The sequence below is a fragment of the Acomys russatus genome, chromosome 6, assembly GCF_903995435.1.
Source record: "Acomys russatus chromosome 6, mAcoRus1.1, whole genome shotgun sequence".
NCBI classification, from domain to species: domain Eukaryota; kingdom Metazoa; phylum Chordata; class Mammalia; order Rodentia; family Muridae; genus Acomys; species Acomys russatus.
Window position 1 is genome coordinate 35,583,719 of NC_067142.1, and position 144,179 is coordinate 35,727,897.

The 144,179-nt window shown below is 41.9% G+C and overlaps 2 protein-coding genes across 3 annotated transcripts; both read right to left on the minus strand.

Moving 5' to 3' along the window:
• Positions 1-688: 688 nt before the first annotated feature.
• Gpr25 (G protein-coupled receptor 25) lies at positions 689-1,879 on the minus strand. Its single transcript, XM_051148240.1, has one exon. It carries the CDS (start codon positions 1,877-1,879, stop codon positions 809-811), a length of 1,071 nt encoding a protein of 356 aa, XP_051004197.1. The 3' UTR covers positions 689-808.
• Positions 1,880-9,970: 8,091 nt separating this feature from the next.
• Positions 9,971-90,042, minus strand: Camsap2 (calmodulin regulated spectrin associated protein family member 2). Of its 2 annotated transcripts, XM_051147498.1 has the most exons (18): positions 89,254-90,042; positions 71,073-71,332; positions 50,707-50,868; positions 42,776-42,859; positions 42,124-42,156; positions 37,873-38,014; positions 37,471-37,610; positions 30,157-30,250; positions 28,077-28,170; positions 25,653-25,687; positions 24,764-24,833; positions 22,246-24,439; positions 18,751-18,887; positions 18,089-18,309; positions 16,345-16,417; positions 15,297-15,412; positions 12,845-12,963; positions 9,971-12,443 (listed from the first exon to the last, which is right to left on the minus strand). In XM_051147498.1, exons 1-18 carry the CDS (start codon positions 89,390-89,392, stop codon positions 12,138-12,140), a joined length of 4,419 nt encoding a protein of 1,472 aa, XP_051003455.1. In that variant the 5' UTR covers positions 89,393-90,042; the 3' UTR covers positions 9,971-12,137. The 2 variants fall into 2 exon arrangements, with proteins under 2 accessions (XP_051003455.1, XP_051003456.1); XM_051147499.1 differs by lacking the exon at positions 42,124-42,156.
• Positions 90,043-144,179: the final 54,137 nt, after the last annotated feature.

A 144,179-nucleotide genomic window follows, 5' to 3' on the forward strand; every position in this document is an offset into this window, starting at 1 on the left:
CTCTGGCTGTTCAAGTACAAGACACGGTTGCCAACTAGAGCCAACAAAAGGTTTTGTTTTTGTTTGCTTTTTTTTTTTTTTTTTTTTAGCTTAGTATTTTTTAACGTTTTTTTTTTTACATATATATTTATATTATTACAAGTTTTTTATTGATGTGAACTCACAGAAGACCCCGGGGTCCTTGGTTGAGTGAGGGGGGAATCTGAACACCCACTGACAAGTTTCCGATCCCAGCATTCAAAGGAAGGCCTGAACAACTTCCAAGGTGAGTCCCACAGAGTCTCCATAAGGGAAAAAAATGTCGCCACTCCTCCAGGGGAGGTACTGTGAGGGAACAGGTGGGAAGGACCAAATTAGGCAGCTCACCCTGGGCTTTGTTACCATGTCTTCGGCGAGCCTTTGAAAAACTAAAAGCCGAAATGGGCACAGGTAACCAGAGCCATGACCAGAGCGAGAGAGCGGTCACTCCTGGCATTGCTGAAGAGCTGGCACAGAGAAGAAACTTCTCAGAGGACAGCTTTTGCAGGGTTAGGGTTAGAGACAAGAAGGGCCATTGAGAGTCTGGGTTGAACAAGGGAACCCCCTTCCCTCCCACCTCCAGGTTGGTGTCTACAACCTTTCTTGCTCTGGGGAAAATTAAGGAACAACCCCCGCCCTTCCCCATGCCTATCAGTCTGTGAGACAGCCAGTCTTCGTTCTGAGAAAGCCAATGGACAGTCCCCAGGCGCATCTGGGAGCACCGTCACCCTCGATGTGGTTCCTCTCTTTGGAGCTCCGCGGCTGCTCTACCTGCTCTGTCCCGGGGAGGCTACGAGGCAGCGGAGGCAGCGTTCGCCTTCGGAGACCGGCCCCACAACACCGAGCTGTCGGAGAGAGAGGAGGCCGAGTTGATCCTGCGCACCTGACGCCCGGTTCGCGAGCACAACCCGAACCCGGCTCGGGCGCGGAATGAGCGGTCCAACAGGAGGTAGATGACCGGGTTCGCACAGCTGTTGACAAAAGCCAGGCAAGTGGCGACGGTCAGACCCCAGCGCAGCGTCAGCAGCAGCGAACAGGACAAGGGCAGCGCCCGGAGCCGCGCCAGGTGGAAGACGGCACGCAGGATGCCGAAGGGCAGCCAGGAACCCACAAAGACGCTCTCCACGGCGAAGATGATGCGCAGCGAGTTGCTCCGGGCCCTACCCACGCGCGGCAGGCGACGCGACACGCGGCAGTAACAGGTCAGGGTCACAACCAGCGGCAACGCGAAGGTCAGTAGTAGCAACAGCAGACCGAGGCCCTGGAGCGCATCCGAGGGCTCCTCGGCGCACTGGCTGCCCATGCCGTCCAGGCTCGGCTTCAGGCCGCGGTACAGCAAGGCGGGCAGACCCGCCAGGAACGCCGCAGCCCAGGCGCCGCAGCACGCGGCTCGCACACAGCGCGGGGTACGCAGCGGCCGCGCGTTCAGTGGCCGGCCCACGGCCAGGTAGCGGTCCACGCTCATGCCCGCTAGGAGCAGCGCGCCCGCGCAGCGTGTGGCGGCCAGCGCGAAGCTGCTGAGTTTGCACAGGCCGTCGCCGAAGGGCCACTGGCCATCGCGCGCCTCCGCCGCAGCCCACAGTGGCAGCGTGAACACGAAGCCCAGGTCGGCGGCTGCCAGGTGCAGCAGGAAGGTGTCCACCAGCCGGCGCGGTCCGCGCTGCCTGGCCAGCAGCCAGACCACGAAGGCGTTGCCTGGCAGGCCCACGGCAAAGGCCGCTAGGTAGAGCGCAGGGATGATGGCGTGACCATAAGGCAGGTCCCAGGCCGGGCACAGCTCCATTTGGTCCAGGGAGCCCGAGCCCCAATAGTCCCAGGACGTCGTACCCCAGCTGGGGCTCCAGGGCTCCGTGGACTGCATGGCTGGGGTCGCTGGCTGGGCCGGTATGCGCCCTGGTGCAGTGCAGCTCTCTGAGCAGGAGGAGGGTTGCTTTTCACAGCCGGTGCCCAGCACCTCCCTTCCTGCCACCCCAGGCCGACCTGAAGGGGTGAACAGGAAGGTGGAGGGTGAGCCAAGTGTGGGGTGGGAGGGGGCAGGCCTCTGTGGTGGAAATGGTGACCTCCAATTTGGGGCTGCCCCAAAGGGAAGGGCAGAGGGGGTGCTTCACAACTGGGTACTCTGAGGAGATGTCCTTAGGGATGGGACACCTGTGGCCATTCAAGAGTTGGTGGATCATTTCCTGGGAGAGAGGATCTGATATTGTCTACAAGGGGCAGTAGGTGCCCTAGAGCCCTAACCTGTTCTCAGCTCTCACCAAGCATTGCTTTGCTTTTCTAGGCTTTAGGGGAAGGAGACAAATCAGGCACGAGGGCTTCTAAGAGGGGAGGACAACGCCTCAGCTTCCATCTCCAACTTGCTCTGCCATGTAGCTAGCAAGCAGGTCTGGGGATTGAGCAGGCCTCACTTGGTCCCTGATCAAGGAGTTGCCACCAGAAGTCTCGCATTAATTAGCTTCCTGAGATGGATGATTAGATGTGTCACCCCGGAGTGGCATTTCTGTCCTGGGCTAGTCCTCATGGAGCCCCGTGCAAGGGGTTAGAGCCAGAGAGGGAAGATGAGTCAGATTGCCCTGCTGGAAAGGACCAGGGCCCTGGGTTAACCCTCCTCCGCCTTTCCCATCCTTCAAAACCTTCCTGGTAAGTCAAATAGGGTCATAACCTCTATACAAAAGACGGCACAAAATGGGCCCTAACAATACAACAGATTTGCTATTCTAATCCATGAGACAGGAGTTCAGAGGCCCCTTGTGAACTGAAGGGAAGGAGACGGTTGGTGGATAAGGTGTTCAGGATGTCTGAGCTTGCATGGGATGGCAGGTTAGAGGACCGGTGAAGGTGGGTGAGGGAAAACATGTGGTCTCAAGGAGCTACACACATTCTTAGCACACATTCCTTGACAGGCTGTGTTGGAACTAATGTTAACAGTGATGTGGTGTCCCAGAGTCACTTCACCAAGGACGAGTGACTGATGATGATGCACTGGGCAACCTAGTGTTGGAAATTCCAGGGGGATTGTCAGGTTTTTGTTTTTGTTTTTTTGTTTTATTTTGTTTTGTTTTGTTTTTGTTCCCATTCCATTAACAGTGACCTCTTCATGTAGCAGGCACTCTTTTTTGTTTGGTTGGTTTTGTATTGAAAGAAACACATTCCTGATTACTGAGGTGGGGAAAGACACAGGCCGTGTGTGTAATGGCCAACATGCCATCAGTCAAACTGTGGTACATGTTTAAAATAGGGTTCATAGCCGGGCATGGTGGCGCACACCTTTAATCCCAGCACTTGGGAGGCAGAGGCAGGTGGATCATTGTGAGTTCGAGGTCAGCCTGGTCTACAAAGTGAGTCCAGGACAGCCACGGCCACACAGAGATCCTGTCTCAAAAAAACAACAAACAACAAACAAACAAACAAACAAACAAAAAACCCCCCAAAAAACACAACAACAACCAAACCAAACAAACAAAAAATTCAACAGAGTCCACTTAGAACTTAAATGCAGGAGCCATGCATCTGCTGAGGAAAGGCTGCAGAGGGGGCCACCCCTTCCAGTAAGATTTAGGAAGGGGATAAAAGATAAAAAGATTGGCAGAACAGAGCCGAGGAGAGGATTAAAAAAGAAAAGAAAAGCAAGGAGACTGAGACAAATAGGAAGGCACTGGCAGGAGCCTAGGGGAGGAGTGCAGGTGGGTGGCTAGGGGACAACAGATGAAGTTGGCAAGGCCACTGTGGCCTGATCCTGAAGGGCTTTGGACATCAGTCTGATTTGAAAAGGCCCTGGCAGCACTGAGGACCATCGAGGGGGAAGGCTCAAGCCAGGGGGACTTCACAGGAGGCTGTTGAACTTGTGGCCGAATAAAGGATGTTTCCATTTTGCAAGGAGTATAAGGTCTCACCATCACTAAGTAAGTGCTCTGCTGCTGATCAAGTCCAGCCCCTTACAGCTATTGGCAGTAGGGACAGAAAGGAGACAACAGCACAGGTCTCCACACAGAAGAGGATTGGAGGGAGACTTGGGATTTCTCTTCTTAGGAGCAGTGTGGAAGCCATTTCTGTAAAGGACCAAAGCACAGAAGGGCAGCTGTGTGTGTGTACCCATCTTGACGTGGTAGGAGGAAGATGAAATAATCTATGATCCAAACCAAGACAGAGCTGTGAGTGAAAGAGGCATCATCAGTAAACATTGTTCTGGGCAAACTGGGCCATAGGATGGCCTTGGGTTGAGTTCCCTTTAATATATGGAGCCACCCAGCAGGCAGTTGCAAGGTAGGATGGAGGGCTAGATGTTTTTGTGTTTCTGTCCAAATCCAGATCTCATAGAGTAAGGGTTTTAGACTATAGCAGGAGAGTGTGGCCAGATTGTGAAGGAAAAATAAACATGTTTTTTGTATTGATCCTAAGAGTGGGATGAGGAATGGACTTGTGAGAGAACAGGTGATGTTAATCCACTAGAAGATGAACCACCTCTTGCGGGAGCTTGATTGTGGCCAGCTGAAAAACATGTGGGCCGACTCTGGGAGAAGCTATATATACGAGCCCAAAACAGGAGAGGGGGCTTTTTGGAGAGACTTGGGATAGTTTTGGTTGTTCATCGCTCTACTTCAGGACACTCCCAGGGAGAACTGCTGGAGGGAAGGCTTTGGGGTCTCCGGCTCTGGCTGAGGCTCTGGGTCCCGGTTGCTCCAGGTTTCAGCAGAAGTTGTTCTGCTGACTATACGGGGGAATCGTTCCTCTGAACTGATATCCCTAAGGTTTCATTATTGTGTTCTTTAATCTCCTTTTCCTCTTGTTTAGGTTAGTTAGGTTATAAGCGGGGTTCTCTCGGTTTATAAGTTCATAATAAGATAGAATTGTTAAGAAAATTGAGCCTATAAGATTGCCTTTCTGTAAGTGGAAAGAGCCTGGGATTTTCACTTGTCTCCATCCTGCAAAACCTAGGCATTAAATCAAACACACAGGGCTTGGGGTACACGTCTAGACTGTTACCTGCCAAGAACTTTTCTCTGGGTGAGATGAGTAGGTGAAGGCGCTTGCCAGCAAGCCTGAGGCCCTGAGTTCAATACCCTCACCCACGTAGAAGGAAAACACCTACCTATAAATTGTCTTCTGATCATATGTGTACCATAACAACCCCCCCCCCCACATACACCCTTGCATTAACGAAGCATAACAAAAATTTCTCATGCCAGTTACAGCCTGGGAAAAGGTAGGTAAGAGGTCAAGGAGTAAACCTGGGCACCCCAGTTTCTAGATTTAGGCTTTCTCCAAAAGGCCCTCTGCCCATGTGGTGCTGGTGAGCTGTGCCTACCTCCTGCTTGGCCTCCTGCCCTAGACCACCAGTAGGACAGAGCCTAGACAGTGGAGGCCAGGCCCAGTGCTGCTGGGTTTTTACCATTTCCACGTGGCACGTGTCAGGCTAGAGCTCAGAGAGCACGAATGATCATGAAAGCTAGAGATGAACAGTGAAGAGGTGGAGACACACCCACGGGGAGAGAAGGCCCACTGGGGGCAGCTGCCAAGAAGGGGAGGGGAGCAGGGGGCAGGGGGAAAGGAGAAGTAGGTTGTTTACTAAAAAAACAGATTTGTGCTTCCTGGCTGTGGTCTCATACCCAAGGGAAGTCTGGCTGAGCACACATGGTGGATTTTCTCTGCCGGAATCCACACACAGTGGCTTTCTCTAGCTTGCCTAGGGAGGAGAAAGCAGCAAAGGCCAGAGCCATGGACTGTGCCCTGGGTGTGGTGTCCTGTGGTGCCCAGGCTTCTCACCATAGGATTACAAACAAGTTAGCCAGTCGACACACCCAGCCTTCCCAGCTGTGTGTGCGTGCGCGCGCACCCTACATTGGCTGTATTTAAGGTATTACAAAATTTCCCACTACTATTCATTTTTTTCTGTACAAATAATCCTAATTTTCAGGGAATTTTATGAAAATTGTGCTTGCTCTTTTCATTACATAGCCTCATGAGTCACCCCAGATTTGACTTCAACACAATCACACTTAACAGGTTGGCGACTTTTCCTGTAGGGAAGGATGTCTCCAAAGACAAAGTGTCCACATACGCCCATCATTCTTAGATCCTTTTTTTTTAAATGTCATATTGTATGTGGATTTTAAGCAGTTTCAGCCATATTTGTCATTAGAACATACCTGGTTTACTGTCTGCTGTTCTCAGAAGTCCACTGTTTGTGTTTTGAGACAGGTTTTCTTTTTGTAGTCCTGACTGCCCTGGAACTCACTATGTAGACCAGTCTGTCCTCAAACTCACAGAGATCCACCTGACTCTATCTCCTGAGTGCTGGGATTAAAGGTGGATGCCACCATGCCTGGGTAAATCTACACTTAAAACAAAATCTTGTTTAATTGTTTAAGTACTTAATTCAGACATTTGAGGGGTTTTGGTGCTTTTAATTGCTATAGTTTGTGATATGCAGATAATCATGTCTCTATGTATTATTATGATCATATGCATTTACTATTAATTTCCACAAACTATTTATTTAGGGTAAATCACGAATGATCACATTTGACTCAGACATTTTTCCAAACTTTTTCTCAGTTATTTTAAAGTTTTTAAATCTTATAGTTTCAGTCAGATGTGTTGCTGTCGTCATTACTTGCTCTGATCGTGGGCTATGGCTTGAATGTGGAATGTCCTTCACAGGCGCATTAGCACTTGGGTCTCCAGCTGTAGAACCTTCTGGCCATAGGATTTAGCTGGTGGGTGTAGGGCTGGAGAGGGGGATTCTGAGGTGCACAGGCCAACATCACACCCTACCTCTGTGAATTCCATTACACTCTCGTGGGCTGTGGTGGGCTGTACCCTCTCAAACATTGAGCCCAAGATAAATCCTTCCTCCTTAAAGCTGTCAGAAATTCTGTCACAGCTACAGTAAAAGTTAGGCCATGCTGGGTGAACACTGAGTTCTGTGGCCATTAGTTTTAAGGACTTCTTATGGGCATGTGTACTATGTGTATCTGGCGCCCATGGAGGCCAGAGGGCTGGATCCCCTGGAACTGGAGCCACAGGTGGTTGTGAGGCATGAGGGCTGCTATGTCGCTTGGTGGTGTCATCACCAGATGCACTCGTCTCCAGCTGCCCTGCTGCAAGCCCCATTTCTCCCTTCCAGGAGACTGTTTCTTTGCACACAGCAGCTGGTTAAATGTTGGGACTCTACAGAGATACCTCATCCAGGAAACTTCAAGACTTGACCACCACAGTACCTGGTGTCACTCTGACGATGAATCCCTCGGGGCCAGACGTTGGATGATACAGAGAAACTGTTAGAAGGATTGAGACAGCTTGCACTCTGCCACGTCAGGCAGTTGGTGGGGGAAATGAGCAGCATTTGAATCTCAAGGGTGAGCTAAAACAAGCAAGGCCCTATCTTGTGGTTCTGTACACTGCTGCATCTTGAACTGGCAATGGCGAATCTTCTACTTTACTCACCATTAGAGTAGGTTCTTTGTAGGTGTGAGGGGTGTTGAGGGGGCACAGGGGATAGACAGTAGCGACTCTGGACCTGCCCTGATCCCTTGCCACCTGAGAGATGGCTGGCACACACACCACACTCATATTCTACATTTCAGATGTTCAACTATTTCAGAAACTTTCAGGTACCAAGTGTGGGGTAGCTAGGAACAGACACTGAGTCAGACATGAATGAACACTGGCCTCTAGCCTAGGCAATGAGTCAACATGAAAGCCTTGTGGCCTACAGCTGTGTGACTGTCCCAGGGCTTGATCTACCCCAAATATCTTTGGTGGCCCTTGGAGGACTTGGGGGAGGAAAACAGGGACAGAACTGGAGAGTTGGGGAGGAATATAGCTTTCAAGGAAAATAGTTTTCTTCTGCAATGTAAAGGCTTTTGTAACGGTTTAAAGAAACTCACCAGAAATGTTAGACGGGCAGCAGGGAAGTTCCTCAATGTAAATAGGCCCCCAGAATTTGGAAAGGAAATAACATTTTCTTTTGATGTTATGTATTCTGCCCTCAGAAGCTTCGGAGCTACTGACTCCCTACCTGCCTTCATTACTTTTCAGGGATTTCACATTTTAGCGCAGATTTGTAGCTATTCTCAGCAAGCAACATTAGCATTGGTGGGGGGGGGGGGTCACCCTCCCCAGTGCTGAGATTCTGCCTTTCAATGAAACCCATTCTCAAGTCACTTTCAGTTCAAACTGAGTTTGTAAACAGCCCCTTCCTCCTTCTGGGAAAGGGCTGTATCAGGGACTTGGGGCTTCCTCTCTCAAACAGAGCACATGTGTAGAGATAAGCCGTTCTGCACTACTACCTTGATAAGAGGCAGATTGTGACATCCTGCCTTGTGTCAAAGCCAAAGCAAATGTGTTTCTGAATGTGTGTGGACAAGTGAATGTGTGGTTCCAGGCAGAGATGGATGATCACCTCACTCCCCCAGTTCCCCATGTAGTTAAGACAGGGTTTCTCTGAGTAGTCTTGGCTGGCCTGGAACTTGCTTGTAGACCAGGCTGTCATTAAACTCAAGAGATCTGCCTGCTTTTGCATCTAGAATGCTGGAATTAAAGGCATGGGCTTTAGAATGGGATGAAGACTGAACATCTTACAAAAAGGTAGCACTCATGCCAATGTCTGAGCATAAAATTATGCATGAGGGTTTGTTTTTTTAGTTTTTTTTTTTCAATGCCCTCATCTGAATAGATAAAATGAGCGAAATCAAAGTGAAACCTAGAGAATGGTCAAGAACTGGTTACTGAGTATCAGAAGGCTAAGTACCCTAGACTCACGCAGAACTGGCCACTGGGTATCAGAAGGCTAAGTACCCTAGACTCATGCAGAACTGGCTACTGAGTATCAGAAGGCTAAGTACCCTAGACTCATGCAGAACTGGCTACTGAGTATCAGAAAGCTAAGTACCCTAGACTCACACAGAACTGGCCACTGGGTATCAGAAGGCTAAGTACCCTAGACTCATGCAGAACTGGCTACTGAGTATCAGAAGGCTAAGTACCCTAGACTCATGCAGAACTGGCTACTGAGTATCAGAAGGCTAAGTACCCTAGACTCATGCAGAACTGGCCACTGGGTATCAGAAGGCTTACTAACCATCCTAGATTCGTGCAGAACTGGCTACTTTGTATCAGAAGTCTCATTAACCACCCTAGACTCATATAGAACTGGCGACTGAGTATCAGAAGGCTCACTAAGTATCCTAGAGACTCATGCAGAACTGGCCACTTTGTATCAGAAGGCTCAGTAAGTACCCTAGACTAAGGAGTGTTCAAGCTGCACATTTACCAACTCATTAGAGATGGTGTGTTGAACTAATGCCTGAGGAACATAAACACATACAAATAATACAGCTATATAAACTTAAAAACTTTCTAACACCACCTGGAGGTATTCAAGCACTATTTAATATGTAATATTCTTATATGTAAATATCCAATTATTAAATTTAAAAACAGGCCAAGAGACAAGAAAGCTCTATGATGCATTCCTCTGAGTTCAAATAATTCTACCAAACACAAGACAGGACGCACATTTTATTGAAGAATCAGCATCATTTGGTGCCATGCTTTTATTCAAATGAGAGGGGAACTACACTGTACCAGGAACTAGCAAGTCTGACAGCACTGACAGCGCGCACCGTCTGCAGAGCTCAGGAGTGGACAGTAAGCACACCACATACTGCACATTGCCCAACAGTGTCCATAAGTCACACTGAAAAAGGTGACTTTGGCTTTAAGCAGCCAAATAAAAACTGCAATAGTCCTCCTAAAACAAAACTGAGAAACTGAAAGAAAACTTTAGAAGCTGTGTTATGTAGCAGAAGTTGACAGGCCACACTGGTTACCATGACAAGGATTTGGCAAATTTAAACTGAATATTTACCATGGTAATTTGACCTCCAACGATGACAAATGCCTGTGTTTCAGTGAAGTTGGCAGAACTCTCCAAACTTTATGGAATGGTGTATTTTCATTTGTATAATTTTAAAACATAATTTAAAAAGCTGCACCATAATAAAAAAATCTGTAGACTAAGGAAATATATCCGTTTTCCTCTTGCATTAATAATAGTAAAATCTTATACTGAGAGCAATGAACTTTGTGGCAATATTCACATCCTACCTTTAGACACTAGATACTCAGTTCAGTAGCTGGATATACAAATATAAGAACAAAGACAGCTTTGTTCAGTGTTCATTAGTTCTTTCAATATCTTGATCTAACTCTTCTTTATTCAATACTCAGGTGACAGCTTTGATAGGGAAAAGACCATGTTTAATAATATAAAATGATTATTAAATTCCTTTGTCTATTATTCACCTTGTTTTGATTAGGTTTGTTTATAATTTTTAAACTAGTCTTATCCTAAGGATGTATTTTTGGGGGCCGTTTGCTTCTAATTGTGATTAAAAATTGGTGTCTGGAAGGTAAAATGTGAAATTCCCCATTTTAATATTCATATATACACAGTATGTATACATTTAAAATATAAGAGTTACATATCCTGGTCTCTCACATGCAAGCAGTAGATCACAAATAGTTTTGAGCTACACATACATTTTGCACAGGTATTGGAAAAAAATCCGTGAAAAATTTTTTTACAATTTTAACAAATATACATAAATATAAGAACATAAATTACAGTAAGATATTGACAGCATTTGAGAAAATGTTGAAAACCCAGATGCACTGATAGCTAAAGGCGTTATAGTAATAGAAAAGTACAGCTTGGGGACATCCCAATCCATCCTTCTTTTTAAATAAGTAAATACATCACATGAGACATGAGGTCTCTCTCTCTCTCTAAACAACGCATTCAGAGAAATGTACATATTTTCATCTCTACATCCCATGAAAGAAAACAAACTACTTTTTCACTTATAAACAATATGTTTTCCCCTCCCCTAGTGTACACAGTTGCCACAACACTGAAACATAAAAGGGTCACATAATCAATCATTCAAGTCTTTTCCTGAGAATGAAGTTTTTTCCCAACTAACCCTCTGGTATACTTGCTAAAGAACAAAGTTCATGTAGAGATTTCAAGTGTGTCCTTAATCTAAGCTATTCCACTGGAAAAGGATTAAAAAGAAGGAAAACCCAGTATAAGTAAATAAATGTGAAGCTACTTTCAAATCAAAATGTAGCCCTTTGTGCATGTTTACAAATTCTAAATATAAGTTCTGTATCAGTTATAAATAGAAAGGCCTCTTGAGAACTGCCCAGGAAGCCTTACATTTTTTCATACTGAAAGGCAACACTCAAGTGTTACTCACTTCTGCCAGCTTATAAAGAAATGTACTTTAAAAGAAATAGAAAGTGATTTTTTGTTGTTAAAAGTACAATGTGAATTATTCTGAGTTGGCCAGAAGTGGTGTAAAAACGGCACTGATTCAATCAGCAGCTTCTTACAGGGTACTCTGGGTTAGCTCGTGTGGTCTCAGGGAACCCAGTAGCAGCTTTTACAACACCTCAACACCTCCTTACTCAATAGAGAAATGTTAATACTTGTGTGAATAATAAATACAGAATGTAAATACTTGCAAATGCTGTAACACCATTAGAACACGAGGGCTACTGTAAAACGGAACACTAGTGTTTCTCTTAGCATCATAAGAAAGGTGCAAGTTACTTCTCAATGTGAACTTTCTACTTTCATGATCTCCACATAAAACAAAAAACAAAGGCAGGTTAGAATAAACCCCCAGGAGAGAGAAAAGTAACAACCACAACAACAACAACAAAACCATTTGAAGATGGGCACGCGTAGTACAGGGTTAAAGAAAGAAAACCCACACAATTGTCATCTAGCCACATTTCACGCCTATGTCCCACTGTGTCCACGAGAATTCAGTGCTTCAAGGTCTCTTAACACCAGGAGGTGAATGAACCCGGTAACATACAAACCTCCGCTTGTGATTCACAACATTGCCTTCATCACTTGGACTTATCACCTAGTCGGGATCTTCTGCACTCCAAAACACTGTGTTTACATTCCAGTTGTTCACAACAACAGAGTTAAGGTCCAGTTTTAATTGATAAAAATCTTGTTGGCAATTAGAAAGATTTTCTATAGGCAGGAAAGATGAAGTACAAATTTACCACACAGGTCTGAAGCAAGCATTTCCCACCTCCTATGCTTTAGTAGGTAAGAGTTTTTTGGGTGTTACTGGTCTTTTGGTTTGCCATAAGTGGCTATGAATGGTAATTGCATCCACACTAGCAGATAAAGTTTTAGCAGGTATGTGGCTAAATTGTTTCCTGTCAGAATTGTACTTGTAAAGTCCCTCAATCATCTTTTTAGTGATAGATTTAGGGCCTATCCCAGTCAGTTTATTGATTTCTTCAGTTTCTGGGCAGTAAGTATACAAAGACCTGAACTGGCAGCCTGAATCCCGGAACAAGATTAAGAAGTTGTTGGCATCTGACTTCTCCATTTCCTTTAGAACAGAAAACAAAAACAAGATAATTACGAAGCCATAACATTTTACTGAATATTTACATACTTGTTAATATTTCTTGCTTAAATTTTATGATATATTCTAAAACCAAACTTTGCTACTATTTTAGCAGGATCACCTACACGGGCTAAGCACATCCTCTGCCACACAGTATGCTACTGACACATTTTAAAGTTCCTACTTAGCTTTTAGTTAAACCTTTAAGTCTTCCAACGTCTGAGAGTGGAGTAACTCCATCTATTACTGACACCATCACTACAGACCCTTCTCGCTCTACTGAGACACCAGGACCCACCACAGTATTTTCACTTGCACGGATACACAAGACTCCTGAAGTTTGGAAATGTTACTAAACTTAATTTTCATGACAACATGCTTACCTCTAATATTTTTTTCTTCTGACCTTCATTTACTTTTCCAGCCAAACAGCAATGAGCTAATGCGTTCTGTATTATGTGCTTATTGGATTTTGCACTAGGTTCCTTGTAGAGCTTTGGTCCTGTAGTAAACATTTGTAACAGTTATAGAAATAATATTTCCAAGAGAAACACTACCAGTTTTCCATCACGTAACCGCTATACAGATGACTCTACAAGCGAACACCAAGTTCTGGAGTCCATGAGCAGCTTCAGTTTTTTGTTTTACAAGACAGGGTTTCTCTGGGTAGTATTGGCAGTTCTAGACTCACTTTGTAGACCAGGCTAGCCTCAAACTCAGAGTGATCATGTGCTGGGATTAAAGGTGTGCGCCACCACGCCTGGCTGACCTTTTTTTTTTTTTTTAAAGTCAATTTCTTACTGTGTAGCCCTGACTATCCTAGAATTCTCCAGGTAGACCAGGATGGCTTCAAACTCACAGAGATTCCCCTGCCTCAGCCTCCCAAAGACATGCACCACCATGTCCAGCTCTTATGGTCTTTTTAGGGCTACCCTTCAGCTACAACATGGTTTTATTCATACTAGGACACATTTGGAGGATGTTCTTGTGGTTTTGTTGTCCCATGAAGTGTTAGTTATACTGTCTCCTTAAACTTTTCCAGTCTGTCTAGAGTACTTACTGGTGAGCTTAAAGTACAAAGGGCTCAAGAATAATTTTTAGTTTAGTTTAGTTCCCTTCAGACAGTCAGGCTTGCCTGAAAATAATGATGCAGTCTGGGCAGGGTCACCTTCTGCCCTCAGCCTCCCAAGTGCTAGGGTTACAGGTGTAAACCACTATACTTGGCTTTAGCTTGTAAGAAGGCAAGAAAAGGTGGTCTTGGCAGAGCACTCAGTCCATCAGTGCTTTTCTTGCAAGCTCAAGGATGTGAGTTCAACGCCCAGAACCCTCATTATATATTCTGGGAAAAATGTGCTGGTGAGGTAGAAACAGGCAAATGAAACCCTGTTTCAAAAACACACAGCTGGGTGTGGTGGCACACACCTTTAATACCAGTATTTGGGAGGCAGAGGCAGGCAAGCCTAGTCTACAAAGCAAGTACAAGACAACCAGGGCTACAAAGAGAAACCCTGTCTTGAAAAAGCAAACAAAAAAACAAAAAACAAAACAAAACAAAAAAAAAACACATGAAAGCAAAACAAAAAAAGACTGCTCAACTTTACAGACAGAGGCAGAGGGAGTAACGGGGGAAAGCTGTCCAATCTCACACTGAAGGCTGTCAGACTGGGGCTGGGGAAAAGACTCAGTGGTCAAGAATACTGGCTGCTTGCTCTTCCAGAATACCTGGGTCTGATTCCCAGCACCCACACAGTGGCTCATAACCATTTCTAACTCTAGCCCCACAGGGCCTGATGTTCCTGATGCAGACACCAGGTATCAAGTGAGGGAACATACATACATGCAGGCAAACACTCATACACATGAAATAAAGATAAAAAGGAAGAAAAACCCTGTCAGACTGACTACAGAATAAAGAGAGGGATGGGGGAAGCCACAAAGTAAATACACAAACTGGTTCTTGGCCTCTTAGCGTATGGTAAAGCTTGTGCTTATGCAAAGTCGGGCCTTCTCCTTCTCAGGCCATTTTCTTCTTTGTTGTCTCATTTTACCTCTCAACACGCTGCCACCTTTCCCTCATTCTCTCTATTGCTTCACGTCTTTAGATGAATTCTCACTTTCTAGTCTTTGATTTGATTCGGGCATGCCCACCCACACGGAGGCTGGCAGAGGACCCTGCAGGGCACAGGGCAGGTGAGGACAGGGCTCCTAGATCTGATGCACCCTTCTTACCTTCAGGGCCCCTCGATCCTGTTGTTGTGATTATTTTCGTGGTGCTAGGGACTAAACTCAGGCCCTCATAGAAGTTGGGCAAACACTTCACCAGGAGGCCATATCCCAGCCTTTATTTTTTATTTTGGGAGAATCTCATTAAATTACCCAGGCTGGGAATAACTGAAGCCTTGATGTTAGGGAGCGTGGGGGAAGTCTTATGGCATAGACTCTCTTTCCCATAGCGATGAGGAATAATATTTTGTTGATAAAACTTCTTTAAAGTTTCTCTGAGCCCAAATTACCACACAGAAATGGCCAGTACTATGGGCAGATGGCATCTAAGTTCGATCTTTAGTTTGTCAAGAAACCTACCTTGCTCAGCAGGGTGGATCACTGCCCCCTCAGTGGGGTGGATCACTGTCCCCTCAGCAGGGTAGATCACTGTCCCCTCAGTGGGGTGGATCAGTGAAAGGCTCACACCTCACAGTGGCCTCTTCCCTTACTGTAGCAGACACTTGTGTTTACACCACAAGCTGCAACGGTAACACCTTTTTCACTGCACCCTACACTGGATCTCATTAGCGTGTTAAATTAAAACACTCCCCAGAAAATGTTCACACTAACCTGTGTATTCTGTTCCCGAAGCCACCGAAGACGTTGTGGATGCATTTTCCCAGTCTTTCTCGCCATTTCGACTGCCGCAACGACTTGGAGATAAAAAGCCTTCTACAGACTCTGACCTACACAGTGAATAACTTACATTTTACGTCTCAGAAAAAAGAATGTTTGGGTTCCTGAGGACGTATGTGACAGTATCAACCAAAACAACCTAGAGCTTTAAAAAGGAGGAACGGCTAATACTGTGTCTTTATGGCCATAGGCACATTATAAGTATCTGTTGGAATGAATCTTTTCCATATGAAAACTGGCAACCAGCACAATAGCCTGAGAAGCACTCTTTTTTGACGTGAGTTTTCTAATTCAAGGCAATACTGATCTATCTAGTCTACATGCTATAGAGACCTCATATCCATGTGTTAGATAAAGATGCCCCAAAATGTTACATTAAAATAAGCAAGGTACTTTGGGATTACTCTAATGTCACACTGTCTTCAATGGGAAGACAGATTTTATTTTTCTCTATTATTTAGTTGTAGTCATATTAGCAACTATTTTATATAACTGTTATTAGTATTAATGTCAATAATTCAAATTCTAAAAAAGCACTGCAAAGTAAATAGATCACTTATTATAACCATTTTATTTATATATATACATATACACACACACACGCACATAGAAAAAAACCTGATCACAGTATCAGGTCTCTTGTTGTCACTTTACTTTTGAAACAGCAAGTTAGGTATATTGTTGCCTAATTGTGTGTGTGTGTGTGTGTGTATGCATGCATATGCATACATGCCATGTCATAAGAAGGTTGGAAGCCAACTTCCTGGAGTCAGTTCTCTCCTTCCACCATGTGCGTCTCAGGGACTGAGCTCAGGTCATCAGGCATAGCAACAAGTGCTTTACCCACTGAGCCTCTTAGTGGCTCCATTTCTAATCATTTTAATAGAAAGTCTTAAATCAGCAAAACTAAAAATTTATGATGTTTCATTTATTATAACCTGTGTTATAATCTGTGAAAGCCACTCAAAAGCTCTGGGCCTACCTTGGTGTCCTCTTGCCGGAGTGGACACTCTCATTATCACCTGTGTTCAGCGATGCCAAAGAGAGGCTAGAGACTGAAAAAACACGGAAAATTCGTGATCCTGAACAAAAACAAAATTGGAAATGTAAAAGAAGAAACTAGAAGAGTCTGTTCATTAGCTAACACCAGCAATGATAATTGGACTTTTGTAATTTCTTTTCTTTTTTTCTTTACTCTGAATCTAAGCACATAATATGCTGCATGCATATATTTACAATTTAAACTAAGAATCAAGTTTTAGGCAACAATATAGCTAACTTGCTGTTTCAAAAGTAAAGTGGCAACAAGAGACCTGATACTGTGATCAGATTTTTTTCTAGAAACATATATTTTGAAAAATTAACTTATAAATTTCTACCAATGTTTTTTAGTTTTGATTTTTATTTACATGACTTTTGGCCTTCATGTATATATGTGTACTGCCTGTATTCCTGGTGCTCACGGATGCTGGAGGGTGCTGGCTCTCCTGGAACTGGAGTTACAGATGGTTGTAAACCATTATGTATATAGGTGCTGGGAACTGAACCCTAATCCTCTGCAAGAGCAGCAAGTGCTCTTAACCACTGAGCTGTCTCGCTGGTCCCAGCCACCTCTTCAGCACATTAGCCAATATTATATATCAAAGAGTTTCAGCAAACCAGGCTCATTCCTATGGCCTCAGAATTTTGAATACTGAAAAACTGCTAGTTGGAGACCTGTGCTTAAAAGCAAGCATGCAGGCAACGCTTCGCTACCCAGCAACTGTTAATTTTAGGTTACTTCCCCCACTTGAGAATAACGATAGGAGTTCTTGTTTAGTTTTGAGGCGACAGGGATAAAATCTAGAGCCTCAGGGCTACTAGGCAAGGCCTCTACTTTTATCTTCAGCTCTAACTGGAGGAATTCTCTGAAATTTTCTGTGGCACTACTTTAAATAAAATGCCTTAAAATTATGCATATTAAATTTAAAAGATACATTTTCTCAACTCCAAGATATTATAATTTTGTATTTTTGACTATTTCTATCTAAAAGGGGGACTTTTGAAATTTGGACCTGATGTTCTTTATCTAGACAACACTGGCTAAGGATACAGTCAATGCATCTCACATGCAAGGGCCTGGGCTCAATCGTACACTACTGCCTCCAGAGCAATGAAAACAAAGAGCACAGATATGTTTTTTATACTTTTCATGCACACATTTAGCCTACATTTATACACTTTAAAACAGTAGTTAACACATTGGGGGACACAGTGTGGTTGGTACAGTATAGATTCAACCCCCAGCACTGCATTAGGAAGAGGGATGGTACTATATGCCTGGAATTCCAGGCAGAGGTAGGAGGATCAGAAGTTGAAGGTTATCCTTGGCTATATAGAGTCTGCAGTTAGCCTAAACTATAGGGGACCTTGTCCAAAGGCAGGCTAGGGTATGGGGCGGGTTAACGGTAACTGCGAGGATGTTACATCTGCGGAAAGAGTTTTCTAATAAATTAGTATTTAAACTACATTTTAGCATTCACATTTAAGCTACTGGATATATGCATGCACACATAATGTACCTAGATTAAAAACAAATTTCCTTTGCTTATTTTGGTTTTCCAAATAAGACCATGCATCACCTCAAACTGTGTATCCAATTTAGTATTACCAAAGCACTGTCAAGTTAGTACAACAAACCAAGCTGGTGTTTATGAACAGACCTCCTCGTAAGTGACTGGTGTTACCTGGAGGGCCTTTGACTGGTGTTTTGGGGGATTCAATATGATCTCTGTGAATTGACTTTGGCCGCTGTTTTTTCTGCTTTGCCACCTGAGGACGAGGCTTGATTACCGTGTCCATGTCTTCCATGAGCTTCAGCTGTTTCCGCCTCATATACTCCTGCCTGATAAACTCTCTCCGTGCTCGCTCGTCTTCTTTCTTCTGACGCTCTTCCTCAGTCTTACGCCTAAGAAACCAAGTGGTTGAACTGATTACTTTGTACACCAAATACAAGTGACATTGGAGAGAGTTCCATGTTTGATGGGAGGGAAAGAAAATTGTGTGGGGGGAGCATAGTTGGCTTTAAATGTACTTGAGAAATTTAAAACTCTGGTCATCTTTCTCCTCCTCCCCCTCTCTGTGTTCTCAGTGAAGTTATCTAAAATTAATGTTTTTTAAAACATTAATACTACTTTCCAAAGTTAATACTCCTGGGGAACTTTAGTCTTTGAACTTGTAAAACCACCCAAAGTCAGCAATGGTGCAGCTGCTTTACGTTCCCCACAGCACACCTGAAGAACCCCGTGGGGACCGTGTTGATGGGCGCCTGCCCCTGAAGCACCCAGGCAGACTCTCTGGAGGCCCCATGTGTGAGCACCAGGCCTCAGCACCGCGCGGCGGCACCTACCTTGTCTCCTCTTTCTTGTGCTCCATTTCCGCCTCCAGCTGCTGCTTCCGCAGCTGAGTCTCTTTCTCTCTCCTTAGCCGCTTCTCCAGCAGAGCTGCTCGTTTCATTGCCATGTCATTTTCTGCCTTTTGATCATCCTAAGAACAAAAAAAGTTCTGCTTCATTTTTTTATCATAGCCACATCTTGTAGTTACTTTTATTTCTGAAAAAATGAACTAATTACAACCCTACCAAATGTGGACATAATTGAGAAAGTGAAAAATCCTTAAACTTAATGAACATCAAAAGGAAAAAGAAGAAAACAAGTGTTTTCTTATTATGTTTCAGATTGTGTGTGGATGCGTGCACATGCATGCCATGGTGCATGTGTGGGGGTTGGTGGGTAACTTGCAGAAGTCAGCTCTCTCCTCCACCATGTGGGTCCCAGGGACTGAACTCAGGTCGTCAGGCTTGGTCTTAGAGCTCTTTAGCTGACAAGCTAGCTCATGGTCTGAAAACAACTGTTCACAAAAATTACATTTATGTCCATGTACTCATGCCATGGCACACGTATGGAAGTCAGAGGACAACCTGCAGATGTTGCTTTTGTTCCTCCACAATGTCCTGGGGATCAAGCTCAGACTGTCAGACTTGACAGCAGGTGTCCTTCCCACTGAAGCATCTCACTGGCCCCCAAGGAACTTGTTTTCATCCCAATAAATAACCTAGAGTAGTAGAACTTGGGCCCACTGTAAATATCACATTTAGATTATAGCGAAAAATCAGATAAAAGGCACTCCGAAACTTGCCCCAAATGGCATGTCACATAAATGGCACTACTGTCGCATGGCTTGTCACCAGGTCAGTTTTTGGTTTTCCAGCTGAGGCACTGACAGTGTGGCCAGTAGGTTCACTTGGAAGAAGAGATGGGCATGATTCCTTTTCTCAAGTTCTGTCATGATCTGTGACCCTCCTGGACTGACTGACCCATGAGGGCAGCCTCAGTTCCCAGAGGCCTTGCAGTGCAATGCTTTAAAACTCAGGCAGGAAGCAAGTTGCAGTACTGGTTCACTGTGGCAGTATTCCTTGAGGATATTTATTCTTTGTGGCTAATACACTGACACCACAGGCTGGACACTGCAGGTGGTGAATCACACAGGGGAGAGGGACTTTTGCCTCTTGCTCTGCCTTGGGAGCCCAGACACAGCTTTCATGGTGAATGGGCAAAGACAAAAAATACACCCACCCACCCACCCAACCAACTCACATTTTACATTTAACAAGCCAACACACTACAGTATGCTCTGGGTGTTCACTGTCTACATGAAGAAGAAAAGAGAAGCAAGATAGCTGAAAACTCTGCATTACAAGTGCAATGTCAGTATGCTTAGGACAGCACAGGGACACAAGTGGAGACAGTCAAAAGGCATGAAAAGTCTTAGAGGAAACAGTTACAGAACAGTCTAGAAGGCACAAGGAAGAGTCTAGACAAGTAGGTGTGGGTTACTCTGCCCAAGTCCCGGAGCTGTGCCACGGTCTGAACTTTATAAGCACTTCCCCAGAATGCTGGAGGACATGGGTTCACTCTTCAGTGCCACACTTAAATATAAATAAAGAGCCAGGCTCTTGGAGCAGCAGTGTGAAGAATAGGATGGCTTGAGTAGAGGCTACGGGCCCATGGGGTAGTGAAGACAGTAACAGGGTGGGAAAGAAACGATGGGCGCCCAGTGTGTGTTAAAGATGTGCCTGCCTCCATTTTTCTTACTAGGCAAGGAAAAAAATAGCAAAGGTCTGTAAACCTGCATGTAAAATTTTTGCTACATGTTAATATCTACAGTAGCAGCCTATTTAAAAAATGGTAGTTCTACATGAGGCAAAACGTGACTTATATCCAAGAGAGGCCTGGGGACAAGCATCCTGAGGTAACTTTTTTTTTTTTTTTTTTGAGGTAACATTTAAAATAGATCATGGCATTGAACGGCCAACAGTAAAGCTAGCAAACACCTCCACCCTAACAGACTGCTAGCTTGTTTCTCCCCACTGCTGCTGCCAACTTCACCTAATCTTGAGTTCTCAAGCCATGCCTGCTGGGTATACGTTTCCAAGGACATCCACCCTGTGCTGCTTTACAAGGCCAGAGGCAAAAGTCGCTGAATTAAAGGAAATAAGTATGAACAGTGTACATTTCTGACTTCGAAAAACGTATTCTTCCATGTAGTGATTTAGAAAAATATAAAGATGAAAAAAAAAGTTTTAATATTATTAAGATTTTATTTATAGCCGGGCGTGGTAGTGCACACCTTTAATCCTCGCACTTGGGACGCAGAGGCAGGGGGAATCGCTGTGAGTCTGAGGTCAGCCTGGTCTACAAAGAGAGTTCTAGGATAGACAAGAACTATGACACAGAAAAATCCTGTCGTAAAGCCCCTCCCCCTAAAAGATTTTATTTATAAATTTTAAGATTTTCACTATCAAGAAGTAATACTGTCCAGGCTCTGTCATTTATTTGAATTACTGTTTAACAATTGTAATCTAACAGCAAAAGTAAGATTAAGATTTATATTCCTAATCTGCACACATACAGGATTAGAGATAACCTGTTTTAATGCCTTAACAACAAACCTGAAACATACATTCCTAGTTATAGAAAAACTATGATGCAAAGTATAAGTAGGTAGTACCACAGACCACAAATTGTATATACATCTTCCCTTAAACTCTCTTTAAAGGAGCTTTTTTCAGGGGCAGACAGTATAGCCAGTGGAAAAGCTCTGCTCAGTATGCAAAGCATTGACCTTGGTTCCCAGAACTGCAGAAAAAATATAAACTGTATCTCAATGATAATGCCAAACTACTACATGCTTTAAAAAAAAGTTTCACTTTGTAAGATCCTATCTGATAAATCTGATAAGTTTGTAAAACTCCAAAAAAAAAAAAAAAAAAAGAGATGATAAAGAAATGTTAAAACTTTAACATATATTTAAATATGATGCAATATGAGTGTTTTTATCAATTGGAAATAGCTTAATTTTTCTTAAGGATTTATTTATTATTCATACAGTGTTCTGCCTGCATGTACACCTGCAGGCCAGAAGAGGGCACCAGAACTCACTATAGATGACTCTGAGCCACCATGTGGTTGCTAGGAATTGAACTCAGGACATTTGGAAGAGCAGGCAGTGCTCTTAACCTCTGAGCCATCTCTCCAGCCCGAAATAGCTGACTTCTTAAAAGGGCTTCAGTAAAAGTGAGAACGGGAAAGCAGGGAACCATACACTAAAATTTAAATAATGTAGTTGAGGACTGAAGCTCTGAGTCCAACTGGAATATGGTTGCAGGAACCACCGTGTGCCTTAGTACTTCTATACTCCAAGGCAGGGCTTGCCTAGACACATTTCAGGGGTCATGGATGACTTGTACCCAGAGGCTGTTATAGAAGAAGCAAATGTATCAATTTAGAAAAAACACAGGCATCCATCCTGAGAGGACGCTCAAAACCACACGGATTAGTATTACCTTAAAGAAGAATCCACAGCACACTTTCTGGTCATCATCAATTTGCTCCTTATCACTCTCTCCATCATATTTTTCAACAGCTACGTCAGCCTTTTCAGGGGGCTTCAGATCTGACAGAGAAACTTCAATCAGATTGACATTTTTAGGAGCAGCAGGTGGGAAAACAGGCTTAGGAGGGGGGTCTGTAGGTTGACTCAGTTGCTCCTCATTTGGTGTCACACACACAGTCTCTGTGATGGGCTGTGATAAGACTTCAGAAACTGTTGACTCAAGAGGTTTAATCTCCTTTTCCCCAGGATTAGGGTCACAAGATTCTACAGTCCCCTTGTACTCCGAGGACACCTTCTTAATCTCCTCTTTCGGTTTGGGCTCCTTCTGAGGCTCTCCATCATCTCCAAAACACACGAACGAGCGAGTCTGAATGGGAACCTGACTGGGGGAAAACCTCCTTAATCGAGGAAGGCTATCCACTGACCGAGGAGGCGTCAAGGTGCGATTCAAAGGAGTTATTTTTAATTCATTTGGCCTTGGAGTCCTTTGATTTTTAGCAGAAAAAGATGCGCTCTTCCTAGACAAAGACTGTGGGGACGGATGCGTAGGGCGTGGGGAGTCCGATGCGTACGGTGCAGCGGCTGACGACAGGCCTGCCTGTCTAGGTTTAAAATCGCGGCTCTGCTTCTGCGGGGAGGGCTGCGGAGGCGAGATCACCCAAGACTGCTGCTCTCTCATCTGCATTAACATCTCCTGCTGAAGGGACAAGCGCTGCATTTCTTGCTGTAGAAAATGCAGGGATGAGTTTAGCTTTTCGATGGACTTTGTGTATTCTAAGATTTCTCCTTCGTTCAGCGTCTCTTCTGAAGGGCTTGCCAGGTTCCACTGCTTCTCCGGATCCACAGGCGTAGTCGGAGACTTCAGCCACTTGCCCTGATGGGCCTCCATGCTTTCTTTTATGTCTGCTAGAGATTTGCTTCTTTGCCCGTCAATTTTTTGTGATTCCTTTTCTCTTGCTCGGTCAGTGTACACTTTCTCATCTTCTGCACCTGCTGCTTCCTCTCGGAGAGGGGAAATCCCATCCCCTTTCTTTTTCACTACAGTCAGGAATGCTGTCCGTCCCATTTTCTGCCTCTGTTTAGTAAAAGCGGCCTCCATCTTCTTTTTCTGCGCTTCTATAGCACGCCTCTTTTCCTCTAGTTTCATCCTCAGGTGCACCATTTCAGAAGCCAGCAGCTGCGTAGTGTCCCGTCCTTGGGCAATGCCTGTTTCTTCTGGAATCTGAGCCCAAGAAACCACATGAGGAATATTAAGTTCCGAGCCCTCAGGTGTAGTTTTTTGAGAACTGCTCCCACTACTTTTCCCATCAGTATGATTCAGCTTCCTGAACTTCTGCTCAGCAAAGCTGGTCATTTTCACCCCAGAGCTGGAGGAGGCGCTGCTCCCTGGCTGAGACTTGGTGCTGATGGTACTTGGGCAAGGACTCAGGGCCTCTCTGGGGTTGTTGGTTCTTATATCATAGTCCTGCAAAAATTTAGATGCATCATCCATGTCAGAATCTAGGCTAACAGTATAATCTCTCAAGGACGAGTCTTCGTCCATGGTTTCTGGAATGTCTTCTGAAGGAACGTGAATTCCAGTGTCAACTTCTGTCGTGTCTGTTACGGGACTCAAGGCACCTTTTGTGTCAGTTATGTTCTCAGGACTGGACTGATTTAGCTTGATATTTGAATTCAGGATACTCAGATCCTGATTATGAAGAAAGAAGCCATTAGCGATCTGATCTGGCCGGGGTGTATGAGGAGATTTCTCAGTATCGTGGATTATTTGTAGTGCTTCTTCAATGCTTGGTGTTTCAAGCTGATTGCCAAACTCATCGAGGGGCACTCTGTTTTGTAAAGCCCCGTTTGGAAGCTTGTAGTGAGTATTCTCATTAGAGTTCAGCTGGTTTGTGTTAAGAGGCATGTAAGATCTGAGGTCACTGTGAGGGTCTGCGTGGAGTTCTTCTTCAATGCTTTCCTCGTCTTCTCCATTCACTGGCTTGAAGGACAGATTTTTCCTAATGTGTCTAGATGCGCGACTGTTGTTGAGAGTAAGCCCTTCATTACTAACAGAGCGGATGATTCCTCGGTTTGGAGTGGAACTCTGTGCATTGTCTTCTTTATCAAAAGAAATATCAAATGAAACGCCATGCACTGATGTTCTAAAAAAGATGTAAAGACAAAACAAAAATTAAGAAATTTCAGAAAATAAATGATCTTAAAAATACCACTGAACAATCGTTTGAAAGTATGTATCTTCCTTGTTTTTCACCATCTTACTGGCCTCGAGCTAAGACTGGGGTACTTTATCACCTTTGCATCTGGCCTCTTACCCTCTACACACCCAATGCTGCCCTTTTTGTAGTTAGGTCCTAATTCATAAATTTGATTTGACAGCTTGGCTAACTACCACAACAAAAAAAGCAAAGAGAGATAAAGCCGGCAGTTTCCGGTAATGTGACTGTAGTAAGAATGACTTTATTTACCTTTTCTCTTTAGGCCATGTTCCTATGAAGCCATCAACATAAGACATAGATGAAGACCTTCTGATTCCTCCTTCAAATGAAAAACAGGGGAAACTCATGAAAACCACACATTTGACACATTTGAGAGTTCATTCACAGTTCTAAAAAGTGAAACCTCAGCAACAACAACACAAAGTAAAAAATTTTTTTCAATTGACAGTTAGGGGTGGAGCATGTGAGGAGTGTGTAGTTTATGGCTAACACCTGACTAGCATGAGAGGCTCAGAGCGTAATCCCCAGTAAACTACCTTCCTGACAAAGCAATTATATACATATAAAGAATCTTATTTTATTAATAAACACACACACACACACACACACTTACACTAGGTGTAGTAGCACACGGCAATACTACTAGCACTTGGGAGGCTTGAACTAGTAGTTCAAGACTAGTTTGGGTAACACAAAGAGACCTCAAGAAAAACAGAAACAGGGCATGGTGGCACACCCCTATTAACTGGACATGGTGGCACACGCCTGTATTCCCAGCACTCACAGAGCAAGGCAGGAGCATCTAAGTTCATGCTCATCTCTGGAGACGTAAGAAGTTTGAGGCCAGTCTGGGCTATGAGACCTTGTAGCCAAACAAAACAAAAACAAGCCCAGGGACTAGAAATGTAACTCATGGATCTGCACTTGCCCAGCATATGATACACTAAGTCCCTGGTTTAATCCATAATACCACAAAAAAGGGGTAGGCGTGGAGCTTCAGAATACCCATCATGTATATAACAGGCACTTTTCAGAAAAAGACTAGATATTTATATTTATTCTCACTTACTTCTGTTAGCCTACCTAACATAGCATTTTGGTTTTTTTCAATAGGTTTTTTTTTTTCCAAATACATTACCTGAGGCTGAAGAATGAGCTTGGGGACGTGCATATCTAAAAGGCAAATGATGAGACTGTAAATATAGCTCCTTCCCAATGCACCATGCAATATTTATAATAATTTATCTTTCCTTCTCTTATACCTCCACATAGCTTTTTATAAAAAAAAATGAGAAAATTTAAAAAGTAAATAAAACCCATTAATTTGAAGTATTTGGGGAAAATTTAAGTCTCTAAAAACTTCTGTACAACAAAACCCTAAGGAAGTCCCGATGAGCCTCTGAAGCCAGGCTTGTGTCTGTGCACCCTCAACACTGATGGCAGTGAACAGCTGGAGGCCCTCACAGAGACACGAGACCCTCCTGCTTTGACCTATGTGAGCCCTCCTTTACTTCAAATAAGGGAAATGACAAGTTTTCTTCTCAAGTGATGATAATAACTGGCCAGATCAAGATATGCTCTTAGTCCTCCTTTTAAGTTCTAAGCTGCCATGTTCTGCCAGTCTCAAGGGAAGTTATATCCTTATTCCCAGTCGATGGAAATGGGGATAAGAGCTCACTCAAACCACACTATCTTTCAGCTCATGTGAACTGAGATGCAGGACACGGCAGCCATAGACTGAGGTCACCATCGATGCTGCGCTTTTACTCCTTAATGAAAGTGTACTCAACGTGCCTTTTCTAGACAGCAACAATACCGAAGAACTGCCCCGGCCCAACCCGGATGCTGGCCGGGGTCTCTGAATCGTTCTCCCTAGTAGGTGTAGCTTGTTCTCTTGGTTACTCATACTCACTGTCAAAACCACACACGTTTCCCAAGCAGCCTGTGATAGCCCTCCTGAAATATATTCCATAGCTTACTCTCTCTTAGCTCTGTGACCAGAGAGAGTAATCCTGAACACTAGCAAACTAGTTATTAGAATGTGTTCATTCTGTCTTCCTCCCCAAAAGGCTACCATGGTGTACAGCTGGCTAACTGACTGCAACAAGCAGGCAGGAGAGCTGCTGGACCTGACTTCTTTTTATTCACAGGACCTTTAGTTTGGGTACAGTGACATCTGTAGATAGGACCACACTGTTCCTGGGGAGAGGAAAAATTAACTGAATCTTTCCTCCAAGGTTCTGTGAAGGATCTTGTGGAGACTTAAGAGAAATTAGAGGGCCTAGGAGCCTAGGGTGACAACAGACAGTAACTCCTCCAGGGGAAGGGTTTAGGATCTACCTGGCTGGTGGGGTTCTCTGAGAAAAGAGAAAGTAGCCACTGGGTGTCTGGGAGGGACGCATCTCCATAGGACCCAAGCCGTACTCTTCAAGGGTCAGAGACGCGGGGCCTGTTGATTCAGTCATGCCTGAACCATCTACTCTTGAAGCTTCACTGCTCCCCCACCCCCGCCCTTTTCTTTCTTTTCTTAGGTGCTGGAGGCACCTAAGAAACCCAGGCCCAGCCAGGCCGTAGTGGAGCACACCTTTAATCCCAGCATCTGGGAGGCAGAGGCAGGCAGATCGCTGTGATTTCAGGTCAGCCTGGTCTACAAAGTGAGTCCAGGACAGCCCAAAATAAACGTTTTCTCCCTTAAATTGCTTTTGGTGGTTTATCACAGCAACAAAAGTAACTAACATAAGTGGGGAGAACCTGTTTCACAGGTTTTTTAATAATAGGAAATTTAAAAATCCAGGCCTACCAAGGCAGGTGAAGGTACCTGTGGCCTAGCCTGGTGCCCTGAGCATGCTCCCAGGAACACATGCCATAGAAGGGGAATACTGACACCTACAAGCTGTCATGTGACCTCCAATGTGCTCACACACATAAGTAATTGTGGCTAAAAATGTAAAAATCCAGATATACTTTTAAAAGATCCCTGAGGCCTAAGAGTCATCTATTAGGTATTTTTCAATATTAGTAATTCAATATTAAGAAATTCTCAATTATAGGAGTAGTACAGCAAAAGTTTAATTTTAGGTTTCTTGTTTGGAACTTAGAATATTATCTCCCACTTCTCAGTGTTGGTTCATTAAAAACTTATTTATGAAACACTCATTTCAGTATAAATTTCAATTACATTTAAATTAAAATAAGCCTGAACATAAGCTAATTGTAACTTAATCTACAAATCCAACTACAAAATTTAAAAATACTTTTTAATGTCAAAATATTATTTGATTTCATTAGTAAATAACATAGAAATGGTGAAGTCAGCCTGGGTGTGGTGGCGCATGCCTTTAATCCTAGCACTTGGGAGGCAGAGGCAGGTGGATCTCTGTGAGTTCAAGGCCAGCCTGGTCTACAAAGTGAGTCCAGGACAGCCAGGACTACTATATACTGAAACCCTGTCTTGAAAAACCAAGAAAAAGAAAGAAAGGAAGAAAGGAAGGAAGGAAGGAAAAGAAAGAAAGAAAGAAAGAAAGAAAGAAAGAAAAGAAAGAGAAGTCATCGTGGGATTTACCTTGAGGTGAAGTCAGAACTAGATGAACTATCCATGATGTTTCTTTTGGCAGCATTTAAGACAGGAACTGACGGCACATCTTTCGCAGGCTCAGCTAGAATAAAAGATAAAACTTCAAATGTATATGTTGAATTTATTTCTAACATTATTTCAGACATTCTGAGTCATAAGTAATCACTTAAATTTTACTTTCTTTTCCCTTTTTAGTTATAGCAGTCATGCTTCTTCCTTTTTTCCCCTCTTTCTTTCTTTCTTTTCTTTGTGTCTTTCCTTCCTTCCTTCTTTCCTTCCTTTCTCCTACCCTCCCTCCCTCCCTCCCTCCTTCTCTCCCCCTCTCCCTTCCTTTGCTGGGTCAAGCCTAGGAACCTAGAACTGCACTGGTTCTCTTTAAATAATTCTTTCTAATATAAATATATCCTTAAATAATTTCCAAAAGACCAAAAGAACTTCTTGATATAATCTGACTTTTAAGAATTCATTTGTTGGGCATGGTGGTGCATGCCTGTAATCTCAGCACTTGAGGAGGAGGCAGAGGCAGGCAGATCTCTGTGAGTTCCAGGCCAGCCTGGTCTACAAAGTGAGTACAGGACAGCCAAGGCTACACAGAGAAACCCTGTCTTGAAAAACAAAACAAAACAAAAACAAGAAAGAAAAAAAGAAACAAAAAACCCCAAAGCCTTAAGGTTAATGGGAAGGTACCATAAAATAACTACAAGGATAAGCCTGAGTGCTTAATATTGTGAAAGTTTTCACAGAATTTTAGAGACGCAAGGTCAGTTTCAGTTTTGCTTTTTGTGAAATGGTTTGAAATTTGGTAATTAGCTACAAATGGTCAGAGTTTCCCTGGAATACCTTTACAGTATCTAGCTTACATATGTGTAAGCAATTCTAGGGGGAAAACTTAGTTTTGACTGATGTTTAATGCAAGAGCTGTTGTTACTGTTGAGAGCTGGGCTTCACAGATAAAAATCATAAAAAAATGCAGGTGAAAAGTCACACTAATTGCAAAGTATTATATAAGTATTTGTTATGATAATTATTAAAGGTAAGTGACCTTCAAGAATGGCCTTAAGGATTTCAACTTTTTTCAAGACACTATTTATTACTATCTAACTATTTAGAATCTACAAATAGATGGAATAAATATTATTTCATATTGCACAGAATGTTGCCCAAAGGCAGCGCACTTTATAAGGCAAGGCTATACCCACCAGCATGGTACGCCTTTCTTTTGCTACTATACCAGCCCCTTCTCTTTCTCCCTCATCTTTTTTCTTCCTTTATCTCTGGGAAGGCAAGGGTTAACTACAGTGATTAGAAAAAGAAAACTGGAGGCAAACAAAGCTGCTAGGAATTCTTTTATTTTATTTTTATTTGTTATTTTTGCTTTCTGGCAGTGATGAAGCTGTGTTCCAAGCCTTTGGTAACAATTCATACTCTTTATTCCTAGGGACTTTCACAGCAGCCCTCTTATTTATTACTTTTATCATAATTATATTGTAATAACAAAAGATACTAGTTTTAAAAATATCCACAAAGTGTTTCATGATTTAACAGAAGATCAAGTTGCAGGTTAAGGTCATGTCTTAATATGAGTGGAGTTTGGATAACATAATGTTAAAAATGAAAAAAACCTAATAAAAAATAAAAACCACAGATAGGAATAAAAAATGTAAAGAAGTAGATGGCACCCAGTTAACACTAAAAGCTCCATACCCTGAGTTATGAAATACAGGTTCTACTTTCTCTGTTTCTTGCAGATAATTTGGTGTCTTAACTATTAAAACATTGAGACTTTTATCAAGGTTAGTGGCTGAAATCTAAAATAATAACAAGCTTCTACCTAAAAGAATAACCAGATGAGCGGGGCATGGTGGTATATGCCTTTAATCCCAGCACTTGGGAGGCAGAGGCAGGTGGATCTCTGTGAGTTTGAGGAGCCAGCCTGGTCTACAGACTGAGTTCTAGGACAGTCACGGTACACAAAAAACCTTATCTTGAAAACAAACAACAATCAAAAACCAGATGAAATATATAAAGTTTCCATTTTTCTATATTAAGAATTATAAAGATTGATTACCTCCTTGTGGACGAACAACACGAGGCTGTACGAATGATGGCTTTACAACTTCGAACCACCAGAACAGTTCTGCCATGAACACCAAATAATTACTCTATATAAGAGAGTTGAGAAAATTAAAAGAAGTCCTAAATTAGGTAAAACCAACCATACATTCGTGATAAAGTTATGCTCTATCCTCTCAAATATAGATTTAAATTCTCCTTACTTGCTATTAAAAATGTTCACTGTTTTATTAAACTTGGAGTAAGACGTTTAGTACTTCTAAATACACATGTTTAGACCTCTGATACTTTTTTTATAGGTCAGAGCAAATCTTCCAACCATCATGATCTCTAGCTATGTAGAACTGAGATAAAGAAATGTCCTTTTCCTCCATTATAAATACAAACAAGTTGCAAGAAGAGTATTTACCATTAAAAAAGAGTAAAATATTTTGAAAAGTAATTAAATATACAGTTTAAATATTGTATCCACATGTTTGAAATGCTAAATTCAATAGTAATTGACATGCTATTAATACTAAACTCTATAGATAATTATGATTAAAAGTACACTTTTATAGGATTATATATATATATATATAATATATAACTACTTATATACATGCATATATATGATTTGGTTTTTATTCTTTGTTTTTTGAGATGGTCTTGAACCCTGAGCAGTGGATTACAGACGTGTCCTACTGTACTAAAACTGGGCTTATATGTTAAAATATATATGAAGGATAATTTCAATTTTAGGCATTTAATTTATTTCTAAAAATAGCACTATTCAAAACCCATCTTCCTCATTATGGCTATTATCTGGCAGTATGGGTGTGCTCTGATATCCTCCCTTCTGCATATCGGCTAATTCTGAACAACCCTCAAGGCACTAACATAAGTGTACTTCCTTAGACCTCACTGCCTGGGTTTTTTCCTATTTAGGCTGGTAACATTCACATATTCATCTGCCATCTTATAGCTCCAGAAAGCAAAAGAATCAAGGATGTCTCTAAGTTCTCTGTTTTGAGCAACTGTTACTGCCGCTTAACAAAACAAAGAAGACTGGGAGAAACAGGTGACAAAGAAAGGTCTCTGACACTTTCCTGAACATCTCAGTGGACTCCAAGTGTGAGACACGAGGCACTGTGGAGGGTAACATGCAGCAGAAGACAGACTTTGCTAGGTTGTCTACTTTACTTTCAGTGTTTGTTTTCATTGTAAATTCCCAAATATTCAAATGCTTATACATAAACAGTTATTATCGGAAGCTATTGAAATTGAACTTTTAAAAATGAGAACGTTTCCATCTCTAACACTGTGGCTTGGGTGGCACCCCTGCTTGCCTTCTCATAAGCTTTGCATTTTTAATTATATTTATTACTTATCCTTCCTCTCAACTTTCTTCCATTGAAAACTAAGACCTCTCTCACTAAACCATCATGTCCATGCCTCCTATGTTCTTCCCTTCTGATGAAGTTCTTTAAGAACAAACTCACACTAACCCTGCATTTTTTCCCTTTCGGTTGTGCCACTCCCCCAGAACACCACTGGTTTGGGTCACTACGGACTTCACTTTCCTTGACTTCTCAGAAGAAGTATGATGTTCCTGAGTTTTCTTCTCTCTGAAATAGTGCTAATACCCATGACCACCACTATCATATGAATCCGAAGGGCACCAACTATACTTACATATATAATGACGTACAGAGCATTTGCCTTTGTAAAGCTGAAACAGATCCTCTCTGTAAGTGATACTACCACAGTCTTATCTTACTGGTGGCATGTTGTGGCATGGTCTGGTTTAATTAATTGCTCCCCCTGCCTTGCCCCAGATTCTTACTGTTCTACGAGCAGATGCTCACATATACCAAGTGACGCTGTGTAACCTTGCCTCCGACTTATCCCTGATTGGCTAAATAAATGCCTATACCTGGGCAGGACAGAAGAGAGGTAGGCAGAGCTAAGGCTTGGAGAACAGGAGGATCATGGCAGGGGGACCAAAGGGAGAGGGAGGGACAGGAGAGGAGGAAGAAAGCAGTCGCCCTGGGTTAGCGTAAAGAAGGACCATGTGGCCAGGAGCTTGCTCTGAGGATAGGAGGTAGAAGCAGATGGAAATATGTGCAGGTACTTATGGGAATGATGGATGGGAAGTAGCCCAGAGAGGAGTAATTAAAGCAAGTGGCATGGGATGTAGAGCTGGGAGGTAAGAAATAGCTTACTGTTTAGTTTCCGCCCAGATCCAGTGTATAGATCCAGTAAACATCTAACTGATGTCTGTGTCTTTTACTGATATGATAGCAGGTTAAATAATAACTGTCATAATAATTATATATATTAATAACCTTTTCTACAACAGTGGCACTTCTATTCCAGAGACCCACAGCCAGATGTTATGCAGCGAGTGAGAGACCTTAGAATACTCGCCTAAAGGGGATGTCTCCATCAAATCCCTCCCCCAGGGAACATCACAGAAGAGGTGGAAAGAATGTAAGAGCCAGAGGGACACCAAAACAAGGCCCCGTAAATCAGCATCATCAACACATATATGAACTCACAGACTGAGGCAGCATGCATAGGGCCTGTACCAGTCTGTGCCAGTTGGGGGTCCTAGAGCTCAAAGGAGAAGTGGTATTCCCTACCCTAAGCCAGAAGCCCTATCTTGAATTGATAACTACTTGCAGATGAAAATTTAGTTTCCTCCAAGGGATCTTCATTGGGAAAACAAACTACTCTTAAGGGTAGGCTGTGCACGCGCGTGTGCAAGTGTAGCTTCCAGTTTAGTATTTTGTGGGATTCCTGAATGTGTGAACAGGTGGGCTTCTGTTTCTTGTGCCTTCTTTTGGGCTCTTTTCCTTCTGCTGTTTTTGTTGTTCAATTCCAATGTTAGTTTTTGTTATATCTTATTCTATTTTCTTTTATTATCATCCCATAAAAAGCCTGTTTGTTTTCTAATAAAAGACAGAATGGGTAGATCTGGATGCAAGGGACATGTAGGGGAGGCGGGGAAGAGCAAAGAGGAGTAGAGGAAGAAGAAACTGTAATTAGGATATATTATGTGAAAATTCTATTTTTGATAAAACAGAAAAAAGATTGACCAATAAAAAAAATCTAATCAGCTTCATCAAACACCACATTCTCCAAGGTTTGTCATTCCTATGCCAGACTGCAAGGCCTAGAAAGACAAAGCTTATGATCTCCATCATATATTCCTAGTATAAAACAGTTCCAAGTACAGAATATTTATTAAGAAATGTATAAATTGATCCATAACAACAAAAATCCAACTCATCAAAACACCCAAAGATTGACAAAGGCATCTCTGAGATGGTCAGTATTCACTGCATCAAGACTGGATTGACAGACAGTGAGGAGTGAGTCTATGAGAGTGTGTCTGAGGAGGCTGACTGGTGGAGAAGGCTGACTTAGAATGTTCACTCAAGAGGCTGGCAGCCCAGAGGGAAGGAGGGGAGGAAGAGGAACCAGCGAGCTCAGGCACTCTCTCTGCTTCTTGTTCACCATAAGGAACAGCCTTGCTCCACTAGGCCTTCTCCACCACAGTTCCCAGCTCACCAAGGCCAAACCCATGCAGAGCCAGCTGCCCATGGACTGAAACCAAGTAGAATTAATCTTTCTCAGTACTTTACTAAGGTGTCTGTTACAGCAACAAAAGGCCAGCTGGCACATCAAGATCATTATGACCTATACTTTGCTTTATAATCTTTACAGTATACCTTTTAAGGCCAAAGGGTAAACTTTCTAAGTACTGGTGCATCTTTAAAAAAAAAAAAAACAAACTCTTAAACATACAGTAATTATGTGTTGATAGAAAAGGAGGGCCTTGATAACAATTCTCTAATAACATAATGGCAATAATTGGCCACAAGATGGCAGAACTAAAGACATAACTTTTCTGTTAACTAACCTGGAGATTATTTCATTATAAAATTATGACTAAATGACAATGAACTGGCCATATTCCAGAAATGATACAACAATAATTTAAAATCATCTTTTCCTAACTTTTTTTCCCAAACATTTCACTATGTTTCCCTGGCTGGATTGTAACTCACTATGTAGACTAGATTGGCCTATAACTCACAGATCATCTTGTCTTTACTTCCTCAGTGCCGGGGTTAGAGGTGTGCACCACTAAACCTGAGCTACTTTTTAAATGTGTGTAGCATGTCCCTGCATGTGGTTTATGCACATGAGAGCGGATGCCTGCAGAAGCCAGAAGAGGGTGTCAGAGACGTTACAGGCAGTTCTGAGCCATTTCACATGGGTGCTGGGAACTGAACTCAGGTCCTCTGGAAGAGCAGGACATGCTTTTAACCTCTGAGCCATCTCTCCAAACCCTACTTTCTTTAGTTAAAAAAACACACCTACATAATTAAACAGTGTAAACAATGCAGAACATATAGAACAGATAAATCTAGCAAGTTTTAACACCTCTCATATCCAACAACACACTCAGAAAAAATTACTTTTGTTTTATATTTATCCTAAAGATCCTTTTTCTGAATCTCTATATATGTGTCCCTCAGCATCTATGTGCAGTTGGTTCCAGAACTCCATATAGACATCAAAGATTTATGTATGTTTAAGTCCCTTATGTAAGGTTGTATAGTATATTTATACCCTTTCAAGGGGGGAGTTGGATTTTTCCCTCAACAATGAGTGTCCTGGGGATAGAATGCAGGGTGTTGGGCTTAGTAGTATGAGCCTTTCTCTCCAGTCCCCATAGGACAGTTAAAATCACCTTACTTACTACATAGTTAAAATCTACATTACTTACTAATAGTCAATACAATATGTGAATAGTTATTATACTGAGTAGTTTACAGAATAATGACTAGGAATATAGGTTAGTGATCCTGAGTTTGATCCCTACCACTGAAAAGGGGGTGGGGGAAGGAGAGAAAAGTTTAAAATATGTACATGCACGCGTACACATGCACGAACACACCGAGTTATATACCTTTTGCTAAATCTACCTTCACTTAACAGTGTCTTAGGGAGCTTTCTGTTTTAACAGAAACAACGAAACCCTCAACTACTGTCCTTTAAAAGGATCACTTACATTACAAAACATTTAAATTTATGCCCCTACTAATATGGATCATTTCTAACTTTTCACCATCATAAGCAATCCTTAATGTGCCTTTTGATGGCCACCTATGTCCTCTAAATAACAGTTTATCAAGTACATAGCAAGGAGCTAGGCTCCAATTAGGACACAGCCTGAGCAATCCATGCTTTTCTTGGGTGGTGCTTAGGATCCAGTACAGGAACCAGCTTAGACAATGTCCAACAGTCCTCTCAAGCAGCTATATCCCCGCTTGTATTTCTACAAGAGGAAAAGGCAGTGCTCATTTCTCATACATTCCTAAACACCTACTATTAAAAGTTAAGGTGAAAATGAGGTGCCCACCCATGCTGACCAAGCAAGCCCTCTATAGTTTAGAGCCTTAAGATAGTAAACTAAATTCAAACTTGTGGTTATTATAATTAAGCAAAGAATGCAGAATGTGAGACAAAACTTTTTATTTACAATTATTTATTTTAAATAAGCCTGACTCAAGGAAATGCTTTTATATTTGGATTATGCTCAAAATGATCTATATATCCGGATTATATGGTTTATTGAAAGTCTACACTCTGTTCTATTCTCCAAAATGGACAGGAAGGAATACTACCACCTAAAAAAAATACATCTTAGGCGTATGACAAATTTTCATTTCATATTATTAAAGTAGGACTTATCTTTGATAGAAAATGCTAGAAAAGTCATTAGTAAGATATAAAGAAAATAATGGTGTGGGTAAACCTCCAGAATTGATTAATCAAGGTTTCTCTTTTATGTGTCAGAGTAGGGAGTGGGTACCATTGAGTCACTGGGGTTAGTGCCTCATTTGGATATGCCTTTATCATTAGCTTTATCTTCTGCCCTTTGGAGATCCTGAAATGGACACAAGAAAAAGAAGAGACACTAGAAAATAAGAATTCCAAGTATAGCCTGGTGTGGTGGTGCACACCTTTAATCCCAGCACTCAGGGAAGCAGAGACAGGAGGATCTTTGTGAGTTCGAAGCCAGCCTGATCTATAAAGCAAGTCTAGGACAGCCAGGGCTTCACAGAGAAACCTTGTCTCAAAAAAGAATGTCAAGTGTAAGGCACTAGCATTGCCACGAGAGGAAGTGATTACTCTCTTCCTAGGAGGACTAGCACTGGAACTCTGATTCGGCAGTAGAAACCTATTACCACTTAGCCAAGCTTCTAAGTCAAACTAAACACATTGTAGAGTCACTTATTCCTAAAGCTTTGAAACAGAAACAGCACATGGATTGATTAATGTTGTTACAATGGCCAAATTATTAAAGTGATCTACAGATTCAAGTAAGTCCCATCAAAGTTCCAATGACACTCTGAACTAGAAAAAACAATCCTGAAATTCATGCAGAAGCTCCATACCCTGAAGAGTCAAAGCAATCCTGAGCAAAAGGAACATTCAACATCTGATTTCAAAAATATGTCAAAGAGCCTCATTGGAGTAAAGTGGCCAGAAGTCTGGCTCCCCAGCATCTCCACAGAAGGGAAGGAGGCAGCCCTATCTGTAACTCCATATAGACACAGGACCCAACATAAATACATACATGTGTGTACTCATACCAACACTTTTCATTTGACTCTCTGTCTAATTTACAATTCTTCATGAAAAAGAAAGCCTCATTGTGTTTTTGTTTACTGCTTGCTTGATAAGTATCTCATTTTTGTGACCCCAGGCATGAATCCACCTCAAGCTTCACCACTGGCTTTCAGAACTCTGGGATTGCTGGCGTACACCCACATTTGGCTGGCTTTAAAAGAAGAATCTCACCTTCTGTTACATTTATCTATGATCAAATACCACCTAACGGTTCATATTCTACTCTGCCCACACTAAAACAACGGATCAACTTTATAAATGACTGTGTTTACCTTTACAATATAAAAGACTTGTAGCTAACCCTGGATGTTTAAAGAGGAAGAGAAAAATCGCCCCCTTCCAAGTTCTTCACTGATGAAGTTAATTTGTCAGGTTTTGTTTATATTCACTTATATAAGACAGAATTGTGTCCCCGGCTCCTCAGACTCATCATAAAGCTCTGGCTGGCCTCGAACTCCTGCTCTTTCTGCCCCCTTCCCGCCTTCTACTGCTGGGACTTCAGGAGACTGAATGTGGGTCCTGTGAATGGCAAGTAACATTGTACCACTGAGATACACTCCCAGCTGGTTGCCACGGCCTTTAAACTAACAAAAGGCAGCAAGAGAATGATTTAATTTACCTTTATGGATGAAGCAGCATAAAGCATATCTTCCAAGCTGAAATGGCAGCAATGGTTTAAATATTCTTGGCAAAATTCCTGAATCAGCTGTAGGTTATACAGGCTATCGGCCAAAGACATAGTTTCTTTCAAACAAATATCTTCAAATAGAAAGGGAGATAGCTTTGAGTTAACTATGAACACTTCATAACTACTGATAGTGCAAATAGAGCATTATGTAAAATCTGTTTAGCAAACATGTATTTAAAAATAACAGCCATTAGACAAAAAGTTCTCAACTTTCTTTCTCAGAATTATACTTAAATGTTCTATTAAAAACGTCATTAGTTATTAAATATTGGTTTAATTTTTTTTTTTTTTGGCCATCTACCCAGTTTAGAAATATGTCCCTGAGGCACTTACCCTCTAAGCGGACAACAGCAGGGCAGTAGAAGTGAATAAGGGCAGCTAGTGCACAGCCATCTGTACCGTCCTTCAACAAGTTTTCCACCAATGGAATGCAAGGCAGTTGCTTAAGCAATGTTTGTTCCTTCCTGTAACGAGCCTACAATATAAAGAGTTCTAAATGAATACTAAATAAAGCAAGGAAAACAAACAAACAAACAAACAAACAAGATAGATTTGTACATTCTAGTTCTTAGACACATTAGAAAATATAAATCAGGAGAAACAAGAATTACCAACTCCTCAGCTTTTATTTTTTATTTTTTGGCAAGAATACAATATATTACCCAGGTTAAATTTTCAGCAACAATACTAAGTTCTTTCATTTTTTTCAAAAGGGTTTCTCTGTGTAGCACTGGCTGTCCTGGACTCACTCTCTAGACCAGGCTGTCCTGGAACTCAACAGAGATCCACCTGCCTCTGCTTCCTGAGTGCTGGGATTAAAGATGTGCATCACTATGACCTGCACCGGCTTGTCTTAACATTTTTATACACATAAAGTTATTTTAGCCACATAAAGTTATTTTCAGAAAGCAGAGATTTCTCTTTCTGAGGCAGCAGGACCCTTACACTTGGCTGTTACTGGCTCTGAAGTCTGGTGCCATGTACCTTGACATCCTGCTGACAGATGGAACAGAATACTTTGGTGCTGTTTCTTGGCTTCAGGTTTTCTTGGATAGTACTTTCTAGCTGCCCCCCCAATTCTGATAGCTCTTACAATTTATAGTTTTTCTCAAATGATACCTTTGCTCTTCAAATCTGTCTTTTTTTTTTAAAGAACTTTTACTTTTAAGTCTAATATTAAAGTAAATAAAAATTTAATCAGTAAATGAACAGAACTGATTTGAATGCAAAATGTTCAAATCTGTTTTTGATGGTGCAACTATCATAAATTAAAGGCCATTTGGTATCATTGTTAAAATGTTATATTAAACTTGTGGATTTTTAAATTATTAGTGGGTGGTGGATCTTTGTGAATTAGACACCAGCCTGGTCTACAGAGCAAGTTCCAGGACAAGCCAGGACTACATAGAGAAACCTTGTATCTAAAAACTAAAATAATAAAATAAAAATGTTAAGACAGCTCTCTAAAAATGAGAAACTCTGTAAAAAGTTAAGAGAAAAATTCTTAAACCAAATTACCTACACTTACATCCTGGTTCTGCCACTTATTAGCTGTGACGTCAGACAAGTTACCTAAACTCTCACTTATTTTTCTTATCTGTAAAATGGAGACCAGTAAAACCTACTTCATAGTGCTACTGGGGGATTTAAGAAGATGGCAGACACACAGTGCTATATATACTACTGAGCACCAGAAGCAATCGGTACAGGCTAGCTGTTACTAGCTAGAAGCTTTCCTAAGGCCAAAAAGAATAATGCTACATAATGCCTTTTACTAACAAAATACATAATTATATAGGCTACTGATATTTAGTAGTCATTTTTAAACATATCTATTTTATGTATATGGGTGTCTTGTCTGCATATAAATATGTAGACCATATGTGTGCCTGGTGCCTGTGGAAGCCAGAGAGGGTCAGAACCTTTGGAACTTGAGTCACAGAGAGTTTTGCATCCCCGTGTGGGTTCAGGGAACTGAACACAGTTCCTCTGCAAGAGTAGCAAGTGCTCCTAACTGTTGAGCCATCTTGCAGCTGCAGTTGTCATTTTTATTTTGTTTTGTTTTTTGAGACAGGGTTTCTCAAAGGAACAATTTAAACTGTTTCTGCCGATTCTATCTAAATGGCCACCTCTGCAACTTATAAATAAAAATACAATTGTGAAGAAAAATGCTTGTGAGAATAAAACCAGAAAATTTCAACTTTATTGAACAAAACACTTAACAGATGAAAATTCAATTAGATTGTTTTAAATGACACCCTCCAGAAAACATAGGCACCAATTAAGAAAAAGAAATCTAATTCTGTTTCTCTCTCCCTGGCTCGTAACTGGCAAGAATCAAGAGGCATTTTTTTTCCTTGATTTTTTTTTTTTTTTTTTTTTGGGCTGGAGAGGTGGCTCAGAGGTTAAGAGCACTGTCTGTTCTTGCATAGGTCCTAAGTTCAATTCCCAGCACCCACATGGTGGCTCGCCGCCATCTGTAATGAGACCTGGTGCCCTCTTCTGGTCTGCAGGTGTATATGCAGACAGAGCACTGTATACAAAATAATGAACAAAATACATCTTTAAAAAAAGAAAGAAAGAAAGAAAGCAAAGAAAAAAACATTTTCAGAGGAAGGCAAGGCAGGCATTATATCCCTAACTCATACATCGCCTACATTAAGAAAACAATTACATAGCTGGGCAGAGTGGCGCACGCCTGTGATCCCGATACTCAGGGAGGCAGAGGCAGGCGGATCGCTGTGAGTTCGAGGCCATCCTGATCTACAGAGTGAGTCCAGGACAGCCAAGGCTACACAGAGAAACTCTGTCTCAAAAACAAAAAAAGAAAGAAAACAATTAAGCACACATGCAATGTAGCACACAAACTCCACTTTTCCTTCCGTTTCTCTCTTTTGGGGAGATGGTGGCACATCAATACAGCCTAAGCTGGCTTTGAAATCACAATCCTCTGGCCTCAGGCTCTGAATGCTGGTGTTACAGTTGTGAGACATATTGCATAGCCTAACATAGACTCTTTGATTACTAACTTTTATATCATCCCTTTAAAAAACATTCATTTTGTTGCTGGGAGATATGGGAGATAATTTAAAAAAGACAGGGAGGCTAGGAGAAAAGGAAGAAAGAAAACCAACCAGTTTTGAGGTTCCTTTCCAGGTAGTGAGCACTGCTCCAGCCCTGCCTGCTGTTCTCCAGTTATGTAGCATGAGAGACGGACTGACCAACTTAGCAAGAAAACCTGTGGTTTCATTTATTCTATTCCCCCAATTAGCATTTATGGATAAGGGGGGAAGGGAGGGGGGAGAGAAAACACATTGGGAATAAATGTCTATGATTTAGATAATTATGAGAAGGAAGCCAACACATTTGTCTAAGGATTATATCCAATAAAATCCACTGGGCAAATGAATTTTAATGTGAAGTTTGTATAATTCCCAGACAAGTTTACCTGCAGTCCATGAGTTACATGGAACTTTTTCATACTGAACATGGCTTTTGTTTTGTATTGTATCCCAGGCTCCCAGGCTGGCCTTGAACTCACAAAATAGACAAGGATGAATGTGAACTCTGCTCCTTCTGATTCTGTCTCCCAAGCACTGAGACTACAGATATGTAACCACCACACCTGATTTATGCAATGCCCAGTAATTCATGCATGTTAGACAAGCACTCTGTCAACTGAGAAACACACCCAGTCCATGCTTTATAAATTCACTACACAAAAATATTTCATTGTCTCTCTACAAACTTGAAAATTTGGCTTTCAAAAGGACCACCATACTTTATATCAATGTTTATGGTGTATTTTAAAATTATATATATGTGCTTACTTACTTATATGTATGGGTGTTCTGCCTGCATTTATGTCTGTGCACCACTTGCATGCCTGGTGCCTGCAGAGGTCAGTAGAGGGTGTGGTATTCCCTGGGACTGGAGTTATAGACTGATTGTTACCTGCTATGTGGATGTTGGGACTTGAGCCCAGGTCCTCTGGAAAGAGCAGTCAATAATCTTAACTGCTGAGCCATCCCTCCAGCCTGCTAAGTTATATTTTTATCAGGATGGTGTATAAGAGGTCTTAGAATGCTTTAACTGCCCACATTTAATCCCAAAACGTCAATCATCAGGTCAAATCAGTTTCACACAGTTTAGGTGCAATACTGGTGAGGAAACAGGCTTTTGATTTTCATCAAATAGTAAAGTGTTACCTTCAGTTAGGGTAAAAAGAAAATGATTCTGCCAAAAATAATTTAAATATGTAACTAACACATGTAATTAGTCAAATTCATGTTTATTGAAACTCTTAATACTAGCAAGATTTTGTATCCACAGGCAGTATTACCCACTTGCATTAGTAATAGTGGTCTGTGAATTTTGTGATGAGCAAATGTGTGCTTATTCTTTAAATAGTCATTAAAACTAGCTAGACCCACTATTTTTTATTTTATATTATGAAAATGTCTTAAAACCTAATCCTTCTACTTAATGACAAACAAGTTTGTATGAAATGACAATACCAGCAAACTATAAACAATAACACCACTACAATCCGGAGAGAAAATTGAAGTAGCAAGGAAAACTTACTGGAACCAGTTTCCAAAACCATTTGGAAGGAGACTTCAGAGGAAGCCATGGAGAGAAAAAGGAAAGCAGGAGGTAAAGGAAAAGTCAATCAGAATCATCCAATCAGCAAGTGACACCAGGGCTTCTGACGGACAGGCCTCCATTCAGTTCTCATAGTGTTTCATGCTAATTACAATTTAGTTTAAAACCCATAAATTCCTAAGCCAAGCAAGATCAGTGCAGCCTCGGCTCATCTGCTCTCCCCATACAGAATCGCATTTTAGGATACTAAGGATTTTAGCAACAAATTTTATTTCAGAGACTCAGAATCACACATTGTGGTTCTAAGGTTAGATTCTTAGACATCAGCAGACCAACTCGAAGAAAAGAATAGTCATTCTGAAGGAGAAAAAAATCTACTCCAGTAAACAGAAGCATAAAGCAACTATCAATGTAGCTAAAATGACTGGAAATCTAAGTCTTTATAATTTTACTATCTCAGCATGTCTTACAGAGTATCATTTTTTTATTCTCTAAAAACTAAATTCAAGTTTCTAGTATGTATAAATTAATTATTAGTGAGTACTTATTTTGTACTTCCCTAGAATAACTTCTGGCATCTCTAGAGCACATGAACACATCACCATAAGTACATTTACACTGTAGTGCACACCTTTTGACCTCCAGGAGCTTCAGCTGTGTGGTGCTCTTTAGATTTTTGTTCTTGTTCCATTATGTCTTTCAAGTGTTCATTTACCTTAAAACACAAAAATCAATTTTAATTTGTATTAAAATATAGCAATAAGAAGATACAGTTTGATCCTCAATATCAAGTCCAAGTAACACTCAAATAAAATGTCATTTCTACAACTAGAAAATAGAACCCTACAAGGAACTTTACAATCAGTTCTATAAATTACACAGTGTATGCTGATCACCTACTGTATGTCAGAAACTGGAAAGTTCTAGTTCTAGTAAGAGCTTATTATACTTCTACCATGTACTGTACTACTAGGCATTCAACACACAAAGCCTGTCAGGTAACAGTTATAAATCCTGTGCAAAACACAAGAAGCAAGACTGAAGGGCATGTACAATGGCAGAGCATGAGGCAGCATGTGGGAGGTGTGTTCAATCCACAGCACCAAATGCGTCCATTTATGCCTGCAAGCAAGCAAAAAACCTGTCAACAAAGGTAAACAAAGGCAAGCAGAAGGAAGGGGCTAAGTCTTAGACATCTAAGGGAAGCAAGTTTAAGGTTACTGATGTGGGAAGATAGAACCCTCTTGTGGGTGCATCACTGGCCGCAGCATGGAGGTATGATGGTGAGAAAGTGGGGTGTGTGTGTGTGTGTGTGTAATGAAGTTTGTAAGAGTGGAGACATTGAGTGCAAACAAGCAAGCAAGCATGCATTAATTTCTCTGTGCTCTTGACTGTGGGTAGGATGTGACTAGCAGTTTGAAGTCCCTGGCTTGACACCCCCACAATGATGAGCTGTAATTTGGAAATGTTAGCTGAAATAAACCCCTTTGTTTTCTAAGTTGCCTTTTGTCAGGGTACTTTAACACAACAACAGAAATGAAACAGGACATGTGGCCTCCCCACAACTGATACAGGAAAAAGTGACTAGAACTTAAGCAGAAAAGTAAGCTCACTGACTTGTATCAAAGAGGAATCCAACACTATCAGAGCAGATGTATATGAAGAGCATCCGGGGAAGGATGGGTCCACAGTTAAGGAAGACCGAAGCCTACATTACATTGATGGCTTTCAACCCTCCTAATGCTGAGACCCTTAATATAGTTCCTCATGCTGTGCTGGTGATCCCCAAGCATAAAATTCTTTCATTGCTATTTCATAACTGCAAGTTTGCTACTGCTATGAATTGTAAGTATCTGATATAAGAGCCAAAGGGGTTGTGACCCACGGGCTGTGAACCACTGATATACATATAATTTAGCCTAGATTTTTTGGCTACGCCTTGGACTACATATGCCTAAAAAAGGAACCCACAGATACTTGCCAGAAGGTCAAAGAAGCTGCCACTACAGGTCAGACAGTAAGGTGGTCAAATAAAGGAGGGCTTGGTAAATACTTGTGTTTCCCACAGAAACCTCAGAAGAATAGCTTGTGGTTTTAAAAAAGAAGGCTGAGTACTTTGAAAACAGAAAGGTATACACCGGATCTGTCAGCCTGGAGATCTTAACTGACCAAAAGGAACAATTTCTCTGTATGACTGGGGATAAGAGAGTAAATAAAGCAGGCTAGCCAACTAGGAAAGTAACATGTTTGGGAGCGTCTGCTGTTCAAAGAAATAAATGAGGTTCTATTTGGATGGAGAAGCTGAGTACAAACTCACAGGAAGACTGGTTCAGCTGGAAAAGAGAATGAGATGACGCAGCTGAGGAGGGGATACCGGGGATCACAGAGCAGCACCGTCAGCATCTCCTGCTCCATACAAAGCTACTCTGCCGTTGACAAGTTCCCAGTGAGAGTCCAGAAATGACCAAGAAGAGGAACTAAGGCATGAAAAGGGTGGAGGAAGCTCTAGAGCAGCAGGTCTCAACCTGTGGGGTCGCATCAGTTATTCTGTATATTAGATATTTACATCACGATTTGTAACAGTGGCAAAATCAGTTATGAAGCAGCAACAACATAATTTTATGGTTGGAGGTCACCACAACATGAGGAACTGTCTTAAAGGCATGCACAGTAGGAAGGCTGAGAACCACTGCTCTAGTGCAACACTCTCTGACAGGGAGGGGTAAGTACTCCTTCTAAGCACGGAAAAGAAGACAGTGAACATGTAGGTAAAAGGCAATAGATTCAGTAGTGAAAAGAGGAAATACTTCTCACCTAATGTATTACCCCCCCCCCCCCCCGCAAACAGACGAGGCAAGCTTTAGCTGCAGCTTAAAGTAATCTGGGAAAGGTTTTGTAAGTATGGAGGCTAGAAAAGGTGGAACAGTTTGTAAGTGAGGGAAGCAGGCTTCTAAAGGACTGGCAACTGAGGGGTTGCTGTTTATCTCAAGTTTGCGATTATGGATTTAAAGTAAAGCCAGCTTTCCTGTGCCAGACTCTCTAGTGACACTTCTCTAAGCCAGGCGGAGACAAATGTTCACAAAGCTCTATCACAGAGTCTTGGTAAGGGGCTGCAGAGAAGGTTCAGCAGCAGGTGAGAGCACTGGCTGCTCCCAGACAGGACCTGGGTTTGGTTCCCAGCACCTACATGGTAACTCATAAACCTCTAAGTCCAATTCCAGGGGATCCCACATTTTCTTCTGAAACCTTGGGCACCAGGCACACATAGAGTACACATAAATATACACAGGCAAACATATATATATACTAAATAAAAATAAGTAGATCTTTAAAAATAGTAACATATTAAGTCAAATAAAAATGTGTGGGAAATCCCAGCAGTAGAATGGATCAAGAAGACAACATCTAAGTTTGAAGACAGAGTCGAGGAATTGGAACAACCCAAAAAAGACAAGGTATATGAGAATTCCAAGATATACGTGACACTCAAACTAAATCTTTGGATTAAGGCACAGAAGAAAATCATTGCATTATAAAGCATAGACAGCATTTTCAAAAGAACCATAAAGAGTAATCTCCCAGAGCTAGGAAAGAAGAGCTAACCAGATACAGGAGACATTTAGCACAAAGTCCTAGGGTTATCATTCCTATGATGAAAAACTACGACCAGAGCAACTTGTGGAGGAGAGGGCTTATTCGGCTTGTGCTTACATCATTGTTCATCATTGAATATAGGACAGGAACTCAAACAGGGCAGGAACTGGAGGCAGGAGCTGATGCAGAGGCCATGGAGGAATACTGCTTACTGGCTTGCTCAGCCTGCTTTCTTATAGAACCCAGGTCCACCTGCCCAGGGGTGGCCACACCCACATCAGTCACCAATTGATGACTGGCGCCAGCAGCCCCATCTTATGGAAGCATTTTCTCAGTTGAGGTTCCCATCTCTCAGATGACTCTAATCTGTGTCAAGTTGACATAAAACTAGCCAGTACAGACACCCAACCGAAGGACCAGAAAAGAACCTCTCTTTGTCACATCATAATTAAAGTACTAAATACACAGAACAAAGAAAGCACAGTTAAAGAGGCAAGGGAGAAACACAGTCGCACAACAGGCAGGCCCGCTGGCACAAGCCCAGAGCATTCAGCTGAAGCGTTGGAAGGCAGCAGGCTTGGGAGTGATGTATTTCAAGTTCTGAAGGAAACCCCTGACAACTCAGAGCACCCTGCCAGCGAGGCTGCTTGTCCTGACTAAAGGGAGGTAAAGGCTTCCCACCGTAAAAAGGCTGAAGGAATTCATGACCACCAAAGCAGATATAGAAGATACTTGAAGAAATCTAAGACCAAAAGGAAAAACAAATCCATGCACAAGGCCACTGGAAAGAATAGACAATACTAGAATAATACTAAGCAATAGAGGAAAAAGAAAAAAATGCAATAAATTGAACAAAATGGAAGGAATCAATACACAATTTTCAACAATAAGTGAATATTAAGTCTCAATTCCCCAATCAAAACACAAAGATGAGTAAAGTGTATAAAAAAAGCAGAAACTATTTATTGTCTCCAAGAAACACACCTTGCTGGGGGTGGTGGCACACACCTTTAATCCCAGCACTTGGGAGGCAGAGGTAGGTGGATCACCGTGAGTTCGAGGCTAACCTGGTCTACAAAGTGAGTCCAGGACAGCCAAGGCTACACAGGGAAACCCTGTTTCAAAAAAAAAAAAAAAAAAAAAAAAAAGAAACACACCTCACCAGATGGTAGTGGTGGTGGTGGTGGTGCACACCTTTAATCCCAGAACTCAGGAGGCAGAGGCAGGTGAATCTTTGAGTTCAAGGCCAGCCTGGTTTATATAGTGAGTTCTAGACAGCCAGAGAAACACAGAGAAACCCTGTCTTGAAAGACCAAAACCAAAACCAAAACAAACAAGACAGACACCTCACTATAAAAAGTGAGCATTACTTTAGAGCAGTGGGTCTCAACCTTCTTCCAACCCTTTAATATAGCTCCTCATGCTGTGCTGACCCCACTATGAAAGTATTTCGCTGCTACTTCATAACTGTGATTCTGCTACTGCTATAAATGGTAGTGTAAATATCTGATATGAATAACATATGACCCCCGCCAAAGGGTCACTACCCACAGACTGAGAATCACTGCTTTAGAGCAATAGGATGCAAAAAAGTATGTGAAGCCGATAGTGAAGATACAAGCAGGTGATGCTGTGTCTGAGAAAAAGAAGAATTCAAACCAGAGCTGTCAGGGGGGAAAAATGAGGGTCACTTCAAACTGGTTGAAGGAGCAATCTATCAGAAGGATGTTACATAGGTGCCCACAATTTCATGAAACAAACATTACTAGATAAATGCAAAGTCACATGCTAACACCAGCACAAAGCGGGAGAGTTCAGTACCTAGCTTGGCTAATGTACAGATTATCTTGGCAAAAAGAATCAACAGAAAAACATCTGAATGACATCATAGATCAAATAGGCTTAAGAGGTATATACAGAATATTTCATCCATACACTGCAAAGTATACATTTTCCCCCCAGAAACCCATGGGATTTCCTTTCAAAAATGTATTACACATCAGGACACAGAACAAGTCAACAAATACATGGAAACTGAAATAATTTTTTGTATTCTATCTTATCACAATGGACTAAGAGCCCATGGAAAGTGTAAACCAAACAGAACTGACTGAGGAAGGAGACCTAGAAGCAATCAGGAAGAAAAGAAAAGAAAAACAAAATAAAACAAAACAAAAAAACCCTCAAATCAAATGAAAATGAAATGAAAACCTACCAAAATCTACCGAAAACAATGAAAGCAGTCTTGGGTTGGGTGGAGAATGAAGTCCCTCCATTAGGAAGTTAAGAGAGATCTCAAATAAATGACTAATGATATACCTTAAGTCTTTGGAAAAAGAAAAACATTCTAAATCAGTATACAGAAAGAAACCAGTAAAATCAGGGCAGAAATTAATGAAATGAAAACAACAAACAAAAAGAACAAAGAATCAATGAAATGCAGAGTGGTTCTTTGAAAAGATAAACAAGATAAATTCAATAAATTAACCAACAGAAAGAGAAGACACAAATTAATAAAAATTAGAGGTGAAAAGGGAGACAAATGTTAAAGGAGTTCAGAAAATCTTTAGGTCTTACATAAAAAAACATTATTTCATTAAATTGAAAATCTAAAATAAATTAATTTCTAGATGCATATGACCTACCAAATTAAATCAAGATGAGATAAAGAATTTTAAAAGATCTAACAATGTGAGATTGAAGCAATAATTTATAAATCCCAGATTTGGGCTGGAGAGATGGCTCAGACATTAAGAGCACTAACTGCTCTTCCAGAGGTTCTGAGCTCAAGTCCCAGTAACCACATGGTGGCTCACAACCACCTATAATGAGATCTTGTGCCCTCTTCTGGTGTGCAGGTAGAATACTGTATACAAAACAAAACAAAACAAAAACAAAAAACTTAAAATAAATAAATAAATTCTAGATTTAAAAAAATAAAAAGGGGTCAGGCCCATATGGTGATATTTACCAAACCTTCAAAGAATGTTAAACCCAATGCATCTCAAACTATTCCATAACATGACTAAACTCTTTTTACAAAACTAATATTACTCTGACACTCAAAACAGATAACATATGCAACAGAAAATTACAGACCAAAATCTCTGATGAAAGCAGTTGCAAAAATTCTCAATAAAATATTTGTAATCTTGGCTCAAGAACACATAAAAAAGATCATTAACCAGCATCAAGTTGGCTTTATTCCAGAGATGCAGAGAATAAATGAACTCAAGGAACTACACAGCCATCTCCACAGGGTACAGGAAAAGCTTTTCTCAGTAACAGTCATACAGAGGGGGCTGGAGAGATAAAATAAATAGATAAATTTCTAGGTAGATATGATCTACTAAAAGTAAATCAAGATGAGATAAACAATTTTAAAAGATCTAACAGCATGAGACTGAAGCAGCAATTAATGTCTATGGAAATATATAGAGTTCTCCAAAGGAAAAATACAAATGGTTATAAACATTTTCAAAGGTATTCAAAATATTGTTAGCCACATACACTCCATGACTTCAATGTGGCGATCAAAGGAGAAATTGCTTGAGTTAATTTTCTTTATAGCCATTTCAGCCACAGGTTTTGACCCAAGTTTATATATCAGGCATGAATTCCCTCTTGTGAGGAGGCCTTATATCTGATCTGATTTTAGCCTCATAACTGCCATGCCACTATTATCCCAGTGGGCATACTTGCCTGGCAGATCATATTCTAGTACACACAGTCTAGCAAAGGGTAAGACCATCATGTGTCAAACTGCCTAATGTTTATTCTGTGTTGCTTTCAACCTTGATCAGAGACACTCCTTTTTTCAGTGGAAGCAGTTAAAGAGTTAGTAAGTGACTGTTGACTGCTTGTCCCCAAATGGGACATCTATTTAATCTTCTGCCCCAAAGGCTCAGGAAACATCATGGCAAGGGGGTAGAAAAAAGAGCTGCAGGAGGAGAGGATTATTGTGAAATGCTGTCTTTTGGATGTGACACAGCCATTGTACCCACGACCTCATAGGATCCCCGTCACTGCTCTCCAAGCATTGAAACTACAGGTGGGCTGGCAGCTTTCTGTGGGTTCAGGAGATCTGAACTCTGAACTTGATGCTTACGCAGCAAGTGCTTTAATTAGCCATCTCTCCCACTCAATTTAGCTTATGACAAGCTTCATGCAAGCATTTAAGGAAGGACACCTCAAGATGCTGCTTCCACATTTGTTCAGTGCCGGTCTACAAATCTCGTTTAATTTTCTCTACAGTGACAAACGTAAATTAAAGTAGACCCATTGGATGTGGTAACACAAGCCTCTAATCCCAGCACCTGGGAGACAGGGCAAGAGGATTCTACAAGCTTCAGGTCAGGCGGGCCTATATAGTGAGTGAAACCTTGTCTCACAACTGAATGCATGGATGTGGGTAAGAAGAATTAACTACTCAAATGACAAAGAGAAAAATAAATAAAGAACTTACCATGTTCCAAGCACAAAACATAAAAAATCTCCAAGAAAATGAATCCATGATCAATATGATTTTGTATAATTTGGTTAAACAAACCTAAGACTCTCCCAATCAGAAATTTGGGAGAATTACATCATCCAAAAATACTCACTGCTCACCATGTGCTTCTCTATTCTGAGGGCTCTGAGTTTTGTAATAATCTGGTACAAGATGGATTAACCCTAAGTAATCATTAAATGTAAGTACAATTATAGGTAATTAACAATATATAAAAACCTGTTTCACCATTTCAACACTTTCATTTTAAGACTAAATCTCACTATAGCCCAATCTGGCCTTGAATTCAGATTACAGATCGGAGCCACTGTGCTCAGCCTTACACTTTTTAAAATAAAACACTTCACCAAATTGAGCTTATGTTTTGATTTAAAACAAGGAGCCATACAGGACCATGTGTAAATGAGGGTTTCAGGTTTCCTGTTATTAGAACCATTTCCAATCGAGCATAAGCCTACCTTATTGATCCAGTACATGACAGCCTCCTCAATATCGTAGGGCAGATCTGTGGCTTGAAAAAAGGCGGAATACTGCTGAGCACATGCAATTACTTTTTCTATGCTGACCATCTCTACAGTGTAAGCCATCATTAGAGTATCAATCATGGCCAAATGTGCACTCTGAAAATAGAAAAGCACAAACAGTTTCAAAATTACACTTAGAAATTGTTTCATGGTAAAATATTTGCATTTTCTTAAAAACAGTAGTAAAGCCAGACTACAAGCAGGGGTTAAGGAAGCACAAAGCATGCTATGATGAACTGACAGGACCAGATTCATCTTATTATTCAAACACTTATTGAAGATCTATGTTAAGATGCTCATCACTTATTCAAAACCACTTTTCCTCTTTTCTCCTTTTAACATTATAATCACCATGTATCATTTGCTATGCAGTTTACAAACTCCAGGTAATTTCCCCTCATTTTTCAAACCCACATAGTTCAACTTGATAGGTGCAACTTTAAAATACCCCCGTGTTCTTCATTGACACCAGCACGCCTTCAATCTGGACTACAGAGTTTCACTTCTGACCAAATAACCAACCAACAAACAAAATCTATAACTGATTTTCTTTCCTCCAAATTTTTTCTCATCTAACTCGCTATGGCACAGGACTTCCAGCATTTCTTCAGGCTTTTTTGTTTGTTTGTTTGGTTGGTTGGTTTGTTGGGTTTTTGGTAATCTATGAATCTGTTCTACGGTAGCTTAAAACGGGCCTCTCTTTCACTTTGACTTCCCAGTGGTGCCTTCAGTTGGTATGTACCTTACCAAAACCATGAACATACACTAGGTAAGTATAGCGTCCAGATGGCCTCCTAACTTTCTCATTACAAACAGTGCTGTGACACTGCCCTCTAGGAGATAAATACTTCCTGTGGGGCTAGTGGGTCCAAAAATACCTAGAGTTTAAGCTTTGATAACCAGGAAGTTACACCAATCTTACATCCCACCAAGAATGTTATTAGCCTGCCAGTTTCTACAGTTTCTATATTTACCTTTTTCATGTATACGAAAGGTTAAGAAAAATCTCACACTTGTTTGACTCTGCAATTATTTGATTATTGCTGGGCATGCTTTTTAAATTTTTTTAAAAATGTGGTTAGCAACTATTTGCAATTTTTTTCTTCAGAAACTGCTGTTTCTTCCTTTGGGATACTATCTTTCTCATTGATCTGTCAGGAGTTCATCATGTACTGGGCACACTGTTAGTTCTCTGTGTCTACATAGCAAACACCTTTTCCTAGCCTTTCTTGGTAAAGTCTGTCAGTCTTGGTGCTTTCCTTTATTGCTCTGGAGTTTATGTCATGTCTACTATTGTTGTCTCCAACCTAACATAGAAATACTGTCCTTAATTTCTTAAGATATGTTATAACTTAAGAGATGTTATAACCTAGAGACGAGATGATTTTTCCAAATCAGAGATTGCATCCTATCCTTCTTCATTAAACCCAGTATATATTTTTTTCACATAATAAAACCTATGTCCCTGTGTATGGCAGCTTCCCTGGAAGTTAAAAGCTGTCATCTGGGAGGGAAGCTCTTAAGGGGCTGGTAAAGCAACAGGATGTTCTAAGGAGAGGTGAAGCTTTCCCAAGTTGGGGAAGTAAACAACTCAACAGCTTCGGGAAGTCTGTAAAACTAGTCAGATTTTTTTAGGCTCCTCTATTCCTGAGCCTATATAAGCTGTAAGGACTGTGGAAAACACTCTCAGAGCAGCTGAGCTGTCTAGCAAAAGCTCAGCACAAATGGCCTACCTGAAAGGGCACCTCCCACCTACTGAGCTGCCTGTGAGGCTTCCCCTTTGTGAGCTGTCAGCCACGGTGGGGTGGGCTTTGGTGATGTCACTGTCACACAGTCATTTCTGCTCCTGTAAGTAACCCTTCACATTCCTCTAAGTAACTCTAAGAAAACATACTGGTCCTCTAGGTCAGATGTGTTGGTATCCTTACTTTGGTCAGCTGTTGGCTCCCTATCTGGAGTGAGTAGTTTGTTCAAGTATCCTCAGGAAAGGTACCACACAGAAACTCCTTACAGAGATAAAGCTTTCCTACTGTCTGACTTGTACCTACCGCTCTAGTCTTACTACTCCCTCTTCACCCTATAGTCTTTGAAAGTAACTACACAAAACACCCCTGCTATTGTATATAAGCCTGCCATTCCTTGCGTTCTTACGTTCTCCTTACAATACTGACGGACACTGGTTTGAATGTAAAGCCTTCCTTCTGCCCTTTCCAATCAGATGCCTCATCCATCCTCTAAACAGCACAGATCCTACAGACTACAGTTATGTTTGCATTCTGTTCTGAATCAATCAAGGAGGAAACGAGCACAGGTATTTGTAAACAGCTTCAGTACTGATGCTAGAGAGCAATCAGGGGAAAGCCAACTGACCTCGCACTTCTGTGCAGTCACCTGTGTACAAAACTGTGCCTTAGCAAACAGCGGGCAGGGACAAAGGGCTGCCTTCTTATACTCTACATCTACGGAAGGCGGGAGACAGCAAGGAAGGAGCTAGCTGACTGGCCACTATAAACTTAAGAGCAGGCTTTGTGCTGGAAAGTGAGGAAATGAACTGACTATATTGTGGGCTAGGTGGGTAAGGAGGAGATCAATGCTTTGTATGAAACAGAAAGCTTCATTTTCGCAATCACAAAACTTATGATGATCTCATTCTATACCAGATAGTGTGCCAAATATTGTACTTACATTTCAGCTGGTCACAGTGGCACATGTCTGTAATCCCAACTATTTGAAACTAAGACAGGAGGATGGCTTGAGCCCAGGAAGTTAAGACCATTCTGTGCAACAATGAAACCTCCATCTCTAAGAAAGGCACTCGCTTGATCAGGTGGTGATGGTGCCACAGGTGGTGGTGGAGGCAGAGGCAGGCAGATCTTTAGCCTGGTCTACAAAGAAAGTTCCAGGACAGCCAGGGACACACAGAAAAACCCTTCCTCGAGAAATTTTTTAAAAAAGAAAGGAAAGAGAGAGAGAGAGAGGAAAGAAAGAAGGGGAAGAAAGGAGCTTGCTGCAAAGCCTGCTCCAGGTTCAGTGAGGGACCCTCTGGACCACACACACATGTACACACATGCATGAAATACACACATACCTGCTCAAATATCAATCAACTGTAAAATATAAATGTCCCATAATGAATAATTTAAGATAGATTTGGCTACTTTACAGTATGTGAAATTTATATAATAAAACTAGTAAAAAAAAATAAAGCATGCAATAATGTTTTCTCTATACTAATATATATGTAATATATATGAAACAGAAAATGAAAGAAAAGAGAAGTTAAACTTACAAAGTGGCTTGTTCTATACAGCACACAAATATACACTTTAAACCTTCAGTTTACACCAAGAGTTGGGATAGTAAACACTAAGTCTATTTACTAAATTAGTTTTAAAATAGCTCAATTCCCTGATAGAAGAAACTAGGAACACTTGTGTTTCAGTATTTTTCATGCTTTCTCTTTATGAGATAGAGGTAAGTTATGAGTCATATATAACACAAAGTACATATTTAACAGACTTAGAAAGATCAATACTAAAAAAACCCAAGGCCAAAGGTGGGGATTTTATGGTCTCAAGTAAAACATAATTTCCTATCTAAACACATTAACATCAGACTGATAACAACAGCTGGTTTGATGCCAGGTGCTCTGTTTAGGTTCTTACTGTTAATTGCTCCTAGTATTCTCACTGTTAAGTCTTCAATATGTAATGTTTTCAGGATTTGCAGTAAACTCATTAATATAACAACTTTTGAGTTAAACACTACTATATCTATTCTACAGAAGAAAAACTATGTAACTGATTCGCAGTTACAGAGCAGCCAGGAAAAGCAAGCAGAACACAATCACACAACATCTTGCAGACTGAGTGCCAACTACACTCTGACTACAATACTACAGCAGAAGTGACGTTGCCTACTGAGGCCACTAGGTGGCAGAGCGAAATATGGCATTTAGGAACAAGAGCAAAAATGCTGGTTGTGAAAAACAAAAAACAGGAGAGCCCCACATATATCTTAATTAAAAAAAAAAAAAAGGGATGCTGGTCTCCAAGGACTTCGACTTTGGTGATGCTGAGGTGTAATCCAAAGGCAGCAGTGGGCTCCATATCTCTATTACAGTCTACTTTTGTCATTTTCAATTAATACACTACACATTATGTGTGAGAAATGCAAACTAGAAATATTAAAGAAATGAGCTTTGGGGCTGCAGATAGATAGTTTGGTGGGTAAGAGCTCTTGTTGTGCAAGCAAAGGGATCTGAGTTTGAATCCCCACCTAAGAAGCTAGGCATGACTGCACACCCAGACACCAGCACTAGGAGGGTGGAGATAGGCAGGTCCTGTCTGAACAGCTGGCTTACAGTTCAAAGACCCTGTCTCTAGGGGGTAAGGTAGAGTGTGCTCTCTTCTGCTTTCCAGACATGCACTCATGGGTACTTACACCCACAAACTCCTACACTACATACATACACAGCACATACACGTGTTGTAAGTGTATTAGCCTCACAAAGAAAGAAACACAATGGCTACTTGGCTTGTATAATCCTCGCAATGGAGCCAGATACATAACAAGAGAAACTGTCCTAACATCAACGCTGTCTCAGCCCCAGACAGTGGCTCCAGCACCTACTACACCCAAGTCCTCTATAGGGACAAAAGAAGCTAAGACTTTCAGACCATAAACAAGAAGTACTGAGCCATTCTACTGAAATGGCACATATAGAAATTTTTTCAAGGAGTAAAGCACAATTTGTAACTAATACTTCACATATCCTACAGGTTTGCCACTTGGATTAACTTTAACCTCAAATGACAAATGTTTAATGTGGCTATTCTGGATGGATATATAAAGAAACTGCCTATCAGCAGCCAAATTAACACAGTATATAGTTTAAAAAGCATAATTTCTAAATATGGCCAATATCATCAAAGAAATGTCAAATTTCTGGTCTTAAACCTTACATTAATCAAATGGTTTCTGGCGAACCCCTAATGCTGTTGTACTTCAATAGCCTAAGCTGCAAAATCAGGCAGTGGTTGCAGTGGAACCTCGTCTGTACACCAAAAATAAGATGACATGCTGAGCAAGGAGGTACAAAGCTGTAGCTTTCAGCACGGATGGCAAGGGCAATGCAGGTTCAAAGCTAGACTGAACTACACAGAGCCCTGACTCAAACAGCCAAGCGATGTAGTTGAGCACAGAACACTTGCTTGGATTCAATCTCAAGGATTGAGAAACAAATAAATAATGTGGCCTATCAAGAATAGTGTCTGTAGTGGTTTGAATGAAAACGGCTTCCATAGTCCCACAGGGAATGGCACTATTAGGAGGTGTGGCCTTGTTGGAGTAGGTGTGGTCTTGATAAAGGAAGTGTGTAACTGGGGGTGGGCTTCGAGGTTTCAGATGCTCAAGCCAGGCCCAATGTCACTGTCTCTTCCTGATGCCTGCTGATCCAGATGTAGAACTCTCAATGACATCTCCAGCACCGTGTCTGCTTATGCACCACCATGCTTTCTGCCATAATGATAATGGACCAAAACCTCTGAAATGTAAGTCAGCCCCAATTAAATGTTTTCCTTCATAAGAATTGCTATAGTCATGGTATCTCTTCACAGCAAAAAGAAACCCTAAGTACAACAGTATTAGAACATATTTTTAAAAAGACCATGTGCCATGATCAGCTGTTTTTTCTTTTTTTTAATGAAGAATACAATGGTTCAACATATGAAACCAATAAACAGCACATAAATAGACTCAGGAGCAGAAATCACATAATTAGTTCAATACTGCAAAAAAAAAAGCCTTTGACAAAATTCAACAGCCCTTTATGACAACAATGAAACTAAGACAGAAGGATCATACTTCCACATAATAAATGATACAGATGAAAAACTGACAGTAACATCATAATAAATGAGCATAACCTGAAAGCATATTCCCTAAAATAAGGAATGAACAACCCATCTGCAGCAGTTATTGAAAGCTTAGCTAAAGCAATGTGTCAGGAAAAAAAAAATATAAGAAATAGTAAGAGGGATACAATTAGGAAAGGAAGTCAAACAGCCCTGTATGTCTGTATGTATAAGCCTATACTTAAGACTCCAAAGACTCCATCCAAAGGTTCCAAGCTCTGATAAACATGGTCAGCAATGGAACAGCACACAAAACCAATGCTCAACACTTGTAGCTTTCCCCTCTACGGATAATGAAGTCATTGAGACAGAGGTCAGAGAAACAACCCTACTCACAATAACCCCACAGAACAACCCCCACAACTAACCCAAAGCAGAAGACCATGTGCTCATAGGCTGGCTAAATTAACATCATAGAAGCAATCTTCATGTGCAAGAAAATCCTCTTCAAAATCTTCACAGCATTTTTCACAAGAATAGAAAAAAAATTCTAAAACTCACAAAAAGAACCCCAAAAGACCCAGAATAATTAAAGAAATCATGGCAGCAGAGAGCAATAATCCAGGCATCACAATATCTGACTTTAGATGATGCTACAGAGCCTTGGTACTAATGTGAAACCAGACATCCAGGCTGGCAGAATACCACAGACAGCCCAGCAGCAAGCCTACGCATATACAGCCACCTGATTCCTGATAATGATGCCGAGAGGTGAGGAGCAAGACAGCCATTTAACCAAGTGCTACTGGTAAAGTTAGATGTGCCCATGTAAGCCTGAAACCAGATCAATTGAAAATACAAAGACCCAGTGTTGACCTGAAACACTGAAACCAGGAGAAATACTTCAAGATCTAGACATAAGTGATGGCTTTCAGAATATGACTCCATAAACTCAAGAAATAAGAGCAGGAATTCACTCAGGAGTATATCAATTTAAAAACTCTGTACAGCAAAGAAAACAATTACCAGAGTGAAGAGAGTACAAGGAATGGGAAGTCTTTGCCAGAGTATAACAAGCATCTCAAACGCTTAAGCCTCAAAGGAACAAATAATCCACTCAACAAATAGGCTAATGAACTGGACACTTTTAAAATTAATTATTATGGGGGCTGGAGAGATGGTAAATGCTGTGACTTATGATTTTTTTGTTTATAGCAATAAATTTCATGAAACTGTTTCCACATTAGAACATGTTATTTATGGCTACCTGAATCTGTGTTCTTAGGCCTTAGCCATTCAGAATAAACATGCACCCCCTTACTTGAGATGACACCGCTGTTTTCCTTTGACTGGATGGATGGATGGATGGATGGATGGATGGATAGATGCCAGTAGACTGTGAAGAAGAGAGGATCTCATGCCTGATTACAAGAGTGGTCACTCCCAATCAACCTTATCCTTTAAATATTAAGCTTTTTCATTGTATGTTATTTGTGGTGACTTATAAGACATCTGAACCATTTCTAAGTAAACTGGAACACTGAAATCTCAGTGACACGGTAAACTTAGACGTACACTTGCCAAGTGTGCTTAGTTTCTTAAATTCTTCAAAAAAGACAAACTTGGGGTCTACAAATTAAACACTATTGTTTGATGTGTGTTCATAAACTTGGACATGTACACTCCAGTGTTTAATTAAACTCAAGTGCCTTTCTATTAGGTTGGAAACCCAGGTGTCTATGTGTCTACATGTTTTCCCACAGAGAAACTATCATACTGAAAAGGATTGTCTTCACCTTTGGCAATGAGCCTAGGAAAACAAACATTTATGGTTTGTTGAGGTAAGTTCTTGTGTTTTGTGTTATCTTTACTAGGTTTTGTTTATTTTTCTATCTTTAAAACCTTAAAATTTTTTTTCGAATTTATTTGTTTTTCAAGTATATTTTTGTTTCGGTTTTGGTTCACAGTTTTGAAGGCTTTGGTCCACCTACTGGCCTGTGGCACGGGGAGCAAGTCACAGCAGGAGTTATGACAGAACACTCTCACCTTCATGACAGGAAAGTCACAGAAAAGAGGAGGACACTGGAGTCCCTCTGAAGGACATGTTCCTAGTGACCTGAAAATCTTTCTGAAAAGTGTAACCTTGAGGATCATTTTTAACACATAGACCTCTGGGGGTCATTCAATGCCCAAACAATTCACAACTACTACTTCTACAAAAATCTATAAATCTGCTTTGATAAAGTGTTTTAAAACAGTTGGACAATTTTAGCTAACTTCCTCAGGGTTAGAGCTCTGAAATCTCTTCTTTAAAACACATGTTTTTAAATTAATTCCTTCAGGATCTCATACAATGTATTTTGATCCTATTTACACCCCCAATTCCTCCTTGATACAGCCTCACTTCCTCCAATCCCTTTGTGTCCTCTTAAAATTTCCTCTTTTTAATTTAATAGCAGAAGTCCAGTGTGCTATCCATACCCTTCTGGGTGTGGATTAGGCCTTTCTGACCTAGGCCTAACTTTGGCATCTACAGGTAAAAACCTCTCTTATCTCTAAAGACACATTAGGTAACGTACTCTCAAGTTATACTGTAGACCTTTCATTGATATGGATGTATGAAAGATTACATGAAAATTTCAGAAGTTTGATGGTCCTGGTGTGAGGCTACCAATCACAATTGGTATATTAAAATGTATACTATAAAAATAACTGAATATTCTTGTCAATTACTAGGGTTTTATCAGAATTTATTCAAAACCACTCCTTTTGTTATCCATAGTTTCCCTGTTGAATGTATTTTTACAATCAATTTCATGGGAAGGACTATACAAAATACTTGTGAACAATTGCTTCACAACCAATAGCTACTGTAAGCAACTATCCAACACAACTCAAGGAATCCTTTAGCCCACCCTTAAGTGTGCTCAGTCTCTATAGATGGTCTCTCCCTCCCTGTCTTAAACACTGATTTCCACACAGGTACTAGAAGACAAATTGTGCTAGACTACCTTGTGGCTAAATAAAATATTTGTGTCCCAATTAGTACTACATTCTGCATCTAAATAAATTTCTGTGGAGAAGCAAAACCCAAGTGCATAAAAATAAGACAGGCTAAACAGATGCCACACAGCTCACCTAGTTGCTCGTATATCCAGATTCATGACCCAAAGCCATTATACAAATTGTTTTGTTGTGCTCATATTAGTCTTAATTAAAACAAACAAACAAACAAACAAACAAACAAACAAAACATTTGTTTGGGCTGGAGAGACGGCTCAGAGGTTAAGAGCACTGGCTGTTCTTCCAAAAGTTCTGAGTTCAATTCCCAGCATCCACATGGTGGCTCATAACCATCTGTTATGAGATCTAATGCCTCCTTCTAGCATGCAGGCACACATGCAGGCACAATACTGTATAAAAATATATAAAACATCTTTAAAAACAACAACAACAACAACAAACTCAAAAACATTTGTTTCTTTTAAAAGACTGTCCCTGTTCCCTGTCAAAATTCTACAGAAGTAAAACTCCTAACAAAACACTGCTGGCCCAGCCCTGAGAGGTGATAGTGTCTATGGAGAAGGAAAACCATTGAAGCTAACAGTGAACTCCAGACAAACCTAATCTGAAAGCTACTTCTTCTAAACCCTCTTGCTTCTTAAACATGATTAACAGGGGTCTTTGCCACTGGCGTCTACTCACCAATTGCTTCCCCTGAATATGGGGTATACTAGACAATCTCAGCCCCAAAGCTCCCATCAAAACTTAACTGTAGAAAGATTGTTCAGTGATGCTTTCAGAGAAAATCTTCACCAAAAGAAGGAAAGGTGAAAGTTGTTAGAATCATAATGGTGTCATTTCTGTCAAGCCCTCATAAAAGAAAACAAGTGGAAGGAAATGAAGGAGGGAAGAAGGAGGGAGCACGGTTGAGAGACCCCATACACATATGCCTAACTACAACAATGTCACTCAAGATTCACCCACAAAGGGACACTAAAACCTCTCCCTCCTTCCCTCCTTCTCCCCCACCCCCCCCTCTCTCTCACACACACACACCCCAAATGAATGAATGAGTGAAATGGAATCATTCACATATGTTGTTGTTAAATTATCAGTATTGCCTAATAACTGTCCCACGTTGAGTGCCACTTGTTAGTTTTCCAGTATGGTCTAATAATGTTTATTATCAGGCCTATAATTATTACTATGGCAGTATAACCTGCTAGCAATCAATTAAGACACAGATACTTGTTGCATTTTAAAATAGCCTTAGTTAACCTGGGGCAGGGCAGATATTAATGCCCTAAACTACTTCCCATAGTGGGGCAAGTGTGGGATACCTGCCCCAATCCCATGCCATCTGCTTCTACTAATTTCTATCAAGCTACCTCCCATCCATCATCCTAAATACTTGTTAATATTCTTTATCTGGGCCAAATCCCCATCCACGCTGGCCCTGTGCTTCTCTTCCATCTAACCCATGGCAGCTTTTTTTTTCCTCTCTTCTCCTCCGGTCTCTCTTCTCCCAAGATTCTCTCTGTCTCCCCACACGGGGGAACCTTAACCATGCCTATCTCATTTGCCCTGCCCAGGTGTGATGGCCTTTTATTAATTAGCATCAAAATAATCAGACCAACACGTGTGTGTGTGTGTGTGTGTGTGTGTGTGTGTGTGTGTGTGTGTGTCTAATATATCAGGACCAGAAGAGGTAACGTCTAATACTCTTAATATTTGAAAGACACTTCATTCACATTACTAACAAGATAAATGAGAGAAGCTATGTGATTAGCTAAAAAGGGAAAATACTTTAAAGAAACACCTACTTATGATTCAGCATATACAAACTTCTTAGCAAACTAAAAAGAAAGGACGCCTTCAAAAATCCTACAGACATCACTATTCTTGGTTGGTTTTTCTTTAGTGTACAGGTAGGGGACTAGCTGTGTGCCCATGTGAAAAGCTGATTCTAAAGTGGGTATGCAATGTAAAGAAACCAGAATAACAATTTGAGAGAGAATAACAGAGTCCACATTACAGACTGCAAGACTCGGGAAAAATGATACAGATTAGTACTGGCCTGGGCTAAGGGACCTTGTTTCTTTCTTTCTTTCTTTTCTTTTTTTTTTTTTTTTTTTTTTTTTTTTTTTGGTTTTTCGAGACAGGGTTTCTCTGTGTAGCCTTGGCCATCCTGGATTCACTTTGTAGACCAGGCTGGCCTCGAACTCACAGCGATCCGCCTGCCTCTGCCTCCCGAGTGCTGGGATTAAAGGCGTGCGCCACCACGCCCGGCTCGGGACCTTGTTTCTTAAAAAAAAAAAAAAAAAGAAAGAAAGAAAGAAAAGAAAAAGAAAAAGAAAAACTCAGAGCCTAGGACGAATGTGGGAAAGAAAAAATAGAGAGATCTATTGGGTATAGAGGTTCATATGGAAGAGAAGAAAACTTCCTTGTGTTCTATAGCACAATGGAAGAACTGACTGAAAAATGAGTATTTCAAAACATCTAGTAGAGGGGAGATGGTTAAATTCTTAATGCAGTGGATCACAAGAACGCACAAAAATGACAGATGGATATGGAAGCATGTCTTTAACTCCAGCCTTAGAAAGTGGGGTCAGGGGATCCCACAGCAAGCAAGCTCCAAGAGCAGCTGTAGAGGGATCTCTAGGCTTAACTGACAGATCTGCCTTATTGAAGACAGTGGGAGAGTGCCAATACTCAAAAGCCACCTCCGACACACCCTCCCACACATGTGCCCACACATATATAGATATGAACACATGCACACCACACACACACATACACACACGCACACACACAAAAGGGGGTGGGGGAGCCAGTAAAGGGGATGTTAATTTTCCTAACATAATGGAATGATGAGTGTCTGGAGCAACAGGTATGCAATTATCCTGAGCATTATGCATCGCACTTATACATCGAAATGGTGTGTTTGCCCCATAAATATGCACAGGTATTATGTATCAATTTAGAACAATTTTTCAAATGTGAACACTTGTTTTCTCACACCAAGTAACAAAATATATACCTCCAAGTAATTTAAAATTTTCAAGGAGCATTTTTTTATAGGTTTTCAATGAGTTTGGTTGTATAGGAGCATATTACATAGTAAATAAAATGTAAAGTTACTCTTTAGACTTAATTCAAATCATGTAATAAGTTTCCCAAGCAAATATTATCAATTAATTAATATTTTAAGGAATTAATGGAGTTTCCAATTAGTCAGTCAGACATGAAAACCGGAAAAATGAACACTGTCTTTATAAAAAGCTCATGAAGGTAGATGACATTTAACAAATCAAAGCTTAAGTGGAGAGTGTGTGTTTTCAAGTGTCCTGCCCACAGTGAGCTGGGCTATGTTCAGGACAGCTTATACACAGCAGCTCAGGCTTGTCCTAACTGCTGCTACCTGTGCCCACAATGGAAAATGGCGGCCACGTTCTCTCCCTGCACAAGATGACATGCCTAGTGCATTTTAACCAGTCACATATGTTGTATGTCTAAATGTTTGTTTTATAGTTTTCCAAATTTGAAAGTTTTCCAAGAATACTTGCTTCTAAGCCAAAAATTGTGCCTCAAACCTCAAAATCTAAAGTTACAAAAGTACACTGAAATATATTTTATTATATAAAAATAACCACAAGCAAAAGCCTCAGTGAACCTGCAAAAGGCTCTGAGAGGAAGTTTGTCATCTAATTTCTTCCAGCTGACTTGTGTATGAAAACGTGCCTGACAGCAGAAGAGAAGCTGGAGTGACACAGAAACACCACGTGGCTGTCCCTGACTGCCTAGCATGTAGTAAGCCTTGTCTCGCAGGAACTTTGTGTAAAAGAGGACAGAAAGGTCCTGACAGCCCAATTTCATAAGCTACAGCAACACTGAGCACCTTAATGGCACAGGGAGCTGTGGCGGCTTGAATGAAGATGGTCCCCACAGGAGCAGAGGGAGTGATATTATTTTAAAGGATTAGGACATGTGGCCTTGTTGGAGTAGGTGTGGTCTTGATAGAGGAAGTTTGTCACTTGAGGTGGGCTTTGAGGTTCCAAACGTCCAAGCTAGGACCAGCGTCTTTCTCTTCCTGTTGCCTGCTGGTCCAGATGTAGAACCCTTGACTCCTCTCCAGCACTATGTCTGCTTATGCACACAGCCGTGCAAGCCAAGCCCAATTAAGTGTTCTCCTACAAAGGAGTTGCCATATAGCCATAGTGTCTCTTCACAGGAATAGAAACCCTTACTGAGACAGGAGCTATAATCCTGTAACTCAGTAAAACAGAGGAACCTTTGAGCTCTGAGCCCAAGCCCTGCAGAGCACAGCAAGATTGCATCCTTTTTTTTTTTTTTTTTTAATGTGATCTTGCAAAATGTATTTAATTCTTAAAAACTCACTAATATGTCAACTGTTCATCGATTCTGCATTTTGTTGGGTAGGCACTGAGAATACAATGATACTCATGACTCACAGGCCCTGTCTTCCTAGAAATGATTCTATGTAAAAGCAATTTGGGTTTAACCTCAGCTGGGTACAACAATTATAGAATATAATGTCTTTTTGAGGAACTTCATTTTAGCTTTCTTTAATTAAAAAAAAAAAAAAGGCAGGATGCAACGCCTCCTTCTGGCCTCTGTGGGAAACACATGCATGTGGTGCACAGATATGCATGCAAGAAAAATACTGATACACATAAAATAGCAAAATAAGTTTTTAAAATAAAAACTTGAGCACAGTAACAAGATCTGTAATCCTATTCCCAGGGGAGCACAGACAGGCCAGATCCTGGGCACCTGCTGGCCAGCCAGCCTAGGTTCAGTGAGGGACCCAATCTCCAAATAGAAAGGACATCTTGATGTTGATTTCTGGCATCCACATGAGGCCAGGAGACACAAACAAACACAGTCACAAGCAGATACACAAGCACATGTGGAGGAGAGGGGCTAAGAATAAAAAAATCTTAACCCTGAGGGAGTCCAGAATGCTTAAAACTAAGGGGCTCTGTCCCCCAACTTATAATTATTAACTACCAATAACTAATTAAAGGTGACATACTGGCTGATTTTTTTCCCTAGTCCTGTTTCTGTAAATTCTCTTCTTTACTTCCCAACTCTGAGAAGTCAAAAGTTCACCTTCACTCACAGACCTTAAGAAAAGCCTCTTGTGGGCTCAGAATGCAGCACATCTCCAGTCAGCTAGGTTCAATCCTCAGTACTGCACAAAACAAGGCCCGCCCCACCCCTGCCAAGGCAGCTCTCCAGCTCCCCAGTGCCTCTGTAGTTCAGGCCCCAGAATTTCAATCTCTGAAGTGACATTTTTTCTAGAGTACCATCAAAGAGTCTTTTTAAAACACAAATCTGATTATACCCCCTGTGGGGTTAAAACCCTGTTCGGTGTGATTCCCTTGCACGTCCAGAGCACCACGTTTGTCACAGGCTCCATGCTGCCATCTCCCAGTTTGGATCTTACGTTAAAGCTACAACTAAACACTGCCTTATATTCCCACATACATTGTCAACATCACACCCTTCATTTCCCTATCTAGTAAATTCCTTCACACCTTCAAAACTTGGCCCAAGGGCCGGCAGAGATGGTTCAGTAGGTGAAGCGCTTGCCGTGCAAACCTGACTACCCAGTTTGATTCCCAGAACCTACATAACAGAGGTGGAAGGAGAAAAGAAATTCCACAGAGTTATCCTCTGACCTCCACAAGTATTCATTCTCATATCCCTTTTCTCCCCACTCTCCGTTACACACACACACACACGCGCGCGCGCACACACTCACACACACACACACACTTGGCCCAAGAGTAGGACTAGGCTTAGTGCCTCTACATCCTTAAAACATATACATCACGCATATAAAGGGAAAAGGACTCTGGTTAAAAACAGCTGTGAGGGGCTGGAAAAATGGCTCAGTGGTTAACAGCACTGACTTTGCTCTTGTAGAAGAGACCTGAGTTTGGTTCCCACCACTCACTTGGTGGCTCACAACCATCTATAACTCTCGTTTCAGGAAATCTGATGTTCAGTTCCGGCCTTCATGGGCTACTGCAACCACACAGTGCATACAAACTCACACGATATACAGAAAAGTAAAATCATAAACAAAAAAGCTTAAAACTAAAATTACAGAGATTACAGAGACAAGGCCTACAGAGATCACATTTGAAAGGCCTTTTCTCATAAAACCTTGACAAGAAGCTAAGGTCCTTCACCCAATATCGCACTACTGCATTTACATAATCCTTCTCTAAAATGGAATTTTTAAAACAAAGAAGTTTTTTTTTTCAAACTCTGTATGAATAAGTTGGTAGCACCATGGAAATCTGTGAGAATAGCTGCCAAATGGGAGAAGAAATAGGAAAGCAGGGAAGGAGAAAGGAGCAAGAGAAAACAATAATAAAAGCAAAGAGGACAACAGTGTTCTGGCAGCAATCCATGTGTACTCACTATCTCCCCACTTTCTATTATTTTTTCGGCAAAGATTAAAATCTGATTTAGTTACTAGGAACACAGAATGCATTGTTAGGCAGAGATGGTCAGAACCCTGCCTTCAGCACAGTCCCGTCCTTGCGTGTGACCTCTGTGTGATGTTCAAGGCCTGTCCCCTCATCAGAGCACAGCAGCTCAGAGCTAAGCTACATGGTTTGGGTGGGTGAAGCATAAGCACACTGAGTGGTGCATAGTCAAACAAACGAACGAAGGAACTGTCACGGAGTCTGGGAAGAAGACAGAGAAGCAGACGCATGAAAATCAGAAAGACTTAAGAACAGGACCATAATCTTCTAACTTGACGTAAGCCACTCACTAAGTACTGTCCAAAGTAGTTATACAGGCAGAGGGAACACACACAGTGACAAACAAGAGACGCAGAGACAGACTATGGAGACTGCTATGACAATATATTCTGTGATCTTATCACTCAGAAGATAAGTTAAAAGTCTTAGTTTCAGCTCCCATCTCTTCGATCTGACCTTGCATCACATTATTTGCATGAAGTCACATTTTAATTTGTCACACGTTACCAGTATGACAAACTTGGGTCAAACAATTCCATCAATTCAGTCACCACATTCCCCTCATTCTCTTTCTCATCCGGTGAGTCAATCTATCCTCCGCTGCTTTCCCAGAACTAGCAGAGATCATCTTTATCTTGTGGATCCCAGTGTCTACTGTTTAAACTGACAGTTCAGAGTTCCAGCCATCTGACTGAGGGGCTTGCCCGGTGTTTCCTAAGTTCTTCTTAAGCTCATTATTCAAGGGAAGTGGTCTTCTCAGTGGTCAGTGCAGAGCATAAAACATGATATACAACACACACACACACACACACACACACACACACACACACACACACACACACACACACATTACATATGGAAATGCCCCTTTGGAGGGTAAACTATCTCCACTGTCTTCCTGTGTTTTCACTACCACGTCACTCACCCTGCCTTGGGGATAAATAAAGCGGTGTGCAATAGTGTCAGGTAGTGGTTTATACCTGTAATTCCAGAATTCAAAAGGTTGAGGCAGGAAGACTGCTTCTAGTTTAAAATCAGTTTGGGCCAGCTTGGGCTTTATTCCAAGACTCTGCGCCCCCTTCCACCAAAAAACATTCTAAATAATTATTAACAAGTAAATTTTTTAAAAGCTTCCATTATTATAACAATATTGACAATTCAGAAGAGAACATCTGATGCCATATTTATTTTACTTTAATTACCACTAAGTAAACAGAATAAGCTACTTCTTTTTTTATTATTCATTAGAATGAGAAATTTCAATATAAAATCTAGGGGCTGGGAATGTACTCAGTTGGAAGAATATTTGCCTAACATACAGGAAGACCTAGATTCGATGACCACTGCTGGCTAGCCAGGTGTGGTGGTACACATCTGTGATCCAGCACTTGGGAGCTATATGCAGGAGCAACGGAAGTTTAAGGCCAGCCTAGGAAACATGTAACCAAGGCTTCAAAACAAAATAAGATGAAAAAAATGAAAAGAAAGTAAATAAACTTTGATTTACACAACGATGTTTATTTCCAAACAAATTCTGATTAACAGTAAATTTTGTAGCCGGGCAGTGGTGGCGCATGCCTTTAATCCCAGCACCCAGGAGGCAGAGGCAGGAGGATGGCTGTGAGTTCGAGGCCAGGCTGGTCTACAAAGTGAGTCCAGGATAGCCAAAGCTACCCAGAGAAACCCTGTCTTGAAAAACCAAAAACAACAACAACAAAAATAAAATATAAAAACAAAACAAACAAACAAAAAAAGTCCAATACATTTTGTTAAGCAAGTCATATCTAAAAATGAATCTTATTCTATTATATACATATGCACATCTACTTAATTTTATGGATATCAATTTTTTCCTACAAGCATGTACAAGTATGGTTGGAAAATTAATTCACAATCAAGAGTTTGATCTCTCTCAGTCTCTAGACTAGATGATAGCTAAGTAAGCCTAATTTTAAAAACTAGGCTATGTAGAAAGATCCTGTCTCAAAAACAAAACAAAATAAAAACCAACCAAACAAAAAACCAAGTGTGCAAACGTGGATTTACACAGAACAGTGCACTCTTAGGCAAATCACTTAGCACTGTTGAGCCCTATGTGGTGTCATATGCATAACATAAAAGTTGATTAGCTAAACCTTCCCACACATTCTTGATCATACAAATCACTCACATCAACTACATTTTAATACATAAGCAGGCGTGGTGGCGCACACCTGTAATTCTAGCACTGAGGAGGCAGAGGCAGGTGGACCTCTGTGAGTTCAAGGCCAGCCTGGTCTACAAAGTGAGTTCAGGACAGCCAGGGCTACACAAAGAAACCCTGTCTTAAACAACAACAACAACAACAAATGCACAATCCTCGGCTGGGTGTGGCTTCTCCTGTGACTGCAGCACTTGGGAGGCTCAGGCAGGAAGTTAAGCAGGCAGAAAGCTTCCGACGGTTAGCTACAGGATCCTTGAATTCAGGTATTTAGAGAGCTCTTCAATATTTGTTCTCATTTCTTCTTTACTTAGACGCTAAACACAGAATATTCATTTCTCTTTGTTCCATACACATAGAAGCCACTCCAATGAGCATTTCCACTTGAACTTAAATTTCTTCTCTGAGTTTTAAAATAATGTACGTAACTATATACATATGTTACCAGTACAGAAACATATCAAAGAACAAGGAAAGTTCCATTCATCCCTCTTGCCCCATTTTAATCCCATTTCGCAAAAAAAAGCAAAAGTTAACAGTCAGGTGAACTTTTTGTTGAAACCCCTCTCACAATATATACAATTGCAGGGGATGTTGGTGTGGTCTAGTGTGAAGTTCTTCAACCAACAATTATTAAAAGGCAGAGCCCAAAACAGGTAAAACATACCATTTAAGTTAGTAAATATTACATTGTCTTAGACTTTGGTCAAAAAAAAAAAAAAAAAAATTAAGGCACTGAAGAGATGGCTCATTTGTTAAAGCACTTGCTACCGTTGCAGAGCACCAGGGTTCCCAGTCCCTGTGTGGTTAACCTCCATTAACCTAGATATCTGTAACTCCAGTTCCAGGAGACTTGTGTCCACTTCAGGCCTTTCTAGGCATCATGCATGAACATGGTACACACACATAGATGTGGGCAAAATACTCATATACAAAACAAACAAACAAACAAACAAAGTAACTCTTCTTTTTTAAAAGAATCAGAAAGAACATTATGTTTTAAAAAGTCAAGATGACACTTCTGCTACTGCTATCTTGCCCTGAGCCCCAAAGCTGTGCAGCAGCACACAGACATAACAGATACTAAAACCACTAAGCTTTTCAGAATTGCAAAGTGGTAGGACAGAGTATCAATACATTCAGTGTGAGAAAAAAACACTACTTCAGATGACACCTCCCAAAAAAGTAAGACAACAAAAGCACCTGGTAAATTTAAACTCTTATTTCACATTTTAAAAGTTTCTTAACACACTTTACTAGTAGGAGCCTGCGTAGTGGCGCAAGTCTATAATCCCAGCACTGGGGAGGCAGAGGCAGGCAGATCACTGTGAGTTCGAGGCCAGCCTGGTCTACAAAGCAAGTCCAGGACAGCCAGGGCTACAAAGAGAAACCCTGTCTTGAAAAAAATTTTTTTTACTAGTAAAATGTTCTCATATTGGCTTTTAAAAGAGTAATATATTACAATAGCAATAATAAAAAAGTTACAATTGACAAAAATTTAAAGTACACAATTAAATTACAGGTCAGTAAAATACACTGCAAAGGGTTAAGTTAATATAATCTAGTTTGAAGTTTTGACAGCCAACAATTAGAAGTCAGAGCCAGAAAAACAGAGAAAATGTATGTTATTTAGTCTTTATTTTTACATATGTATGTATGTGATTGCTGGGAATTGAACTCAGGACCTCTGGAAGAGCAGGCAGTGCTCTTAACCTCTGAGCCATCTCTCCAGCCCCCATTTTGACACCTGTATTTTGTGAAATTAACCCAAAGTGCACAGTGAGTTTTAAAATATTTGGATTTATCAGACTGAGTCCCTGCATAATTATCCCAGGCCCACTTACAAACTTTCTACACGTATTTTCTACAAAAATATGAGTTAATGGTTGGTAAGTAAGCTAAAGTATCTAATGCACAGGAATTTACCATGACTGAAGCTCCTAAATGAATACCTGCATTTGTGATTTTTTCCATTTTTCCCATTACATTTTTAAATGTTATTTCTGTATATGCCTAATATGTATGCATAGGTATACACAAGGATGCCAAAAGAGGGTGCTAAGTGTCCACGTATATCACCTTCTGCCTTTGAGGCAGGGTCTCTCACTGAACCCGGAGCTAACCTGGCTAGGCTAGCAACCCAGCAAGCACCAGCACTCCTCCTGTCTGTCTCCTCAGATGACAGTCACAGGTCTGGGAGGACTATGCCAGGCTCTCATGCCTGCACAAAGCAAGCACTCGGACGTGTTGAGCTATTTTCTCCAGCACCTTTCACATTGTTTTGTTATATGGCTCTGGGAGTGAAACCCAGATAGCGTCTTTCATGTGCCAGGCAAACATTCTATTACTGAGCTACTGCCCTCCCCACTACAGGGAAATTTACAAATTTACAAATTCTTGCCTTACAAAAATAGTCAAGGATCCATTTTCCATATCTTAGCACTAATCTCTAAAACAAGAAAAAATTTAATTAAAGAAAAATTATTTCAAATTACTTGGAATTTAATTGTTTCTTCCAGACATTAGATGGCACCAAATAGTCCAAAATAGTTTGTCAAAATCTTCCTTCACTTAGAAATAAATTTTATAAGAACAAGATGACTTTTAAACTCTAGGTATAGATGCCACAAAAATTCAAACCTATTTCTTCCTATTTTACAGTACAGTCCACTAAATATGTATTTCAAACTTGATTACCTTACAAATATAAATACTTACCATGTGGATGGGCTTCTTGTGTAGATCTCGCTCAGTTACCAGTTTCTCCTGGTCGGTGACATAAAGGCCTTTCTGTGCTAATGCCTGGATCACAGCATCATGGCCCAGGAGGGGCTTTGCAGCATCGCTCTTGAGGATGAGACTCCCAGCACGACAGTACAGCTCAGCTGACAGAAGCAGGTTAACGACAGGTGGTTTGATGTGCTCCTGGTCATACTGATCTGTGTAAAACGGTTCTCGAAGTTCCTCTGGCACATTTTCTATGACGATTAAGAAAGAATGTTTTATAAGACTTCTATTTAAAGCCACATCGTTTAATATTTAACAATGACTATTCACATCACAGAACTTGAGATCTCTCTAAAAATATCAATAGCCCTTTAACTGGTAAGGTGACTTGTTTGGTTGGTTGGTTGGTTTTTGGACCTGGACATAAGATATAAAAGGAAAGACACGAATTTCTTTTATGGAAGATATAGTTCTGAGGTATGCAACAAGAAACGCCTTCAGAGTGTGGTGACCGTGAAGGCATGCCCTCATGCAGTATCTCAAGTAGCTTCCTAAGTCTGCCAGTGACTAGGACACAAGCAGTCAGTCAGGAGACGCACCTGCTATCTGAAGACCGCTGTCTAGGCCATCTGACAGGAAGAACTGACACTGCCTAACTTATCTGCTCCCTCTTCCTTAAGTCTCCCAGCCCCCTTGCCAGTCTCTGTCTGTTTTTGCTTAGGCTGCTAAAGTTACTGAGGGGAAGTTACAACTATTATTTAGATGAGATCTTCTGTTTAAAATCTTTCATTCAATACTAATGACTATAAAAATCATAGCATGATGAAATATTATTTGAAGTCAGCAGTGAGAACAGAAAAGACATGAGATTGGTTTTTTCTCATTTTTTTTTATTGAAAAATAAAATCATTCATATTACATCTCATTTGCTATCCCATCCCATGCATCCTCCCATTCCTCCCTCCCTCCCGCTTTCACCCCATTCCCCTTCCCTATGACTGTGACTGATGGGGACCTCCTCCCCTTGAATATGATGCTCAGGTATCAAGTTTCTTCTTGGTAGTCTGCTATCCTTCCTCTGAGTGCCATTGGGCCTCCTCATCAAGGGGACATGGCCAAATAAGGGGCACCAGAGTTCGTGTGAAAGTCAGTCCCCAGTCTCCACTTAACTGTGGAGAATCTTCTGTCCCTTGGCTAGGTCTGGGTAGGGGTTTGATGATGACTGCACATATTGTCCTTGGTTGGTGCCATAGATCGAGCAGAACCCCTGGGCCCAGATCTGCCCATCATAGTGTTCTTCTTGGACCCTTCTATTTCCCTATCTCCTATATTATGAGATTGTTTTTCTAAAAAAACAGAAGATAACCAGGCATACAGCAGAGATAAAGATAAAAATCAAAGATGATCAAATCCAGGTTATAAATGGAGAATGTCCTTCATAGACTAAGATATCTGAACACTTGGTCCCAGCTGGTGGAGTTGTTTGGGTTTAGCCAAGGTACAGCCTTGCTGGAGGAAGTACGTCACTGGGGAAAATGCCTCTCTTACTTGCAGTTTGTTCCCTCTGCTTTGTGCTGGGGGGGGGGTCCAAGATTTGGGTTCTCAGCTTCCTGCTCCTCTGCCCTATCAGCCACTCGTTGCCATGCCTCCTTGCCATGGTGAACTCTTACCCATCTGGAAACATAATTCAAAATAAACTCCTCCACAGGTTGCTTTTGATCATGCTTTATTGCAGAAATAGAAAAGCAACTGTGGTGGTTTGAACAGGAATGGCCCCCATAGACTCATGTTTCAATGCTTGGCCACAGGGAGCGGCACTGTTAGGAGGTGGTCTTGGTGGAGGAAGTGTGTCACTGTAGAGGCAGGCTTTGAAGTCTCTTATATGCTCAGGCTATGCCCAGTGTGGTCCACGATCTCCTGCCATCTCTGGATCCAGATGTAGAACTCTGGGCTCCTCAGCACCGTGTCTGCCTGCACATTGCATTGCTTGCTGCCATGAGGATAATGGACTGAACTGCTTAAAAACTGTAAGCCAGCCCCAATTAAATGTTGTCCTTTGTAAGAGTTACCATGGTCACGGTGTCTCTTCACAGCAACAAAAGCCAAACTAAGGCAATAAGCAATGCAGAAAGGATGCTAGTATTAATGAAAAACAAACTCAGAGGCTGCAGCAATTCTAGAAAAGGGTAAGCCCAGTTTTAGACATGCTGGGTTTGAAACAATTGCAAAAATACCCAAACAAAAGTAACCAGTGAGCAGCAGGAAATATAGGTCTCAGAAAGAGATCAAAGCAAATCTATAAATGTGGGATTTCAGAGACATCTAAAAATATCATTCATGTTTAATAATTGAAAACATTTTCCTTCCTTCTTAGCTGCATTGGCCACCCAGTAGTGAGCCAAACTTAAATTTAACATAGGGTTCAGCATTGTAAACTTCAGACTTCAGTGCTGGTACTGTATTTTAGTATCAGAGTACCTAAACATAAGCTATTAATAGAAAAACTCAACAAAACTATACTAAGATAATTATTATGAAATGTCTGAATGGATATTTTATTTCCTATAATAACAGTAAAAATGATTAATAGAGGTAATCTTGGCATCTAAACACTAGCCATGAAAAAACAAAAACAAAAAAGGAAAGAAAAGAAAAGGAAAAAGAACCCATTAGCTCATTAGCAGGATTGCAAGCTTATCTGCCATACCGTCTTATTAGGGGTTCCAACACCAGGACCAAAGCAGTCTGGGGAGGAAAGGGTTTAGTTCAGTCTACAGTTCTACATCACTGTTCATCACTGAGGGAAGCAAGAACAGGAACCTATATGCAGGGGCTGATGTACTGGCCATGGAGGAGTGCTGCTTACTAGCCTGCTCCTCACAGCTTGCTTAGCTTGTTTTCTTAAAGCATCTAGGGCTAGTATAGCTCATGGTGAGCTAAGCTTCCTACATCAATCATCAATAAAAAAAAAAAAAAAAAAAAAAGCACCATAGATTTGCCAGGCCAATCTGGTGTGGCCATTTTCTCAACTGAGGTTTCTGCTTCCCAAATTACTCTACCTTGGTCAAGTTGACAAAATAAAACAAACAAACAAGAAGCAAACAACGACAAAAACTAGCCAATACACATACTATCTATACCTCCATATGTTTATTTAATGTTTCACATCTATTTATACATTTTCACACACAGCTTTGCAATAGCTTGGTGAAACAGACAAGTAGGAGTAAGACACAGATAAATAACAGAAGTATATTCTTATACACATTGTCTGTGTCAGGCATTGCTCTAAACATGAATCCTAACAACCTTTTTTATGTGTTTGATAGATAAGTTATCTTGCCTCAAGACACGAAGCTATAAACATAGAAATCTAGCTCTAAATAGGTAACAGACTAAAAGATATCATTGATATTCCAAGAACACAAGGGTGAAAGGTGGAAGATGCACAGCTTAGGGTATTTTTATTTTAAGGCTTACCATAAACTTTAGTTGTAAAAAGTCTACCTTGAAAACAACTGTGGTACAAAGAGAAGGGGAAACATTTAGAGTAAATCAAATACTGCTTCAAATGAAGGCAGGTATGGTGGTGCACACCTTTGACTCCAGTGCTTAGAAGGCAGAAGCAGAGGTTCAAAGCCACTACAAAGCAAGTTCAAGGACAGCCCAGACATCCAGGACAGCCACGGCTACATAGAAAAACCCTGTCTTGGAAAACAAAACAAGCAAACTAATATTGCCTCAAATATGATTTAAAAATATTTTTTAATCCCCTAAAGAAAACAAGTTATGATGGTACCAAGTAGCTGTCATAAATACCTGTTTACATCCACAAGCTGCCTTCATCCTTTATCAGAAAGGCTCTTTACAATGAACAGCAGTCAATACAGAGACATGGTTGAATAGGTTCAGCCCTAAAGACAGTCATATCCTCTAAGGCAGTGGTTCTCAACCTTCCTAATGTTGCAACCCTTTAAGACAGTTGCTCATATTGTGGTGACCCCAACCATAAAATTATTTTCATTGCTACTTCATAACTAGTTTTGCTACTGTTATGAACTGTAATGTAAACATCTGTGTTTTCCAATGGTCTCAGGCAAGCCCTGTAACAAGTCCATTCAATCCCCCTGCCAAGGGATCATGACTCTCAGGTTGAGAACCCCTGCTTACAGTCTGGGAAACATTACAGAAGTGGTGAAAAGGTGTAAGAGCTGGAAGACAGGACATAAGTCATGAAAGCTATCTGGGCAAGCACAGCCAGTGCAGTCACATTCTCACTGCAGGCAGCTCTAGTTGCTGTGGCCCTGCCTGCAATGAGCCTGCACAAGACTGGGCCTGTTAACAGCAAATCATGGATTTCACAAAGCCCGCCCTTCCTGCTGAACTATTGGCTACTCAAGGACCCTGGGAGAAGAACAGACACTGTCTCCAGTTGTGCATGCCTTTGAGCCAGCCTACCAGGCTCCAATAAATAGCTCTAAACCCCTGGTCACACAGATGTGCTTGGCTAAACTCATTAAGTCACAAAACAAAATGAATGGGAGTAAAAGGGACTCCTAGGAAGTAAGTAAAAGGATGAGAGCTTCAAATAGAGTGAGAGGTGACAGTAACCAGGGTACACTGTGCACATGTATGAATTGTCAGGGGACAAATTTCATAAAAGTTAATTAAAAAAAACAACAACGACAAAACTCCATACTGAGTACTTTACAGCATTCTCCTGTCTCAGTGTACTACTATGTCCTGGGATGACATGTGAGTGCCACCACACCTAATCCAAACACCTAAAATAAATAAATAAATAGATAAATAAATCTTCAAGAACATTCTTAAGAAAAGACTTTCAAAGCAGATTATAATAGTTTATGTATTATTTTCCAAAATGACTTGGAATTGTATATTTTTTGGAAAAGTGAGCAGAAATAACATATTAGAAAAGAGATGGGCCAAAACAGGTAAATTGTTTCGTTCTTCTCTCAACTCCAGAATAAAAAGCAAAAATTCATAAGCATGGATTGGCTGAGTGAAATAGCAGTGTGAGAACTGCAAAGGATTTAAGGCATGTTTTTCTTGAAAGTCAAGTCTTTAATAGAACCTGTCTTAATCATGTTGTTATCGGCCTGACGCACAGGCAGATAGTGAGATGGTGCTGCTCAGGCAGCAGATTAGACTCAGGGTCAGTGGTCAGACTCAGGCAGGAGGTAGAAGGAGAATGCCTTATTTTTCAAATTTTACCAAAAAACAAAAAAGAAAAACAAAACAAAACAAAAAAAGGTTGGTGGCTGAGTGGTTAAGAGCACCAACTGCTCTTCCATAGGACCAGGGTTCAATTCCCAGCACCCACATGGTAGTTCACAACTATCTTGTGGACAAATCACCAATGCACATAAAAAGAAAAGTTTCTAAAATAGTTACTGACACTGAATATACAATGTTTAAACTTCAATTTAAGGTGAGCCAAACTGAATTTTCAATTAACTGAAAACATAAAAAGCAACCACTAAAAGGAGAAGAAACTCATTGTGCCAATGAGCTAAGAAAGCTACAGTTAAAGACGTTTTGTGTCTATCAGAATATTAGAAGGGGGCTGGGGAGGCAGTAAAGTGAGTAACCGGCTGCTGCTAAGTCTGACCTGTAATCTCAGTACTTCCAAGGCAAGACAGGAGGCAGAGATGGAGAGACTAGGCCGGAAGTTCACAAGCCTGAGCAAAGTGTATCCTGCCTCACCGGGGCACTTGTTAGAAACCAACTCCCCAAAGTTGAAATTTTCGCAGTTTTAGCCATCTTCCTTTCTGCCCCTCCTACTCTTTCTCTGTGCTGTGTCACTAGTGCACAGAACATGGAGATGGAGCAGGCACAGCCTAGTGACTAAAGCACAGCCTCTAGCACAGATGGCACCAATTACACAGTCCTTCCTACCAAGCAATGTGCCGAGAGCGGCTCTACTCCCTCCAGCACCCTGAGACCAGAGTTCTTTCATGTTCCAGATCACTATGTAAGCACCAACCCACTTAATTCACTTGGTGCCACAAAGAAACCTCAAACTCACAGAAGGAGCTGGGTTTCTCAGTGACCATGGGGACAATATGATAAAGACTAGAAGGAACTTTGGTGTTGTAGGAAATGCTAAATGGCAGTATAAATACATTATATTTAAAATAAATAGAGAAAAAAGCATGTAGCGACATGTTCTGTGTTAGCTTTCTGCTAAATTAACATTCCATAAGCAATAAACCTGGAATCTATATCTTAGTTTCTAACATTTTTCCCATCAAAGCCTGTTACAGATAAAGTACAGGATAGCTTGGACATCTTTTTACCCACACACACATGCAATAAGTATGTTTGAGCATGAATGTCAGAGAGAAAGGAAATGCTGAAGTGATACAGCTATGCCAAGGGGGCATAGGATCCGGATGGAAAATAATCCTATTGGCCAAATCTAGGGCAATTTGAGTTACAATAAAAATGACTAAAAATTAAAGAGTATATATAATTCATTAAATAAGAGATGAACCAATGATTCCATACCAACAAGTAAATACATAGGAAATAGAGTACTAACTAACAAATGAGGAGAAATTAGAGCAATAATCAACTGTTATAATAGATTCAGGCAAAATCATTATTTGATGCTAAAAGAGGTACAAGTTTACAGTTTATAGAGTCAAATCCCTCTAAGTTATTAACTAAAAATGGGACAAAGTGGAGCTGGAGAGATGATTCAGTGGTTAAAAGCATGTGTTTTGCAGAAGCCCAGGCTTGAATTCCCAGCACTCACATGGTAGCTCACAACCATCTGTACTTTCAGTTCTGGGGTACCCAACAACACCCTCTTCTGATCTCTTCTGCCATCAGGCACACACATAATGTACAGGCGTAAATGCAGGCAAAACATTTATACATATAAAATAAAATCTTTCTTTTCTTTTTAATTTTTTTTTGAGACAGGGGTTCTCTGTGTAGCGCTGGCTGTCCTGGACTCTCTTTGTAGACCGGGCTGGCCTCGAACTCAGAGATCTGCCTGCCTCTGCCTCCCAAGTGCTGGGATTACAGGCATGCGCCACTGTGCCCAGCTCTCAAAACTTAAATTTTAATAACACAGCTGAAGCAGTCAATAAAATCTTTTTTTTTAATGTAAAGAATTCATTTTATAATGGAGTAAACTGTTACAATAAACATCCCTGACAGTGAAACAAATACCATGTGTCATGTGATTTGGTTTACTAAGAATAGATTATCTTTTGTGGTAGTTTTGCCAGATTTGTATTAACTTCAATCACTATAACATTATGCAAATCCAGGTTCACAGATATTCTGTATATAACTGACCCATTTTTTTCTAAGCTAAAAGTGCATTTTAATAGTAACAATAAAAAAAAATCAGCACTGAAGGTTCACACCTTGGGGGATAATGGGAAAGGAGTTACCACTTCTCTACCCAAAGCCCCAAACCTTCCTGCATCAGCATGTGTGAGACGCTGTGAAGTCACTCTGACCGTAAGGAACATACTGGGTAAGCAAACATTTTTCCATTTAAGCATCGTCCCTTTGGGGCTATTTGGCTTGTCTTCAGGTACTGGGACACCCTTGCCAAGAGCCCTGTGGAATGCAGAGATGGTGCTATGCAAAGAGGCAACAGGGCACCATCTGCTGGTGGGAAGACAGGTGGCTGTGGTGGTGGTGGGAATCCTAAGGATGCGTGAAGAGAAAAATAGAATGAAAGTCAAAGAAGATGGAAGAGACAGAAAGCAGACGTTACCAAGGACTTGGGACATGGTCCCTAGCTCTTGTGTTTCTATCAGCTTAGCTGAGGGAAGATGTCTGTGCCCTCTGTTTCTCCAGTCTGGGCATTTCCACACTGGGGCACAGCCAGAACCCATGCCAGGCTGTCATCACCATTCCAGTCACTCACACCCAAGGTGGAGGGGGACATCTGCTGAAGGAAGGCCGGGCATTCCAGAGCACTGGGGATGAACACACAGAAGGAGGTGAGCCAGTCAACTCCTGCTTTTACCACGTGCAACATAAAGGTAGTTTAAAAAGACTAACATAGAGGGAAAGAGCTTGTTGTGTAGCTCAGGCCTTGGGGTTTCAAAGTGTTCTTGTTAAGACAGAGTACACAACTATTGGAGATTAAGAGTGAATTTAAACACATTAAATACAATGCATGATCCTGGATTTGATTCTGCAATGAGAAATAAAATAGAAATAATTAATACTGAAATAAAACTGAACATGGGCTGTGGATTAGAGAGTATATCATAGTTATTTTCCTGACCCTTTATGGAGATTATCTAAGATAATTAACTTACATTTAAAGAAATACAGTGAGCCAGGCGTGGTGGCGCACGCCTTTAATCCCAGCACTCGGGAGGCAGAGGCAGGTGGATCGCTGTGAGTTTGAGGCCAGCCTGGTCTACAAAGTGAGTCCAGGATAGCCAAGGCTACACAGAGAAACCCTGTCTCGAAAAACCAAAAAAAAAAAAAAAAAAGAAATACAGTGAAATATCTAGGCACAAAGCAGAGGTACAATGTCCACAGTGCTAGTCAAATAAAAAATATCACTATATTTGTATTTATATAAGTATGTGTATTTATTTATATAAGAGCACACATATGCATATATAATGTTCCTATTTATTTGTGTAGAGGGAGGGGAAGTGAGAGACAGAATGATCAATTGGACAATGTGTTGACAGCTGATAATCTAGGTAAAGGGAAGAGTTATAAGACTAGCAACCTTTCCTGACAAACTTGAAAATCTTTCAGCGTTCTACACACCAATGAACTACAGTACTCACCTAATTGTACAAGCCAGAAACCTAGGAGCAATCATTAGTATTTCCCTAAAAAATAAAAAAAGCAAACAAAAAATCCCCCCCCAAAAAAAACAAAAACTGGGAACCCAGTCCAAGCCCCCCACTTACCGTGTCACCTCACATCTCTCTAGCCTGTGTAATCAGCACTTTTTCATCTCAATTACTACATTTAGTGCTAGCTTTATCTTCCCATATTCACTCTTGTCCTCACTCCAAAGCATACCCTACTTGGGGCTGAGACAATAGCTCGGTGGTTGAAATGTTTGCTATACAAGCAAAGGAACCTGAGTCCAGATCTCCAGCACCTATGCAAAAAGCTGGGCATGACAACACACGCTTCTAACCCGAGTGCTTGGGGTGGCGGCATGGCAGTGAGACACACAGCCAGTACAGCCAGCTGTGAGCTCCAGGTTCTGAGAGAGCCTGTCTTAAAAATAACAAAGCTAGACACTTAATGCTGACCTCTGGGAAAACTCCTGTGCATATGCATATACATGGCATGCATACTACAAACGTACATTTTTAATTAATTAAAATAAAATTTAAAATTAAATCATTCTCTTTAGTCAAGTGTTCTTTATTCCACATAAGCAAATTCAATCATAGCACAGATCCCATCCATCCCAAGGGTTTTCAATTATTTTTCCTTCTCTAAGGATTAAAATCCTTCCTCTTCTCTGTAAGAAAAATTGATCCTGTCTCCGCCAGCAACACCCAGCTCCAAGAAACCAAGTTCTGTCTGCTACAGCGCCCTTGCACATTCTGGTCACCCATGCCGCAATGTCCTTTCTTCCTATTCTTTACACCCTTTCAGATTCCCAGGGGCCAGTGACTCATTCAGCTTGGTCCAATTTCCCTTTTTTGAAAAAAAAGAAAAGAATGTACCATTTATCCTCCCTTTCCCATATCTCAGTGTGTTTTTACTTTTAGGACTATTCAATTCTATTTTTAAAAATGAGTGAGTCTGTAATTTGTAAAACATTGGTGAAATATGTTTAGATAGTTAAAGAAAAAGTTTAGCAAGCAGAGACCTAACAGATTGTACTGAAGTAGTTAGTAGTATATATAACAAACATAGAAAAAATAAAGCTATCCTAATATTCATGAAGCACCTAGATAGTAAATATTGATGCTACAGACACATACATATGCATATATGGTACTAAATATTTATGATACAGTAAATATGCAGAGAGAAAGGTCTATAAAATTAATATTCATGAGCCCTTAATCCAGCCACCCAACCTGATATCCATTTTGGCCTGTATGTTTGCTACCCAAGGAACACAAAATCCGAGACTATCCATCAAGCTCACTGCTCAGCGTCAGCGGTGGCAGACCTGTTCACTCCTCCAGCATCTCTGATAAAGACTGCTTCAGTGACCTGTGTTTCCCTAAGGGGATCCTTATTGGAATTTCAACACTTACCTGATCCCCATACCAACAGCAGGGAAAGCTAAAGTGGCAGAAAAGATAGGCATACAAATATTGTCTAGCACTGAGTTTGGACTATGGCTCTTACTGCTCCCACGTTATCCTTAGTGTGTTACCTAGTTCATCTTTTCCCTCTTGCTTCTTCCTGTAAATTGACTTAGTAAGCCATGGAGGTAAGCATTTCAAGTTATTTTGTCTGTTTTCTGTTCCCAGAACTCTGGGTAGGCTGCACGGTGTGTTTACAGGTTATTAATGCATCAGGCTAACTCCCATACTGCACTCAAGCCAACCAATAACACAGAAGTTTGTTTTTTTTCCCCCAAAGAGGCATTCCAATGACCAAAAGAAGACATCATGACAGAATGCTAAATATGAAGTGTCATCTGGCTAAAACAAAACCTACATACACAGCATACTTTTTTAAAATTGAATGTAATCAATTCTCTAAATTTAATTATCAACTTAGAAACGCAGAAGACAAATGGAAACTTGTTAAATAATTTTGGAGATTTAAAGAATAAACTTTTCATTCAGCTAGGTGTAGTGGCACATGCCTACAAAGCTACCATCTGGGAGGGAGGCAGAGGCAGAAGCAGAGGCAGAGACAGAGAGGCAGAGGCAGAGAGGCAGAGGCAGAGGGGCAGAGGCAGAGAGGCAGAGGCAGAGGGGCAGAGGCAGAGAGGCAGAGGCAGAGGGGCAGAGGCAGAGAGGCAGAGGCAGAGGGGCAGAGGCAGAGAGGCAGAGGCAGAGAGGCAGAGAGGCAGAGGCAGAGAGGCAGAGGCAGAGGCAGAGGGGCAGAGGCAGAGAGGCAGAGGCAGAGAGGCAGAGGCAGAGAGGCAGAGAGGCAGAGAGGCAGAGGCAGAGGCAGAGAGGCAGAGGTAGAGAGGCAGAGAGGCAGAGGCAGAGGCAGAGAGGCAGAGGCAGAGAGGCAGAGAGGCAGAGGCAGAGAGGCAGAGGGCTGAGGCAGAGGCAGAGGCAGAGAGGCAGAGAGGCAGAGGCAGAGAGGCAGAGGCAGTGAGGCAGAGAGGCAGAGGCAGAGAGGCAGAGAGGCAGAGGCAGAGGGGCAGAGGCAGAGAGGCAGAGAGGCAGAGGCAGAGAGGCAGAGGGCTGAGGCAGAGGCAGAGGCAGAAGCTAGAGGTCATCCCTGGCTACAAACGGACAAGGACAGATTGGGCTACATAAGACCCACCTCAAAACAACAAAATCCAAGGTTTCTTCTCAGCATGTAATGTGTTAAACACCGTCACAACATTTTTGAAAAAAAGTGTGTTTTTGTGGTTCTCTGTCCCTCATTACTCCCATCCCATGCTACCCTGTTCTCCTCTTGTACCTTCCCCACAAATTCTTTTCATCTTTCACATCTTTCTTCATCTAATACTACCCTCTCTTAGACTCCTTTCCAGATTTCAGGCTTTTCCCACACTTACAGTTCTATATGTGGGTTTTGTTTTTACATGTATACATTATAGGCTATGATTTGGACATGTAAGAGAATATGAGTTTTATTGTTTTTCTGAGTCTAGGTAACTAGACTTAATATTATACTTTCTAGATTCATCCATTTTTTTCTTTACCAATTTCATGATTTATTTTTCTTTACAGCCAAATAACATTCCACTGTGTTTCTGTACCACGTTATCATTGTCCATGCATCTGTTGGTGAGCATTTAGGGTGGCTCCATTTCCCTGCTATCATGAGTAAAACAATAAGCGTAGATGTACAAGTGTCTCTGTGGAGGATATCGGGTCCTTTGCGTTTATTTCCAGGAGTAGTATAGCTGAAACCTAAGAAATTGTACTGAACCAAAGTCTGCTTGCTCCAACAAGCAAATTGCAAGAAAGACAGAGTGAGACAGGGGAAGAGTCTATGTATCTGAAAAACAAAAACAAAATCCCTGAGATGCATGGCCGTTTTGCAGATCCTAACAAGGACAAGTAAACAAATAGAAAAAGATACATAAAACAATCAGAAATGCTAATACGTATGCTATGGGTGGTGCTTGTGGTGATGACAGTGCCGTGGTTACATTTTAAAGAGTTTTTGCTTTGGACAAATAAAATGGTATCTGAGATTTGCTTCAAATAATTGGTGGAGGTAGAAGTGGCTTCCAGATGTATCAAAACTGGCTACCGTGTTCATGACTCTGGAGGTAATGGGTCCACAAAAACTTGCTGTAACTATACATACATGAAATACATGGTTTTGTTTAAGAAAAAGAAAAAGGCAAGAAGAGCCTGTAGAACTTTCATGAAATAATCAGGAAAGGGCTCTGACGTGTGGTTTCTGGCTGAGACCTGGACTACCTACAGCTATTATGTACCATGTGAGAGAATGCGACCCACCGTGATGAAGGTATAGCTGAAGGGATCAAGGGAAAGATGAGCACCCAGTCAACTCTAATCCAAATCCATCTGACTTCAGGACTCTTGTAGCTTTATAAGCCAATAAATCCTCTTTAATGTTAGCCCATTTAAGTTAGGTTTCCCATTAACTACAAATGAAACTGTCTCTTATCCACTTTCAACCTAGCCACATTTGTCTATACTTACCACTCTAATACCCAAGGGATTCCCCATCCTAACATTTAGGCCCACTTCAATCCATTTCCTAGGCTATTTCCAAGACTGCACATCTTTCTTTATGCCAACATGTACATAACATAAAGTATACCTTTTAGCTTTTTAAAAGTATACTTCATAAGAACTCCTGAAAAGAATTTCTGATGATGCACACTGCACAGGGTCAGGGTCCAGATGGGAAGGAATTTTTTTACTAGATTTATCTGGATAATTTAATTAGCCCCTCCATGCCTATTTCTTCATTTATTACAGAACGAGAAAACTATATGTCACAACTCCTTGCTTTCAGTATGGATATTGTTTGCACCTTACTGTACAAACACCCTTTTAACCTGACAGTGTGTTACAAGTTTCCATCAGGTGTAGAGAATACTTTCAGCATTTGGACAAGAACTAAAGACACTAATAAAATTCTCTAATATACGACAGCTCCTAGGCCGAAAATTATCTGACTGACCAATATTATAGTTGGGAAACCCTGATAAGACTTATGTAAAGAAATAACCTATCTGTTGAATAGGGTTGTTCTCAAACCAAAAGAAAAATTCACATAAAATGCTTTGAACGTCACTGTTCCTATTGTATGGCTCTTGTCCTGAATGAACTATACTGTACTTTGACTTTCATTTTTGCTCAAACCGGTTTGTCAAATCACCTCTCCTTCCAGGACTTCAGTGTTACTATCCTTTCTTCTAAAACACTTTAAACATTTATTTATACATTCATTCATTCATTCATTCATTCATTCATTTATGTGGGGGGTGGGGAAGGCTCTTGTCGTGATGCATGTGTGGGGTATGAAGATCAGAGAACAAGCTGCCAGAGTCAATTATCTCCTCCTACTATGAAGTTCCTAGGATCAAACTCAAGGGCCTTTACCTGCTGAGCATCTCAATAGCTGATATACTTTCATAATGGGCTCCTTAATTCTGATTACTCTGACCCCGCCTCCTGTTCATTTAAGCAGTCACTCTTCTAAACTGTGTCCTCTACAATCGTATCTACTTCCAACTTCTGTTGCACATTGCTATCTACAGAACAGCAACGCACTATTTCCAGACTCAGCTTCTGAGCCACACTGAGGTCTTACCTTTACTTGTAACTACCTACTTCATGGCTTTTCTCAGGCAGCATATTTAGACTTATACTTAGCTCCAGGACATAAAAACATTTGCCTTCCCATCCAATATGCTATTTCTCTGTAAACTGGTATCCCAGTTTACCTTCCTAGTCATGAAGCCTCCAAAGCTCACTTTCCCTAAACCCTCAGGTAGCCTTCCCCTCATTTATGCTCTTCACAGCAATCACCCACTCATCCCAAATTCAGTCCTGTAGAAATACTAAGGATTACATTTCTGCAACATGTCTTCTGTCACTGGCTTCTTTGCCATTCCTCTGGCCCATGTAAAACAGTTCTTGACTACTGTGAGCACAAACACGAGTCACACTTCCCTGGTTTCGATCCCAGTTCCACTAGTCTGATGCCTTTGGATAAGTTCCTAAACCCACGAGCCCCATTTTCCTCATAGTAAAACTGGGATGATTAATAGTTTCTGTCTCTTAAGGCCATCATGAGGATTAAAACGAGATACTATGTGTGAAGTGTATGACACATAGTAACTGCTCAGTAAATACAGCAGATTTATTATTATATCCACGCAACCTGAGCCCTCATCACCTCTTGCCCAGACTGTTGCAATAATGTCCCAAATGGCCTCTGCTCTCAGTCTTTTTTCACCCCAGGCTACCCAATGTTCTAACAGTCCTTGTAAATATGTAAGAGTCAGAGCTGCTATAGGATTTTAACAATACCTGCTGGGACATAACAGAAATGTAACAAAGTATACTTACAACATCAAATGATTTTATACCACTAACCAGATGGGATAAGGAAAGTGAGGGGCTGGGAAGTTGGCTTTGTCTCTAAGTAATGGGTCTTGTTGCGCAAGCATGCTGACCTGCACGGATCCCATGCAGAAGCCAAGGTTGGTGGTAGTATGGGCCTATAATGCCAGCACCAAAAGGGAAGAGGAAAGAAAATGCCTGGGGTTTGCTAGCTAGATTGGTGAGCTGCCGGTTCATAAGAAACCTTGCCTTAAGAGGTGGAGAGCAATTTTGCCTATGACCTCCACAGGCACAGGTACACATGTAAATATGTACACACACACACAGAGGCAGGGGGCAGCTTGGGGGGGGGGGAAGAAAGGAACATTGAGATTCATTCCAAGAGATTCTACATCTAGCAGCTGAAGATTTAAAACATCTAAGGCAATCTCAGTTACATTACTGCTTGAATGTGTTACACTTTCAAACACAGTAGCAGTTATCATGCAATATAACTCTGTCTTTTATAACCAGAAGACCTATTGCTACTGTATGTTCATCTACAAACTTATTCTTTGTTTAAACAAAAGCACAGCCTCATTATTCAAGAAAATAAAGTATTAAGACTGCTACCCTTAATCCCCAGCACCCTCTCTAGAAACTGAGACAGGAGGATCAGGGTTCAGAGTCATTGTTGGTTATATGGTAAATTCAAGGCCAGTTTAGGCTACATGAGACACTGTCTTCCAATGACTAAAAACTAACAAAACACATTCCACCAAAGATGAGGCCTTTGGAATATTTTCAGGACAAGAAAAATATTATTGACACAAATACCATACATCTGCTTTCTAGGTATCACAGTGCTAGTGTCTTATTGGTTTTACAATTTAATTCACTTATTGTTTGCCCACAACTGGTTCTGTGTTAACCATTTTTAACCATTTATATTGCTTTTCCAATATACAGCTCTAAAACTGATGATTTCTTGTACATGAACAGTTAGTAAGGGACCAGTAAGATTGCTCAGTGCAGAAAAGCCCTTGCCACCAATGCTGACAACATGAGTTCTAGCCCTGGAACGCACATAGTAAAAAACAGAGAACCTACTCCAGCAAGTTGTCCTCCCATGGGTGAGCGAGCACACACACACATACACACAGTATATAAATGTAATATAACAAATAGCCTCTTATACTTTGAGCATTTCTAACAACAACAACAAAAACAAAAAATCCATACATTATCCTAAAAAGTTGGGTTAACATTTTGAATAAGCAAATACAATTATTAGCTTTAAATTTTTATTAACTTTTTGTTTGTGGCAAATAAAAATATATCAGAGATAAAAAACTTACCTTTTAATATACTTCATCTAAGTTTATATATTGTGCTTTAAAGACTACCAATGGGGGCTCAGTTGTTAAGAGCACTGGCTACTCTTCCAAAGGACCAGGGTTTAGTTCCCAGCATCCACCTGGCATCTCACAAAACTGTCTGTAACCACAGTTCCAGGGGATCTGACACCCTCACACAGACATACATGCATGAGAAACACTAGTGCACATATAATAAAAATAAATCATTAAAAAAAAAAAAGAGTGCCAATAAAGCAAAACAAAGTAGAACATGGTGGCATAGATCTCTGATCCTAGCATTAAGGGGGAGGATTGCTATGAGTTTGAGGCCAGTCTGGGTTCCATATCAAGTGCCAGGCCTGCTGAACGTACACACAGGGAGACCATCTCACAGACACACATACCAGTCTAGAGGATGTATCAGTTTGTAAGTCACTCTCTTAAGGTCTTACTTAGACCTTTTTATCCATGCCCACTGCTGCCCTGGCTTCCTCCTGCTTCAACGTGGAGCATGCTGACGTCAGACTTGTGAATGCTAATGTCAAACAATGCAAAGCGCTGGACCAGAAGTCAGATCCCAGCAGAAGGACCAGAAGAAGTCAGATCCCACTGACAGTATATTCCTTTACTTCCTTTCTACTCAAGTGTGTTCAAGTACTCCAGAATCCAGTGACCAGCCTGACCCACATCCAGAAAGTAGGGCATTTCTCCTCAGAAGCCTCTGGGAGAACGAACAACAAAACATCCACTTCTGTACTACAGGCATCCTCTGGGTTTCAGATGGCAAGAAATGCCCCTGGTCTTCAGTCTTCCAGCTTCCACACAGGAAACTATGTCAATTTCCCTGTTTTCTAAATGTTTAAGGAGACTCATTTGTTCTCCAAATGGATATTTAGTATGCTACTCCCCATTCCTTATATCAAAAAAATTTTAAAGTATTATCTGTGCTTCCTATTATTATTATTCACTTAAAACTTAAATTAATTCAAAAAGACAATTCACTCCTGATGTCAGTTCTATCTCAGAGTATAGGAATTCAAATAAAATTAAAACAGACATAAATGTAAAAATTCCTTCGAAACTAATTCAAATGCTTTTCTAAACAGTGGGGGAATCGTCTACTCTTTCACCTAGATGTCTAGTCCTGAAAACACTTGCCTATGTATAAAGTTAAACAACAGAGCTGGATTAAACCATTTAGCCACATATTTTCACAGTCCTAGAACTGGAAGTCAGTCATCTTCCACAAAACATCCAGAGAACGTTTTGCAAGCACTGAGGAACTTCTTTTAATTTTTTTTTAAAGCATTCCACAACATGAGCTCCTAACGCAAGAGCTAAGGAATTACAGCAGGAGGCCCCTTTCCTGTTATTCTGCAAAGACTGGGTTATAGAGGGAGTCTTTAAATGCCATGTATCACAGGCTTCTATGTCAACAGCACATGCCCCCTCCCCGAAAAAACAAAACAAAACACAAAACCACTTCTAATTCAAAAAGAAAATCTCAAAGTAGCGAGGCTTTACTTATCTGATTTTATGACATCAAAATACATTTGGAAAAAGAAATATGCCTCGATGACATTGAGTGAAAATAGCACCCTCGTCGAAAAACTAAAATTGGTTTTAATAGGTGGCTTAATGAGAATCTGAAATGTGTATGAAGGGCTGGAGAGGAGTGGAGACTGACAACAAAAATTAGTACTGCACTTCACCAGTGACCACCTTTCATCCTACAGAGCCACCATTACAAATGTCAAAATCAATATAGTATCTCACCTTCCTGCAGTAATAAAGAAACTCAGATTTCTTGGTAGCACAGTCACAATTATGACTGAGAAGGAAACGAATGCAGCACAATGAAGAAAACATCACAAATAAAAGCCATTTTTGGAAAACACGACAATTTGCTCGCTGAATTTAGACACAGGCTATGCAATAAAAGGAAATCTGGTCAACCCCTCCCGCGATCAGTCAAGGGCACCTCATCGAAGACCAAACCTGCCTTCTTTCTTTCTCCTAGTGCCAGCCTCCCATCATCTCCCTGAAGATACACATCTACCGGAAGATACACATGGGGGAGGGGGGTTGGAATCAGGAACAAAAACCGGGATGTGGACAGCAGCGGGAGGAAGAGGAAGGGACGAGACAACCTACCTGTCCCAAAGGCTTTGGCCACCAGCCAGGCCAGATTGCAGGCGATTTTGGCCCTGGAGAAGTCATAGTGGTCAAAGGGTTTGATGGCTGGAACAATGAACGTCCTTCTCATCTCCCGCGGGTCTGCAGCATCCCCCATCTTTCACGGCGGCTGGTCGGGATGGAGGGACGACGGTCTTCACATGGTGTGTCGGAGAGGAGAGTTCAGATCGTCCGCGCCTGTCGCGGCCCACCCGGGCGCCGGGCACGGAGAAGCTCAGCTGTGCTCGTCGCGAGCTCGCCGCCGCCCGCGGAAGCCGCCGCGGCCCGGGGCATAGACGTGAGGCGGCACCGGGCCGCGCTCGCTCCGGCCCCCCGGTCTGCCCCGCCGCCTCCCCTTTGTCTCCGTTTAGTCACACGGGCTCGGAGGAGGGTGGCGGCTGCGAGGGCCCGGAATGCTCGGGCGGGGGCAGGCTGGACGATCACGTCGCGGACAGTGTCCCCGCCATGGCGGAGCGCGCACGCCCAGCCTCACTCACGGCCGCCCCTCGGGCCGCGGGACCCGCCGCGGAAAACGTCAGAATCGCTGCAGCGCGCGAGCCGCCCGCGGCCCGGCGCTTCTCCGGCGCTCCGGTCGGCCTCGCCCGCCTCCTCGGCGAAGCTCACGGACAAGGCAGCGGCCTGGAAGAGGCCGCAAATCGCGAGCCCTCGGCTCCTGCCTTATCAGGCTCGTCCTCGTATTTTCCGCTACCCCTCCCGTCGCCGGCCGCGTCGCTCCCCTTCAGCCGCCGCCGCCGCCGCCACCGCCGCCGCTGCGGTTTTCCGGCTGCGGCACTGGATGGAAAGAGCAGATGGGAACACTGAGCATGCGCCTGGCGCGCCCGGTCCTGGCCCTGGCCCCGGCCCCGCCCCCGCCGCTGTCTTGCGCCGCCGCGCGCTCTGAGCATGCCCAGCCTCGGGGCCGCCCGCGCCCCTGTCCAATTAATCAACACAGTGCCCGCTCGAGTGGACGTCCTGTAGGTCCGTGGCTTTGGGCTGCTGCCGCTGACACTGCTGGACGAGAGAAGGAAAGAAAGGGAGGAAAGAGGTTTCCCCCTCCTGCTACTCGTGATACAGCCAAGATAACTGATATGTATTCCAAATGCTGCTTATATCACACACATATTGCTGCGAACTTGCCTTGCACACCCGTTTAGTCCTTGCAGTAGCCCCGAGAGACAGGTGTTACAGCTGGGTGACCACGAAAGTATAGAGGGATGCTGTGAGTTAAGGCACCCAAGGGGGTTTAGCCGGGAATGACGGTCGGGTTTAAAGTCTCCAAACCTGTATTAATTTCGTATCAAGACATTTTTAACTTGATACTCCCCACTGAAGTTCTATAAGTGAGAGGTCGGGTTTTGTTGTTGTTGTTGTTTTTGTATTTTTGTTTTTGTTTTTTGTGACTTCTGTTTCCTCACAGGAAGAAGTGTAAATCCCTCCACAAAGAATATCCACAACTACGATTTGTCACAGATGTCTATGAGTTCCTCTGGTCAGAGCCCTCTCCGTTCCACCATATGGGTATACTTTCTCAGATCTGTGTGCCGGTCCTGTCACCGATCTCTACATTAGTCACTCCCTTCAGAAAGCCTTCCCTGATGATTCCTGACAACTGCCTAAGCAGAACTGCCATATGGGCACTCCCTCTCGTTTCCAGAACAACGTATATCCTTTATGTCACAACTCTTGTCCCGTTGCATTCCAATCACCAATTGTCTTTGACTTTCATATAGGTCTCTGGTACCTATATGATGCTCAGCCTCACAGTAGTTGCTCTGTTAATGTCTAGGATCAAAAGGTGACTGTTGCTATAGTTACCACTGAGTTTGGTTAAATTGCTAATTCCTCACATCTTGTTTTAACACATTCTCTAATTTTAGTTATATGATCCTGGGTTGTTTTCATTTTACAGACGAGAGAGCAAAGACTCAGAAAAGCCTCTTAAATTGCAGATATGGTAAAGGTACACTCTCGGTCTGAACCCAGAACTATCTTATTCTGTATAACTAGGGCCTCCCTATTATCACCAGCCGTTAAGATGGAAGACATCTGAAATATGAGGGGGGGGACTTTTGATCTCCCCTATCGAAAAAGGGAACTCCATTAGCAAGCCCCTCCCTTTTGATTTCTGCCTAATCCTTAGAAACACTCCTCCCTGAACCCAATAAGGCATTACAGATAAGCCCCATTAACAATGTGGAGCAGGAAAAAAAAAAAGTCACTAATAGTATGCCATTGGGTGATTAGCATATTTTTCAGTAATTCAATTAATATTAATAGGGTTTTTCTCATGGACAAGGTCCTTTGTAAAATTAACATGTTAACATATAAATACTAGCTGTCAAAGCACGTTCAAATAATGACTAGTTTCCACATCTATTTGATGAACGAGGCACTAATTATCTTCCAGGACTAGAGGCAGGACTCAGGATCACAGACATCAAGCGGCATGACCAAGATTTCTCTGTCCATTTGTATCGGAGTCTGCCTTCAAATTCAAAGCCAGGCCTTCTGTTTCCACTCCTTGGCCACTTTTCTGGGTTTTTGCTCCCTCTCTGGGGAGTGGCTTGCACATATTCAAGTAAATAGAACATAGTGTAACAGTGGTACATCCTGGAAGAGATTTTTTTTTTTTTTTTTTTTTTTTTTAAGCACAGCAAAAACACAAGGGCAAGGGGTACTTGGAAGGTGTCGTGGAGACTATAGTGCTCTTAAATCCAATTTCAGCTGGGATTCTAGAGCATGCATATCAAATGAAGAGAAACCTATGGCCTAGAAAAGCTAGAAAGTGTTACTTAAAATATTATGTCTGTTGTTATATGAATCTCCAAGCCAATAGAAGATCCTCTAAGCCAACAGCCAGGCCTAGTCAACTTTGTGCTGCCCATGACTAGTTTCCACGTCTGTTTGATGATGTGCCCTGTGCTCAGTGTTGGGTCTCACTGAAAACTGTTTCAACCTAAATAAACTACATGAGCAGGAGAAGATGGCAAAGGGGTCACTCTGACTTGATTCCGCCAAGATGCTTTAGGAAGGATAGTGTTTCTATGACCCCAATTGGGCAGGAGTGTGCTTGGGGACGAGGACGGGAGGGAAGCACCTGAACAATGGAGCAGCTTTTACTTCGAGGGAGGCAGTGAAACAATTTGGGGTCATAGCAGGAGGCTGTTATTAACAGGGAAACACCCTGAGTACAAAGGAAGAGGATTCATTTTCAGGGCGGCAGACACTCTAATAGGGTGCTCTTTGTGACACCTTCTGAAAGGTCCCTTTGAAAGCTGGAACTCTCTGTGGAACTATCGCTGTCGAAAAGAAATGCTCTCTCTGCCTTCTGAAGACAACTGACTCTGTTTGGAGCAAAAACAAAGCCAAGTGATTCTTTGGGCTTCTCTTCCTGCTTCCTTTTTTTTTTTTTTCCCCCAATTTCCAGGTCTGGAGTCACAGTCCATCAGGGGCTTCTAATGCCATGTGTATGCCACTCCGTTCTCTGTCTTGTTCCCCTCCTGTTTCCTGGAAATCCTGAAATGCCAAGCAGACCTCTTTCGTTATGGTCATCCTCTAGTTCAGTCTTTGGACAGATTTATAAGCTTGTTCATTCACTCACCAGGCAGGGTTGATGGAGCTCCCAAGGGCTGAGGATTCAGTGTTGAACTAGACAGCTGAAGAATCAGCTTTGTAAGCTGGGCATGGTGGCGCAAGCCTGTGATTCCAGCACTGCATTTAGGAGATTAAGACAGGAGCATCAAGAGTGCAATGCCGTCCTAGGCTACATAACAAGTTCAAGGCCAGTCTGAACTACATGAAAGCCTGTCTCAAAAACAAGACCGAAAGAAAAAGGGGGAAAAAAAAAAAAAGGAAGAGAAAAAGAACAAGGAGGAGGAGGAGGAGGAAGAGGCAAAACACTGAATTCTTCATGAGAAAACACAAATTCCTCTATGTTCTAAAAGTCTAGCTTTACTTCATGTCAAGTCTGTGTCACCAGAGGTTAAAAGCCTTGTTACTTCCCCCACAGAAAACGTCCTCAATGTGTAGCTTGGTTGCCAAAGTGCTTGCCTATCATATAAGAAGGTCTGAGATGGCAATACCAGCTGTTCAAGGCTATCCTGGGATAGGTAGTGAGGTTAAGACCAGCTGCAGCCACCTAAGACCCTTCTCTTCAAAAGGAAAGGAGAAAGGAGGAGAGAGCAGGGAGGTGAAGGGAGGTGGGAGGTTCAGGAGCTGGACTATAAAGTGAATCATCTAGGTTAAGAATAGGCGTTGAAGATACAGCTCAGTGGTAGATCACTCGGTATGCACAGAGCCCTAGGTTCTAACACACACACACACACACACACACACACAGAGAGAGAGAGAGAGAGAGAGAGAGAGAGAGAGGAGAGGACGGGCAGAGTGGAGAATGAGCAGAGGAGAGAGAGAGAGAGAGAGACCAGGTAGAGTGGCGTGAGGGAATTCTTAGCTAATCGATGACAGTGATGGGTTTAGTTGGAGGTGTAGCTGCTAGATAAGCTGGTGCCAGACAAAGGCATCTGTGTCGTGTGTGTCACTTCTAGATACAGCCATGGCTGTCATCTGGAGAACTAACAAACTTTTACAAGAATTACCTCATCAAGCTTAACAACAGTTCTAAGTGTACTATGATGCAAGCATGTGCCTGGAATGACAGAAACACACAGAGGCTACATAACTCCCCAGAGCCACACCATGAGTCAGTTTTCTGCACAGAAGGGAGAAAGAAACCTGGCCCCAGGTTCCCAGGTCCAGCACGGGGATTTCCACAGGTCCTATAACAAATTATAACAAATTGTTCCTCTATTTATTCCTTATGCAAACCAACGTTCTGGGGTCACCGGTAACATGTAAAACTGCCATCATTTTTAAATACCATTGGAGGCAGGTAAGAGTGTCTGAAAATAAAACATTACTGGGCTACAAGTAAAGCCTCCAGGCCAGACCTGTCTTTTATTTATGTCCTTTGATTGTCAAAAACACTCCTCTGCTTTCAGATTTCCACTGCTATAAAAGTAGGTGGGCCCAGGCAGCATCTAAGGTACCTCCTGTGTCAACAGTTACCTCAGAGATGTCATCTATGTATCTTCCCAGATTACAAATGAAGGTCAAATCAGTCACATGCTAGCATTCAAGCTTTAAATCTTTAGAGCTGTAGTTACTTTTGTACTGGATACAACCGTTGTTGGTTAGATAGAGAGGCACATACTGTTTAGTCAACATATCATCAAAGTCTGTAGACATCAACAAGGATTAGAGCTCTAGAATGGCTTTTTAGCTAACTGGGAAGCTTTTTCTTTTTTAACCAATCTAGGATACAAGCCAGATGCCCACTAGTAGAGACCTGATCGGGTAGGAAATGCTACACATAGGGGTCTGCTGCAGCATACCGAGTGATCGCCAACACACCAGATGGCCGAGTGAAAGGAGGAAGGATGACCACCTAAGGATGACAGCACATTCTAGATGCATATACATAGACTTTTGTTTCTTAGTTGGCTGAAGATATGGCTCAGCGGTAGTATGCACTCATCATTTGCAAGAGACTTAAGGTTTGGCCCCCAGCGCTGCAGAACAAACGCTATATGAAACAGCCTGGATAATTCACCCATATACAAAGTTTTAGAGGAGAAAAAGGGACTGTGTGTTTAATTGCTTTTGTTTCATTTTGATCCATAATATAATATAATATAATATAATATAATATAATATAATATAATATAATATAATCCAAAATAACTATTAGTTTCTTTGAGCTGACACTTTCCTCCTTCTTGGAAATGTAGCACCTGCTCTTGTTACAGTTACAGAGATTGGTCCCACAAAGCCGTAACAGGATACCTTGCTGTGACTCTTGTACTCTTGTTCCTTTGGCCTCTGTGGCATGCAGTCCTTATGAGTGCTGCTTTGTTCTGAAACCTGTCTCCTGGCAGCTTCTGTGGCCCTCCAGTCAGCACCTGGTTTCCTCTCACTTTTCAACTCTTTCTCTCTCTCTCTCTCTTTCTCTCTCTCTCTCTCTCTCTCTCTCTCTCTCTCTCTCTCTCTCTCTCTCTCTCTCTCTCTCTCTCTCCTGCCCTTCTGACCTTCTTTTTTGCTCCCCTGCTCAGTCGAGGAGTTGCCCAACACTCAATCTTTCATGCCTTCTTCTTCTTTTTTTTTTTTCTCACTGCCTTGGTATTACAGTGATCTTTTAGGGTAGTGGAATTTTGAAACAGGGTCTCTCAATGTAGTCCAGGTTGTCCCTGAACTCTCAGCCCTGTGCCACCTCCCGTTGCTGGGATAGATGAGATGTATGCTACCACGCAGGTTTTCAAAATGACCTCTTTGTGGTGATTTAAATGTTTGTGGGCCTGTTTTAAAATAGAGTTTGAACCATCAGAGGATCATAGGAAATGTTCATTGTGTTCCTTCCAGCTGGAGAAATACACATTTCTTCTTACACAGACAATTTTCTGATGTGCCTCTCAGCTCCTGGTCCCTGTCTCTTAACTTTGTAAGGATGCTGCACATGTTTACCCAAGAATAGCCCTAGAACTTCAAATTCAACAAGATTTTAAAAAATAAAATACAACAGGCCCCTCATTTGGCCTCTAAATTCCGCTAAGGATACCTTGTTTGTTTAAAATATGTTCTCTGTTCTCCAGCCCCACCTCTCTCATCTAAGCACATCGAAGCAATCCGAATATCTTCCACTTCAGGGCTGGAGAGATGGCTCGGTGGTTAAGAACTCTTGCTGCTCTTGCAAAGGGCAGGAGTTCAGTTCCCAGGACTCCTATTGGATCTGATAGTCTCTTCTGATGTCTGTGAGTGCCTATGCACATGTTCATATGTATACACACACACACACACACACACACACACACACACACACACACGAGAGAGAGAGAGAGAGAGAGAGAGAGAGAGAGAGAGAGAGAGAGAGAGAATACATGAGAATACATTGTAAAAGATGGCCTCTCACTTCTGCCTACCCTCTTCCACTCTGAAAACTTCCCATTTGCCTCCACTCTCACTCCATTTCTCTCTTTTGAACTCACAGGCTAGCCCACTAATCTTCCTCAGCCTGAAGTCAAAAATACCCACAGTCAGCAAACTTCGGATGCTGCATCTCATTTAGCTGGATCCTAAACTAGCGTATAGTGTAGTGTAGCCCTTAGCTAGATAAAGGCTGGGGGACTGAGGACCTCCTCAAGGTTTTATGAGAACAGTAACACCGATGCTCGAACTTCGGCCTCCTGATTTCTAGTCCCAGAATCGCCCTACCTTGTTCCCTGCCATGCAGAAAGCTAAACATGTGCCTTGGCTTTGAGGGTCCTCTACAAGACAGCTTGTCTTTGCCTTTATGTTTCTTCAGTATTCAACTGCACACAGAAAGCCAAATTAGTCTCAAGGCCTTGGATATATTTAATCATGCCAAGGCTTATTGATTTGACTAACTTCATTCATTTCAGTGATGCCCTTGGAGAGTCTGTAAGCTATTGAAATATTTTCACTTTCCAATGTTCAACCTCAGTGCCACCTTTCCCATGAAGCTTTTCCTATCCTGCCCTTAGCTTTGTCGCCAGTGCTCTCGTGGCATACATGTGTGCGTGGGCGCACACACACACACACACACACACACACACACACACACACACGCACACACACACACACCTCTTTCTAATGATAGAGGTGATTTTATTCTACTGGATTATCTCCAGCGATGCCTAATATATAATAAGTCATAGGAACTATTTGTTGAATAAATGAAGGCATTGATGAAGTATAAAGTCAGCAACAACAGAATGTATATTAACACATTCTAGGACCATGAAGTACAACATCTAAGTGTTAGGTAGCCATCTCTTCTTAATTGAAACATTGCCTCCTTAAAGAGGGAGGGAGGTTCCTAAGACTTAGGAAACTACCAATAAATTAAGTCAAGAATCAGTAAATAAAACTTTCAAGGCTCAGGGAGGTCATGAAAATTACAAATTTTAGACCCTTCTCCATGTTTGTTTATGTTTCTGTACAGAAACAACTAAGCTAGCTTATGTTAGAATTAAAAAGGAGTGATTCTCATTAAAATATCCCTTTCCTATGAAATAGTAGTTGTACTGTAGATAATGGCTGAACTGTAGTGTGCCCTCACTTCATAAAGCGAAAAGATTGCCAAGGGTCCCTCCTTTCCAGTTCATTCATTCAAAAAACTTGATTGCTTTGTGAAATCCCCAAATCTGGAGGCCATCGCTCTGGTAAGTGAGCCAAATGACTTACTACTTATTAGTTATAAACAAAAGTAGCCCCCACTGCCTCCAGAAATGCAAAGCAAAAATCAATTATGCATGCTTCATATTTGCTATGGAAATTGTTATTGTTATGATTTTCTAGCATGTTGCTACTGGACCAAGTCATAACACATGGGCTAAGTTTTTCTTTTCAAATCTTCCTTTTACAAACAAGAGTGAAGGGCTATGCTTAAATGTTTGTGGACCTCTTTTAAAATAGATTTTAAACTATCAGTTGACCATGGAAAATGCTCGTTTTGTTCCTTCCAGCTGGAAAAATATACGACACAGCTTTGTGGTGTTTGATCTTTAAGCTAGGATGCCAGGAAGATTTCGAATTAACAGAAACAAAACATTAGCCTTCTCCTGACTTCCGTTTGCCATCTGTTCTCTTCCTCCTCATTTTTTAGATCAGAGAAACGCAACTTCCTGTTTAATGTCTTCTGTTGTTCATTTAAAGGCCTTGGAAAAAACTAGAAGAGGAAATTTGTAGCAGGAAGGACACTGAGAACTTTACAAGACAAAAGCTTCTGGCCAATGATTCTTTACGGATTTTAGACAACTCAGATCATTTAGATAACTTTAATACATTGCTTTTATGTTGCTTAAAATACAAACTGAAATTGGCAAGAAAAACCACCACCACCAACAACAACAACGAAAGGTCTAGGGGGTTAAAGATGGGAAGAGGTAGCCCTTCCCGCCTCCAAACTAAACAAAATCCTTTAAAAAAGAAGAAAAATCCTTGAGTGCTTGTGTTAATCCATTTTAAATCGGCTTAAGCAGATTTTTTCTGGCACTGTGAAACATTTGTTAGATTAAACTAAACGAACACATTCAGAATGATAAATTCCACTTGTAAATAAAATTAAGAACATTTTATTCATTCTTAAATAAAAGTGAAAAATCTAAGAATTGCCTGGATGTGTGCAGAAAGCAAGGTTACCTGTCTCCTCCAGCACACCTTGTATGTGAGCATCTCAATGCCATACACAGGGGCTTGGCTGGCAGGTCTTATTTCTGTATATTGCATAACTTTTTATTTTGCTTAAAATGATATTTCCTGGTTACTTTGTATGAGCCACGTAGCTGTTTTGGTTAATTTTGTAGGGGGAGGGGAAGAACCAGAACGGGAACAGAGATGTGGACACACGAGAACTAGAACCTGTACTTAAATCCTGCCCAGTAAGTATATAGATATATTTTCATCAGAAAAAGAGAAAACCATGTAAACAACTTAGAGGACTTCTGTGTAAATTAATGAAGGAAAAAAAAAAAAAACAAAACCTCCTACAACACAACCTTCTGGTTACAGTGGAGAACTTTTATACTTACAATTTAACTTTTCTCCATATGATAAAAAATATCCATACTGAATTATTTAATACAGAAAAGTGAATGGAACAAACACCTATGGTTTCATCACCCAGAGGACTTCTTTGTATATCCTTCCTTTGGTTTCACACCGAGATGTTGCCTTTCATTTCATACACTGAATTTCACATAAGAAGGCTAATAATATCCTTTGGCAAGAGTAAACACCTATCTGAAACCCCAATTTAATGCATAGTAGGATTTCATTGTATGAATATATCATTTTTACTCTAACCAAGTTTTAGTTAAAATATATTTTGATATTCCTCTAATTTTGTTTTTATGAGTTGTGTGCTCTGAGAAATCCCCTCACACGTTCATCATTTACATCTGTGCCTACTTTACTTATTATTCTCAGATGTGGATAAACTTATGAATGGAAATTACTGAGTCATCCCTATCTTTAGATTTATAGAAAGGGCGGGGCATGGTGACACAAGCCTTTAATCCCAGCACTTGGGAGGCAGAAGCACTTGAATCTCTGAGTTCGAGGCCAGCCTGGTCTTTAGAATAAGTATCAGGACAGCCAGGACTAAACAAAAAAAAAAAAGAAAAAGAAAAGAAAGAAAGAAAGATGATTGCAGCAGTTTCATGCACAACAGCAACTTGTAAGAGTCTATGTTTTTTAATGTGTATTTTTTTAGTTGTTCATTATATTAAAATTTTCTTCATAATTTTATTTGCTTTTTACTCATATAAAATCAGTTTGGGGCTGGAGAGATGGCTTAGAGGTTAAGAGCACTGGCTGCTCTTCCAGAAGTTCTGAGTTCAATTCCCAGCAACCACATGGTGGCTCACAACCATCTATAATGAGATCTGGCGCCCTCTTCTGGTGTGCATGAAGACAGCATACTCATACACATAATAAATAAATCTTTTTAAAAAATCAGTTTTTTAATTTTTCTTTTTTAAAAAAATATTTATTTATTTATTATTATGTATACAGTGCTCTGCCTGCTTGTACACCTGCACGCCAGAGGAAAGCATCAGATCACATTATAGATGGTTGTGAGCCACCATACGGTTGATGGGAATTGAACTCAGGACCTCTGGAGAGCAGTCAGTGCTCTTAACCTCTGAGCCATCTCTCCAGCCCCTTTATTTTTCAATTAGAATGCTCATTAATTTTTCTGAGTGTTTATCTTTTCATATTGATTTGTGAAAGACAAATTATAGTTAAGTATCAATTATATACAAGTATTTATTTTATTGTATATTTATTTACATATTATATGCAAGTATCAACTCTGTCAATCAAATGTCTCAATTTTTTTCCATATATCTTCTTTCTTTCTTTTTCTTTCTGTCTTGGTTTTTAAAGGCTTTTTTTTAACGTGTATGTGTGAGACTGCCTGAGTTTATGTGCACCGTGTGGGTGCAGGAACCCACAGAGCTCAGAAGAGGGCATCCAATTCCCTGGAACTGGAGTCACAGGCAAATTGCAAACTGCTAGAAACCAAACCCGGTTTTGCTGCAAGAACCATCTCTCCGGCCTTTTCTTTTTTTTTTCCCCTTGTTTGTTTTGTTTTCTCCCCTGAGACAAGAGCTCACTCTGTATTTCAGGCTATGCTGGAATTTATAATAGCCCAGGCTGACCTCATACTACTGGCTTCCACCCTGCCTTAGCATCCTAAGTAAGCTGACTGATGTGGATGCTGGGAACTGAAGCTCGGTACTGTGCTGGAGCAGTGAGTCTCTTAACACAGAGCCATCCATCTCTCTGACCTTTGATGTCTAGTATACACTGGTTTGGCTCACATCAAATTTCACAAGAGCTTTTGCTATTACAGGTTTTTCTTTGTATCCATTATTTTTTAAAACAAGTTTAGTTTTCCTGAGTTACATTTTTATAGCTCTCCAGTTTTCTGCTTTTGTTTAAGGTGCGGTTCTCTCTAGGACAAAAATGATTCTCACCCTATTACAATATTTGCTGTGTGTTATTTAAGGCCCGCTTGCAGTTTTGCTTTTATACAAATTATTTTTGCTTGCTATTTTCATTATGAATTGTGTAAGAGATTGCGAGGTTAAAAGCTGGTGCTATAAATTTAATTTGATATTCTAACACACTTGAGAACAGAGTGCAGACTATTTTGGCCAGCTCAGGACAAGTAAGTGATGTGACAGGTTGAATTCAGACCACAAATCCTTTGATATTCCTTTAAAAGGTAGAGGCTTTTTTTCCCCTTGAGTGTAGGCTGGACCAAAGGATTCAGTCCCAAAGAATAGGAAAGATGCCAATGGGACTGTTAGCATACTGCCCCCCACCCACCCACCCTGTCTGCCTAGCAACCTATGACATCATTACCTGCAAACCCACCTCATGTCTCTCTCTTGCTCCTCTCTTCCTCCCTCTCTTTTGTTCTGTCTGTCTTTCTCTCTCACTCTCCCCTTGGGGTGCCCCTCCCCTTTCCTGCTCTCCCATGCTCCTATAGTAAACTCCATATTGTATCTGTTGCCTGGCGTCTTATTTATTTATTTATTTATTTAAATCATTACAGGGACAGTGTTCATGACCTAGCCACAGGAGACTGGTCGTAAATTGCGTTTTAGCTTCCTCTCAACCTCTCCTGAATCAGTCTCTATTAGGGGAATCCTGCTGTTGTGTTAGAAAGATACTCAGCATCTGTTATGGGGCACGCCTGGGGAAGAACTGAGGCTGCCTACCAACAGCTTGTCTGCTTGTCTCCGACTCCAGAGGGCCTCAGCTTAGCCTACAGTCTCCTGTGAGACTGGGCCCCTGTGATTTAGCTAAACTGCTCCTGAACTCTTGACCCTTAAAGGAGATGTGTGATTGCTGGGGTTAATTTGTTATGCGGCAATAGAAGACTAACAAAGGGGCTACAAGCAGTAAGCTAGAAGACAGGGTCAGAAAAGATTTTCCTGGAGAGGGTACCCAGGTTCCAGCTCTTCCATTAATGACAGCACAAGTGCCCTTTTTATGTTACTACTCTGCCCTCTGGCCACCCCTTTATGATCGCCTTCCCCACCTGTTTCTCTCTGTGTCTCTGTCTCACTCTTCCCTGCACCTTTTGTTTTCTTTCCTTAATCTACTAGCAATACCAAGGTGCATAGGTAGGACTTGAGAGTGCAGCTTAGTGGTAGAGTGTTTGCTTAGCATTCTCATACACCCTCACCCCTGCACACATACCCTTCACACCCTCACCCCTGCACACATACCCTTCACACCCTCACCCCTGCACACATACCCTTCACACCCTCACCCCGGCACACATACCCTTCACAGCCTCACTTCAGGACAAAGAAAAGACTGTAGAAAATATTCTGGATTATTTGGTAAGAGGGAAACAGCTTTGATGATTATATTACTACCCAGGCCCTTCCAAGCTCAATTCTATGATGCGTTTATAGTACAGATGTTTCTCACTGCCCTCCCCATCTTCCTCTGTTAAATACATTTTTAAAGGGAAAGGAGCTTGCCCCATCATTCTAGATGTTTCTTGCCATGATTTGCTGAGCCTGTTGGTTCTGGGCCTGTGTCTAGATAGCACATATAGAAGGAACAGGTGGTGGAGTAAAATCACCATAAGAAAGGATGCAAAAGCCGGGGCGGTGGTGGCGCATGCCATTAATCCCAGCACTTCAAGGCAGATGGATCCCTGTGAGTTCAAGACCAGCCTGGTCTACAAAGCGAGTCCAGGATAGCCAAGGCTACACGGAGAAACCCTGTCTCAAAAACAAAAACAAAAACAAAAAACCCCAAACCAACCAACCAAACAAACCACCAAGAAAGGATGCAAAAGAGAAGAGGAGGTGGGGCTTCCACCATCCCTCAAGGGGATCTCCCAGCAACCTCCCATGAGGCCCTGCTGAAAGCCCCACCACCTCTCAGTAACACCACCAATGATGTTTCAACACTTAAATTACTGCAGCCTGTTCACTCATTTTTTTTGTGCCCACTGTGGATGACACCACAAGGGTTCCAAGTGAACTATTCTGGAAATATCAGTTGCATAGTGGAAGTCTATTAGGGAGCACTTCAAGTCAGTCATACAATAAAACAATTATAAGTAGTAAAATTATATCTTCCTGTTTTTTATTAATGAATTGAACAAAAGGTGTGGCTCTTTAAGACCTCATTGTCTTTCACAAGATGAAAAACTTGCAGAGATAAGACAAAGAGCCAAAAACACACATGTAAATAGGTACTGTTTGCGTTGCTTTTCAAACCATTTTCATTAGCGTGGAAAGTTCCTTACAGAGCTGTCCATTTGACCTGTCATCCAGGTATTTGTAAGAGAAAAGGATCTACTGGTAGAATATGCAATATCTCTGACTTAACATTTTTTCCCGTGGCTCCACAAACAAAGGGTTTTAATCATTTTTTTATTACCTTTTTTGGGGGTAGATCTCTCAGGAGTCACTCACTAGGAGCCGCCAACTGCAGCAGGTACTCTATCTTAGGCAATTCATTCCAGTCAATAAATTAGTTTGCACTTGACACTTTCAAGTTATTTTAATGGGTCACTTATCATTTTATGTGATAAAGGCATAAGCGCTCAATGTCGAGTGTGTTGTAGTGGGACCTTAGCGACACTCCAAATGACTATCTCTTCTGAAACATAAAAGTGATTGCAGGCTGAAGATACAGCTCAGCGATAGAACATGGATCTAGCATAGTGGTTCTCAGCCTGAGGGTCACAATTCCTCTGGCAAGCCCCATCCCCCAAAACATTTACATTATGATTCCTAAGAGTAGCAAAATTACAGATATGAAGTAATAACGAAGGGGATCACCACAACATGAGGAACTGTATTAAGGGGTCCCAGCATTACAATGGGTGAGAGCCACCACGCTAGTGTGTGTCGAGTTCCGTGTTCAGTCCCCAGTACTAAAAATAAAAAAAGAACTAACTGTAAAAGTTTCACCCAGGGCTTAGTCTTTAATTGGAGTACTGTACAAACACCTGAGATGAATTGAACAGTCCAACTTTTTAAAAAAATAGAACACAATGATTGATTTAACACAGTAATGAAGCCCTTGTTCATGCTCAAGACCCTGGGTCCTGTCCTCAGTACAAGGAAAGCACACACATACAAAACACCCAGGTATAAAAAAGAGCATCAGGGATGGGACGACTCACAGAGTAAGAGCATTTGCTATGCAAACATGGTGACCTGTTTTAAATGCCCAGCATCCCTATAAAAGCCTATGAGTGGCTGTGTGTGCTTATATACCCAGTGTTGTGGAGGAGGCAGGCAAGAGGGTCCTGGCATCTCACTGGCACTCAGCCCAGCTAAAACAGAAAGCTCCAGTTCCATGAGAGACCCCATCTCAAGGCAGTAAGGCAGAGAGCTATAAAAGACACTACATGTCTTCTTCTGGCCTTCAAATTTGTGTACATGAGTCCACACACTTGCATGTATGTAACACACACATGTGCATACACATACGCATACACACACACACACACACACACACACACACACACACACACACACCATTTCTTCATTTAAAAAATCTCTTAATGAAAATTAAAAGCAAGCTGGGCACAGTAGCGCATGCCTGTGATCTCAGCACTCTGTGAGTTCAAGGCCAGCCTGGCCTACAAAGTGAGTCCAGGACAGCCAGGGCTACACAGACAAACCCTGGCTTGAAAAGAAAAGAAAAAGAAAAGCAGCATTCAACTTAGAAAAATCATTTTTACTCTGCATTGCTCCAGCTGATAAAATGCTGGAAAAATAATCATAATTCAATGTTCTTCAGACATTCCGTGGGCCTGGAGAAAATGCTCAGGAAAACAATGCCAGGGACAGTTCTCCATGTGGAAGGGTGAGCCAAGCGGCCTCCAAGGCTGTTCATCCTGAGACCTCAGCACTTCAGCAGTTAGTTATGCTTTTATGGAGTTAAAACACACAGCTCTGTGTTGTGTTTTTTAAATATATATTTATTTTAGCTTAGAACATTAAGTGACTATTTCTTAACCACAAGATTTTTTTTTTTTTTATTTTGTTAATAGAATCCCAGGTACTTCTTTGAAAAATTTGTCTAAAAACAAGTTACCTCACTTTTTTTTCCGATCAAATGTTAGCTCTTAGTAGATTCCAAATAGAAGCAAATCTGTGTTATATAACACAGCCTGGCCCGGGGTACGATTTTTAGCCAAATGTCTCATAAAAAAAACACTTTCTTAATTTTATCTTTGCCCCCCCCCCCACCCCAGGCCCAGCTCCAAAGTGAGCGTACAAACAAGAAGGGAGAAAGTGAGGGTGCAACCCTGTGATAGCTGTTTTCAGAATGTGAGAGGTAAGCCTTTGCCACTAAGCTGCATGGTGAATTAGGCGCTCCAGCCAAGTTATAAAGCTCTGCAAAGGGAGCTCTAAATGGCAAGTGTTGGGCTGGTCTGTGCCCTCACTGTAGCAGGACTCAGCCCTAACAAAGCCGCATTCATGGGCCTCGCACAGCCACTTCATGCTCCAGACTGTCGCCAACAACACTGCTGGGGAGCGCTTAGTGGACTTTGTCAGGAGGATTCAGAGTCACTGAAAGAAACCTGAGAAGGGACCTGGTGGCTTCTAATGCTCGGCCTGCTTGGACTGCTTAGGAACCAAACCTCGGTCTAGCGAGTACGGTTCATCAGGAAACATTTGTGCTTAGTTTGGTAAAACTAAGAAACTTCAAGCTCCCTGCATCATATGACCAATTTGTTTGTTTGTTGTGTTTTGTTTTGTTTGTTTTTAGCTTTGTATTCTTTCTTGAGGCATACATCATCTCTGAAGAAGAAAAACCATTACAGCTGGAATTTGCTAGATTTCACTCTACTAAAAGGGGGACAAAGGAAATCATTTGATGGTAACAGGGCTGTTAAAAACGAATCAAAACAGCTCAATAGTAGATTAGTATGCGGGCCTGGCTGTGTGCATAGCTCAGTGGAAAACTCCAGGCTTAGGCACACAAGGCCCAGCTGATTTTGAAAAGTAGATTAATATACAGTTCTCCACATCTCTCATTTTCAACTCTCCGTTTTAGCTGCCAAGTCTACTAACTCAGTTCTAACAAGAGAACCATGCCATTCAAACCCTGTTTCTTTAAAACAAACAAACAAACAAACAAAACAGACAAACAAAAACAAAATTGGGGAGATGCCTCACAAGGTAAAAAGCTTGCTGCACGAAGACTTGAGCTCAGATAGCCCATGTAAAAGCTGCATGGTACAGTGTGCCCCTACGAGAGGCAGAGATAGAGGAACTGCCCAAAGCTCACTCGACCCATGCAAAAGTGAACAAGAAAGACTTTGTATCAAACAAGATGGAAGACGAGAAGCATCTCTGAAGCCATCCTCTGATCACACACATACTGTCACATGTGGGTATCTACACCTATACTCACACATATGCAAACACATAACACATAACACACACACACACACACACACACACACACACACACACACACACACACACACGGGAAAGAAAAAGCGCAGTTTTCTATCCTGGCTGGGCAACTTATGATTCTCGCGTCCGTTTAACACGTGGAGATCCAGGAGGTGTGAGTGGGTGCTGTGGAGGGCAGACCGCTCTGAAGTGCTCTAATGATGTGGACTTGACTTGTGGTCTACACTGCACCATGTATTTAACTCAGACTCGCTTTCCTCCTCCTGAAATAAGAACGCTGAAGACGGCAGAAACTATAACATTCTCTGGCCTGAGTGAGTTAAGTCACGCTCTGCCTGTGAGTCTGCCTTTTAGTCTTGTTTCTTATAATCACAGAAAGGCTTCTCCGGCTCTTCACTTCCCAGTTTGTCCCTTGTAGGTCTGTACACAAGTCCTCTTTTCTGGTTTCCTCTTCCCTTCGGCTTCTTTCCGCACCTGGTCCCGGCATCCGTCTGCTCTGTGACAAGCTGTCCCTCCAACCTGTTTTCACCTCTTCCTTCTCATTCCCTCATTTTCCCTAAATATTTCTGTCTTTACCCTTCTACCCTTGTAAAGCAATCCCAGAAAGCTCTGTTTAGCTTTAAATATTTTCTTCATTTCTGGTGTCTTAAGTAGAAAAAAAACACTGTTATTAAATCAATATTTCATAAGACCTTAGTTAAAAATATTAAAATATTTCTAATACCACATAGCATGCCGTTATTATATATAGTATATAGTATATACTTATATAACTTGGTGTTATAGCTTTGGCAGGATTTTTCTTGACGTATGTAAAATGCTCCTATACAAAAAATATTTCAAGCTTGCAGAAAATAATATTATGAGGTAAAATCCAAATACTTGGAGCTGGTGAGCTGGTTACTGTTTGCCAACTCAATACAACCTAGAGAGACACGTAGGAAGACGGAGCCTCAATGGAGGAACTGTCTCCACCAGACGAGCGTGTGCGTGCGTTTGCGAGCACATGCGAGCGTGCTTGCTGTTGCTGTCGCTTGACACCAAGCTCCTCAGAGACCACCAGGTTAGCGGTCCTGGGCTCTATAAGAAAACAGGCTGAGCAAATCGGTCAGCAGCACGCCTCCATGGCTTCTGCATCAGCTTCTATCTCCAGGTTTGTCTGAGTTCCTGTCCTGGTTTCCTTCAATAATGGACTAAAAGGTGGAAGTGTAAGCCAAATAAACCCTTTCCTCCCCAACTCGTTTTTTTTTTTTTTTTTTTTTTTGGTCATGGTGTTTCATCTCAGCAATAGAAACCCTAAGATTTTAATTCTCTTTTCTTTTTAATTGCTAATTGATGGAGAAGGGACCAGTCCACTGAAGGCTGTCGCACCCCTTAGCAGGTGGTACTGGTTTTGTATAGGAAAGGTAAGTGGGCCAGCCAGGAAAACAAGCCAGTAAGCAGCATTCCTCTATGGTCTCGGCTTCAGTTCTTGCCTCCACCTTCCTGTCGGAGCTCCTTCACTGGCTTCCTTCCCGCAGTGGTGGACTGTGATGGTATGTGGAAGTGCAGAACTCTTGCCTAGCAATGAATGAAGCTTTAGATTCCACTCTTAGACACACACACACACACACACACACACACACACACACACACTCACATGTACTCACATATGTGTGGGCGCACGCGCGTGCACACACACACACACACACCTGAATATTTTGCCTCTCTCACCCCTTTAGGCATGAGAAGAAAGCCTCCAGCGCACACGCTGTACCACTGGGCTACACCCTTACTGCTCTATTTTCATGGGCACGTGTGTAGGAGTTACCTACGAGTCATGAATATTCATATCTTCATGTGACCTATGCTCATCCTCCGCCTAGCCCCACTTTATATCAGATGTCTTTTACTTTTCATCACTTTATAGTCTTCCGACACCTGACTGTAATAAAACAGACTAACATGTATTCTTAAATTTCACATAAATAATAATACATTCTCAAACCGGGTTGAGATTTGCCCTTGTTGACACGTTTGACTAAGGTTTGTTCATCTTGGTCTTGTATAGAATTCTTTTATATAAATTATGTGACTTTGCCTAGGGAAATGTGAATACTTATTCACACTAGACAGGGAAAAAAGCAATTCTACTTAACTTTGCCTTGAGGAACCAATAAGTTTGCTACAGAGTTTACAGGAGCACGGGGGACCAGTTATTTATAGGAACATGGTTGGCTCAAAACTTTTTTATTAATTTTTCCTCTTGATAGAGAAAATTTTTGTTATTTGATTTTATTTTTTTTAAATAAGTGGTCTGTGTATATAGTCCAGACTAGCCTTAAATTCACAGTTTTAATGCCCCAGCTCCCCAAGTGCTAGGGCTGCAGGTATAAGCCATCATGCCCAAATCCTTTAGCTTTTTAATTTTTATCAAAAGCATCTTTTCATTAAAATTTTAGAATTCACCAGCCAAATCACAAATTCAGAGATTAATTAGAGGACAATTAGAAATTTGTAATACCAAATTTTCTAATTAGCAAGGTATATATATATATATCTACATTTCACTACATTTTAATTCCTTTTTTAATATTTTTATTTTTATTTTTCAAGACAGGGTTTCTCTTATAGGCCTGGCTGTCCTGGACTCACTCACTGGCTGGCCTCAAACTCACAAAAATCTGCCTGCCTCTGCCTCCCAAGTGCTGGGATTATAGGCATGCCACCGCCACGTCTGGCTATTTTGCTTTTTTTTTTTTTTGAGACAGGGTCTCTGTTACTCAGGTTGACCTCCAATTTGCTATCACCAGGTAGCTGACAATGCCTCAAAACTCTGGAACCACCACACTCATGCTCCCAAGTGCCGCAATTAGAGTGTATGTTGCCACTCAGCTAGTTTCAGGGTTTGTTAGTTTTTTTCTAATCTTCGTTTGTTTGCTTTTGTTTTTGTTTTTGTTTTTTGGTTTTTGGCTTTTCGAGACAGAGTTTCTCTGTGTAGCCTTGGCTGTCCTGGACTCACTTTGTAGACCAGGCTGGCCTCAAACTCACAGTGATCCACCTGCCTCTGCCTCATGAGTGCTGGGATTAAAGGCACGCGCCACCACATCCGGCTTCGTTTGTTTGTTTTTTGAGACAGGGTTTCTCTGTGTAACAAGAGCCCTGGCTGTCCTGGACTCACTCTGTAGACCAGCCTGGCCTTGAACTCACAGAGATCCGCCTGCTTCTGCCTCCCAATGACACATATTTATTGTGTGTGTTTCCCTATTTCTTTCTAAAACTTCTCTGACCTGTCTTACAAGATCTACTCCTAAAAGTTTTAAGGATTTTGGTACTATTGGTTCATATAGAACTACAACTCAGTTTTTAAATAATTTATTGATTTGTAGATTTTCTGTGAGAATTAGTCATTTGTAAACTGTTAGTTTAATTTCTGTCATTCCAGCTCTTTCTTCCTTCCTTTACTCAGTTTCATCTTATCACCTTCCTTTTTCTCTTCCTCTTTCTGCTGTGGCTTGAATTTCCTGTCCAAGTAATGAATGACTGTATGCTGGGACAACAGGTTTCTGTGGAGTGCTCTTGACAGACAGTAAGGCTAACATCTGTCATTAGTTATCTTGTCTCTATAGGGTTGGGAGGGTGACCTTTTCAATTTGGAAGAGTTTCTTTCTACTCCAAAAATGTTTGTTTTGTTTTGTTTTGTTTTTACTATGAGTTATCAGTTTGGGTGTAGAATGTTAATGGATTAACACATTTGCAGGTATATTTATACCTGAGATGACTTCCAAACTTCCTTTTTATGTTTCTGTGTCTGATTGTACTGGTTTCGCCAGTTAAGCTGGAAGGAATTCTATCTTCTTCTATTACCTGGAACGGATTATACGAAATAGGATTATCTACTTGCTGAAGGTTTGGCAGAGGTTTCTTGTGAAGCCATCCTGGCCTGGTGGCTCTGTAGGGAAATTTTTAATATTTAAATTAATTTATTAAAGGTTGAAAGTCTAATCAGGCCTTCTATTTCCCTTGGTCCAGTTTACATTGGTTATATTTTTCTAGGAAAAAAATTTCCATGTCATATATTTTTTAATTAAATGATTAGACATGTTCTTAGCATTCTCTTGCAATTTTTTAAAGATTTATTTTATTTTTAAAAAAATTTTTGGCTTTTTTAGTTTTGGGGTTTTTAGGTTTTTTGTTTGTTCTGGTTTTTAGTTTTTCTATTTGTTTGTTTGTTTCAAGATAGGATTTCTCTGTGTAGCCTTGGCTGTCCTAGACTCCCTTTATAGACCAGGTTGGCCTCCAACTCACAGAGATCTTCCTGCCTCTGCCTTCCTGAGTGCTGGAATTACAGATGTGTTCCACCACCCCAGGTGATTTGCTTTATTTTTTATTATATGTGGGAGGTGGTTATTTACACACAAGTGTAGATGTCCACAAGGGCTAAGGGTGTCTGAACCCCCTGGGGTTGGAGTGACAGGCAACTGTGGTGAACCTGAGTGCTCAGCAAGAGCAGTGTATGTTCTTAACTGCTGACCTATCTCTACATCCCATAATTTATTCTCACTTTTATCTGTATTTATGCCCAATTTCCCATGTCTAGTATTAAGTCTTAGCATCTTTTCTGATGGGTTTTTGCCAGAAGTGTGTCTATCTTGGAAATAATTTTTAAACCTTGTTTTTAAAATAATGTCTTCCATCATTTTGTTTTTTGTTACTTTTCAGTTCTTATCTTCATTCCCTTTCTTATTTCTTTGAGTTTACAGTGTTTACTTCATTGCCTTTTAGTTTTTTTAAATTTGTAGTGTGTATGTATATACATGTGTGTGTATGTGGCGTTGGTATGTTGTATGTGCTTGTTAGTGTGGGTTTGTGCACACATATGCTCAAGTGTGAGTACATAGTGTCTGTGTGCTGACCTGAGGTCAATTTTGGGTGTCTTTCCTCACCCTCTCCACCTTTTTATTTTATTTTATTTTTTAATTGAGACAGGGCCTCTCATTAAACCTGTCTGGCTTATCACCCACTCCCCAGTGCTTGTGGCCCAGGCATACTGTCAAGTCACACTCTTTCTGGGGCCCAAACTCAGCTCCTTCTTGCTTATACGCAGGCACCTCATTGAGTGTGCTGTCTCCCCAGGCTCCCCTTACTGTCTTTGTTTTTGTTGGTTACTTTGTTTTGTTCTCCTTCTATTGCTAAATGGTTGTGCTAGATCACTAATTCTTATTTGTTTGTTTGTTTTAGTACTCTTCTTCCCCCATTCCTACTTTTTGACCCACGACAACAAACCATGGCCTTGGGCTTTTATTGTAGTATATAGTGGAGAATGACGCTGAACTCATAACCCTTTTCCTTCCTGCCTCCACCTTCCAAGTGTTCAGATTACAGATTACAAATGACCCTTGGCTTCATTTCTTCTTTGATGTTGGTTGTTGTCATGGATTTTTTTTTTTTAAAAAACATGGTTACCTGTGTGCACAATCTCTTTCTGCCTTTGATCTGTCCCCCTTGGGTGCCCTGTTTCTGGAAACTCACCTCTCTTTTTACACACACACACACCCTTAGGGCTCTGCGTGACACTTAGTCTCAGTCCTTCCCAGCCCCCAGCCTCCAGCAGAGTGAAGAGCACTCTGATATGGCCCTGCTGATGAGATAGCTCCCCTCTGACCCGAACGTCTTTTCTTGACTATGAAGAGTTTCTGTTTTGCCACCATATGCCTAAATGGGTTTTGGTTTTCTGGGTTTGTTTTTTTGTTTTTTTGTTTTTTTTGTTTTTTTTTTTTTGGAACATTCTTGGGATTCCTAGTTGTATCCAAATTTGAAGATTAATGGCTTTTATTATTAAGTAATGGTAGTTCTCAGGCGTTACTGCCTGTTCGTGTTATAGACAGTTTGAACAATGCCGTTCTGTACTTCTCATAAACTGGCATGACGGTCTTGCAGGAGTGCCGACAAATGTCTCTGGGTAAGAAACAGTGAAAGATTCCTTTCCCCTTGTCAGCATAAGCAGCTTACCAGCGTGCTGCCTGCTTTAGCTTCACTGTAGGTGCTAACACCCATAAAGTCATGGTTCTGAAGCACGGATTTAATGACACACATTAATATGACTATAAAATGCAATATTCCATTCTTGGGACCAGCTATAATCATCTGATGTCCTCTCTGTGAGAGCGACAGGAGGCATTGATGTCTTGTTGCAAAGGATAACAGGGGCATGCCTTCTCACAAGACTATGTTAGGAACAGAGGCCGTAGGAGAAAATGGGGTACTGAGGAGGCATTGCCTCTGAAAACAAACAAAAAAAAAGCTTCCTTTTTAAGCTAATATAGTGAAACAGGAAATGAGGAACACTGGTACTGGCTGTTGTAGAGGAAGAGGCAGCACTTTTCTAGGGGAGAATGCTAAGACTTTGTGGACCACTGGGTGGAGTGGGGCAAGAAGAGCATCCTTAGGAGAGATAGGCAGTGCTTTTCACCAGTACTCACAACCTCATATAGCAGGCAGATATGTTTTTGTTTTGGTTTGGTTTGGTCCAGAGAGATGTGTCTATCAGACATTTTTCTCAGAAAGGTCTTTTTTGAGGGGTTTGTGTTATTGTTTCCTTCCAAGAGACATTGTTAGCTCACCATTACTAATCCGTGGAAGAAATGTTTCCAAAGAGTGCTGAGGAGAGGGGATGTCAGGATCGGGTTTTACTCAGCTTGAAGCTTCTATAAGTTTGTAGGTGTGAGGAGTTGGGGAAAAAATAACTTTGTAGGAATTCTTGCCTGTTTAAAATTTTACAGAAAGGTGTGGGTGCTGTTTCTTCAAAGCCTGTGGGAAAGCTCCTCTAAGTAGGTGTCCCTGCAGCTCCAGCTTGGTGACATGGTAGCAAACACATTAATGCTGGTGACTCAGGGACAAAGGTGATGGTTTCCTCACTTATTCAGAGTTGGTCTGGAAAATTGAGCACTTTAAATTAAAACAATTAGAATTTGAGTCTGAAGAATGTTTACAAGGGCCTCCATACAAAGACACCAGTGAGAAATCTAGATTACGTAGGGTCAGAAAGTTAAAAAAAAAAAAAAATGACAGGTTTCCTTCATCCTCTTCTAGGCTTGAGATGCCACTGTGTGGGGCTGCCAGGTATATTCTCATCTTTCCTGAGGCCGGTCTGTTCTCTTCTCCACATCATGGCTCTTTTAACCTTTCTCCTGTTAAGTAGCAGTTTCCTCCTAGATTAAAACCTTCCATTTTGGAGGGGAAATCCCTAAAACATGGATTGTTTACAGGGAGGTGAAACATTTTGAGATGGGATGTTCATAAGAGGGTGAAACAATGGGCCCTTCCAAGGGGAGGTGAAACATTCCATCCTGCAAGGATGCTTTTTAAACTCCAGGAAGTCCATGAAATGGACCAGATTCTATAAGTCCCTCTTTCTCAGAGCATTTATAAGCTTCAAGAACTATGGAGACAAGCTGATTTGGTGGAAAAGGCTCAGACAAGCCATCCAGAAGAAAGAGAGACCAGTTGAGCTGCCTGGAAGGGCACTGAGACCAACAGAAGTGCCTGGGATAGTATCACACAACACCTCCTTATACCCTGACCTTTCTTTTATTTTCCAGAATGTCCACTTGAGAAGAAAGAAGGAGGAGAGGAAGAAGAAGAAGACAAAGAAGAAGAAGAAGAAGAAGAAGAAGAAGAAGAAGAAGACAAAGAAGAAGAAGAGGAAGACGAAGAAGAAGAAGAAGAGGAAGAAGGTGGTCCTTTCTTGTGTTCAGTAAGCTGCACAGTCTTGCTCTCCTCTACTCCTGTCCAAGTCCTTCTCTGGATTTTGTTGTATATAGAGAGCATAGTAAACTTTAGCTCTTGTGATTGGGAAGAGGAAAGAGTTAAGTTCTCTACTCTCTGGACTGATGCATGCACATATATACATACTCTTATGGATCATATGCATATTCATATGCATCATATATTTATATATTCATATACAATATACACACACACATAAACAATGTGCGCGCATGCGCGCGCGCGCACACACACACACACACACACACACACACACACACACACACACACACACATCTTTTTCTCTAAATATGCTAAAACTTACTTTCTGGTTCCAAAAACTTAAAGACAGTTCACAAAGGATAACTATGTCTACCTATAAATGCTAACAGCACCACCAGTCCACCTTGGCTAACATTACAACACCCTCTTCTATTCAGTTAGCAATGGAGAACACCCTGCTCTATGGTTCCCTAGTGGCTACACACACATGGGAAGATTTGGGAAGACGGAGGCAAGAGGAGAATTAATTTGCCTTTTTGTGTCTGGAGCTGGTGCCTGTGATACTTGTAGGTGTAGACATTTACTAACCAGCTAGAACTATGCTTCTTGAGCTTATGTGGAAAGGCCAGGATGGTGGCTGAGCAGAAGGAGCCATCACCAAGTAAGTTGTCATTGAGTCCGGAGGCTAAGATAAAGCTGCCCTGGGAGAGGGTAGAAAGTAAAATCATTAAGAGAACTGCTGAGGCAGAGGCCAGGGAACTGGGAACAAGAGGAGCCCGCAAAGGAACTAAAGTCAAACCAGGGGTTCAGAAATGAGCCAGACATTTAATGAATTAATAACTGCAAATGCAGCTACTGAATACCAGCCAGTACTATTTTAAGTGTTTTGCATGTATTAATCCTCCCCTGTACTGAGGTGGGTCCTGTTATTGTTTCCACTGCGAAGCTTATGGAACAGAGCAAAAGGTCTTCCTAAGATTTCCACAGCTGGTAAGGTTTGGAGTCAGCATTTAATGTCCAGCCCCCTGGTCCCAGAGCCTGCATTCTCTACAATGTCCTTATAGTCTCTCAAGAAGTGAAATGGGGTGACATTTCAAAGAAAGTACAGTCTTGGATCTTAGACAAAAAAACTCAAAAAACCAAAAAAACAGACAGACAAACAAACAACAACAATAAAACAAACAAAACCAAAAAAACCTTCAGTGAAATTAAGTTGAACAGAGTTTATCTGAGCAAAGAACAGTTCTTGAAGTGGGCAGTACCCTGAGCCAGCAGCTTCAGAAGGCTGCATCAGCCATGTGGGCAGACATACTGGCAGGCAGAAACTGGTAAACGCCTAACGACTCTACAAAATGTTACGTCAGAGCCATTTGATTCATGTTTCTCCTGCAAAGAGGTGAGCAGGGCTGGTGGGGCCGTGGGGTGGACCTCAAACATAAACACTGAACAATTAAGTAAAAGTGATGTGTAATTGTTTTTGTAATTAAACTAAAAGATTTATTAGAAACAATAGGAGATGTTTTTCATAATAGTTGTGGCATGGAAATTTGCTTTTGGGTTTTGTTTGTTATTATGGGAATAGAATCCTGGACTACATGCTTGACAGACAAGTGCTCTGTCCCTAAGCTGTATGTACCTCAGTCCTGGCAAGGGGGGTTAGCAAGTTGGTAATCACCATGCCAGCTAAGAGAAGGTTCTCATTTTGCGTATCTACACTACAAAGCAAGGGAGACGCGGAAAACGCACCTTAATTCCATAACTCGTTCCTAGACTTAAACACCAACTACAAGTGTTTCCCCTAAATTCCAAATACATTTAAAGGCAATTTGCAATGACTATTCCTATTGAATGCTCTAAGGAGAATATTTTTGAGAGACAAAAGTATGAGCGTTTTATAAAAAGTATTTTGTATGTTTAATTAAGATACAGGAAATAAATTATAATCATTCTTTTCAATAGCCAACACTTACACTTAGGTATGTCTATCAAAATCTCTCTCTCTCTCTCTCTCTCTCTCTCTCTCTCTCTCTCTCTCTCTCTCTCTCTCTCTCTTTCTTTCTCTCTCTGTCTCTCTCCCCAACTCTTTAACCCTTATTATTCCTTTTGTGTGTATGGGTGTTCTGCCTGCCTGCATGTCTGTACATCCATGCAAGCAGTACTCACAGAGGCCAGAAGAGTATCAAATTGTACAGACCATTGTAAGCCACTGGATGGGTGCTGGGAATCAGCCCTCTGGAAGAGCAACCAGTGCTCTTAGCCTATGAGCCACTTCTCCAGTTCAAAGACCATCTATATTAACAACCTTGCAGAAAGGTTTTAAAGTGATTGCTGAATCAAATTGGTTGCCAGCTACTCAGACACCATGGTATGAACTTTTCTTAAGTCTATTTTGATTTTAAATTAGCTTGGTTTTGATTTTTGAGACAAAGGTTCTTTATGCAGCCCTGGTATTCCTGGAACCCACTATGTAGATCAGGATGGCTTCAAACTCAGGAGATCCACCTGCCTCTGCCTCCTGAGTGCTGGGAATAGAGGCATGCACCACCACAGCCCAGCCAATTCAAAATTTTTTATTACTTTTATTTATTTTTGAATGTGGGGAGTAGTGTGGGTGCACGTGCCAGGGCACAATAATGGAGGTCAGAGGACAACTTGTAGGAATCGGTTCTCTCTTTCCATCCTGTGGGTCCCTGGGATGGAACTCAGGCTATTGGGCTTGGTGGCAAATGTCTTTGCCCACTGAGCCATCTCACCAGCTCTCTGTTTTAATTTTTAAACAATATAAAACCTCGTCAAGCTATCTTGAAATTCTATATTATAGAAGATTTATTGTAAGTATTATAATTAGGCTTATTATGAGGAACATCCAAGAAGGAAGCAGCATAAAGGACTGGAAACAGGAGCTTAAATTAGCCTCCTAAATCAGAAAATGTAGCTCACACTTGTAATGCCAAGTTCTGTCCACAACATCTTCACTCCTGAAGCTAAGGCAGGGAGACTTCAAGTTAAGGCTATCCTGGACTGCCCAGCAAGTTCTGGGCCAGCCCGAACTACTTAGTGAGACTCTAGAGGGTGTGGGTGTGGGTGTGTGTTGAAGATACAGCTCAGCTGGTAAGTTGGTAGAGTGCTTGCTAGCATACACAAAGCCTTGCGTTCCATCCTTAAGAAGCCCATAAAACAGGACATAGTGGCACATGCCTGTAGGATCAGAGTTCAAAGCCATCCTTGGCTACATAGTAAGTTTGAAGCCAGCCTGGGCTACATGAGAGAGAGGGGGGGAGGGAGGGAGAGAAAGAAGGAGGAGAAGGAGAAGGAGGAAGAGGAGGAGGAGGAGGAGGAAGAAAAGGAGTAGGAGAAGAAGAGAGGAAAAAGGAAAGAAAAGGGACTATATGGCTTCATATTTTTCTCCTGTTCTCTACAAACCATCTTCTTTTCTACTTTAAAAAAATTTTTTTGCTTTAAATTTATTTAAGTGTGTGTGTGTGTGTGTGTGTATATGTGTGTGTGGTGTGTGTGTGTGTGTGTGTGTGTGTGTGTGTGTGTGTGCTATAGGAGAAGGGGAATGTGGGTGTCAGAGGAAAGCTCTGTGGAGTTGGCGCTCTCTTTTCTTCTTTATCTGGGTTCAGGGATTGAACTTGGGTTGTCACGCTTGCATCATTGGACAAGTGCCGTCATCTGCTGAGTCACCTCGCAGGTCTGGGACCAAGAGCCTTGGCTTTTGGATGCTCATGGTCAAATATTCCAAACCGGGTACTGCCATCCAATCACTGTAGCTGTCCAATTCCAACGCCGGCAACTAAGCCTTCTTACGGATTCCATGAGTGAACTCCAAACAATTTCAGGGGTTTCATTTTTCTGAGATTATCACAAGCCTGTTCCTGATGCCTAAAAACAACGAACTTTGCTCTGCAGACTCCGTAAATGTAAACCAACAGCTCGGCTAAAACAACCAACCAACCAAAAACAGTCCCAAAGAACGCCGAAGCAGAGCATCTAGACAGAGTCTGCGCAGTGGTTGTGACACCTCGCCAAGCATTAGATGTTAATGAGCAAAGGGACAAACTGGACTAATTTTTAAAAACTCTGGTGTATTGCTGTATATAAAAACAGGGGAATCAGTCACAAAACAACAATCAATTAAAGATTTTATCCTCCATCCTCACAGAAGCTAGCTCTGCAGGCTGACTGCTCTTTATCACGATGGTTTCTAGGCAATTCACTTCTTTACTAGTGTTGGCTGCATCAGAAACTGAGTCATCACTGCCTTCAAACAAAAGGCCCCACTCAGCATCAGCACCACCGCCATCTGGGCAGTGCTAATTCTATAGCAGCAGGTATTCAATGAGACACGTTTGCTTCACCCTAGCTCTGGCATCCCAGAACCGACAGGAATCCCTGCCCAGTTCATCCCACAGAGCAGGTCCAGAACTGCTTTTTTTTTTTTTTTTTTTTTTTTTTTTTTTTTTTTTTGAGACAGGGTTTCTCTGTGTAGCCTTGGCTGTCTTGGACTTGCATTGTAGACCAACTTGGCCTTGAATTCACAGGGATCCTCCTGCCTTTGCCTCCCAAGTGCTGGGATTAAAGGCGTGAGCCACCACCGGCCGGCCAGAACTACTTTTGTAATGCTCTCTTTTCTACAAAGAAGTCTTGTCCTGTTTTGAGTATGGGGTATTCCCTAAAGGCTCATGTGTTAAAGCCTTTGTCTTCATTGACAGGCAGTGGCATAATCAATGGATTAATCCTGTTATGGAGTTATAGTTGAACCTGCTGTTGGGGGAGTGGTAGAAGCTGCAACACAGTAACCGTGGGTTACTAGAGATGTGTTCTTAGGGCCTATGTCTCCTTCTAGATCCCATGCTCCCCATCTCTCTGTCTCCTGGCTCCTGAGCCCTTCTACCATTATGTTCTGCCTGGCCACAGGCCCACAGCAGTGAGCTTGGCAAGCCACACTGAAACCATGAAGTCTTCCCTCCTTAAGTTGTTTTCTCAGCCCAGGGAAAGTGAGGGGCTGGTTGGTGGATCTGCAGACTCAGTCAGAAGCAGCCAGGTGATGTAGGTGATTTAACCTCGGGGTTTGTTTTGCTAGGTTATTTATGGAATTAGCGTGGCCAGGAAAACCCACCAGATGATCTCATCGTCCTCACTCTTTCCACACATGTTTGTCTCCAGATGGGACAGGACACTTGGCTTTCCTTGAGAACAGATGTCAGTCTTGTTACTTCAACTACCTGAGGCTTTTGGAGGGCCCAGTGGACTTCTCCTTGGGACTAGCTGAGAATCGGGAAATGGAAACTAGGTTGTTAACCTTTAGAGAATAAGTGATGAGGTAACGTTTTTTTCCTTACGCTGCCCAAATCCTTGAAATGAATCACAACCGATTCATGGCCCAGCTATTCTAGTCCTACAGGACTGAAATCTTCATTTCTAAATTAAAAAGAGGATAAAGGGGACAGTCCTTTGAGAAGCCAGTATCCTCTCAGATGAGTTATTTCTGTATCTCCCCAGAAATGATCCTGCAAAGCGCTAATGATACATAATCAGATTTACAGAGAAATACAATTAATGTCATCTTGTTTGGCTCCGCTAATATAATTAGTGATTGTGCAGAGGAAAACAAACTGTTGTTCCTGTTTTTTAAAAATAGAGAAAGTAGCACAAACCCCTTTTTGGAAACCTGGTCCACAGAACATTGGCACCGTAGCGAGCTCACGGCTCAGTCCCAGTTCATCCAGAAGACAACCCATAGGCAAACCAGCAATGAGAGGGGTCCCCCCTCCCGGAGGTGAGACACTGATAAAGAAAAGAGGGCAAAGGCGGAGTCATCATCAGCAACATAAACATCCACAACAAACACTTACCCAGAATCCACCACTGGGGATAGGATGAGGGTAGCAGTGAAAAACTAATAACTGAGTAAACCTTAGAGAGCCCGTGGTGAATTACAGGGCCCAGGAAGGCAGCCAGTAGTGCTTTCTTTCCAAAGGGAGGAAATGCCATCAACACTAGCAGTCTCGTGTAATGTTTGGTTGGAACTAAGGGGGAAATATTAAATAAACTTGAAGAGTATCTAAGGTCCAGGTGGTCGGAGACAGTTCGTGCTGGCTGAAGGAGAGGACACTGTAAATAGAACAGCACTCTTGAATGGGCTGACACTGGCAGAGGGCAATTAGGAAGCAATTCTATTTAGCTTTCTTGTCTTCTCTCTCTCTCTCTCTCTCTCTCTCTCTCTCTCTCTCTCTCTCTCTCTTTCTGTTTGTTTTTTGTTTTGTTTTCTTTTGCTTTTTGGCTTTTCGAGACAAGGTTTCTCTGTGTAGCTCTGGCTGTCCTGGACTTACTTTGTAGGCCAGGCTGGCTTCAAACTCATAGACATCCACTTGCCTCTTCCTCCTCCTGAGTGTTGGGATTAAAGGCGTGCGCCACCACACACCGATAGTTACCATTTCTTATCAAGCATGCTATAAAAAGATTTCTCTTCTCTGCTCCTTAAATTACTTTTTGAGCAAGATCCATAATTTTCAGGACAATTTTAGGGGTTTTCTCCTAGATCCAAATTACATTCCAGTCCTTCCTCCAATTTAAGTTTCTCAGGCCAGACCTGTGGGTTTGGAACCAGTGCTGGGTAAGAGGCCTGCTCCACCCCACCCCCACCCCTGCCAGGGCTCTTTACTTTCTTTGGATTGGGGACTGTGGTGGAGAGGGTCAGAGGCAAAGCTTATGGCCATAGCCAGCACTTGGCCTGCATTCGGATGCTTCGGCTTCACATAGCGCAGGAGTCTTGCTAATACTTTCTTTGTTCAACATAACACTGTCCCTGGCCTTTCCCACTCTACCCTCAGCTGTGTCACTCACATGTGTGGGGACCTTGCTCACCCATGCAGATGGCTCTTTGGGAGCAGTATTTTAAGGCAGTCCCTTCTAGTTGCTTCACCATCGTGTCTGTGGAGTTCAAACTGGGCACTCGGAGATTGGATGGAAAGGCTAGCTGCTCCCATGGAAGCCTCTTCGCCTTGCCTTTCTCCATGGCTCTGAGTTTTCCAGGAGGAAAGGAGACTCTAACCTCTACTTTCATCCCATAGGATCCAATTTCCTGAAAACATTTTCCTCCCCAAATGCTCATGTGGTCCAATGTGGTAGCGGGGCATCCAGCCTCCAGCTGGAAAACAAGATAACAGCCCTTCCCTCTTAGTTGGAGGGAGCCAACGTCTAAATCAGGTCACTTGGCCCTCTTCCAGAAGAGGCTGCCTTTGATTTGGTGTGATAGAAAACATAAGGCTTCCTGCTCACAGCAATCCTCTGGCTACCTAGAATCTTGTTGCCGACCTCTTCTTCCGGAAGCTGGAAATGGGGGCTGGTACTGATCCCTGAAGATCACTCTCAGGGTGCCGCCAGGGCTGTTTCTAGGACTCTCTTTTGAGCACAGGGGCATTTGTTACCTGCCTTGTGTAGATTTGAGATTTAAGCTCAAGTTTTCCGAAAACCAAACTCCCATGCCACATCCTGTGACTAGGCTGCAGGCAAGGAAGGGAAACTGTAAAGGAGCTGGCAGATCTCTGCAGTGGGTCTGGGGCCCTCGTGCTTTCCCATGGGCCTTTGCAGAGCATCTTGTATGCAGCTTTGGCTTGCTGCCTGGTTCTCTGGCTTTCTAAACTGCGTCTTCTTCTTAGGCCTGAAAGGCTGTGGTTTTGCTCCGGTGTGAACAGCATCTTTCCAGCCACACTGAGTCAGTCTTTCTCTGAACTCTGCGTTAAGGATCATTGGCATGCTTTCTCTTCTACCAGTTGCTATTTAATATTTTTCCAAGATAAGTTTAAATCTATGTCCGTGCACTCAAATTTGGATACTATGTTCTTTTCTAATTTAAGCCCTGTAAAGGCCATTATGAGCCTATAGTGTCTATAAGCCGTCCTCAAAATCAGTGTGTACCATGTGCTCTCCATGCAGTTCAGGGCACACATCTGTGCTACAGTGTGGAAAAGTTTGGACTGACTTTCCCTAAAATGCTCTGCATTTGACATACATTTATTTATTGATTGATTGATTTATGTTTTTGAGACAGGGTTCCTCTGTGTAGCCTTGGCTACCCTGGACTCGCTTTGTAAATCGGGCTGACCTCGAACTCAAAGAGATGGGCTGCCTCTGCCGCCCAGGTGCTGGACTAAAGGCGTGCACCAGTACTCCCAGCTCACATTTGACTTTTTAAGACTTTATGGCAGTAGCCCAGGCCTCCCTTAACAAGTGCGATAAAATGGCACAAGTGTATGGAATAGACAAAGGCAGTTACTGCTTCTTCTTCATTCTGCCTCAAAGTGTCTGTCCATTTTAGTGCCCATGGTCTGTTAACAAATATTCAAACCCACCTCCAGATGCATCAGAAATGGGTTTGTTCGTCATTATAGACATAATCATACTTTATATAAGGTTCGGGATTCTGAAGATTTTTATACTGTGCCTCCATTTTTCTTCTCTTTCTAACACTGTCTAATCTCTCTCCTTCTCCACCCTCCCTACTTTTCCTTCCCCTTTCTTTCTCTCTTGGCAGGGTCTCTCTTTTTACCCAGCAAGAAACTTGTGATGCTCCTGCCTCATCCTGCCGAGCTGCAGTGTGTGCCACATGCCAGCGCCAACATTTTGACAAGTGGTCCCATTCAAATCCATACAGCCCAACTTAGTTTTTCACTAGACAGGTCACCATAAACGCCCCTGAAAAGAGTAAATGTGGGCCTATAATATGTTTAACTTTTTCTTTCTGTGCTTTGCTGTTGTTCAGATATTCTTAGCCCAGGCTAGCTTTGAACTCATTACAAGTCTTTTACCTCAGCCTCCCAAATGTTGGCATTCCAGGCATGATGCACCATCCCTGGTTCCCACAACTCTTTATGCTTCTCTACGTCTTTGTTTCTCTCGTGCATATACACACATGCACACACAGACACATACATATGGTATTCCCCAAGCGTCAATGCCATATATCCTAGAGCACGCTCAGTTTTTTTGTCTGTTCATACATTGTCTATCTGCTATCATTTCTATCAATGATCTATGTTTCTCTGTCATTTACTTTTCCTTGCCTCCTCTTCTGCTCCCCTCATTTGCCCCATGCCTTTCTTGTGCAGAAAATTTGTATTTACAGTCTGATTCATAGTTTTGTTTCTCTCCAGAGACATAAGCATGAGCAAACAAATAGATTAAAAATTATGACTAATCTGTTTTGTTTTTTTGAGACAGGGTTTCTCTGATTAGCTCTGGCTGTCCTGGAACTTGTAGTCCAGGCTGGCCTCGAATTCACAGAGATCTAGCTATCCCCGCCTCCTGAGGTTTAGGATCAAAGACACGTGACACCCACCACTAGGCAATTATTGCTAATTTGTAAAAATCAGATTCTCTTTTACATAATCTCTCTCTCTCTCTCTCTCTCTCTCTCTCTCTCTCTCTCTCTCTCTCTCTTTCTCTCTCCTCTTTTCTCTCTCTTATCTCTCTCTGTGTGTGTGTGTGTGTGTGTGTATGTGTGTGTGTGTATGTGTGTGTGTGTGTGTGTGTGTATGTATGTGTGTGTGTGTGTGTGTATGTGTGTGTGTGTGTGCATGTACCCATACATACCCCTGTGGGCATATGTTTATGTTGATGCAACCTCATGTGTTGCTCCTCAGGAGCCAACCACTTTATTTTCTGAGACAAGACTTTTTTGAGCCTAATGTGTACCAAATATCATTATACATACACCCTGGAACTTCCCTTTCTAGGTAATAGATTTCCAGAAAGATTGCCATGCTGAAATGATATGTGTGAGTTCAAATAGCTGGTAATAATTTCTAGTCAAAGAAACCAAAAGCTATTTAATGGTTATTTTTGTTCCTATTCCCAAACAGAAATGGCCACTATTGTTCCTTTTAACTTTTCACAGTCTAATGGACAAAACAGAGTAGTTTACTTTTTTAATGTGTATCTTCCTAATACCAGCAAGTCTGACCGTATTTGCCTGTGGTTCTACGCATTTACCCTTCTGTAGATGGCACGGCCTCTGGCCAATTCAGAGATTGCCTGGGTTCTTTCCAATTAGATATCTATGTGTAAAGGTCAAATAGACCCTTTTCTGTCCTAAGCATTGTGAATGTTTGTATGAGTCATTGATTGACCATTTTGGTATGTGCGTGTGTTTCTTTTCCACGGTTGGTGTTTCTTATGTATGTAGATGCTAGGCCTTCCTTGCCCGTAAGTATTGAGAATGTCCACTTGCTCCACTATCTTTGCCCATTTCAGTGTGTGCATTGGTTTCTTTTAGGTTAGAGGTTTTCAGGTGCAGACACTAGGCTTTTCTGCTTTTGTTTGTATCTTGCCTGCATGTGTGTCTCTGCAACACAGGTGTGCCTGGCAGAAATCCAGAGCTCTGGATAATGGTGAGCCACTGTGTGGGTTCTGGGATCTGAAGCCCAGTCCTCTGTAAGAGCAACAAGTGTAGCTAGGTATTGTGGTGCGTATCTTTAATCCCAGCACTTGGGAGACAGAAACAGGCAGATCTCTGTGAGTTCCAGGCCAGCCAAGGCTACACAATGAGATTCTGTTCTAACAGCCACCCCCAAAACAAAACAAACAAATAAGAAAAAAAAAAAAAAAAAAAAGAGCAGCAAGTTCTCTTAACCATTTGAGCCATCTCTCTAGTGCCCCTCTCCTCTAGGAGAGTTCTATTGTTTTGTGATTGTCCACATACAACATAGGCTCTGCCTGTATTTTTTTTTTCTGCCCATATATTTTTCAGATGAAAAGCTAGTCATGCCAGACAATAGACATTTTTGGAGTTTGAAGGTGATGCATGTCCTTCCTCAGGGATAAGAAATGGCATTTTGTTGTTATTGTTGTTGTTGCCCTTGAAATATTTTTTTTTTTTAAAAATCAGAGGCTATTGTTTTTTTTTAATAAAATTTTAGTTGAGTTAATTACTGACTTCTCTGGGGAGATTGCTCAGTGGGTAGAGCTCTCACTGTGCAACTCTGAGGACCTGAGTTCAGATCTCCAGAATCCACGCAAAGCTAAACTTATTACACAGATGCAGCTTAGGCTGGCCTCAAACTCAGGGGAATCCTCCTGCCTCAGCCTCCAGAGTGCTAGGCTTACCGGCCTAAACTGTTATGCCCAAATTTTGAGAGGCTCCCTGAACAGACCACCCAAGAGCCGAGTCCAAATGCAATGGCAAGGAAATCTGTATTTCAGGTTCAAACCCGGTACACATCTCCAATGCACTGACACAGCAGATGCAGAGAAATGACCTCAAGTCTCAATTGAGAGGGGTTTTTATAGGCTTTTAGACAAAAAAAAAAAAAAAAAAAAATGGGTCTTATAGTATATTATTAAATAGCATTTGGGCAGAAAAACTGCAAGCAGGGAGTTACAAGCCTTGGTCTTTCATGGTTGGGTAATAGGTGAAGGGATAAGTTGGCCTATAGAAAAGATTGGTTGAAGCAGCCATGGGAGCATTAGGAACTTTGGTTGGGCTTCTCCTAATTGGTTGTTGCTGTGCACCAGACCACCTGTTGGTCAGCTTGACCAGCAGAGAGTATATTTGGACTTTCCCAAGGTGAGCTGATTGTGTTGCTAGGGGATATTTTTTGTTTAGACTAGTTTGTGGTTTTTCTGGAATCTGGGTTCAGCCCTTGGCTAGGTTTAACACAAAATGGGGTTGGTCTGGTCCTTACAAAAATACCACACCTAACTCCACTGAACATCATTTCACCTGTTTATTTGCCTCGTGTGGGCTCTGAGAGGGGCAGGATCTTTGGCGGCTGCGGATAGTTTAATTCTGAGAACTCTGGAGAGGGGATAAACACCAGGTCCCGGGGGAGGGAAGACTCTGAGGAAGAAGAAGGTGCTGCTGCTCCTGGTTACTGTTGTTGCAGTTTGACAAGAAGTTGGAGCTGTCTTGAAGTGAAGACTGGACTTGCCCCAAGGAACCTGACGACCCTAAATAGCAGGAGGTGGTCTAAGAGAACTACGCCCCTTCTCCCCACTTTCTTTCTCTCCTACCTAACATTGGGGCGTTGGAATAGATTGGGGTGGAGAAGGGAGGTAGAGGCATAAGAAACTCAAATAAAATAGATTAAAAAATATACACCAACAGTCTATAAATAGGAACAGCTGTATTCCCTTTCTTACAATTTAATCTTTTTAGTTCTTTTTACCCTATGGCAAATCTTATGCTGAATTCTACCAGTAGGAGGAGACAACCTTGCCTTGTTTACAGTCTTTGTTTGTTTGTTTTTTGAGAAAGGGTTTCTCTGTGTAGCCCTGGCTGTCCTGGACTCTTTGTAGACCAGGCTGGCCTTGAACTCACAAAGATCCTCCTGCCTTTGACTCCCCGAGTGCCGGGATTACAGACGTGCATCACTGTGCCCAGCTATGTAATTGTTTTCTGAATGTAGGTGGTATATGAGTTAGGGATACAATGCCGCCACGCCCAGCTCATTTACAGTCTTAAGGAGTAAGAATTTATTCTTTCACCCATGTAATGCCTGCGTGTATGTATGTATGTGCACCACATGTAAGCCTGGTGCCCAAGTAGGAAGAAGGCATCCAATCCCCCTGAAAGTGGAGTTATGGATGGCTGTGAACCATCATAAGGTGCTGAGCACCGAGAGCAACAAGTGTTCTTAATCACTGAGCCCTCTCCCCAGCCTGAATGGTTTTGATTTCCAGGCAGTTAGTATTCCTAACCCACAAGGTTGGGTGGTAAGTTAAACTGTCATGTGTATAAAGTCCTCGGAACAACATCTGCCATCCATAATCGACTGAAGACCAGATCCGTCGCCGAATACTTTTACTTTAGATCTCTTCTTATCATTCATTTCATGGTTACGACGTAAGAATGTATGTTGAGAGGCCCTGCGTCAGGAGACACATGCCAGTGTGCAAGCATGTGCTGGAGAGATGGGAGAGAAAGAGCAGTGGGATGGTTTGAGGACTGTGAAGAAAAGCAGAACTGGAGATGTGAGGGTGGAGAGAAACAACCTATTGTGAGTAGCCTGCCCTGCCACCTGAGGCCAAAGTAAAGTCTCAGCAGTGCTGCGGCTGAGGGCCTTGTCTGGCTCCGCACCACTACAGCAACAGGAGTCTCGAGTCAATGTCTGTCACCCATATTATCACCAAAGGCCGTGTGGACATCCCTTGCCTGGGCTGTCGCCTGAGACCCCGTTGATGTTCAAGGGCTGCGCAGACCTGGCTCTGTTCCTCTCTGACTGCAGCACTTGGGAGAGCACCCTCCCCTCCCCCAGCTCTCCGGGGTGGCCTGGTCAGGGGTGAGTCAGCCTGAGGGCATGGGATGGGAGAACTGGCCCCACCCCTTGCTGGCATTGGCATTGGGGGAACTCCCTGGGTCAGTGCTGGAAAGCTTGCCCTGCTGGTGTGGATGAGGAAGAGCAGGCGGGCTGACCAACTCAGCTCTCATCCAGGCCCATTTCCAGGGCTTTGAGTTGGCCCACCCTAACATCCACCCCATTGTGGACTGCTGGAGCTTGTGAAGGAGTTGGTCTTGCAGAGCCAAAGCTGCAGGACCTCCATGACACAGGGCAACATCAGGATATCTGTGAGGAGTCCCAGTGAGGATCCAGTATTGATGGTGTAGCAGAGGCCAGAGGCCTCAAACCAGACCAATGCCTCAGTGCAATAAACATTTGCAAGTAAAGATGTGTGGATAAAAGAGTGTACTATGTGACACACTGCAGCTTCCAGGATGGGGCGTTTGATATTGTTTTTATTTTTTAGAAGGGGTTAGAAGGGAGGAGGGGAGATCTGAAGGCACAGGGAGATGAGTGGGATTGGGGTGCATGATGTGAAATTCATAAAAAAGAATCAATACAAAGTTAACAAAAAGAATGTATGTGTTGGGGGCATTGTAAGGTTGTGTGAATATGTAATAAGTATAATATATTGGTTTGTTTCTTCTGTGTTTGTTTTTTCAGTTGTTTTTTGTCCTGTCAATTGAAGCTAGAACTCAGGGCCTTGCTTTTTTTTTTTTAACACATTTTTATTGAAAAATAAAATAATTCATATTCCATCTCATTTTCTATCCCATCCCCTAAATCCTCCCATTCCTCCCTCCCTCCCACTTTCACCCCAATCCCCTTCCCTATGACTGTGACCGAGGGGGACCCCCTCCCGCTGAATATGGTGCTAGGGTATCAAGTCTCTTCTTGGTAGTCCGCTATCCTTCCTCCGAGTGCCATTGGGCCTCCCCCACAAAGGGACATGGCCAAATATGGGGCACCAGAGATCCTGTGAAAGTCAGTCCCCAGTCTCCACTTAACTGTGGGGAATGTTCTGTCCCTTGGTTAGATCTGGGTAGGGGTTTGATGATGACTGCACATTTTGTCCTTGGTTGGTGCCTTTCATCAAGCAGAACCCCTGGGCTCAGATCCACCCATCATAATGTTCCTCTTGTAGGTTTCTAGGACCCTCTGGATCCACCTACTTCCCTATCCCCTATATTTTTCTCACCTAGAGTCTCAATAGGATGTTCTCACCTCTATCCCACTTTCCTGGTAGGTGCAGACTTTCATGGAACCTGCCCCTTGGGCTAGTGTCCAGTTATAAGTGAGTCTCTCTGCTTCTGGGTTAGCTCACTCATTATGATCATTTCTAGTTCAATCCATTTGTCCACAGATTTCGGGAATTCCTTGTTTTTAATAGCTAAATAGTATTCCATAGTGTAAATGTACCACAGTTTCTTTATCCATTCTTCTACTGAGGGACACTTAGGCTGTTTCCATGTTCTGGTGATTATGAATAAGGCCGCTATGAACATGGTTGAGCAAATTTTCTTGTTGTGTGCTGGAGCATCTTCTGGGTATATTCCAAGGAGTGGAATAGCTGGGTCTTGAGGAAGCCCTATTCCCATTTTTTCTGAGATAGCACCAGATAGATTTCCAAAGTGGCTGTACTAGTTTGCATTCCCACCAGCAATGAAGGAGTGTTCCTCTCTCTCCACATCCTCGCCAGCATGTATTGTCACATGAATGTTTGATTTTAGCCATTCTGATGGGTGTAAGATAGAATCTCAGAGTTGTTTTGATTTGCATTTCTCTGATGACCAGAGATGTTGAGCATTTCTTTAAGTGTGTCTCAGCCATTTGATATTCCTCTGTTGAGAATTCTCTGTTTAATTCTGAGCCCCATTTCTCAATTGGGTTATTTGGTTTGGTGACATTTAATTTCTTGAGTTCTTTATAAAGTTTGTATATTAGACCTTTGTCAGATGCAGGGTTGGTGAAGATTATTTCCCAGTCTGTAGGCTGTCGCTTTGTTCTTTTGACAGTGTCTCCTGCCTTACAGAAGCTTTTCAGCCTCATGAGGTCCCATTTATTAATTGTTGACCTTAAGGCCTGGGCTGTTGGTGTTCTGTTCAGGAAGTTGTCTCCTGTGCCAATGTGTTCCAGGCTCTTCCCCACTTTTTCTTCTAACTGATTTAGTGTCTCTGGTTTTATATTGAGGTCTTTAATCCATTTGGACTTGAGCTTTGTGCATGGTGACAAGTATGGGTCCAATTGCATTTTTCTACATGTAGAAATCCAGTTAGACCAGCACCATTTGTTGAAGATGCTATCCTTTTTCCATTGAATAGATTTGGCTTCTTTGTCAAAAATCAGGTGACTATGTGTGTGTGGATTCATATCTGGGTCTTCAATTCAGTTCCATTGATCAACCAGCCCACTGCTGTGCCAGTACCATGCTGTTTTAAATACTATTGCTCTATAGTACAGCTTGAGATCAGGTATGGAGATTCCTCCTGAGGCTCTTTTATTGTATAAGATTGTTTTAGCTATTCTGGGTTTTTTGTTTTTCCATATAAAGTTGAGAATTGACCTTTCAATGTCTTTAAAAAATTGTGTAGGTATTTTGATAGGGATTGCATTGAATCTGTAAATTGCTTTTGGAAAAACGGCCATTTTTACTATGTTGATTCTCCCGATCCACGAACAAGGGAGATCTCAGGGCCTTGCTTATGCTAAACTAAGCACACAGCGTGTCATTGCACTGTATCCCTAACCATCCTTTCTTTTAAATTTATGTGTCCCAATTCTGCAAAGAAATACTGAAGTTTATCAACACAATTGAAATGTCACTAGGTTTTCCTTGCATTCCTACCAGCTTTACCTTATCTATATGATGACCTTAAAATATATTTACAAATATTTCATTATATCTCTAAATGTGGGCTGTGTTTAGTACCTAGCTTCAAATCAGCAGAGCCCCGTGGTGTGCCTACCGATCCTTTCCCTAGGCTTTAGCTGGCAGTGGCCATTATATAATGAAGGCATTCAGCAGTCCTAAAAGAAAACACACTGCAGGGTCTGAGGCCCTCTACCAAGAGACAGACGCTGTCTCCGCCAGAGAGTGACCGCCTTGATCCTCTGGAGTGCCAGCCCTCATAATGAGTCAGTCTTTATGAGAAACCTCAGACCAGGGTTTCCTACTTAAGTCACTCTGGACTCAGGAAAGCCCTGAGATGGCAGGTGCATACTGTTGCCTCAAGTCACTCGAATGCTGTAGTGAACTGTTGTGTGCTGAATGATGATTAATTGTGTCTATGTGCAGCACATTCAGTTTAATTGGTTACTTAAGTCTTTCACTTAAGGCTAGAATGCCTGAGAATTGCTCGGTTCTGTGAATGTGCGTAGATGTCTCCCCTGAGTGTAGGTGACAGGTAAACGACAGTGGTGAACAGTAGCTTTTAAATAATAACTACTGGATTAGAACTCTAGGATTGTCATTCTTTCTTCTCAGGAATTTGTAATTTGTTCTCTTCCCTTCCACGCTCCCTCCCTTTCGTTCTCTGCCTTCTCTTTGTTTCTGAGACAGGGTCTCATATGTAGCCAGAGTGATTTCAAGTCATAACTCCCCTGCCTCAGCCTCCTAAGTGCTGGAGCTACAGCTGAGCACCACCATGCCTGGCTTTTGCTCCCGCTTCTTTTAGCTTACAGCATTGAAGCTCAGTCACATGCCTATCTGAATCTATTTCTTTGGGGTCTACTTATTTATTTGTTTGTTTAGAGTGGGGCTGGAAAGATGGCTCAGTGGTTAAGAGCACTGATTGCTCTTCCAGAGGCCCCTGGTTTGATTCCCAGCACTCACATGGAAGCTCACAACTGTTTGTAACTCCAGATCTAGGGAATTCAACACCCTCCTCACACAGATGTACATACAGTCAAAATACCAATGCACATTACATTTAAAAATACATATAGCCAGGCGTAATGGTACATGCCTTTAATCCTAGCATTTGGGAAGCAGGGCAGGTGATCTCTGTGAGTTTGAGGCCAGCCTGGTCTACAAAAAGAATCTAGGACAGCCAGGCCTCTGTGTGACAGAGAAACTCTGTCTTGAAAAACCAAGAAAAGAAAAAGAAAAAATAAAAAAGAATTTCACATCAGTTCATGTGTTTCCTTTTTTTTTTTTAGAATCCACTGTCCCAGAGTCTACCCTCCAAATTCCCCTTTCCCCCTCCTCTGAGTCATGTTTTTTTTTTTTTTTAATTGTGTTTCTGCTGTTGGTTTATTTCTTCCACTAGACTAGTCTGAACATTATACTGTTGTTTCTCTCTGGAGTCCCTTGTGCTGTGCTCAGGGCTCTTTAGCGTTCTTACTGAGGTTTCGTCCTTGCTATATAAGTGTGTGTTGCCTGGTCTTTTCCAGCAACTCTGTCCTAAGGGGCTTGCACTGTCCCATCCATCACTCGTTCTAGTTTGGATGCTTCAGGAGCAGCGTATATCAGCGGTCTCGACGGGTGGGAAGGACAGTGGAATCTTGCCTTTATGGTGGGAGTCCTCAGGCCTCAGTTTGCTGGGGGTCAGGGAGCATGCGCACACTCAGGTGAGCCTCAGATAGACCTTGGACACGCCACCTACCGCAGAACCCTAGGGACTCAAACTACCAGCAGCCACCGTTCTTCGTGCCTTCCCGTTGGAACTCTCCCACCCTCACTCTCAGTGGCTGTCCTGCCCACAGTGTGCACCGTGGCTTCACGTCTGTGATTCTTATCCTTCAGACCTGCTGCGTGACTGCGCGGATGGAGTTGGCGTGGGGTTGGAAATGGATAGAATGTGAGACATTCAAACTGCCACCTTCCCCTTGCGCAAAGCTGAAATCAATTATTTTCTATATCCATCCAGATCCTTTCTCATTCTAAATGGGTCGCGTGCAAATAAGACTTTATGAGCCCTGTAAACACAAAACGCACCGGGAAACAGGATTTCATGGAAGCGTTTGCATATTTCTTCACAGAGCTCAAACCAACCAACGGCGTTTGCTCAAACTCTCCAGTGTGATTGTTTATACACAGACACCAAGCATGGAAAATGTCAGGCCCGGCACAGAAACCCAACCCATGGCAGGATCTATGGTTTAGAAAGGAACGGTTACTTGATCTCATGCACACATCAGCGTATTTTCTCCTCCTTTTTCTTTTTTCTTTTTGTATCCTCCAAAAAGCTATAATTTGAATTGAAGAGCAGTAGTTAGAAGCAAAACGCTAATCAAAATCAGAAACCCATGCATTAAGTTCTCTCGCGAGTGAGAGGCGCTGCATAAAGCAGACCTCGCCGTGGGCTCTGAGCCCCCGAAGAACTTTTTCCAACCCAAGCACTAGCCCATTCTGCACCCCCAGCTTCTTTTTGTACATCTCAAGGTTTTTTTTTTTTTTTTTTTCTAGATTGTTCCCTTTCCTGACTGCCCAGTCCAGAATTTCTTCAGACCCCGGCCCCACCCCCAGTGAGTCCTGGAATTGAGTCTGCTGCTGCGATTTTTGCATCTTTTCACAACCTACGTATCTAGGAGTTATTACCTCTCCACATTATTGACAAATGGGGGCGTTAAAAGGAAACAAACACCGGAAAGGAAGGTCATCTTAAATATGTGTCCTGAGGCCACAGGGAAACGAGCGGGGGTAGGAAGCCTTGCTCAGCCCCTTTTCTCTGTGGGCCGTGTTGAAGGTTTGAACATTCTGTCTTGAGAACTCGTTTCTCATTTGCAATCACTTTTCATTCTATGGCTCCAACTCAGACAGGCCTTCCTTCCGGGTTTTGTTCTCAGTCCTAGACATTCTGATGGCTGCATCTGTGTAGCACTCAGGATGTGTTCATCCAAATGCGCCCTGGGTTCCTGCGTCTAACCTTCGGGCAGGACCGCCACTTGTGATCGGTCCTTAGTAAGGATCGCGGCCTGAAAGACACCGAAGTGTCGGTCCTTCCGGCTCAGCAATGGTCAGGCCCATGTATAACTCATAGCTCCTAATCTAAATGGGATAATGTAAATTTGAAGGCAGTTCAAAGAAAATTCAAGTGCTTATTATGGTCTGGGAAGAAAAGCTAGTAACATTTCCTCTCTAGCCGTAATAATCCTAAATGACTACAAGCCAAGCATGGTTATAGGCTCATGCCTATAACTCGAGCTCTTACAAGCCTGAGCCAGGACCACCATTGAATTCAAGATTAACCATGTTGGGCTACATAGTGAGTCTCTGTATCAAGATGAGTGAATGAATAAATGAATAAATAAATAAATACTGTCAGCATCGTCAAATATCACTTTATCTTTTGGGATAAAATTTCCTGTAGATGATAACCATTGAGTTAAAAGAATTAAAATATATATCATAAAGAAAAACTTTTAATTTTTGTTTTAAAAGTATATATATATATATATATATATATATATATATATATATATATATATATATATATTTTGCTCAAAGTGTATATATATATATAGATATAGATATAGTGTGTGTGTGTATGTGTTATGCATATGTCACAGCACAATGTGGAGGTCAGAGGACAACTTACAAGCATCAGGTCTCTCCTTCCATCATGTATGCTATATGGGTCAAACTCATTTCACCAGGCTTGGCCACAAGTGCCCCTACCTGCTGAGTCAGCTCCCCAGCCCAGACTGTTTTATTTTTAAGGCCATTTAACATGATAAAATAGAAATGAGATATTGACATCTCCATTTTAATAACACCAAGTAGCCTTTAGCACACTACACAAACATTATACAATATATACACAATGACAATAATTACATTTGTACACAAACTAAGTGCTAGACTCAAAAATCTTAATGCTGTAACCATCTGTGCTGGCCAGGGTTATGCTAACTTGACACAAGCTAGAGGCATCAGAGGAGGGAGGCTCAGTTGAGAAGTTGCTTTCATAATATCAGGCTGTAGGCAACCCTGTAGGGAGTTTTCTTAGTGACTAAGGAAGGAGGGCCCAGCCTGGGCTGGCGGTCCTGGGTTCTATAAAAAAAGCAGACTGAGCAAGCCATGAGGAGCAAGGCAGTAAGCAGCACTCCTCCGTGGCCTCCGCATCAGCTCCCACCTCCAGGTTCCTGGCCTGCTTGAGTTCCTGTCCTGACTTCCTTTGATGGTGAACAGTAATATGGAAGCCTAAGCTGAGTAAACCGTTTCCTCCCCAACTTGGTTTTTGGTCATGGGGTTTCATCACAGCAATAGAAACCCTCACTAAGATGACATCACATACACTTTTATTTGCTTTGTGTTTTAAGGGGGGGGGGGAAGCAATAGCGGTTGTGTGCAAGCTGAGGGAAACACAGCAGTCACTGATGATGTTGCAATCTGAGAAGGAATCACAGGAGAAAACAAGACATTGGCCACTCAGTGGTAATCCGACGGCATGCTTTAGGTACATGAAGCTTTCACCAGTCGTGTAGGGCGCAAAGCACTGTGGTAGCCAAGATGGATAGGGCATGGGGAAGAGGAGGAGGAGAATGAGCTTAGTTGGAAATAATCCCTAACCTTGTGTGATGAAAATCAAAAGAAAATGTAAATTCACTTAGACTTAAGAAACATGAGGCTCTGGAAATCAAGCCAGGATTGAGCTGTGGTGACGTCACTCTATCTAGGGCTCGGGAGGCAGGGCTGCAGGATGGAGGATTTGAGGACAGCATGAGACACACAGCAACATGTGCGTATTTTTTAAAATGGAAAAAGAAGTAAAATGAGCAAATGTGGAAAACAGGAACCAAGTCAAGTCTGGCTGCAGATTGCAGTCAAAGGCAGGGAAGGACGTCGCAGGCCCCAGAGCCTGTGAAGGGCTCTCAGACAGATGAGAGTCACTCACTGCCTTCATTTTTGCTGAACACAGAAGCGTTTCAGGGAAGAGGCTGAAAGGAGCCACATTTGATAAGTTTCTTGTGGGGCTGGTTTGCACTAAAATTCACTATGTGGAAATGGAATTCCTTTTCTTCCTTCCTTTGTTTGTTTGATTGTTTTTTAAGACAGGGTTTCTCTGTATAGTCTTAGCTGTCCTGGACTTGCTTTGTAGACCAGGCTGGCCTCGACCTCACAGAGATTCTCCTGCCTCTGCCTGGGACATTCTGAGTGCTGGGATTAAAGGCTGGAATTACTTTTCTGATAGTCTTTAAAGGAAAAGTCGTTGTTTCTTGGTATTCTTGTGTTAGTTCACAAGCTAATCTGCTAGGCTGCCTCTAGGTTGCTTAGCAACTTCTGACATCATCACCTGCCACATGCTACCACATGTGTCCAACTATAAAAGGATCAACCTGCCTCTCTCTTCTCTCTCTCTCCTCTCTCTCTCTCTCTGTCTCTCTCTCTCCCTCCCTCCCTCCCTCCCCTTGCTCCTCTCTCTCTCTTACTTCTCTCTTGCACTCTGTCTGTCCCTCTAACTCTCTGTCTCTCTCATAGCTGACTCAAGCTATATCTTCTCTCCCTCTCTCTCCTGCCCTTCTCACAATAGTAAACTTCCTTATACCACACCCATTGTGTGGAGTGTAAATTTCATAATGATAACAACCATCCCTGAGAATACAGGTGCCAGAAGAACCCTGCTTCCTACACAATGACAAGCTGTGGGAATTTTGGGGACACCAGAAACCACTGTGCCATTGCTTTAAAAAAAAAAAAAGAAAAGAAAGAAAGAAAGAAAGAAAGAAAGAAAGAAAAGAAAAAGAAAAAGGAACCGAAAGCAACAACCACAGATAATTTTTATTATTTTAACATTATTGGAAAAAGTAGGACTAAAAAAAAAAAAGCCGTTGTCGTTGTCGACTGGGCATGGTAAATGTTGCAATTGTCCCAGAAGTTGGGAAGCCAGGGAAGGAGGAGTCCTGTGAGTGCAAGGCTAGCCTGGGCTCCCTAGTGAATCTCAGGCCAGTCTGTGTTACAGAGGACACACTGTCTCAAAACAAACAAACAAAATTGCCCCTTGGTGTGCTCTTCTGAGGCTGTTTCTTTTTATTGTTGCTTTGGTTCTGAAGCTTTTCCTAAAGGGATGTGGAGGGAGTTGGACTCATTCTGTGTTGTATTAGAGATTAGATTACTCTGAATTATTTACTTCCTCTAAGCAGTAAGAAAAGTGCTGTTGTGCTCTTGAAGAAGCACAGGCTGAGAGTCTAGGTCTGTGTGGAAAGAGAACTTGTGCTTAGAAATGAAGCCAGTAGGGAAAAAAAAAATAGACTGATACCCATTCAGACTTATTTGTAAACCTGCTTCATCCAAATTTGATTCTTTATTTTAAAATGTAAAAGTTTGATTATTTTTATTTTATGTGTATTGGTGTTTGCCTGCATGTAAGTCTGTGTATCCTGTGCTAACCTGATGACCCCAAAGACCAGAAAAAGGGCACTGAATCTCCCTGGAGTTGGAGTTACAGATGATTTTAAGTCACCATATAGATGCTGGGAACTGAACCCAGGTTCTCTGAAACCACTGAGCCATCTCTCTAGCCCCTCCACTGAATGTTTGATGTCACTGTGCTGGTTAGTTTTTGGTTTTGCTTTTTTGTTTTGTTTTGTTTTGATTTGGTTGTTGCTGTTTGGGGTTTGGTTTTTGTTGTTGTTGTTGCTGTTGTTTTGCAACTTGACAAAACCTAGTCACCCAGGAAGAGAGAACTTCAATTGAAGAACTGTCTCCATTGGATTGGTCTGAGGGCGTGTCTGTTGGGTACTGTCCTTATTGATAATGGGGTGGGAGGGCCCAGAATACTGTGGATGGAGTCATTCCTAGGGCACGTGGGCTCACGCTGCATAAGAAAGCTGTCTAAGGATGATCCAGTAAACAGCTGGCATGCAATGTTCCTCCACGGTTCCTGCCTCAAGGTTTCTGCCCTGATGGCCTTCAAAGATTGAGTGCAACCTGGATGTCAAAGATTGGCGCTACCTGATTGTGTAAGCCTTTTGAGTTGCTTTCAGAGTATTTTATCACAACAATGGACAATCACCAACATTTTAACTCTTGAATCTAAGGTAATATTAGTTACTCAGTAATATGTAGGATAACGAATGCTTTACAAGTTTAATATAATAGTAGTAGTAGTGTGAGCTGTGTGTATGCATATGGGATACACACACACACACACACACACACACACACACACACACACATATATGTTATATATATCATATATGCCACAATGTATTCATGGGAGTCAGATGACAGCTTTGTAGAGCCTGTTCTCTCCTTCCACTTTTGCGTGGGTCCTGAGAACTGAACTCATGTTGTCATACAGCAAGTGCCTTTACCTACTGAGCCATCTCACCGGCCTGAGAAAGAATACATAAACTAGTTTTCGACATCTATAATCTTTACTAGTGCTTCAGTTTCAGGAGGAGCAGCACAGCAACCATATTTTGCATTTCCTTGCTATGTGTCAACGCCAATCCATTTAAATATATGAAGAAATTAGATACTATGCAAAAAAAAAATTACTTTCTCTTATCATTTCTCATTTCATCTGGTGGCCCATCAGAACTAAGGCTCTGTTGTTGAAGAAGCCACATGCTTTGGTCACAAGGACATAAAGAAATCGTGCTGGAACTGAGCGGACAACCTCGGCAGCCCTCGCCGTGCTGCAAGATGCTCTGCAGGCTGCTGCAGGAGAACTGTTATCAAAAGTCTTACTCAGACGTGGACTCGGTGTGCTACATTACTGCCGAGTCAGGCAAGGTGAGTACAGTTGTGCAATAGTGGCAACTCTGCTATGGGGCTAAGCAACCAATTTTGCATTGGATTGAGGCTTTCTCCACGAGAGGGAATCTATGTTAGGTATCATAAATGTGGTCAAACGTCTATGGCTAGAGAGGTCATAGGCCCTAACGGGGAAGCTACCACTGTTGCTTTGCTAACTGGGCATGGTGTGTGCATCTGTAATCCCAGAACTCACACTAGTGAGATGAGAGGTGGGAATAGAGGAATCCCCAGAAGCTTACAGGCCAGCTAGCCCGAAGTATACAACATGGCAGACGCAAGAGAGGCTCTGCCTCAAAACAAGGTGGAGAAAGAAAACTGGTTTCTGAAAAGTGTCCTCTGACATTCACATTTGTTGTGGCATGTAGACATGCGCGCGCGTGCGCACACACACACACACACACACACACACACACACACACACACACAATTATTTATAATAATAAATAAACGAAGCATTTACACAAAGAAGCTTCACAACTTGTCTTGAGATATCAGTCCTCTAAACACGTGGAGAAAGACAAAATGAACCAAAACAGAGCTTCCTGTTTTGTCTACGTGCAGAGGCATACACTGCCTGCACGGCTCTCTCTGTGTTCTGTGTTGAATCGATGAGCAGAGTCAAGCCCTGATGTACTGAACGGGAAGCTGCCAAGTTCTCGCTCAGCTTTTTCACCTGCTGCTTTTAGCAGTTGCTGATGGTCCCTGCTCACACCCATTATGCCATTAGAGCAAGCAGCACGGGGACAGTTCTCCTGGGGTACAGTTTATACAAGAGAGACAGTTGCAGCTTGGCTTTTACCTGCTACTTTAGTTTTCTAGCATCTTTCTGTGTAAACCACGGACTTTTTTTTTCTCTTTCTTCCTCTGCCTCCTCTTTCTTCTCCTCCTCCTCCTCCTCCTTCTCTTCTCTGGGAATTGTGGAATCTACCTACATATAAGATCAAGCAACATTATTGCCAATGACATTCAATTTCTCCATATGAGAGGACGCCTGCTTCACATCTTACTGTCAACCACCACGGTGATTTTTACAGTAATAGAAAGGTAAACTATACACTGAATATTCTTAATAGCGACATAAAAGATGTAAATTTAGGAAAATTTATTGACAGAAAATTTGACATTCTCCTAATAAAGAAGGCAAACGAAGTGAAGTCATATAAACCATATTTGGAATAAATTTTGACTCAGGAAATGTAACATATTCGAGATTTATAAAATCGAATCAAAAGCCCAAATCATCTTAATGCTCCATCCCTTTGGCTACTGCTTTAGCCATAATCCAAATGGAACACCTATGTAGAACCTTCTAGAGAAACAGGCTAACCAGACTTGCACTATCAGCTGATGTATGACCCAGTTCATAAAAGTATCTAACACTGGTCATAGGAACAAGAGTGTTTAGGAGAGAGAGAAATGAGGGCCAGGGACACCCTGTGGTTAGGTTCCTGTCTGAAGAGAATCCAAAGTGGTGCAGGACAATGGCTTAAAATCTACCAATTGCCTTAACTTTAAAAAAAAAAAAAAAAAAAAAAAGTCTACAGAGCAAGTTCCAGGGCAGCCACGGCTACACAGAGAAACCTGTCTTAAAACACCAAAACAAACAAACAAACAAACAAAACAACAAAAATAGACTTCTATCATTGTGTTGGTAGATAGCTAGACGGTTAAATCCTTTTAAGTAATTCAAACAGTTGAGTGCACCAGTTACTGCCAAGTTGCTGGTGACCCAAAAGCAAATAAATAAATAAATAAATAAATAAATAATCAAATCCCCTTCAAAGACTTTATGTCAGGATGGGTGACTTACTCCCGGTAAAGGGCAGGCAGTCTTAGTGAAGGGCTGTATAAAGCCACAGAGGAACATCGTTCTCCCAAAGTAACTGTTACATTTTAACACAGAGGGAAAACATGATGTATTTTGGGTTTTAGCAGAAAAGCACAGCTACAAAGGTAACACACACACACACACACACACACACACACACACACACACACACAGAGAGAGAGAGAGAGAGAGAGAGAGAGAGAGAGAGAGGGAGGGAGGGAGGGAGGGAGGGAGGGAGGGAGAGAGAGAGAGTATTTTGCTTAAAAACAGTCTCCAAAAGAATGGAGGGCAACAGTTACACCCTTGGCTCTGGAAATGAGCATGGACCATTATTCCGCAGTGCACCGTTTGGTCTGATTTCATGGCTGGAGTTCCTTGAGGTCAGGTACAGTCTAAAACTATAACTATGGTGCAATGAAGAATGAAGATATTTTTGTCTAGGACCTGGAGAGGCAAGTTAGGGTTCAAAAGCAAGTGTTGATCTTGCAGAGGATCTGAGTTTGTGGAACCCATGTTGGGTGACTCACACCTATCTGCCACTCTAACCTCAGGAGGACCTGACGCCCTTGGCCTCTGTGAGCATCGGCACTCATGTACACAGGCATGTAACTTAATATATTTTATTTGTGTTTATTGAGACAGGCATTTTCTGAAGCTAGGGCTGGCCTTAGACTCCCTATTTAGCTGAAGATGGCCTTGAACCTCTGATCCTCCCGCCTCCACCTCCCAAATGCTGGGATTATACAAATGTGCATTCAAATTCAGATTATTTCTTTGTTCTAATACATCTTGAATCATTTTCGGTTTTAATAAGGTAAATATTATTTACTTATTTGACATATATATTTATTGATTATATATTGTACACAATAATGGGTTTTATCATGACATTTTTGTACATATGCATGACATCTTTTGATCATACTCACCTCCAGTAACCCTCTTGCTCCTCCATCTCTCTCCTGCTCATCTAATTCCCTCCTCTTCTCAACTAGTTCCCCTTCATTTTCTTGTCTTTTTTTTTTTTTTTTTTTTTTTTTTTTTTTTTTCCTGCCCTGGTGACTCAATGAGCTTAATTGGGCAAATTAGGAGAGAGAGAGTGTAAGTGTTTACATAACGTTAATAATATGCTATGCTATTTTAATTGCTTGTTGGTATCTCTTACTGAGCTCACTTTATAAATTCAGCTTTACAGCAGGTATGAATGTACGTATAGGGAAAGCTTGGTACACACAGGTTCAGTGCTCTGAGGTGTGGGGCATCCACCATGGGTCTTGAAACACATTCCTGATGGATAATTGGGGATAAATCACATGGCTTCGGACACCCTGACAGCAGTTTACAGCCCAGAGGTAGGTCCACCTGCCTCACCAAATGTGACCTTGCTTCTTCACTTTAAAACTCAGGGGCAGGTGGAGAACTTCAAGATGGACCTAAGAGGTCGCTGGATTTTCTAAACTTTCCTTTTTCAGCCCAGATCGTGTTTCAAATAAAATCGGTTGCCAGTGTAAGGCTGAAGGAGGCTTTTCCCTTCTTGTGTTCCATGCACTTCTATACAGCTCCTGCTGTTTGTCATGACACTTACTTCAAGGACAAAAATAACAAGCAAAAACTATTTCTGGAGGGAGCCTATGCTTACAGACGTTAAGACCATGACTTCTGAGCCGGGCAGTGCTGGCGCACGCCTTTAGTCTCAGCACTCAGGAGGCAGAGACAGGCAGATCACTGTGAGTTTGAAGCCAGCCTGGTCTACAGAGCAGCCATTGCTACACAGAGAAACCCTGTCTCAACAAACAAACAAACAAACACATACACACATGCCTTCTTGCTTTATGTGACAATGATGACATCACATCTCCAATGCCTTCTAATTCTTTGGAGTGTTTCCCCATTGGTTTTTCTCAGATTTTAGTGGGCTGTGTCTTCTGCAGTTTTAATTTTAGCGTGATCTAAGATGTTTTGATATTTGATATTATGTGGGTGGATTGCCTGCATCCCCATTTAATTCTCCCTGCCTTTTGAGCATGTGTAAATGACTTGTTATCTGATACTGATTAATTTAACCTTGTGCAATGAAGCAATCACTCGATGCTGTCTTGGTTGCTTTCCTACTGTTTGAAGAGATACTATGACCATGGAAACTTATAGAAGGAAGGGCTTACTTCGGGTGTATGGTTTTAGGGGGTTAACGCCCATGACCGGTACGGCAGGAGCACAGCAGCAGGCAGGCTGGCATGGTAATGGGGCAGTAGCTGAGAGCTTACATATTGAGACAGGGAGAGAGGGGGTGGGAGGAAGAGACATAGAGAGAGACAGAGAGACAGAAGACAGAGACAAAGAGACAGAGAGGGTGGGAGGGAGGGAGAGAGAGAGACAGACAGACAGACAGACAGACAAAGACAGAGACACAGAAAGACCAAATAAGTCCAAGTTAACTGGGAATGGTGTGGAATTTTGAAACCTTAAAGCCCACCCACCCCCAGTGGCACACTTCTTCCAACAAGGCCACACTTCCTAATCCTCCCTAAACAGTTCTGTCAACTGGGCCCAAGTATGCAAACATACGAGCCTTTGGGCATCATTCTTATCCAAACTACTTCAGATGTATTTATGGATCCTGTAATAAAGAGAAAATCCCTAATTTGTTATGTTTCTATGTACTTTTTCTGACTAAATGTAATCTATCCTATATTTTTCTTTTAAAAAATTATGTGTATGACTATTTTGTCTGAATTATGTCTGTGTGCCATATGCTTACTTGATGCCCACAAATGCCAGAAAAGGGCATAGGATCTGGAGTTACAACATTGGTGAGGCGCCATGTGGGTTCTGGGAATTGAACCTGGGTTTTCTGGAAGAGAAGCTAGTGCTCTTAACCACTGAGCCATCTCTCCAGCCCTGATATTAAACTATTTCAATGCAATAATCATAATTCTCATGTATATTATACTCTCAAATTGACATTTAGTTAGTTTTTTTTTTTTTTCAGAGAAAACAAAGATGGCAGCGACCACCAGCACCCAGCTCCAAGAAGTCTGAGAGACCCATGGAAGCTTCGAGGAGTGAGTGACACAGCAACGAAAAGGCGTCTACAGGGAAACTAAGGGGGAAAAAAAAGGCAAGTCTTATGGGAAGATGATTTTAAAATGTCAAGTTGGGAGGAAAGGTGGTGGACCAGAGTCACACATGAAGAATTATGACGAATCTATACCCCTCGATGCCTTGTCTCAGAAAGGAGGCCACAAACGCAAAAGTTGTCCCTAGTGAGGCATGGGGCTTCCAGCACCAACACCAGGGAGACCTGTGGCTCCCTGGAGCTCTAGCAGAAGCAAGTCACTGCTGGATAGAGCTGGCCCCAGACCGATGGGTGGACAGGCCACCTACATGGAGTTACCACAATTGCAACCTATGTTCCCTGCTGTGCTGCAAATCTGGTGAGCCTGGGGATGGCAGACATCAAGGGCAAGGAGGTATGGAGCATTCAGGAGCTCAGACAGAAACTGCACCCTGATGCCCTGCCTCACTGCAGCATCACCCTGACTCTGGCTAAGATAAGTCTCTACCATGGCCCAGTGTTTACTGTGCTTCAGAAACCAGAAACATTGAACCAGACCAAATGGTTCGTTGCAATGAATGTTTGCATGCAAAGCTGTCTGGGCAAATATTGTGACACACTGCTGTTTCCAATGCCACTGCTTCAAACAAATATTCGATGGAGAGGTGGAAAAGATAGAAGAATGGAGTGGTGAGTGAGTGGCGGAAAGAGACAGAACTAGAGATGCAACGGGGATGACAGGTGTTGAAAGAGGGCTACTGTCAACGGGGGAAGGGTAGGGCTGACAGGGTGGCGTGCAACAGCCTGGAGCTTGTACTATGACTCAGCCGTCAAACATGCTGCCCAGCCACACTATTGCCGTAATTCTGAACAATGACAGGATGTCCAAGATGAAGAACGCTTCATTTTCTGGCTTGGTTCTCCTCCAAAGACCTCTATGGTCTCTGTATAAGCCCTGGAGACCACTTTCTTATCCATGGTCTGCTGCCCCAGGCAGTGTTGAAGCCAGAGATTCATGTGAATGTCTGTGGTCCTACAGCAGCCCGCAGCCATGCTGGTGTACCTGGCTGAGCTACCACTGAAGGCCATACTGATGTTCGTGGGCCATGCTTCCAACACGGGCCGTGTGGATGTACGTGCTCTGTCCTGCTGCAGCAGGGGTCTGTGTTGATGTCTGCCTCCTGTGCAGCGGCAGAGGGCTGTGCTGATATCTGTGGTCTGTACTGCCACCGGAAACTAGGCTGAGGACGGTGGCATGTGCTGACACTGGAGACCGTGGGGATGCCCA

Coding starts and splice junctions, on each gene's coding strand:
- Gpr25 (XM_051148240.1), bottom strand. CDS start 1,879: ATGCAGTCCACGGAGCCCTGGAGCCCCAGCTGGGGTACGACGTCCTGG.
- Camsap2 (XM_051147498.1), bottom strand. CDS start 89,392: ATGGGGGATGCTGCAGACCCGCGGGAGATGAGAAGGACGTTCATTGTT. Junction 18,888..22,245: donor GCTGTGGATTCTTCTTTAAG/GTAATACTAATC, acceptor TTTTGTTCTTAG/GATGATCAAAAGGCAGAAAA. Junction 12,444..12,844: donor AGAAGAAAAAAATATTAGAG/GTAAGCATGTTG, acceptor TCTGTTCTAAAG/GAAATGGAGAAGTCAGATGC.